The sequence below is a fragment of the Protomyctophum parallelum genome (genome assembly GCF_964188405.1).
Source record: "Protomyctophum parallelum genome assembly, chromosome: 20".
In the NCBI taxonomy this organism is placed as follows: Eukaryota; Metazoa; Chordata; class Actinopteri; order Myctophiformes; family Myctophidae; genus Protomyctophum; species Protomyctophum parallelum.
In genome coordinates, this window is record NC_139718.1 from 19,461,271 (window position 1) to 19,605,449 (window position 144,179).

The 144,179-nt window shown below is 43.6% G+C and overlaps 7 protein-coding genes across 8 annotated transcripts; 2 read left to right on the forward strand and 5 right to left on the reverse strand.

The window, feature by feature from the left end:
* Positions 1–24,023: 24,023 nt before the first annotated feature.
* Positions 24,024–35,600, reverse strand: LOC310877507 (kelch-like protein 21). 2 transcript variants are annotated; one of them, XM_083791384.1, is made up of 13 exons: positions 35,551–35,600; positions 33,267–33,383; positions 32,749–32,943; positions 32,502–32,639; positions 32,202–32,393; positions 31,798–31,938; positions 31,402–31,561; positions 31,116–31,259; positions 29,792–29,923; positions 29,190–29,366; positions 28,003–28,143; positions 26,124–26,304; positions 24,024–26,031 (listed from the first exon to the last, which is right to left on the reverse strand). In XM_083791384.1, exons 2-13 carry the CDS (start codon positions 33,333–33,335, stop codon positions 25,857–25,859), a joined length of 1,845 nt encoding a protein of 614 aa, XP_083647510.1. In that variant the 5' UTR covers positions 33,336–33,383; positions 35,551–35,600; the 3' UTR covers positions 24,024–25,856. The 2 variants fall into 2 exon arrangements, with proteins under 2 accessions (XP_083647510.1, XP_083647511.1); XM_083791385.1 differs by lacking the exon at positions 32,202–32,393.
* Positions 35,601–42,203: 6,603 nt separating this feature from the next.
* Positions 42,204–46,428, forward strand: LOC310878286 (NF-kappa-B inhibitor alpha-like). Its single transcript, XM_083792537.1, has 6 exons — positions 42,204–42,626; positions 43,484–43,589; positions 43,975–44,185; positions 44,624–44,712; positions 45,260–45,520; positions 45,807–46,428. The coding sequence occupies exons 1-6, from the start codon at positions 42,298–42,300 to the stop codon at positions 45,840–45,842; spliced, it is 1,032 nt and encodes a 343-aa protein (XP_083648663.1). The 5' UTR covers positions 42,204–42,297; the 3' UTR covers positions 45,843–46,428.
* A 1,690-nt stretch (positions 46,429–48,118) lies between these two features.
* On the reverse strand, positions 48,119–63,455 carry LOC310877909 (proteasome subunit alpha type-6-like). The gene is made up of 7 exons (XM_083791905.1): positions 63,280–63,455; positions 60,938–61,032; positions 56,643–56,724; positions 52,851–53,006; positions 51,450–51,628; positions 51,204–51,298; positions 48,119–49,348 (listed from the first exon to the last, which is right to left on the reverse strand). The coding sequence occupies exons 1-7, from the start codon at positions 63,353–63,355 to the stop codon at positions 49,291–49,293; spliced, it is 741 nt and encodes a 246-aa protein (XP_083648031.1). The 5' UTR covers positions 63,356–63,455; the 3' UTR covers positions 48,119–49,290.
* A 1,011-nt stretch (positions 63,456–64,466) lies between these two features.
* On the reverse strand, positions 64,467–86,798 carry prorp (protein only RNase P catalytic subunit). The gene is made up of 14 exons (XM_083792736.1): positions 86,672–86,798; positions 85,930–86,125; positions 85,557–85,738; positions 85,038–85,095; positions 83,664–83,802; positions 83,204–83,438; positions 82,185–82,345; positions 81,226–81,384; positions 80,087–80,134; positions 79,706–79,838; positions 71,671–71,778; positions 68,693–68,841; positions 67,005–67,203; positions 64,467–65,651 (listed from the first exon to the last, which is right to left on the reverse strand). The coding sequence occupies exons 2-14, from the start codon at positions 86,060–86,062 to the stop codon at positions 65,520–65,522; spliced, it is 1,836 nt and encodes a 611-aa protein (XP_083648862.1). The 5' UTR covers positions 86,063–86,125; positions 86,672–86,798; the 3' UTR covers positions 64,467–65,519.
* Positions 86,799–86,992: 194 nt separating this feature from the next.
* ppp2r3c (protein phosphatase 2, regulatory subunit B'', gamma) lies at positions 86,993–95,968 on the forward strand. The gene is made up of 13 exons (XM_083791864.1): positions 86,993–87,186; positions 87,536–87,660; positions 87,924–88,028; positions 89,238–89,350; positions 90,130–90,227; positions 90,466–90,536; positions 91,161–91,293; positions 91,989–92,044; positions 92,273–92,348; positions 92,532–92,668; positions 93,371–93,508; positions 94,710–94,769; positions 95,228–95,968. The coding sequence occupies exons 1-13, from the start codon at positions 87,120–87,122 to the stop codon at positions 95,420–95,422; spliced, it is 1,374 nt and encodes a 457-aa protein (XP_083647990.1). The 5' UTR covers positions 86,993–87,119; the 3' UTR covers positions 95,423–95,968.
* Positions 95,969–96,095: 127 nt separating this feature from the next.
* On the reverse strand, positions 96,096–104,542 carry fam177a1 (family with sequence similarity 177 member A1). The gene is made up of 5 exons (XM_083791865.1): positions 104,409–104,542; positions 102,653–102,844; positions 101,745–101,811; positions 101,515–101,612; positions 96,096–99,088 (listed from the first exon to the last, which is right to left on the reverse strand). The coding sequence occupies exons 1-5, from the start codon at positions 104,475–104,477 to the stop codon at positions 98,879–98,881; spliced, it is 636 nt and encodes a 211-aa protein (XP_083647991.1). The 5' UTR covers positions 104,478–104,542; the 3' UTR covers positions 96,096–98,878.
* A 5,029-nt stretch (positions 104,543–109,571) lies between these two features.
* Positions 109,572–114,288, reverse strand: dlk1 (delta like non-canonical Notch ligand 1; the record flags this gene model as incomplete). The annotated part of the gene is made up of 5 exons (XM_083791898.1): positions 114,188–114,288; positions 113,903–113,966; positions 113,360–113,490; positions 111,221–111,362; positions 109,572–110,355 (listed from the first exon to the last, which is right to left on the reverse strand). The coding sequence occupies exons 1-5, from the start codon at positions 114,237–114,239 to the stop codon at positions 109,572–109,574; spliced, it is 1,173 nt and encodes a 390-aa protein (XP_083648024.1). The 5' UTR covers positions 114,240–114,288.
* Between the last annotated feature and the right edge of the window lie 29,891 nt (positions 114,289–144,179).

Here is a 144,179-nt window from a genome sequence, read left to right on the forward strand (position 1 = left end):
GAGCCAAATATCTGTCTGAGAGTGGAGCCTGCCTGGCAAATGACATGGGGGGTCCTTTTTGTGGGCTTGGCCGAAAGTGGGCGTTACCAAAAGGTGGGCGTGGCCATGGCCGCCAGAAGTCTGTCAGATTTTGACAGCTTCAAATTAGTGTTAAACATAATATAACCCAATTGACTCCAGTCCTCTCTGTTTAATATATCTATAATGAAACTATATAAACTATGCATATACCATGAAGTGCTATGACTACTAGCTCTGGTCCATAGCTCTAATGCGTTTCATTTAGAGCTATGTTACTCTAAACTTCCCCGCTCGCATGAATGCAGACCAGCCTCTACTCTTTGGCGTAAATAAAAATAACGTTTTTGCTACACATAAAAACAAAGGCGAGTTGTGTCATTAGAAAGCCTACTTTGGTAATTGGTTCTAGTTCTAGTGAACAGAAATAATAAATAAATAGACTTGGTAACCTAACTGTAGGGAGTGCAAACACATTAAAGAACCTGGGGGTTATCATCTATGAAAAGGCAACACAATGAGCAGAAAATAAAAATGAACCATGTAAATACAACAAATTGAGCAGAGCACTGCAGGGAGTTGAACCCCATTCCGGTAAACCAGAAGTACCACAACCAGTGCCTTGGTTTTTGTTTTGTTTTACGAGGTCCATTCGTTGAAATGTAAATTTTGCATTGCAACGGTAAAGTAATTTAATTCACAATTGACATTGTAGGCAATAATTAATAACGGTATGGCACCAGGCCAAAGCCATGGGGATAGAGTATGTTTTGCACTATGAGTGAGTGTGTGTGTGTGTGTGTGTGTCCGTCAGTTTGTTAACAGCTAATCTCCAGCACCATTAACCCCGGTCGATGCCAAATTTTGCACACACACTCCCTGGATGCCAACGATGAACCTCTGTCCCAAATTTTCCAGAACGGCCTGTATAGCACCACACATTTTTGTATGCCCTCCGAGACTATGGACTATAGCCTTTCGCTTTTCCGCGATTTAACCTTTTTTCAAATCGTGAACAATGATGAAGAATCGCGCACTATAGCATGCCACTTAATGACCTTGGGGTCATCAAGGTCATTGATATTGATCAATAACCTTGAGCAGTATAAATGACCTTCAATAAGACTAGTAAATGACCTTGACCAGTATAAATGACCTTGACAAGTACAAATGACCTTGACCAGTATAAATGACCGTGACCAGTATATGACTGACCAGTATAAATTACCTTCATGAGACTAGTAAATGACCTTGACCAGTATAAATGACCTTCATAAGACTAGTAAATGATCTTCACCAGTATGAATTACCTTGACCAGTATGCGGTCCGTGACCATGGACTATAGCCTTTTGCTTTTCCTTGATTTTCACCTTTTTTTAAAATCCTCAACAATGATGAAGAATCGCACACAATAGCGCGCCGCTCAATGACCTGAGGCCATGGACCAATGAACCATGTAAATATAACACATTGAGCAGGGCACTGCAGGGAGTTGAACCCCGTTCCGGTAAACCAGAAGTCCGACACCAGTGCCTTAGTTTTTGTGTTGTTGTTCATTTACAGGTCCAGGTGTGCATACGCATGTGCGCCTGTGCGTGTGTAGGTGCATTTGTGCATGTGTGTGCACGCTTCAATGACCACTGTTGGACCCCATGGGGATCAAGGACCTCAGGGAGCCACCCATAATTCACAACGGTCACAGCGAACTCTGTTGCATCACAACTGGTGGCCAACAGTCGTAACCAACACCGCCACCGACCCACAGGAGAATACCATCGCACAGTGGTATCAGACCAACCACAATCAGCCAGCCCTCAAACCAAACCCTTCGACCTAGAAGAACTCGAAACTGCAATGGGAAAGTTGAAACCCGGAAAAGCAGCAGGGATTGATGACATACTGGCAGAAATTATACAGCACCTGGAACCTAACGCAAAGACCTGGCTCGTAGGGATGCTGAATACATGCATGGCACAGAAAACCATCCCTTCTGTCTGGAGAACAGCCAAAGTGGTTGCAATCCCTAAACCTGGCAAAGACCCATCATCCCCAAAGAGCTACCGACCCATTTCCCTCCTCTGCATCACCTACAAGAGAGGCTGCTACTCCAACGCCTCATGCCACTCATAGACACCAAGCTGACTAAAGACCAAGCTGGTTTCCGTCCCGGCCGCTCCTGTGCTGGACAGAGCTCAACCTCACCCAACACATTGAGGATGGGTTTGAGGGAAAACAAATAACTGGAGCAGCAACTGGAGGGCGAAGCAAGCACGCAGGCAGCTTGTGCCTGCCTGCGTGCGTGCGTGCCTGCCTGCCTTCCTCATGTGGAAGCTGCGTAGTTGAGTTTGGGTGTGTCTTTCTTTTTCTGTCTTTCTTTCTTAGGACGAAGATCAAGGTAGACCCCGTTGGAAGGCTCAACACAAGCCGATGCCCCTAGAGATCCATCCCAAAGCTTCCCTCAGGGAGCCCAGCAAGCCAGCTAGCCAGCAAGCCCGCCCAGTCAGCCAACGCAGCCAGCCAGCTCCGCCAGTCAGCCAGTGTAGAAAGTCAGGCTGCCAAGCCAGCGCACATCAGCCCTTGCAGTCAACCATTGTAGCCATACCAGCCTTGCTCAGTCAGCTCAGCCAGGCCTCTCTCGAGGCCTGGCTCTCTGTCTGCCTGGCCCGGTCTGCCCCGCCCTGCCTTGCAGCAACAGAACCAGCCTTGCTGGCAAGCCAGCCAGCTCAGAATACGAGCTCAGCAAGCCAGCGCAGCTGGCAAGCACGCAGTTAGTCTAAACCAGTTTCAGACCGGCAGGCCAGGGCAGACAGACAGGAAGACCGAGGCGCCTAGGCAGGCAGACAGGCCAGGAAGGCAACGAAGTGCAGGCAGGGGGACTATCCGGCCTAAGGCTGCGCTGCAAGGGTTGGAGCCTGGCTTGCTCCTGCTGGTCTGGGCTGAGTGGCTGTGGCTGCACAGTAAGGCTGCAGTAACCTAGTCTGGGCTTGTTGCTGCACTGGCTTGCTCAGCTCGCATTCTGAGCTGGCTGGCTTGCCAGAAAGGCTGGTTCTGTTGCTGCAAGGCAGGGCAGGGCAGACCGGGCAAGGCAGACAGAGAGCCAGGCCTCGAGAGAGGCCTGGCTGAGCTGACTGAGCAAGGCTGGTATGGCTGCAATGGCTGACTGCAACGGCTGATATGCTCTGGCTTGGCAGCCTGACTTTCTACACTGGCTGACTGGCGGAGCTGACTGGCTGCGTTGGCTGACTGGGCAGGCTTGCTGGCTAGCTGGCTTGCTGGGCTCCCTGAGGGAAGCTTTGGGATGGATCTCTAGGGGCATCGGCTTGTGTTGAGCCTTCCAACGGCGTCTACCTTTATCTCCGTCCTAAGAAAGAAAGACAGAAAAAGAAAGACACACACAAACCCAACTATGCAGCTTCCACCTGAGGAACCGAGACGCGAAAAAAGAACTGAGCGTCACTTGGGATGGTCACAAACTCTCCAAACATACCCACCCCATGTATCTTGGAGTTACACTTGACAGGACACTCTTCTTCAAAAAACACCTGGAGAACACAAAAGCCACGGTCAACACCCACAATAACATCCTGTGAAAACTAGTGAACTCCAAGTGGGGTGCAGACCCACAAACAATCCGTGCAACTGCCATGGCCCTGTCTTTCTCTACAGCAGAGTATGCCTGCTCAAGCTGGAGCCGATCACGTCACACCAAATTGGTCGACACAGCCCTAAATGACACCTGTCGCATCATCACGGGATGCGTCAAGACAACACCTGTCCCTGTCCCAGCACCTGTTTACATTCGAGGGTCGCCGGTCCTCTCGAACGGAACAGTTTAACGTCATGCCCAGGACGAAAAGATATAGAGAACACCAAAATGACAAATAACAGCAGGAAGGCATGAGCCACAATCCACCGTCTTGGCAAAGACCACACCACCCATAATTCACAACGGTCACAGCAAACTCTGTTGCATCACAACTGGTGTAGGTATTGGATGGAGCCCGCACATCACAGGTATAAAAAAAACGTTCTGTATTGAAATACTGACAACGTTTCGATCTATTTGATCTTCATCAGGTCATGTGTACACAAAACATACACTTTTATACTAAGGGAGTGCCCCCATCAACCAATCAAAACACCACATTTTGGTGCCCCTCCCATCACTGCAGGTGTGACACGTCAACCCTGAGTGAGTAGGTGGGGACCCAGACATATTGATGTAAATATAGTCTGTTCAGAAATGTTAGTGCCTCTCATAGAGCTTGTAGGTGATGCAGGAGGGAAATGGGTCGGTAGCTCTTCGGGGATAATGGGTCTTTGCCAGGTTTAGGGATTGCAACCACTTCGGCCTTTTTCCAAACAGAAGGGATGGTTTTCTGTGCTATGCATGTGTTCAGCATCCCCACAAGCCAGGTCCTTGCGATAGGTCCCAGGTGCTGTATCATTTCTGCCAGTATGCCATCAATCCCTGCTGCTTTTCCGGGTTTCAACTTTCCCATTGCAGTTTCACGTTCTTCTAAGTCGAAGGGTTTGGTTTGAGGGCTGGCTGATTGTGGTTGGTCTGATACCACTGTGCGATGGTATTCTATGTGGGTCGGTGGCGGTGTTGGTTACAACTGTTGGCCACCAGTTGTGACCAAGACCGCCACCAACCCACAGGAGAATACCATCGCACAGTGGTATCAGACCAACCACAATCAGCCAGCCTTCAAACCAAACCCTTCGACCTAGAAGAACGTGAAACTGCAATGGGAAAGTTGAAACCCGGAAAAGCAGCAGGGATTGATGACCTACTAGCAGAAATGATACAGCACCTGGGACCTAACGGAAAGACCTGGCTTGTGGGGATGCTGAACACATGCATAGCACTGAAAACCATCCCTTCTGTCTGGAAAAAGGCCAAAGTGGTTGCAATCCCTAAACCTGGCAAAGACCCATTATCCCCAAAGAGCTACCGACCCATTTCCCTCCTCTGCATCACCTACAAGCCTATCCCGTCACACCAAATTGGTCGACACAGCCCTAAATGACACCTGTGGCATCATCATAGGATGCATCAAGACAACACCTGACCCTGTCCCAACACCTGTTTACATTCGAGGGTCGCCGGTCCTCTCGAACGGAACAGTTTAACGTCATGCCCAGGACGAAAAGATATAGAGAACACCAACATGACAAATAACAGCAGGAAGGCATGGGCCACAATCCACCGTCTTGGCAAAGACCACACCACCCATAATTCACAACGGTCACAGCAAACTCTATTGCATCACAACTGGTGTAGTTATTGGATGGAGCCTGCACACCACCAAAAAATGAAAAACAACATACTATAGTATGCCCTCCGTGACCATGGACTTTAGCCTTTCGCTTTTCTGCAATTTAACCTTTTTTCAAATCCTCAACAATGATGAAGAATCGCGCACTATAGCGTGCCACTTAATGACCTTGACCAATATCAATGACCTTGAGCAGTATAAATTACCTTCAATAAGACTAGTAAATGACCTTGACCAGTATAAATGACCTTGACAAGTACAAATGACCTTGACCAGTATAAATGACCTTCACCAGTAGAAATGACCGTGACCAGTATATGACTGTGACCAGTATAAATTACCTTCATGAGACTAGTAATTGACCTTGACCAGTATAAATGACCTTTAGAAGACTAGTAAATGATCTTCACCAGTATAAATGACCTTTAGAAGACTAGTAAATGATCTTCACCAGTATAAATGACCTTGACCAGTATGCGGTCCGTGACCATGGACTATAGCCTTTTGCTTTTCCTTGATTTTCACCTTTAAAAAATCCTCAACAATGATGAAGAATCGCACACTATAGCGCGCCGCTCAATGACCTGAGACCATGGACCAATGAATGAAATACAACACATTGAGCAGGGCACTGCAGGGAGTTGAACCCCGTTCCGGTAAACCAGAAGTCCGACACCAGTGCCTTAGTTTTTGTGTTGTTGTTCATTTAAAGGTCCAGGTGTGCATACGCATGTGCCCCTGTGTGTGTAGGTGCATGTGTGCATGTGTGTGCACGCTTCAATGACCACTGTTGGACCCAATGGCGATCAAGGACCTCAGGGAGCCACCCATAATTCACAACGGTCACAGCGAACTCTGTTGCATCACAACTGGTGGCCAACAGTCGTAACCAACACCGCCACGACCCACAGGAGAATACCATCGCACAGTGGTATCAGACCAACCACAATTAGCCAGCCCTCAAACCAAACCCTTCGACCTAGAAGAACTCAAAACTGCAATGGGAAAGTTGAAACCCGGAAAAGCAGCAGGGATTGATGACATACTGGCAGAAATTATACAGCACCTGGAACCTAACGCAAAGACCTGGCTCGTGGGGATGCTGAACACATGCATGGCACAGAAAACCATCCCTTCTGTCTGGAGAAAAGCCAAAGTGGTTGTAATCCCCAAACCTGGCAAAGACCCATCATCCTCAAAGAGCTACCGACCCATTTCCCTCCTCTGCATCACCTACAAGAGAGGCTGCTACTCCCAACGCCTCATACCACTCATAGACACCAAGCTGACTAAAGACCAAGCTGGTTTCTGTCCCGTCCTGTGCTGGACAGAGCTCAACCTCACCCAACACATTGAGGATGGGTTTGAGGGAAAACAAATAACTGGAGCAGCAACTGGAGGGCGAAGCAAGCACGCAGGCAGCTTGTGCCTGCCTGCGTGCCTGCCTGCCTTCCTGCCTGCCTTCCTCATGTGGAAGGTGCATAGTTGACTTTGTGTGTGTCTTTCTTTTTCTGTCTGTCTTTCTTAGGATGAAGATCAAGGTAGACGCCGTTGGAAGGCTCAACACAAGCCGATGCCCCTAGAGATCCATCCCAAAGCTTCCCTCAGGGAGCCCAGCAAGCCAGCTAGCCAGCAAGCCCGCCCAGTCAGCCAACGCAGCCAGCCAGCTCCGCCAGTCAGCCAGTGTAGAAAGTCAGGCTGCCAAGCCAGCGCACATCAGCCCTTGCAGTCAACCATTGTAGCCATACCAGCCTTGCTCAGTCAGCTCAGCCAGGCCTCTCTCGAGGCCTGGCTCTCTGTCTGCCTGGCCCGGTCTGCCCCGCCCTGCCTTGCAGCAACAGAACCAGCCTTGCTGGCAAGCCAGCCAGCTCAGAATACGAGCTCAGCAAGCCAGCGCAGCTGGCAAGCACGCAGTTAGTCTAAACCAGTTTCAGACTGGCAGGCCAAGGCAGACAGACAGGAAGACCGAGGCGCCTAGGCAGGCAGACAGGCCAGGAAGGCAACAAAGTGCAGGCAGGGGGACTGTCCGGCCTAAGGCTGCGCTGCAAGGGTTGGAGCCTGGCCAGCTCCTGCTGGTCTAGACTGAGTGGCTGTGGCTGCACAGTAAGGCTGCGGTAACCTAGTCTGGGCTTGCTGCTGCACTGGCTTGCTCAGCTCGCATTCTGAGCTGGCTGGCTTTCCAGAAAGGCTGGTTCTGTTGCTGCAAGGCAGGGCAGGGCAGACCGGGCCAGGCAGACAGAGAGCCAGGCCTCAAGAGAGGCCTGGCTGAGCTGACTGAGCAAGGCTGGTATGGCTGCAATGGCTGACTGCAAGTTCTGATATGCTCTGGCTTGGCAGCCTGACTTTCTACACTGGCTGACTGGCGGAGCTGACTGGCTGCGTTGGCTGACTGGGCAGGCTTGCTGGCTAGCTGGCTTGCTGTGCTCCCTGAGGGAAGCTTTGGGATGGATCTCTAGGGGCATCGGCTAGTGTTGAGCCTTCCTATGGCGTCTACCTTGATCTCCGTCCTAAGAAAGAAAGACAGAAAAAGAAAGACACACAAACCCAACTATGCAGCTTCCACCTGAGGAACCGAGACGCGAGAAAAGAACTGAGCGTCACTTGGGATGGTCACAAACTCTCCAACCATACCCACCCCATGTATCTTGGAGTTACACTGGACAGGACACTCTTCTTCAAAAAAACACCTGGAGAACACAAAAGCCACGGTCAACACCCACAATAACATCCTGTGAAAACTAGTGAACTCCCAAGTGGGGCGCAGACCCACAAACAATCCGTGCAACTGCCATGGCCCTGTCTTTCTCTACAGCAGAGTATGCCTGCTCAAGCTGGAGCCGATCACGTCACACCAAATTGGTCGACACAGCCCTAAATGACACCTGTCGCATCATCACGGGATGGGTCAAGACAACACCTGTCCCGTCCGTGCCTTTATGCGCTAGCCGGCACCTCCCCCCGCACATCAGACGACTGTGTAACGCTCAAGATGAATGGAAAACACAGGAGATAGACAGTGAAGTCTGGAATGAAATGATAGAGAACACCTCACACACACAGTTTCCTTTCGTGGCCGTTTACATTCGAGGGTCGCCGGTCCTCTCGAATGGAACAGTTTAACGTCATGCCCAGGACGAAAAGATATAGAGAACACCATAATGACAAATAACAGCAGGAAGGCATGGGCCACAATCCACCGTCTTGGCAAAGACCACACCACCCATAATTCACAACGGTCACAGCAAACTCTGTTGCATCACAACTGGTGTAGGTATTGGATGGAGCCCGCACACCACAGGTATAAGAAAGACGTGATGCAGAGGAGGGAAATGGGTCGGTAGCTCTTCGGGGATAATGGGTCTTTGCCAGGTTTAGGGATTGCAACTACTCCAGCCTTTTTCCAAACAGAAGGGATGGTTTTCTGTGCTATGCATGTGTTCAGCATCCCCACAAGCCAGGTCCTTGCGATAGGTCCCAGGTGCTGTATCATTTCTGCCAGTATGCCATCAATCCCTGCTGCTTTTCCGGGTTTCAACTTTCCCATTGCAGTTTCACGTTCTTCTAAGTCGAAGGGTTTGGTTTGAGGGCTGGCTGATTGTGGTTGGTCTGATACCACTGTGCGATGGTATTCTATGTGGGTCGGTGGCGGTGTTGGTTACAACTGTTGGCCACCAGTTGTGACCAAGACCGCCACCGACCCACAGGAGAATACCATCGCACAGTGGTATCAGACCAACCACAATCAGCCAGCCCTCAAACCAAACCCTTCGACCTAGAAGAACTTGAAACTGCAATGGGAAAGTTGAAACCCGGAAAAGCAGCAGGGATTGATGACCTACTGGCAGAAATGTTACAGCACCTGGGACCCAACGCAAAGACCTGGCTTGTGGGGATGCTGAACACATGCATAGCACAGAAAACCATCCCTTCTGTCTGGGAAAAGGCCAAAGTGGTTGCAATCCCTAAACCTGGCAAAGACCCATTATCCACAAAGAGCTACCGACCCATTTCCCTCTGCATCACCTACAAGGCTATATGAGAAGCTGCTACTCCAACGCCTTGTTGCCACTCATAGATACCAAGCTGACTAAAGACCAAGCTGGTTTCCGTCCCAGCCGCTCCTGTGCTGGACAGAGCTCAACCTCACCCAACACATTGAGGATGGGTTTGAGGGGAAACAAATAACTGGAGCAGCATTCAGAGATCTCTCTGCTGCCTACGACACTGTCCAACACCGCACAATGGTCAGGAAAAGCCTCCTCAACAACAGGCGCTTCTATGTCCAGTTAAATGACCAGAGGAGTAAATAGAAAGCCCAAAAGAACGGCCTCCAACAAGGTAGCGTGCTCGCCCCCCTCCTTTTCAATATCTACACAAACGACCAGCCACTACCCAATGCCTAATGCCAGCGTTTCATCTACGCCGACAACCTCTGCATTACGACCCAACAAGCAGACTTCCAGAAGATTGAGTCTGTCCTTGAAAGTGCCCTCCAAGAAATGTCAAGCTACTACAATACAACCACCTGAAACCCAACCTATAGAGAACACCTCACACACACATAATTTCCTTTCGTGGCCGTTTACATTCGAGGGTCGCTGGTCCTCTCGAACGGAACAGTTTAACGTCATGCCCAGGACGAAAAGATATAGAGAACACCAACATGTCAAATAACAGCAGGAAGGCATGGGCCACAATCCACCGTCTTGGCAAAAACCACACCACCCATAATTCACAACGGTCACAGCAAACTCTGTTGCATCACAACTGGTGTAGGTATTGGATGGAGCCCGCACACCACAGGTATAAGAAAGACGTTCTTTGTTGAAATACTGACAGCGTTTCGATCCATTTGATCTTCATCAGGTCATGTGTACACAAAACATACACTTTTATACTAAGGGAGTGCCCCCATTAAACAATCAAAATACCACATTTTGGTGCCCCTCCCATCACTGCAGGTGTGACACGTCAACCCTGAGTGAGTAGGTGGGGACCCAGACATATTGATGTAAATATAGTCTGTTCAGAAATTGTAGTGCCTCTCATAGAGCTTGTAGGTGATGCAGAGGAGGGAAATGGGTCGGTAGCTCTTCAGGGATAATGGGTCTTTGCCAGGTTTAGGGATTGCAACTACTCCAGCCTTTTTCCAAACAGAAGGGATGGTTTTCTGTGCTATGCATGTGTTCAGCATCCCCACAAGCCAGGTCCTTGCGATAGGTCCCAGGTGCTGTATCATTTCTGCCAGTATGCCATCAATCCCTGCTGCTTTTCCGGGTTTCAACTTTCCCATTGCAGTTTCACGTTCTTCTAAGTCGAAGGGTTTGGTTTGAGGGCTGGCTGATTGTGGTTGGTCTGATACCACTGTGCGATGGTATTCTATGTGGGTCGGTGGCGGTGTTGGTTACAACTGTTGGCCACCAGTTGTGACCAAGACCGCCACCAACCCACAGGAGAATACCATCGCACAGTGGTATCAGACCAACCACAATCAGCCAGCCTTCAAACCAAACCCTTCGACCTAGAAGAACGTGAAACTGCAATGGGAAAGTTGAAACCCGGAAAAGCAGCAGGGATTGATGACCTACTAGCAGAAATGATACAGCACCTGGGACCTAACGGAAAGACCTGGCTTGTGGGGATGCTGAACACATGCATAGCACAGAAAACCATCCCTTCTGTCTGGAAAAAGGCCAAAGTGGTTGCAATCCCTAAACCTGGCAAAGACCCATTATCCCCAAAGAGCTACCGACCCATTTCCCTCCTCTGCATCACCTACAAGCCTATCCCGTCACACCAAATTGGTCGACACAGCCCTAAATGACACCTGTGGCATCATCATAGGATGCATCAAGACAACACCTGACCCTGTCCCAACACCTGTTTACATTCGAGGGTCGCCGGTCCTCTCGAACGGAACAGTTTAACGTCATGCCCAGGACGAAAAGATATAGAGAACACCAACATGACAAATAACAGCAGGAAGGCATGGGCCACAATCCACCGTCTTGGCAAAGACCACACCACCCATAATTCACAACGGTCACAGCAAACTCTATTGCATCACAACTGGTGTAGTTATTGGATGGAGCCTGCACACCACCAAAAAAAAGAAAAACAACATACTATAGTATGCCCTCCGTGACCATGGACTTTAGCCTTTCGCTTTTCTGCAATTTAACCTTTTTTCAAATCCTCAACAATGATGAAGAATCGCGCACTATAGCGTGCCACTTAATGACCTTGACCAATATCAATGACCTTGAGCAGTATAAATTACCTTCAATAAGACTAGTAAATGACCTTGACCAGTATAAATGACCTTGACAAGTACAAATGACCTTGACCAGTATAAATGACCTTCACCAGTAGAAATGACCGTGACCAGTATATGACTGTGACCAGTATAAATTACCTTCATGAGACTAGTAATTGACCTTGACCAGTATAAATGACCTTTAGAAGACTAGTAAATGATCTTCACCAGTATAAATGACCTTTAGAAGACTAGTAAATGATCTTCACCAGTATAAATGACCTTGACCAGTATGCGGTCCGTGACCATGGACTATAGCCTTTTGCTTTTCCTTGATTTTCACCTTTAAAAAATCCTCAACAATGATGAAGAATCGCACACTATAGCGCGCCGCTCAATGACCTGAGACCATGGACCAATGAATGAAATACAACACATTGAGCAGGGCACTGCAGGGAGTTGAACCCCGTTCCGGTAAACCAGAAGTCCGACACCAGTGCCTTAGTTTTTGTGTTGTTGTTCATTTAAAGGTCCAGGTGTGCATACGCATGTGCCCCTGTGTGTGTAGGTGCATGTGTGCATGTGTGTGCACGCTTCAATGACCACTGTTGGACCCAATGGCGATCAAGGACCTCAGGGAGCCACCCATAATTCACAACGGTCACAGCGAACTCTGTTGCATCACAACTGGTGGCCAACAGTCGTAACCAACACCGCCACGACCCACAGGAGAATACCATCGCACAGTGGTATCAGACCAACCACAATCAGCCAGCCCTCAAACCAAACCCTTCGACCTAGAAGAACTCAAAACTGCAATGGGAAAGTTGAAACCCGGAAAAGCAGCAGGGATTGATGACATACTGGCAGAAATTATACAGCACCTGGAACCTAACGCAAAGACCTGGCTCGTGGGGATGCTGAACACATGCATGGCACAGAAAACCATCCCTTCTGTCTGGAGAAAAGCCAAAGTGGTTGCAATCCCCAAACCTGGCAAAGACCCATCATCCTCAAAGAGCTACCGACCCATTTCCCTCCTCTGCATCACCTACAAGAGAGGCTGCTACTCCCAACGCCTCATACCACTCATAGACACCAAGCTGACTAAAGACCAAGCTGGTTTCCGTCCCGTCCTGTGCTGGACAGAGCTCAACCTCACCCAACACATTGCGGATGGGTTTGAGGGAAAACAAATAACTGGAGCAGCAACTGGAGGGCGAAGCAAGCACGCAGGCAGCTTGTGCCTGCCTGCGTGCCTGCCTGCCTTCCTGCCTGCCTTCCTCATGTGGAAGGTGCATAGTTGACTTTGTGTGTGTCTTTCTTTTTCTGTCTGTCTTTCTTAGGATGAAGATCAAGGTAGACGCCGTTGGAAGGCTCAACACAAGCCGATGCCCCTAGAGATCCATCCCAAAGCTTCCCTCAGGGAGCCCAGCAAGCCAGCTAGCCAGCAAGCCCGCCCAGTCAGCCAACGCAGCCAGCCAGCTCCGCCAGTCAGCCAGTGTAGAAAGTCAGGCTGCCAAGCCAGCGCACATCAGCCCTTGCAGTCAACCATTGTAGCCATACCAGCCTTGCTCAGTCAGCTCAGCCAGGCCTCTCTCGAGGCCTGGCTCTCTGTCTGCCTGGCCCGGTCTGCCCCGCCCTGCCTTGCAGCAACAGAACCAGCCTTGCTGGCAAGCCAGCCAGCTCAGAATACGAGCTCAGCAAGCCAGCGCAGCTGGCAAGCACGCAGTTAGTCTAAACCAGTTTCAGACTGGCAGGCCAAGGCAGACAGACAGGAAGACCGAGGCGCCTAGGCAGGCAGACAGGCCAGGAAGGCAACAAAGTGCAGGCAGGGGGACTGTCCGGCCTAAGGCTGCGCTGCAAGGGTTGGAGCCTGGCCAGCTCCTGCTGGTCTAGACTGAGTGGCTGTGGCTGCACAGTAAGGCTGCGGTAACCTAGTCTGGGCTTGCTGCTGCACTGGCTTGCTCAGCTCGCATTCTGAGCTGGCTGGCTTTCCAGAAAGGCTGGTTCTGTTGCTGCAAGGCAGGGCAGGGCAGACCGGGCCAGGCAGACAGAGAGCCAGGCCTCAAGAGAGGCCTGGCTGAGCTGACTGAGCAAGGCTGGTATGGCTGCAATGGCTGATATGCTCTGGCTTGGCAGCCTGACTTTCTACACTGGCTGACTGGCGGAGCTGACTGGCTGCGTTGGCTGACTGGGCAGGCTTGCTGGCTAGCTGGCTTGCTGTGCTCCCTGAGGGAAGCTTTGGGATGGATCTCTAGGGGCATCGGCTAGTGTTGAGCCTTCCTATGGCGTCTACCTTGATCTCCGTCCTAAGAAAGAAAGACAGAAAAAGAAAGACACACAAACCCAACTATGCAGCTTCCACCTGAGGAACCGAGACGCGAGAAAAGAACTGAGCGTCACTTGGGATGGTCACAAACTCTCCAACCATACCCACCCCATGTATCTTGGAGTTACACTGGACAGGACACTCTTCTTCAAAAAAACACCTGGAGAACACAAAAGCCACGGTCAACACCCACAATAACATCCTGTGAAAACTAGTGAACTCCCAAGTGGGGCGCAGACCCACAAACAATCCGTGCAACTGCCATGGCCCTGTCTTTCTCTACAGCAGAGTATGCCTGCGCAAGCTGGAGCCGATCACGTCACACCAAATTGGTCGACACAGCCCTAAATGACACCAGTCGCATCATCACGGGATGGGTCAAGACAACACCTGTCCCGTCCGTGCCTTTATGCGCTAGCCGGCACCTCCCCCCGCACATCAGACGACTGTGTAACGCTCAAGATGAATGGAAAACACAGGAGATAGACAGTGAAGTCTGGAATGAAATGATAGAGAACACCTCACACACACAGTTTCCTTTCGTGGCCGTTTACATTCGAGGGTCGCCGGTCCTCTCGAACGGAACAGTTTAACGTCATGCCCAGGACGAAAAGATATAGAGAACACCATAATGACAAATAACAGCAGGAAGGCATGGGCCACAATCCACCGTCTTGGCAAAGACCACACCACCCATAATTCACAACGGTCACAGCAAACTCTGTTGCATCACAACTGGTGTAGGTATTGGATGGAGCCCGCACACCACAGGTATAAGAAAGACGTGATGCAGAGGAGGGAAATGGGTCGGTAGCTCTTCGGGGATAATGGGTCTTTGCCAGGTTTAGGGATTGCAACTACTCCAGCCTTTTTCCAAACAGAAGGGATGGTTTTCTGTGCTATGCATGTGTTCAGCATCCCCACAAGCCAGGTCCTTGCGATAGGTCCCAGGTGCTGTATCATTTCTGCCAGTATGCCATCAATCCCTGCTGCTTTTCCGGGTTTCAACTTTCCCATTGCAGTTTCACGTTCTTCTAAGTCGAAGGGTTTGGTTTGAGGGCTGGCTGATTGTGGTTGGTCTGATACCACTGTGCGATGGTATTCTATGTGGGTCGGTGGCTGTGTTGGTTACAACTGTTGGCCACCAGTTGTGACCAAGACCGCCACCGACCCACAGGAGAATACCATCGCACAGTGGTATCAGACCAACCACAATCAGCCAGCCCTCAAACCAAACCCTTCGACCTAGAAGAACTTGAAACTGCAATGGGAAAGTTGAAACCCGGAAAAGCAGCAGGGATTGATGACCTACTGGCAGAAATGTTACAGCACCTGGGACCCAACGCAAAGACCTGGCTTGTGGGGATGCTGAACACATGCATAGCACAGAAAACCATCCCTTCTGTCTGGGAAAAGGCCAAAGTGGTTGCAATCCCTAAACCTGGCAAAGACCCATTATCCACAAAGAGCTACCGACCCATTTCCCTCTGCATCACCTACAAGGCTATATGAGAAGCTGCTACTCCAACGCCTTGTTGCCACTCATAGATACCAAGCTGACTAAAGACCAAGCTGGTTTCCGTCCCAGCCGCTCCTGTGCTGGACAGAGCTCAACCTCACCCAACACATTGAGGATGGGTTTGAGGGGAAACAAATAACTGGAGCAGCATTCAGAGATCTCTCTGCTGCCTACGACACTGTCCAACACCGCACAATGGTCAGGAAAAGCCTCCTCAACAACAGGCGCTTCTATGTCCAGTTAAATGACCAGAGGAGTAAATAGAAAGCCCAAAAGAACGGCCTCCAACAAGGTAGCGTGCTCGCCCCCCTCCTTTTCAATATCTACACAAACGACCAGCCACTACCCAATGCCTAATGCCAGCGTTTCATCTACGCCGACAACCTCTGCATTACGACCCAACAAGCAGACTTCCAGAAGATTGAGTCTGTCCTTGAAAGTGCCCTCCAAGAAATGTCAAGCTACTACAATACAACCACCTGAAACCCAACCTATAGAGAACACCTCACACACACATAATTTCCTTTCGTGGCCGTTTACATTCGAGGGTCGCTGGTCCTCTCGAACGGAACAGTTTAACGTCATGCCCAGGACGAAAAGATATAGAGAACACCAACATGTCAAATAACAGCAGGAAGGCATGGGCCACAATCCACCGTCTTGGCAAAAACCACACCACCCATAATTCACAACGGTCACAGCAAACTCTGTTGCATCACAACTGGTGTAGGTATTGGATGGAGCCCGCACACCACAGGTATAAGAAAGACGTTCTTTGTTGAAATACTGACAGCGTTTCGATCCATTTGATCTTCATCAGGTCATGTGTACACAAAACATACACTTTTATACTAAGGGAGTGCCCCCATTAAACAATCAAAATACCACATTTTGGTGCCCCTCCCATCACTGCAGGTGTGACACGTCAACCCTGAGTGAGTAGGTGGGGACCCAGACATATTGATGTAAATATAGTCTGTTCAGAAATTGTAGTGCCTCTCATAGAGCTTGTAGGTGATGCAGAGGAGGGAAATGGGTCGGTAGCTCTTCGGGGATAATGGGTCTTTGCCAGGTTTAGGGATTGCAACTACTCCAGCCTTTTTCCAAACAGAAGGGATGGTTTTCTGTGCTATGCATGTGTTCAGCATCCCCACAAGCCAGGTCCTTGCGATAGGTCCCAGGTGCTGTATCATTTCTGCCAGTATGCCATCAATCCCTGCTGCTTTTCCGGGTTTCAACTTTCCCATTGCAGTTTCACGTTCTTCTAAGTCGAAGGGTTTGGTTTGAGGGCTGGCTGATTGTGGTTGGTCTGATACCACTGTGCGATGGTATTCTATGTGGGTCGGTGGCGGTGTTGGTTACAACTGTTGGCCACCAGTTGTGACCAAGACCGCCACCGACCCACAGGAGAATACCATCGCACAGTGGTATCAGACCAACCACAATCAGCCAGCCCTCAAACCAAACCCTTCGACCTAGAAGAACTTGAAACTGCAATGGGAAAGTTGAAACCCGGAAAAGCAGCAGGGATTGATGACCTACTGGCAGAAATGTTACAGCACCTGGGACCCAACGCAAAGACCTGGCTTGTGGGGATGCTGAACACATGCATAGCACAGAAAACCATCCCTTCTGTCTGGGAAAAGGCCAAAGTGGTTGCAATCCCTAAACCTGGCAAAGACCCATTATCCACAAAGAGCTACCGACCCATTTCCCTCTGCATCACCTACAAGGCTATATGAGAAGCTGCTACTCCAACGCCTTGTTGCCACTCATAGATACCAAGCTGACTAAAGACCAAGCTGGTTTCCGTCCCAGCCGCTCCTGTGCTGGACAGAGCTCAACCTCACCCAACACATTGAGGATGGGTTTGAGGGGAAACAAATAACTGGAGCAGCATTCAGAGATCTCTCTGCTGCCTACGACACTGTCCAACACCGCACAATGGTCAGGAAAAGCCTCCTCAACAACAGGCGCTTCTATGTCCAGTTAAATGACCAGAGGAGTAAATGGAAAGCCCAAAAGAACGGCCTCCAACAAGGTAGCGTGCTCGCCCCCCTCCTTTTCAATATCTACACAAACGACCAGCCACTACCCAATGCCTAATGCCAGCGTTTCATCTACGCCGACAACCTCTGCATTACGACCCAACAAGCAGACTTCCAGAAGATTGAGTCTGTCCTTGAAAGTGCCCTCCAAGAAATGTCAAGCTACTACAATACAACCACCTGAAACCCAACCTATAGAGAACACCTCACACACACATAATTTCCTTTCGTGGCCGTTTACATTCGAGGGTCGCTGGTCCTCTCGAACGGAACAGTTTAACGTCATGCCCAGGACGAAAAGATATAGAGAACACCAACATGTCAAATAACAGCAGGAAGGCATGGGCCACAATCCACCGTCTTGGCAAAAACCACACCACCCATAATTCACAACGGTCACAGCAAACTCTGTTGCATCACAACTGGTGTAGGTATTGGATGGAGCCCGCACACCACAGGTATAAGAAAGACGTTCTTTGTTGAAATACTGACAGCGTTTCGATCCATTTGATCTTCATCAGGTCATGTGTACACAAAACATACACTTTTATACTAAGGGAGTGCCCCCATTAAACAATCAAAATACCACATTTTGGTGCCCCTCCCATCACTGCAGGTGTGACACGTCAACCCTGAGTGAGTAGGTGGGGACCCAGACATATTGATGTAAATATAGTCTGTTCAGAAATTGTAGTGCCTCTCATAGAGCTTGTAGGTGATGCAGAGGAGGGAAATGGGTCGGTAGCTCTTCGGGGATAATGGGTCTTTGCCAGGTTTAGGGATTGCAACTACTCCAGCCTTTTTCCAAACAGAAGGGATGGTTTTCTGTGCTATGCATGTGTTCAGCATCCCTACAAGCCAGGTCCTTGCGATAGGTCCCAGGTGCTGTATCATTTCTGCCAGTATGCCATCAATCCCTGCTGCTTTTCCGGGTTTCAACTTTCCCATTGCAGTTTCACGTTCTTCTAAGTCGAAGGGTTTGGTTTGAGGGCTGGCTGATTGTGGTTGGTCTGATACCACTGTGAGATGGTATTCTATGTGGGTCGGTGGCGGTGTTGGTTACAACTGTTGGCCACCAGTTGTGACCAAGACCGCCACCGACCCACAGGAGAATACCATCGCACAGTGATATCAGACCAACCACAATCAGCCAGCCCTCAAACCAAACCCTTCGACCTAGAAGAACTTGAAACTGCAATGGGAAAGTTGAAACCCGGAAAAGCAGCAGGGATTGATGACCTACTGGCAGAAATGTTACAGCACCTGGGACCCAACGCAAAGACCTGGCTTGTGGGGATGCTGAACACATGCATAGCACAGAAAACCATCCCTTCTGTCTGGGAAAAGGCCAACGTGGTTGCAATCCCTAAACCTGGCATAGACCCATTATCCACAAAGAGCTACCGACCCATTTCCCTCTGCATCACCTACAAGGCTATATGAGAAGCTGCTACTCCAATGCCTTGTTGCCACTCATAGATACCAAGCTGACTAAAGACCAAGCTGGTTTCCGTCCCAGCCGCTCCTGTGCTGGACAGAGCTCAACCTCACCCAACACATTGAGGATGGGTTTGAGGGGAAACAAATAACTGGAGCAGCATTCAGAGATCTCTCTGCTGCCTACGACACTGTCCAACACCGCACAATGGTCAGGAAAAGCCTCCTCAACAACAGGCGCTTCTATGTTCAGTTAAATGACCAGAGGAGTAAATGGAAAGCCGAAAAGAACGGCCTCCCACAAGGTAGCGCGCTCGCCCCCCTCCTTTTCAATATCTAAACAAACGACCAGCCACTTGAAACCCAACCCATCAAAAACCCAAATATGCAGCTTCCACCTGAGGAACCGAGACGCAAAAAAAGAACTGAGCATCACAAACTCTCAAACCATACCCACCCCTAGCCCTCCAAGCAGAACCCAAATGCTACTGAAGTTTCTGACATTTGTTCGACCCAGTGCATTGGGTCCTGTTCCACGTCGTCCATGCCACCTGATTAAAACATTTACTGGCTCATGTTTACATGTTAAAACGCCTCCCCGCGGCATGTGACGCCATTATTTTCCTTGAGTTATTCTGAATTCGGTAACTTTAAGTAGCTATACATCCCGGTGCGAATATCTCCTGTGGCGCGGAAGCCGTTAAGTATTTTTAATATATGTTTGCCCGATTTGGAAGCTTGGATTCTTCTTGTTTATTGACACCTCATTGTACCGCCTATCTGGCTAGCTAGTGGCGCTATAGCTATGACACAGCAGATCAGAGGCAGGGACGTAGCCTCACAAGCCAACCGCACACCGGGAGGCGGTACAATAAACGGTAAACAAACAAGAAGAAATAAAGCGACCAAATCGGTCAAACAAAGATTAAAAATACTTAACGGCTTCCGCGCCACAGGAGATATTCGCACCGGGATGTATAGCTACTTAAAGTTACCGAATTCAGAATAACTCAAGGAAAATAATGGCGTCACATGCCGCGGGTCCTATTTTAGAGAGAATCTCCACATCCGCATTTAGGAATTTCCATACGAAAATACACTAGCGAGCAGGGACCCAACGTAAAACTAAACAAAATATCAAAAAAGTTTTACGTAGGGTCCCGAAAGGGGCTAACCCACCCCATGTAACTTGGAGTTACACTGGACAGTTTAACGTCATGCCCAGGACGAAAAGTTATAGAGAACACCAACATGACAAACCCTACACTTAAACCCTCTATATTTAATAAAAAACAATTCTGGACAGGAATCCTGTATTGCAGGGGTGCCCAAAAGGTACATCGTGATCTACCAGTAATCACAAAGGCTGTGCAGGTAGACCATATGGCATGCCCCTGTATATAATCTATCACTTGAATTAAGGTGACTTGACACCAGCTCAAATGTTGCACACAAACATCAGTAGCAAAAGTACAACGTTATTGTGACAGTAATAATTGCTATAGTGTGTGTTCAGTAACAGGAATATTCCTGTCTCTCCAGCTCTTTAATAAATAGAAAAGGGTTTAATCAGGAGTTGTAGTAGCCACAGGATAATCAAAGCGGTGGATATTGCTCTTGTCTTCATGTCTTTATGTATGTAAATTGTCTTGTTGTTTGTGTTATGTCAAATGCGTGTATACGTGTTCTGCATATACTTGGCTGCTGTGTTGCAAGATAATGGGAGTTACTGATACTATGGGACTGAATGGGAGTGAAAGGGAGGTACTGTTACTATGGGACTGATACTATGGGAGTGCATGGGAGTGGATGGGAGTGAATGGGAGGTATTGTTACTATGGGACTGATACTATGGGAGTGAATGGGACTGAATGGGAGTGAATGGGACTGAGTGGGAGTGAATGGGAGGTACTGTGACTATGGGACTGTGTTTAACAAAAAACTGGAGAGACCGGGAGACCTCTGTTACTGAACAAACACTATAGCAATGATTTTGTCACAATATAGAGCTATTTAACACTGTTACTGAACACACTATAGCAATGATTACTGTCACACTATAGAGCTATTTAACACTGTTACTGAACACACACTATAGCAATGATTACTGTCACACTATAGAGCTATTTAACACTGTTACTGAACACACACTATAGCAATGATTACTGTCACACTATAGAGCTATTTAACACTGTTACTGAACACACACTATAGCAATGATTACTGTCACACTATAGAGCTATTTAACACTGTTACTGAACACACACTATAGCAATGATTACTGTCACACTATAGAGCTATTTAACACTGTTACTGAACACACACTCTATAGCAATGATTAGGCTACTGTCACAATACAGAGCAATTTAATTTAGGTAACCAAATTGACCCCAATAGTAGATCTTTACACTCTCAATAGTTCAATTGTTGTTAAGCATCTGCTTAATTTCCAAAAAACTACACAATTAGAGAATGTAGAAGATTGCTACTTTTGATCCTTGGATTATATAATGCTGATTGTAGCATAGCGATAGTGGTTAGTGACTGAGCTTTGTTAACATGAGTGCCCGGGATCGTTTCCCACCAATTTCAAAGAATGTTTGTTGCTTCGTGCCAATTTTCACAGAATGTTTGTCCTTTTACCTACCAGACAATACTCTTCTCACCTCTAGTCGATTATTTATTCAGCGTTTGAGCCACGGACCAACATTTGAGGCCATCTAGTCTCTCAGACCCATTTGAGCCACTGACCACCATTGTGAGAGTCTATTAATGTGAAATGGTGGTCCGTGGCTCAAACATGTTATTACTTTTGAAGTTACTTGTTGTGTTTAGATATGTAAATACTACTCTTTAAAGCCGTGTTTCGGTAGTCGAGTGGGTACTGTCGACGGTTAGTAAACATTGAGGCCGGGCATAGTTGTTTATAAACCTTCGACACTAACCATTCGGCTACTGAAACACTGTTTTACAGTTTCGTACAAACATCATTTATAAACATCATAACAAGTAACTTCAAGTGATAGACGTTTGAACACACAAACAACAACAGCGTTAAGTATTAAATAACATTTAATCACTTACTTGCTCCGAAGACGGACCCGCGATGGTGACGTGGCACGTTCCAAACAAACACTGACCAAACCTACCTCCACGCGTCTCTTCCGTATTTGAGGGCGGCGGCACTTCCTTCCGGTGTGAGGCCACGCCCGCGAGATTTAACCGCGAATCTATTGTAGTCCTCTTACGTTACATCCGGGTCCCTTGGTCCCATCCGCTTCTAATGCAAAATAGCTACATATGAACGCGTGAATCTTTTTTTTTTTTTTTTACAATAACGTTATTTGTCAGAAAGGAAGCCATTGAGGGTTAAAATGGGTCTTAATGCTTCCAACTCATATAACTGTCACCAACAACACTTTTAATGATATTACATGAAGCAGACAGCCCTGTGATGAAACCTTTAGCATTACACTGTGGTTAATACGTTTTTATTCACAATGGAATGTTATTGTACTCTTAATATATCATGGTGTAGCACAGCACAGTAGATTCATATTTCAATCGATCTGGGATGTTAAAATTGTGCAAAACTCTGTTCAATGAATGGCCTCTTCTGCTACATTAAACATTACTAAACATTAAACGTTACTTATACCTGTTATTGAGACTCCTATAGAGCATGTTGACATGGATAGCTTGGTAGTAGTATCTCTGTTAGTTAATGCAGTTTGATTGATTAAATTAATAGCCTATTTTATTAGACAAAAATGTAGAACAGTAGTGTCATAGAGTGGAAAATGCCATTTGGTTTAATGTCACAGAATGCAGTGCCACGTAGAGCAGCATGATAAATGGTTAACTTTATAGTGTGTTCAAAAATGGCAGATCTGCAAGTTCAGTGTCTTGAATGAGATGTGCTGTGAGTTTGCATATCTGCTATTGTCCAGCATAGGACCGTTGCACAGTGAAGTATAAACAAGGCTTTAGGATTTATAAGTCGTTTTTAGAATATAATAGAATATTCACTCCAGTGAATAGCATTTATCCATTTAGATAACTTTTTGATGTTATTTAATTACTTATTTTTACACAGAAACATAATGTGTGTCTTTACAATAACTGTAATGTAATAATAATACTAATAATGTAATGTAATAATTATTAATTAAATAACCTTATTTTATTCTGAAGGCAACCGGATGTCTTAAATTAGCTAGCTCTCAGACAGGAAGTTCTAAATTAGCTCAAAAGACGGAGCCGGAGGTTTGTTACTTTGTTTACATAGTAAGTAGTGTAACCACTAACTTTGTCCCCCTGGCAACACGACACTATATAAGCAGTTCCGGCCAGCGAGTCTTTTTTCCTCCTCGGGATTAATTAGTAGTGTACGTTTATGCCCCATAAGCCTTCGTGACCATATGCTTTGATGATTTACAACTATTTTCAGATTACCACACCACACCACACGACACTTTACCTCCCCCCCCCTCTCTCTGTTTAAATTAAAAAGGTCAAAAAGGCTAAGACAAAATACATGGTTATATCAGAGTGGTGATTTAGGCTCAACCATTAGAAATACGTTTGAGGGACATAAACAATACGATACGATTACGATATTAAAAACTGTTTTAAAATGCATGTTGTAAATAAGAACGCTATGCAGTCATTCAGTATGATTGGTCTAGACATAGATGCATTTTCTACAGTAGAATATTAGATATATAGAAATTACTAATCAATTCTCTATAGTGTGAAATGATATATAAAAACATTTCCCCTTTGTTCAATAATTTGATAATTACTGCCACTGCACATGATTAGAATTTTTCCTGCTATTGGGGAATCAGCGACATCAGATGGTCGCAAGGTATACATATCCTACAAGTGGTCTCCTAAGCAGGCAAATCTTAGAACATCCTGGTTACTGGTGATAGATCCCACGAGTGTGTGTTGGGACAGAGAAAGTTTGATAAATAATAAAGTAGATTTTCTCCTGATTAGTCTCTTTGAAATAACAATTTTAGTATGAAAATCTTGCCATATAAGTTCATGGCAGGGTGGTAACTACTGTAGGTGCAATTTCCCATTGTCATGAAACAAATAATAAATAAAAAACATTTATTGATATACAGTGTAATTCTTTATTGATCCCCGGCATAGATAATTCAGGTGTCATCAGCACCACAGTATGTAACAGCTTTACAAGTAATATTCAAATACAAATAATGTTAGAAAGAGATCACATATAAAAAGAAAAAACCTTAGCAATCGGACTGACTGGGATAACGGTGTATAAACAATTTCAAAATAAAAATATAGGCATAGCATAAGGCACAATGTATAACCAGATTATGAACAGATACTATGTTAGCTATAGGTCAAAGAACAAAAGAATAGCAGATGCTCTTGATTAGAGGCTATGAGATACATGCAACTTGTTCCAGTCCAATCCTAATCCTTCTAGCCTCACCCCGAGAAAGACCCACGTGGGTCAAAACTGGCTGCCATCCTTATTTTTGTTATTATTTGTTACATTATGCCCAAGACACATTAAACACTTTAACTACTGTATATCCTCGACTCATTGAGTGTATATTTTAAATTAGTCAAATAACTATGTACAGACTGTAATGTGAGACTGATATACAGCTCCATCTCAATGAATTAGAATATTGTGTAAAAGTTCATTTTCTTCCGTAATATAATTCAAAAAGTGAAACTTTCATATAGGCTATTCTCAATTAATTGTGCATAAAGTGAAGTATTTAAAAACTTTTTTTGTTTTAATCTTGATAATTATAGCGTACAGCTCAACAAATTCGACTATTTTACGAGAAAAAATGATAGTTTAAACGAGAAATGTCGACCATCTGAAAAGGATATTAATGTATGCAGTCAATACTTGGTCTGGTCTACTTTTTAACAAATAAAAAATTGGTCGTGGCATGGAGGTGATCAGCCTGTGGCACTGTTGGTGTTATGGAAGCCCAGGTTTGTTTGATAACAGCCGTAAATTAATTTGTATTGTTGAGTCTCATGTCTCACACCTTCCTCTTGAAACTACAACCTAGAATAGATTCTCTGTGAGCTTCAGGTCAGGCCAGTTGGCTGGTCAGTTAAGCACAGTAATACCATGGCATGGTCAGTATACCAATTACTAGTAGTTTTGGCTCTGTGGGCAGGTGCCAAGTGCTGCCTGAAATGGAAGATCAGCATCAACATAAAGCTTGTCAATGTACGGAGGCACACAGTGCCGTAAAATATCCTAATAGATGGTTGTTTTGAGACTCTGGACTTGACAAAACACAGTGATGATTTTGGCCATGTTATCTGCTGGTGTTGATCCACTGACAGTGAAAACTTAACAATGGTTTCAACACAGCCATCATTTTAGTACATTGTACATTGTGCTTCAGTATGTTGACAAGCTTCACGGAGATGTTAATTTTCCCACAGTGCCAAAACTACTAGTAACTGGTATACAGACCATGGTATTACTGTGCTTAACTGATCAGCAATCTGGCCTGACCTGAACAGTGACAAAGGCTGATCACGCCACATTGATGGAATAAGTTGTTCAAAAGTAGCACAGACCAAGTATTGTCTGATACCAAATTTGTTGAGATAGGATTTTTTGATTTTCATGAGCCATACTAATCAAGATTAAAACAAAAAAAGGTTTTAAATACTTTATGCCCAATGAATTGAGAATATATGAAAAGTTATATGAAAGTTTCACTTTTCGAATTATATTAGGGAAAAAAATGAACTTTTATTTTTACACAATATTCAAATTCATTGAGATGGAGCTGTATGTACATGTAAGTCAGCCTACACAGTAGGTACAGTACACAGATCTGAGCAATATCTGTTGCCAGTGTAACATAGCAGTTGACCTAAGTAGGCAACTTCCATGATAATTTAGTGCAGTGTTCCCAGTATAGCCAGTAGTACTATTGATCATGCATAATCATCCCAAAAAGCATAGTCACTTTCATATTGATCAACTATGGCTTTACAGTCTTTCCTCAGCAAAAAAGACATGCAGCTGAAAAAGGCACGACCATTGGGCATCTGCCCCACAGTTTCCCAGGTGTCCGTCTCTTCACAATAGCGCTCAATGTTCTCGATGAGTCTACATGAAGAGAGACCAATAGCCATGTGTTAAATATATGCTGTGGACAAGAAGCCACCTTTTCCCAGGCATTCATGGAGGCAGTGTCTTACCTGTGGCTCTCATCCCGCCCTCCTAGTACGTAGATCTTTCCATCCACCTCAACTGCGCAATGCCCGACACGTCTCTCTTGCATCGGGGCACACACAGTCCATTGATTGGTCTTGGGGTTGTAACATTCTATCGTGTTTTCAATGTTGCGCACGTTGCTCTCGTTCACAGTATGCCGTCCACCTACAGATAAACAAGAATTAAGAGTATAGTGACTTTTAATGGGCTCAAGTACGATACACTCTTAATTGACGTGCACGTCTGTTGTATCTCTAAGCCACTGGCTAAATACTTTACAAGTTCCTGGACTTGACTGTGGCCGACGACCTGTCCTGGAGGACCAACATCACCTCTGCCGTGGGGAAGGCACAGCAACGCCTTTTCTTTCTAAGGAAACTTAAATGAGCAGGACTTCCACAAGCTCTGTTGATTAACTTCTACCACTGTGCAGTAGAGAGTGTGCTCACCTATGGGCTACTGGTGTGGTTTACCAGCTGCACCAGGGCAGACAAGGAGGCCATCCACAGAGTGGTCAAGGCTGCAGGGAGGATCATTGGGACCAGTCTCCCAGTTATCTCCACAGTCTTCACCTCCCGCTGCCTACGCCGCACAAATAACATCCTACAGGACCAGTTCCACCCAGCACACCATCTTTTCCAACGTCTGCCCTCTGGTAGAAGATATCGATCCATCAGGTCCAGAACCAACAGACTGTCCAACAGCCTTTACCCACAGGCTGTCAGGCTGCCCCCCGCCCCCCCATCGCCGAGCCCCCTCTATAGTATTAAAAAGGGTACTGAAAATGGACTTGGTCTTGCACTATTACATTGCACCAGCACTATTGCACTGGGTTATTGTACAGTATGGTTATTTATTTGATGCCAGTGGTGAAGCTCTAAACTTCGTTGTTTCATGCAAGCAATGACAAATAAAGATCTATCTATCTATGTACTTGATGCTATTAACCTTGTTCAACACGTCACTGCACCCACACATGAACTTGGACATACGCTTGACCTTGTAATTTGTTATGGTTTGCCCATTTCTAATGTTCATGTTTGTGCTCCAGTCAGTTCCGATCATTTTCCTGTTACTTTTTAGCACTGCCCTGTGACAATTTTAATTCATGCGGTCAGTGCAGTGTATTGAAACCTGCTACCGCCACGCTGTTCTCCTCTGCTTTTAATAATGTAGCTCAGGCTGATAATGGCCTCTCTGAGGGTCTAGACACTGAGCAACTCACATCTTCCTTTCTTTCCACCTGTGCCGGCATTCTGAACACTGTTGAGCCATTAAAAGCCATGCGTCCCAAACCTAGGTCTGAGCCTTGGCTAAACGACAGTATGACACCACCCGCGCTGCCAGGAGTGCAGATGGATGAAAGACAGGCTTCATGTGTCACATGACATTCTTAAAGATTGCCCACAGATGTTATCCCCAGTCACATCTTTAAGGAGACCATTGGGCCCAGGGTCCATAACATCATAAATAGCAGTCTTGCTTCAGGTGTTGTACCTCCATATTTAAAAACAGCAGTTGTGACACCACGGATTCCTCTGTTCTTACAAATTACAGACCTATTTCTAAACTTCCATTCATTTCAATGATCATTGAGAAAACGGTGCCATCTCAATTTCAGTCATTCTTGCAGGTACACAGTATTTGATATTTGTGACCAGATTTGACTGAGAGCCTGCCATCGCGCAAATTCCAGCTTTTCACCAGAAGAGAAAAACATTTTTTAATTTTTTCCCAAAATGAGTTAATAGCACAGGCATATTTACTTTAGTACTTTAACTATATAATTTTGGTACTTTTACTCAAGTGAAGCAGAATACTTCTTCTACCATTGACCAAGAACCTTTAAGAGCAGAATGATACCTATTACATAGATCTTTCCGTTGAGAGTAAGGACAGCTGGATTGGTACGCGGGTTATGCATAGGAGCGACTTCCGTCCATACAGATGTTTCAGGGTTGTACTTGGCCACCTTGCTGATTGAACGCAAATCTTTTTGTACACCTAGGGCCCAGGAGAGAGAGAGAGAGAGAGAGAGAGAGAGAGACACACACACACACACACACAGGAATTAAACTCACACAAAAGGACAAATTCCAGTGTAAAATCTTCAGTGTTATTATAACTCTGGTTTTCATTTAAGGATTTACTAAAGATTTAAGGATCATTTAAGGATTTAAGGATCAACTAAAGATTTAAGGATCATTTAAGGATTTTACTGTGTAGAAAACACCTGGTGTACCAGAGTCGTTAGTCATGATGACCATATCATGACATATAATTCATTATAAATAGAATACTGTGACATCATTGGTCAGGCCACATGACTACTACAACGATTTAAAAAATATATATACACGTACACACACAGACACAGACATAAAATATGATCCACTGCTATGCGAGGGGTCCAACTTTACAGAAAAAAAACAAAACTACTCCGCTAATCACCGAAACAAAGCCCGTTTTGTGTTGGTGAAAGTCAATTTTCCAGCCTGGGAAGCGTCTCAGTTCCCCAGCTCCTCTCTAAAATGCACTATTTTTGTCATGAAGTAAAATGCATGCAAGTGGATTGGCGTAGGCACAACCCGGAAATGCCATAGTAGAAGAAGTTACTCTATACGGGACATTACTTTATCAAAAAATGGCACAAAATGCATTTTAGAGTAGCTATGTGGTTTTGTTTATTTTCGGTAAAGTATAACCCCTCGCACGGCAGTGGGATTTCTTGCCTGTGAGCAGCAGAGGCGTTCCCGTTAGGGCGTTAGTGAGAGACTCGCTATAAGCACTGGACCAGGGTTAATTTTAGCCAGAATACACTGTGCCACCAGGAAGGAAGATTTTAACTCTCGCCTTTAACTGGGGTGGGAGAAATCCATTACCACAGTGGTGGGTACTGTCTGCAGTGCGTACAGGTACAGAGATTACTCTTGGCAACAAGTACAAAGTATAATTGCATGCATTCTCGACTTGCATCTTTCCAGAGTAGAAACACACACCTTATGAAACCCAGCAGGCTGAGCCTGCAGTTGCATAAACATGTTCCGTACCAATAAAATAGAGATGTCCTTCTAGTGCAGCCACACTGCGTATTGCGTTAGAAGCGAGAAACGCTTCCAGATCAACAGATTCCATGAGCTGCCAGGTGTCAGCGTCAAAGTCATACCGCTCAATTGAGTGCCACGGATCACCCATGGCATACACGTAGCCATCTAGTGTCACCATGCCTGTAGAGTAGACCATGTGGAGTTGTGTAGAATTTTTTATAAATAAAGTCCTTGTCAAATGCACTATACAGTCTCTCATTGGGTAACCAAGGCAACAACACTTTAGTTCTTTGTAGTTTGAAGCACTAAATCCATAATTAATCAAGGCTGTGATCAGGAGAGAAAGTTGTTACTTTTCTGCTGCTCGATCTCACCACTTCACAAATACACTTATATTTAGTTCTATATTCAACTGTAGAAAGGCTTCCAGAGCATAAAAAATATAACTGTTTTGAATACTAGACATTTACAATGTTAATTTATAGGCCAATATTATACAAAGTACAGTATGTACAACAAGCTCACACACAGTATACTATATAGTATAAAGTTGTGCTTTATCTATTGCCGTATCTTGCACCCTAGATAATACTTAACAATCTTACGGAAGTAGGAGCGTGGTTTATTCATGGGAGCTGAAGTTGGAGCATCCCTCCATGAGTTAAGGTCAACGTCATAGCAAATCAACCTACTATTGACTGAATAATCCAGTCGATCAGCCAAAAACAGAGTACTGCCTACGGTGGGAGAAGAGCAGAATTAAAACATTGATTTATGCCATAATTGTTAGAGCAATAAAGATGTAAACTAGAAAAAGTGCCCCACAGGGCAGGTCAGGTTGTGGCCTCCTGGTGGCGCTATAATAGGTCAATGTGAAAAGGGTGCCATTTCTTCTTACGCCTTGGATGGAAATTGATGATTTGAGGCATTTTGTTAAAAGAAAAATCAAAGATCCACCCGTTGGTGGCACTATAACAGGCCAATGTGAAAAGGGTGGGATATATTCCTCAGCCTAATAGGAAAGTCTGTGAAAGATCTCACGTAAATTGCACGCAGAGTTCATGATTTGAGGCTTTTTGTTCAGAACGGGCCAATCCTGCAAACTTTGAAAGTCAATGTTAGCCAATTATGATGGGGCAGAGGTTCATACTTGGCAAAGTTGGCATCCAGGCGTGTGTGTGCAAAATTTGGCATCGACAGGGTTAATGGTGCCGGAGATTAGCTGGTAACAGACAGTCGAACGGACGGACGCACACACACACCGACAGAGTGCAAAACATACTCTCTCCCCTTGCCTTCGGCCTGGTGCTGACAATAAAATCTTTTGATATTACTTTGATATTACGGATCTGTCCATATTCCATCCTGATTGGATAACATTTGCTTCCACCTGATTGGTCCTGGTTTGAACAAAATGCCTCAAATCATGAACGCAGTGTGCGATTTCCTTTTTGCAGGCTCGTTCCCACTACGCAGAGGAATAAATAAATAATAATAAATAAATGTATTTATGACATTTGCGAAAGATTTTGTGTTGCCAAAATCAATATAACATATTTTACAAGCAAATACAGCAGCACAAGATTTTGGTTTTTTGGTTACCGGTATACACTTTTACATTTATGGCTTGTGACAAAATACTGCATTATTATGCGGAGAACTTTTAACCCAAAGTCCAGAAGGGTATTGTCTATGCAAAAATGCATTGAAATAGTGCCAAGGACACGGGAACGAAACCGAACGAAAAGGGACCTCGCAGCACGGCCTTACTAGAAAGAAATTGCGCCCTTTACACATTGGCCCATTATAGTGCCCAGGAGGGCACACTAACCTACCTGTGCTCAGATGAGCACCTTTTCAATTACTTATGTAATGTGACCATGTATTTACCCTGTTATTTGTTGACTTGAGTTTGTGACATTTACTCACCACGCTTAAACATAGCAGGCTTTGCTGGCAAACGTGTCTCCATTGGCAAACACCCTAGTGTCTTCCATTGATTGGTCAGGGGATCAAAGATCTCAATTTTGTCAAATACCTCGCTCAAATCGTTTCCTCCCATCAGCACTATCACTTCAAAATACGGGCGAGAAGGAACAAGTGAGTCAGAGTAGTTTTATGCAGATAGAACCCTGTGTACTCTGTGTACATTAGAGGAATTTGTCAAAACACTGATGTATTCTTTCCACCAGTTGCAATGTGTGAGGAAGGGTACCTGTGGTCCTGCGTGGGCGTGCTGTGTTACAGAAGGGCTGGTCTTTGGCCTCAGAGATGAACCTCTGGCAGCCCTGGTATTCTTTCACCACATCCAGAGACTCAATCACAGTGTGGCGGTAGGAGGGGCTTATGAGAGGCAGACGGATTTGCTCTAGCACCTTAAAGAACACAGAACGATACAACATTATGTATAAAGCATGCATAGTACCAGCAAGTACCATATGCCACGCATGTATTGGACGCAAAAAACAAAAATCCTTTCAATTGATTGACGTTTCTCATCAGAATGAACAACTGTTTCTGTTCTAGAAACTACCTGCATTTAGAACTATCCAAATGTATTGACAGTACAGGCTCCGACCATCTAACAACATGACAATAAAAAATAAAAAACCTTTTCAAAGTTCTGCTTGCGGGTAGGACATTTGTCTAACCACAGCATGGCAGCTTCAAACACCTCCTCCTCGGGCACATTGAGATGGTCACTGGCAAGAATCACTGTCAGTTCTTCCACAGAGAGAGACAGGAAGTCTTCCTGTTGTTAGAACAAAAGCAATACAGTAGATTAGCTGACAGGTTAAATAAAACCCTGTTCCCTTATTTCATACTGAAAGTAACCTTTTCTCCTCTGATGAAGTCTCGCAGTTAGATGATTTGTTTACTGAAATGGACATGTGACTGTATCTTATTAATATGTTAATCCGTTCATTGAGCTGGTGATAATAAATAACAAAGTTATTGGAGTAAAAGTCTACAACAAACAACTTGGGAAATGTATGATACCTCTGAATCACTGACCTGCTGGTATAAGTCACAGAAGTGTTCCAGAATATAATCCATGCTGTATTCTGCCAATTTTTCACAGCATTGGGCCTCAGCAAAGCAGTTAATCCCTACACAGTTACTTAAATCCATGTAACGATCAATGTAGTCACAGCATGCCTCTCGAATAGCCATGAAATCCAACAGGTTTGATGCTACTAGTAGGGCCTAGTAGTCCAAACACCAAAAAAATAAAAAATCTTTATTAAGCACCAATGTTGCGTAGTAGGACAAACATGTAGACAATTAATACGATTTATAATGATAATAATTTACCTGCACATTTGCAGCGGAGATAGACACCTCTGAAGTATAGGCGTAGTTCACCAACATTCCAAACACCTGAGGTTCCACAGCACTGATGGTCACCCTTTCCTGTGTGGACTCCAGCATGCCAGACGTCGTAAACATTGCCTGTGCAGGTTGAAAAGGTGAATGGAGTGTTCATGGTTAGGCTTTTATTTTCAACGAACAGGCTGGATATAGCGATTCCCTTAACAACAGCAGGTCAATAAAAGATTACCTCAAAGTAAGGGCTGAAAGAGGCCAGCACATAGCGATGGCAGGGGAACTCCTGCCCCCCGCAGCACAGAACCACATCACACAAGGCCCTGTTGAGACGCAGCCTGTTGAGGCCCTCTAACATCTCTTTGGGATGGGTGGGATCCACGTACACCTCAGTGTCCGCTGAGGACAGCGATATACTGGTGTCGTCCTCCTGAAGTGCAACAACAGCATCCAGAGGGAGATTTATAATCAGACAAGTAAAAAAGATATATGAATCTGTGAATAATGTGGCTGATCTGGTAATGTGGCTTGAAAACTCTCCATGAGCTTTTGCCTTGTGAACCCTCTCCTCCTAAAATGCAGGTGGTGTTGATCACACCGAAATGCATCACTACAAATGCAAATGCTTCATGAAACGCCTTGAAAAGCAGAGAGGCAAATAATACAGTGTGTACAGACAGACAGGCATCCAGTTTGTATTCTGCCCTCCTGTGCTTGGTGTATCAACACAGCAGCTTGAACACAACAACTCACATGGTAGTAAGTGTCCAGTTTCATTCTCTTCGCAGCCTGTCGTGGTTCACTCCCGGAGGCAGCAGCCATGATGTTCTCAGCTACGGCTGAAGTGAGGTTTGGTGGAGGGGGTCACGTCTGCAGAGAGAATACACAAATTACACACCAATATTGTTACAGCTGGCTACACGGTACATCTCATCACCTGTTGATTACAGTGATTTAATTCAGTTCAGGCTGAGCATAGTGAAATGAGGTTGTATTGTGGTCAGATGTGTTGTGCCGCACAGCGAAAAACAGCTGATCATCACCTGGGAGATAATAATAATAATAATAAACCTTTATTTATATAGCACCTTTCAAAACGAGGTTACAAAGTGCTTTACAGAAAAATAAGAACAAATGCCTCCTTCAGATGACGTCAAAGGAGATCTACCGACAATGGACCCTGCTGAACCGCCTGCGTACTGGGGTCGGCTGCTTCAAATTGCCAATGAAGAAGACAGTGCAGCATGCGAGTGCAAGAAGCATGAGCAGACTGCCGACCTCATCCTCATCAAAATGTCAACCTGTGTAGAGTAGACCGCCACTTTTGGAGGCCGGCCTCTCTTTGATGTGGGACTGAACGACACCAGTGTTGATTTCGTATACTTAATACTATGACAAACAATGTTCGTCGACTACCTTTTTTCACTGACGAAAACTAAATGTAAACTATATGAAAACTAAGCTATGACGACTAAAACTAAGGCTAAATGTATTGACAATTTTGTCAAATAAAAACTACACTAAAATGTTAGGAAGGCATTGTGGACAAGAGATCCAGTATAAGTAATTTTACACTTGGTTGCATGCTGAAAATAGCCGATCTACAAGGTCACAACGCGTCGCGCTGAGCTTGTAGATCGGCTATTTTCAGCAAGTGTAAACACTTGCTAAATTTTTTTTACAACATTAGGTTGACTTTTTTTGATTACATATGGTGGTCATTTTATCACAGGAAAGATTTGCCTCCAAGATGGAACCTACTGTAGGTAGGTCATTTCATATTTCCGTATGAAAATAGTCACCCACTTTAACTTTAGCTGAGATTACTATTTAATCCAAAGAGGATGAATTCAGTTTTTCCCAGGTGTAAATCGTGTAATGATAGTTTGTCATCAGCGAGCCAGGTGCCTTTTCAACCTGCAGGTCATCCGCCAACAGGAACAAGTTGCAGTCACGGGCTATGTCATGAACTCATGTCGTTTACATATATTAGGAACAGTAAATGGTGTCAAAAGGTCCAGCATGACCATGCCGCAGTATTTGCAAGCATCCACCTCATGTTTGATCAGTGGTCGCTCAAATAGAGGAGGTATGAGTGGGATCTTCTGAAGCCGGATTGGAATTCGTACATTCGTTTTTTATTGGCAAGCAACTTTTCAACCTGTTCATAGACAATTTTTTCCATGACTTTCGAGAAGAATATAAATAGGGCGTTAGTTGCCAGGGTCTAATTTGTTGCCTTTTTTGTGCAGGGGGCTGAGTCTCTGAGACATTTGGAGGGGATGTTGTCCTCCTGGCCATAGCTCTGGTCCATAGCCTTACTGCCCTAGAAGCAGTAAGTCTATGGACCAGAGCTATCCTGGCCAGTGGCCTTGTTGGGTTGTACTTGTAGTAGAGCACTCCATTTGGATCTATCAGTTGTTGCCATTACTAGTTTAAATTTGTATTTTCATACTTTTTGTAGAAAGCTTTGGTGTGCTCTAGACTAAAACGCCCAGTGGATTGGGAGGGAAGTTTGTTGACCAGTTGTGTCTATAAGATGATGTGCTACTGCATACACTACAGTACAATCCCTTGACTCCTTCAAAACCGTTCTCAAAGGGCACCTAGGGACGTAGCACTGGTCCTCTATGGACCAGAGCTACTAGGGACGCTGCTATTCGAAACTGGCCCCCGTAAATTCGGAATCCCCTTTTCCCCATACGTTTCTTTTCCCTTTTTACCCCCTTTATGATGAATTCCTGTTCTGTTCTTTGGCTATATAGAAGTGTCTATAATTTGTACGTCTCTAAATGTTTTGATGAATTGAACAAGGTCGACCCTCTTATAAACAAGTATAATGCTTTATTGGGTCGTCCACTCACAGTTAACAGTCTTTGTATTGAGTTGTGCTGGAAATGTACTGTAATTCTGCAAACTGTTAATAAATATTTCAATCAATCAAAACAAGTGGCCACAACAGACAAACTCCAGTGAAATTCAACAAATGCTCATAAAATAAACAATATTAGTTTTTCAGTCAGAAGTACCAACAAACCTTTTCTTCAGTTTCTCGAGAAGTGTACGTGATTACATCATGGAGGTTTGTTACTTTGTTTACATAGTAAGTAGTGTAACCACTAACTTTGTCCCCCTGGCAACACGACACTATAAGCATGCAGTTCCGGCCAGCGAGTCATTTTTTTCCTCCTCGGGATTAATTAGTAGGCTACAGTGTACTGTGTACGTTTATGCCCCATATCATGTCTTCGTGACCATATGACTTGATGATTTACAACTATTTTCAATTTAGATTACCACACCATTTTTAATTTATTGTTTTAATCATCACTGCAGCTTTGCACACTTTACCTCCTCCTCCCCTCTCTCTCTCTCTCTCTCTCTCTCTCTCTCTCTCTCTCTCTGTGTGTTTAAAAGTACAGGAAAAAATCTCAAAGTACAGGTAAAAATATAGTACAGGTAAAAATCTCTCTCTCACTTTTTGAAAAGCGTGGATATCTCGCCCCACAGTGTGGATATCTCGCCCCAAAGCACGGATATCTCGCCGATGTTTATTTCATGTTTATGCAATCTGCACACCGCACAGACAGTCTATCTTAAACGTGTACATTAAGAAGCATGTTTAAATTAAAGGTATATTCAGTGATTTCACTCAAAAAACCTTAGGTTTCATTTTTGGCTGTGGGACCCAGCCTTTCGTCCAATCAGGATAGAGAGTCAAAAACGAAACCTAAGGTTTTTTGACCCCCAGGTGTTAACTGGGGACAGGGAGGAACTCCTTATATGGCCAGCACACTTTATAGTAGGGAGGATTATCACAACAAAACAAAAAAAAGAAGTGATTTTTGAATTAAGTGAAATCACTGAATATAAAAAGGCTAAGACAAAATACATTTAGAAGTTTCTCAGCTTTGCAATTAGTTACCATATGATACTTGTTGTGAGGTCATATTCATAAAGCTGTATTGTGCGGCAGTAGGTAATTTATTCCTTCATTTGTCAGGCCAATAATCTGTCCTGGGAAATGGATTTTGTAGATCCCAGGTTCGGTGAAATGGTGTGGAAGTGATTTATTTGCACAGCATGGAACTGTGACTCCTCAACAGTGTAACAATAAAACTACAAAAAAAGCCAAAACACATTAATTATAATAATAGATATTACAATCAATTTCTGGCAGCATATACTCTCTCTCCTCCAGGCTCCAGACAGTAACAGCCTTCCATTCTATCAGTTTAGTGTATTTTTAGCACATTTAAAATTAGTACACTAAGAATGGGATATAATAATAAGATAATAATAACATCTCAAATGTATATAAACATACTAGGGCTAGGCTATAGTCAGAGCTGGCTCGAATCAGAGTGAGTCTACATTTAAAAATCACACCTGTGTGAAGTGAGTGGTGCAACTCTGTGTGAAAGGTTGAGAAATTACAGAGTTACCGTTTGGGGGTCCCTCTACTGTACCCTATACTGTACCCTCTACTGTACTGTACTGTACTGGCACACCCAAAATCATATACAGTTAATATGTGCGTGTGTTTGTTTGTTTGTTTGTTTGTTTGTGTGTGTGCGTGTGTGTGTGTGTGTGTGTGTGTGTGTGTGTGTGTGTGTGTGTGTGTGTGTGTGTGTGTGTGTGTGTGTGTGTGTGTGTGTGTGTGTGTGTGTGTGTGTGTGTGTGTGTGTGTGTGTGTGTGTGTGTTAGGTTGCGCACAAATGGTGAATCGTGCTCAGACCCAGCCAGCAACCCACCCACCCAGCCAGCCAGTCAGCCACCCAGCCACACACATAGCTCCGTAAGGGAGTGGTTGCACAACTCAAAAATCACACCCGTGTGAAGTCATACATCTTCATGATGTATGATGATTTTGTCAATGGGAATTTTTGTGTTAGGACAAAATAGCCGATTTGCTCGTCTACATATAATATGATGTAAATTCTCCATTCATTGTCAATGGCATTTAATTTTGTGTTAGGAGAAGAATCTACACTATAGCTGAATATAGAAAGATGTTACTGTCATAATGGTGAGGATTTAGAGACAGTGGTAGGTGATGGGCTAGTCGGTGATCAGAGATATGTCTTTCTGTTCTATTCTGTTCACAGCTCTCCTCATGTGTCATGTTCTTCACCTGTGATATTCACTTGAATTCCTTACATCACATTTTTACGATGACCTACAGTCATACGTTCAGAATGTAATTTGATGAGTCATTGTTCCCTTTAACCCCACCCAGAAACCACTGGACTTTACAGTGAGTGCTGGGCTCACTGACTCAGCAATTTGCGAGTGATTCACTCTGTACTGTACATGACTGACAGCTCAAATCCGTGGAAAGAAAAGGGATTCCCAATCACACGTAGCCTGGCTAACAACACTCACATGACATTGCATGGGATGTCAATAGTACCTCATTTATTACCCCTCCACCCCACCTGAACCCAGGACAATGGACTGACTGATACTGTAGGTCTGAGTTTCCCCTGAAACTACTTTTTGCAAAAGTTCAGTGGTGGACAAAGTAGGCTACTGAACCTAAGTACTTGAGTAAAAGTATGATAGGCCTACTCCTGGAGCCCTGGTCAAATATTACTCAACTACAACTCAAAGTTACTCTGTCAAATTTGTAGTTGAGTTAAAGTGTATTGGAGTACCTTATTTGGTTAGTGCATGTCTGTCTCCACTTACCGTATCAATAATGGCAAAAAGCCTCCAAAATATATTTTAGAGAAAGAAAACCCATCATATTTACTTGAGTATTTGTATTAATATTATACATGCAGCAATGTATTACTCTGCTTGTAATATGGGCATAATAATAACTAACAAGACATGTCATTGTTCCAAACAGCTTTGTGCCTTTGTCAGGTACAACAAGCTCTCAGCGCAACTTTATCGAGCAAGATTCATTTGATGGTCTTGGTCATCATGACCATCGCAGCGTCAAACTTATGTTGGATCTAAGAATGTACACTGCACGATGACTCAAGCTGTTGTCAGGCTGGTAATATTCAATGGATTACTGACAGTGACATGGTATAAATGTCTATCAGAAACATAGAGAGTGTATAGTGTTGGAACCACATCAACGGGAATAAACAGAGGAAAAATAGTGTTTACATTCAAGCTATTCTTGTATCTAATCTTCGTGAAGTGATTGTGACACACGTGATGATTCCAGCCTTACTGTCTTCCGAGTCTTCCAGTCGAAAAATACACAAACCATTTAGATGCAGTGGGTAATTCTGGGGACTCCTGGTGACTAAGACTGATGCAGACAGTCAGGAAAAGAACATCAACTTCTTTGAACATGAGAACTACACATTTCTGGCCTTTCCCAAGGCTGACTTAGCAGGAAGAGGAAATGCCATTTGACTCTGAGTTTGAGTTCCCTCATTATGGCAACCGTGACAAATTACATTTTATATGCAGTCAAATCCCAGCTCATTCTGTGCAAATGCAGAGCCTTTCTACTAACTTTCCTGTCTCTGTTCTGCCCTATAGTCCACAAATACTCCTCACTGGATCGCCCTCTGAACGAGTACATTCCTTGTTTTCAGTTGATTATTGGCCTAGGAATTGAAATTTGCATCAATGGTGGGCACTAAGGAAGAGCGGGCACCTTGATTTGTAAAATTGCCTATTTGGTCCAAAATGTTAAAACATTAAATATTTGGAAAGTGGTCTTAAGTAATGTAAAGTATGATTAGAACATGATTGAACATTTATAACATGATTGAACATTATTCAATTATGGTCTCATAATTCTACAATTGCGACAAATGGTTACCTATGATATCCAATCATTGTGGGCATAAACAAGAACTTGAGGGGTAAATTTAGGTCTGATAATGGTGTACCGTGCATGTTCACATCATGTGTATAGGCAAAAGGTGCACAGCACACCGGTCCTTGTGAGGTGCCAGCCAACGGGAAAGATACTGAATGAAAATAATGTATAGCCGCACACTCGTAGCTGCCAATGCCACACGTTTATTGTGACACAGAGTAGAAACCAATGCACCATGCACCATTATGCACAGTATAGTATGCATAATACTTATATTGTATATCTGATATTATGCCTTCTTATTCTGTTTCCCAGCTTGGTCCTTTCTTTCCTCTTCTTTACCTTACGACCTTCTTGAAACTACAAAATGTTGGGAGCTTTAAGCTTTTACAACTGTGTTCACTGTCACTATTCCCTAACAATGCAGTGACAAAGTCGTTTTTTTGTTTTGTTGCAACAGATGTAGTAGTAGATAATTTATTACAAAGTAATTTGTGACATTCAACTACCTAACCTGAATCTCCACAGCAAAGATGCAACAAGATGTACAAATTATTCAATGCATTGTCAATATCTCTTAGTACTTCTCCTCTCCTCCCCTGGATCTGTGTGTTTTCCTGAACCATAAACTTAATAGACTACACAACATTGCCCCCAAAAAATGACAGAGAAATTGCACTCAGACGTAACACTGGGCTTCCCTGTATAACTGGTCCCACCAAACAATAGAAAGTAAAACACGCTTGGAGTTTCCCCCGGGCCTCCATAACATTGCATTCAAGTTTGTTTTTAAAAGGCATAGGTCACAATTAAATTTAAGACGCCTATTCAGTACATTGTGTACTTGCAGTTCTCTGAAATGCAGCCTTGCCAACGGTTTTGTTATCCAAGAGTTGTGAGCTTTGAATTGAAATGCTTCGAGTGGCTCAGTGCACATTGATCATTATGAAAGCCAATTCTGTGAGTCATAGTACTGAAAATGTGTCAACAATGTTGTAAGACAGTACAAGCAAGGTATGTAGAAGGTGCTTTTTTATATAACTTAGTCACCTTGACTTGAACCAGCTCAGTGGCCTTGTGGTTAGAGTGTCCTCCCTGAAACTGGGAGGTCAGGGTTCGATCCCCGGTCAGGTCATACCAAAGACTATAAAAATGGGACCCAATGCCTCCCTGCTTGACACTCAGCATCAATGGGTTGGATTGGGGGGTCAGATCTACTAATCAAATGATTCCCGAGTGAGGTATGGCTGCAGCTCACCGCTCCTTGGCTTCCGTTCCAAGATCCTTCCCCATCCATCCTTCCTCTTCGATGTCTCCCTTTTGACTTATACCTGTCCATTCAAATTTCAAGCTCTAGACGGGCCTGCCCCAAAGTTATTAACGCAGCCGCACCCGGCAACCGGCGAAAACTAGAGTTCTCAACAGGCCCACCTGTACATTCAAACTCTAGACGGGCCTGCCCCAAAGTTATTAGTGCAGCCGTGCCCGGCAGTAGCCGGCGAAAACTAGACTTCTCAACAGGCCCGAAAATTAAGGCCCGGCCCTACCTGGGCCCTCATCAAACCGTGTACACTCAAGAGAATGTCCCCGCTTCCACCCTTAGATCTCCATATACTGTATGGAGCTCACCTGGGGGTCCCCATGACCCCACCTTGAGAACCAGTGAACTAGATAGCCTATTGCAGGGGTGTCCAAAGTGCGGCTTCACACCTGAATTTATTATGAACGGCTTGCCCAACAGTATGAGACACATTTTCATTGAAGTTTTTTATTTACCTGGGCATTTCCGAGAGTATAATATGTCAGGATTCCTTGTTCCTTGTCTCATTCTGAAGGGGTCAAAGAAAAGCTATTGTATTTCATTTTTTACCATCTAGTTATATGTGGTAATGTAGTGTAATATTTTCTAATATGGCCCCCTTTGAAAAAGGTTTGGACACCCTTGCCCTAATGGCATTCGCCTTGTTGGGTAGGGGGGCGGGGGGCATTCTGACTGTCATGGAAACTGGCAGTATTCTGGGACTGGGTCTTTATCAAGTTGATTACTTGCATTATGATCAATAACGAAAATGAAAGATTGACTCTGCTTCGTTGGAACAAATATTAACTTTGTTCTGTGGATCTCAGGGAAACCCCAGCGCTATCTCTGTTGTGCATGCTTGGTTGTTATCAGTTTATTGCATTTGAGGAACAACACACATTTGCTGAGCAACTGTGATGATGATGATGATGATATAGCCAATTTGATTCAAAGGGCAATGATGTCTCTAGCTGCAAATTTTGGAGGAAGATCTTGCATAGATATTAGATAAGGCTCTCCAGTGTGAGTCTCTGTCCACACATTGGCATGTTTTCCTTTATCCACCAATGTAGCTTATTGCAAAATAATTGTGGCTTGACACATGGCAATGCCTTGGCCCTAGGCATTTTGTTATAATGTAGCGGGTACATTTATTAAAGTGAATTATATATATATATAATATTATATATATATATACAGTATATATATATATATGTACCCGCTGCAAAGTGACTTTCCACAGCCAGTCAGCCACGGCAGTGAATGCATGCATGTAGCCTTCTCAGTGTGTATTTATAAAGTGTCTGAATAGAAATCCCCTGTTGGAGCCAGCAATCTGTGTACATGCACGGGGACGGTGTGTTATTATAAGTGACAGTTTGGCTGGAATTCCCCCACCTAGATTTCAGTTTTTTTTCTCTCTCTCTCCTAGGCTCCGCCTCCTTACGCCCCGCCCTCACCCCCAGAGCCATTCTATAATCTCAATGGGGGCTCGGCCCGCCCCGCCCCTCCCTCCCCGTAGCTCCGCCCCTCCCTCCCCGCATAGCTCCGCCCCGAATCCATCCACACGGACGGAGGACCTTTTTACAATTTACACTCTGCCTCTCTGTGCCTCACACACAACTCCACGTCGAACACAAACGTTTTAAAACGTACACACGAGCCCCCCCCCACACACACACATCACAATAATGGACCTCCATCGGACCAGTTTACTTAACCAAATGGATTACGGCGGAGGAGATCACGGGGATGATGATGATGATGGCGCCGCGGCGGCGGCTAAGGAAGGGACGATGAAGCCGGGCCTGCAGGCGACGACCGAGGAGCGGCTAGACAGCGGCCTGGACTCGCTGAAGGAGGAGGAGTACCAGGCGGTGGCGGCCGAGCTGACGAGGCTCCGTGTGGGCTCGGTGGACTGCTGTGCCCCGCCGCCGCAGCACCGACAGCACGCCGCCGCGGAGCAGCAACCGCACGACCACGACTCCTGGAAGACGCACATCACCGAGGACGGAGACACGTAAGCGTTGGATTAATGACATTAAAGTATTTTAGTTGGGGGAGGAACTTGAGGCCTAAAACAAATGGAACCATTTGGTTACATTTGTTTAGGCCGCAATGAGTTTCTTTTTTTAGGCCCCGTGTTATGGTTTTAGTAGTTTATGCAATTAAATGTGTTTTTATTGTATTTTTGTTGTACATTCTTGGGGGGTTGTATGCAAGTCGTAGTTGTGGTCTGGCGCGGAGGTATTTTTTTTGGACGTAAACAAAAGGCTATTATCAGGATCTATGGCCGCGGGTCAAAAACTCAGCTGCCTGGGAAAGTCCCAGGCGCGCCCCCGGCGACCGACGCGCGTTCCCGCAAGTCGAGAGAGAGAGAGAGAGAGAGAGAGAGAGAGAGAGAATATACACTAGTAGTTAAAACACTACAACACCACACCACTTTATATGGACTCCCATTAAGTTGTGTCTGTTATCCTAAAGCTACTTAATTTCCTTTGCTTCCTAACATTCTCCTCAGTGCTGCAAATTCCTGCATATCAGTATGATCAAGGATTACATCAGTACTAGGCTTCAGTACTTTATTGTTGTGAAACTAAAGGCCATAAATAGATACCCATACCCTGCACAGTGTGAAATCATGTTTATCAATGTCCGGGGAGTTTAGACCTTGACGGTTCCCTTTGTTGAATTAGCAATTTTGCCACATTTTGTTGCAAGTCTGAACTGGCAGTGGGGAAATACTCGCTTGGCAAGTGGAGTGTTGGGCCTAACACTTAATATCTGCCGGGGTTTGGCGGGTGCTAATCCGAAGGCCTGGTCCTGTGTGTGCGTGTATAGCCTCTCTAATGTTTTTCTTTTCTCCTGTGTCTGCAGACTGCTTCACCTGGCCATCATCCATGAAGCCAAGGACTGCATCAGAAACATGATAGACCTGTCTAGAAACACACACTTCCTCAACACACAGAACGACCAGAGACAGGTAGCTGACAGCTTGTGTGTGTGTGTGTGTGTGTGTGTGTGCGTGCGCCTGTAACAAAGAGAGATAGAGTATCAGAAACTAAAAAGAAACCCTTAAGATATTCACCACCAAATGCCTCCCCTACCATCTGTATAAGCTCCATTCCCACATATTTCTCTACCTTTTTTTCTTTTAAATTCTAAGCACCTCGGTTTGATATGCATTAGGCCAGGGAACCACAGAGATACTTTTCGTCTTTGGGATCCCAATCTACTCTGTAAAAATTTACCCGGGGGGAACCCCTTCAAGGACCCTCACAATGAAAAGATGAAGACCCACTGATATAGTATATGTGAGACAAATAGTCTTAACTTAAACGTCTCCGTTTCCCTGTTCTTCCCTCTAGACTCCTCTCCATCTGGCGGTGATAACGGAGCAGCCCGAGGTTTGTGAGCGCCTCCTGGTGTCTGGCTGTGACGCGGCGCTGGTGGACGATGGCGGCGATTCACCGCTGCACATCGCGTGCCGCCGCGGCAACCTGCACTGCTTCAGCGTCCTCACGCAGAACTGTTCGTCGGAGCAGCTCAAAGGCGTCATGGCCGCCTGCAACTACCAAGGTGAGATGGCAGAACTGTTTTGCTCGCCATAAATGTTAAATTGAGACCTTTGAGAACTTGAGACCTAGTTGTTTTTTCGTTCTAAATGCTATAGGCAAGAATGGGAAATACTGAACAATACAGAACAAATATATGGTTGGAAGGATCTCGTGCCATGCGATGACTTAATCTGTCCTTTTAGATACATTTTATAAATGACAAGATAGAATATTCAGTGTGGACATATTATTTAGTGTGCCAGTAATCTACTAGCCTTATGGTGATTATTTTATCCAGCCGATTATTTTATCCAGCCTACCACTTTCTAAGAAAGTGGTAGTGTGCTTTAGCTAGCATATTGTATACAACTTGTTAATATTCCAGTTTAAACACGCACTGGTATTTTGACACAGATCTGCCAGTTGTTGACCTGTTCCTCTGGTGTTTTGTTTTCTGCAGGTCAGAACTGCCTCCACCTGGCCTCAATTAACGGGTTCCTCCACCTAGCGGAGAGCCTAGTCGCACTGGGAGCTGACATAAACGCACAGGTACGCAAGTAACGCACCACACACACACACACAGCGGCCATGCATTGTCACATTGGGTAGCGTTCAACAATCACTAGTGTTGTAAAGTAACTAAGTGCATTTACTGTACTGTACAAGTACTGTACTTGAATACAATTTTGAGGGTTTTTAAAAACTTTACTGGAGTATTTCCCATTTACAGTACTTTTACTTCCGCTACATTTATTTGAAAGCTTTAGTTACTAGGTAATTCGTAGATTCATTTTTATTACAAAACATTAACCACGTCAGGCCTACATACATTTCGGCCATTTAAAATAGCTGATCTACAGTACAAGCTCACAATGCGTCACGATGCAACGCATTTTGATACCAATACTTTTGTACTTTTACTCAAAGTACATTTTGAACTCCGGAGTTTTACTTAACGGCGTATTTCTGTATTGCAGTATTGATACTTTTACCACCACCGACAATCACACTGACGTCCGAGGCGTTTCCTTGCCCCCCCTTAAAAAAAAAGAAAAGAAAACTAAAACCAGTGCCATCTTCCCCTCTCGTCCTCTAGGAGCAGTGTAACGGGCGCACGGCGCTACATCTCGCCGTGGACCAGCAGAACGCCTCTCTGGTCCGCCTGCTGCTGAGGGCCGGCGCCGACCCCAACCACCTGACGTACGGGGGACACTCCCCCTTTCACCTCACCTACGGCCGCGGCGACGACGGCATCAGGAAAGAACTGTACCCGCTGACCAACCCCGAGCTCCGGGAGCTGCCCGACAGCGAATCGGAGGACAGCGAGGAGGAGGATGAGGGCCAGTCGGACGAAGAGGTGTGTTTTTGGTTGAATCAAATGACCACCAAAAATAAACCCATACATACGTATACGTCTTTACAGTTGTTTCATAGCATTTTGTGTTTGGCTTAAAAAAAAAAAAACATTACGGGCACTTTGGTAAAGTGGGGCAGATTCGGTAGTGGAATCCTTTTTTTACAAACCCATTTAGTAATTTTTAGAAAGCATTCATGCCTTTGAATTCAGCTCACATATCTGCAGATACAGCGTTATTATATCCGCTGTAGTTCCTCATGTGAACGCCCTCTCCCCGTATCTCCAGGTGGGCTACGATGACATCCAGTGGAACGGACACTAGGGACTGACGGGAAATGACAGACGGGAAGCTGACGTGGCACCACAGTGACATGGCATCCTGTCCAGGTCCTCCTGCATCGACGCCACAGGAGCTCAGTCATGTGGATGACACGGCATCATAGGTGTGTCCCCTGATGGAAAGGGACAGTCGGACAGACAAGGTCTGGGTGATGGACAGCTACACGGGTCAATGAAACTGGCCCGAGAGAGCGACTTGAACAGCTCAGTGATACCAACGAGACGGCTCCGGACTTGCGCAGGAGGCACGAATACATGCTTGGAACTTTTGGAAGTAAAAAACGTGACCAATTATAAACCGGGATGGGGAGGGTCTCATATTGCTGTATAGTGGTTCGCTTGTATCCAAGGGACGGCATGAAAAAAAGATCATTTTCTCAACAAAACATCCATGCGCATAGGTGGGTGTACCGACAACATGACAGTTGTATGATATTGTAAATGGCTGTACAAAAGATGTATTTTTTATGGAAGCTGTGAATGTGTACAGTTGAGCGGCTTGTAAATGTCCACACAGCAAAACAATCCAACACACTCCAGTTAAATTAAAACACTTCTATTTAACACGTCTACTTCTCCTGTGTGCTTTCTCTGCCAAGGTGTGCTCTTTTCACACATATGCTGTAGCCACACAGTCTGTTTTTCCTTTTCCGCAAGGAGGAAAAGGCTGTTTTGATATAATACTATACTTGGGCCTGAGCGTAGATAAGTGCCAGAAAGGATTAAGTCACTTTGTTGCCTGCATGAATGCATCCTGTAAAAAGGTGAGAGCTTCGCCCCCGACTAGAGGCCTTTATTCTCATGTAATGCATGTCATGCAGCCTTCAGAATGACAACACATTGCTACTGTTTGAAGAACTCCTGATCTGTCCGAGAGAGAGCAGTTATTTATGCAGTGTGATTCTTGTGCATAGAAACTGTAAAATCCTTTACTGTCAATTTAACTGACAGTGTGCACAATAAATGTAACCAGATCGACTCCTACGAGTGCTTTTGGTTACACTCAGACGTACAAATGGATTGTAATGGCTCAAGAGCAGTTAATAGTTTGAACGAGTCCCACACTTACTCAGTAGGAAGGAAAAAAAGAATGGAATTTTGTGTGCATGTGTTTGATGACAATCATTCAAGCAGCTAAATAAGGAAGTGTTCTGGAAGGCGGGGCTACGGAGCGACAGGAAATTCCCAGAACAGAACACTCAGCTGTTCCCGACATTCCTGCTTCTCATCCGCCAGCTAGGGGAATCTCCACACAATGGTTTGACCCCGTGGTTCCTCGGAAAACAGCATGCGGAAATCTGCTTCCAATTCCATGAAATTCAAGAATCAATACAATAGTATTCATTTCTTATAAAGTGGCATATATATCATACATGTATATGGTTACCATACAAGACTAAATGATTGGTTTGATTATTATTATTTTACAATGTGTGCAGTTAACTTTCATGTGCTGATGCATTGACTGCAACTGGTCTCCTTTTCAACCCATTTCTCATTGCTTTCTAAACAGGTACATTAATTTCCCCCCATTTGATAGCCACGACCCGGGGCAGATTCGATTTGCTGTTGCGACCTACATACTGTACTAGAACTACCAAGAAACATTACTATATTATGCTGGAGTGATGAAAACTTAACTGTACCGCGAATGATAGATATGGAAAAAAGGGGTTTTTAACCTCACCTGACCTAGATTCATATATATTACGCCACAAAGGGTAAACATTTATATTTTGTTTCTCTACAAACCAAGCCTGGTGCCAACCGACTTCCACCACTTATCCTTGCTGCAACTCACTTGCTATTGAGAATGTTCACTCTAAGCCTTTTCCTCAAAAGGTTGTATTATATCAACATTAAAGGCTACCTAACACCAAAGGCTTAAAGGTATATTCAGTGATTTCACTTAATTCAAATATCACTTATTTTTTTGTTTTGTTGTGATAATCCTCCCTACTATAGAGTGTGCTGGCCATATAAGGAGTTCCTCCCTGTCCCCAGTTAACCCCTGGGGGTCAAAAAACCTTAGGTTTCGTTTTTGACTCTCTATCCTGATTGGACGAAAGGCTGGGTCCCACAGCCAAAAACGAAACCTAAGGTTTTTTGAGTGAAATCACTGAATATACCTTTAAGGTATTTTAATTCAGATTTAAAAAATGTCATTTCATTTAAAAGTAAATCAAACCAAATAGCCAATTTTGACCAAGTGATGCAGTCCCCAGACACTCAAAGAAAAAGACGACATGGACATTTTGGGCTTTGTCAAAAACATTATTTTAATAGAACTGCAGTTATATACAGCGGGACACAGTGGACCAGTACGTGGGCTAAATAACCGAGTCAGTGGATGTGAACAGGCTCAAAAGTACAGGGGGAGGTGATGATGAATGGTAGTGGGAAATTACACTGAATTGCCCTGGGTTATCATAAACATTGCACTGTAGCAGCTACAGTGTATCACAAACAGCATCTTGGTCCAGAGGTTTGTAACTCTCCAGCCTCCTCCCCCCCGGAGGAAGAGGTTCCTCCACAAATCCTTAGCAGAACACAAAACAAACGGGAGTGAACATTGGTGACGCAGAACTCGAGACGAAGTGAGTGAGTAGCCTTGATATTTTTAGCAGTTAAGGCGGCCCTGAGGTAAACCAGTTGGGAGGCACTGTTTGAAATCTGTCAGCTCACAATGACCTTAGATTCTGCTGGAACGTGTATAAAATGCACCAACAAGTTACTGTCCCACTCCCCCCTTCTTTGAATCTACCGACATGTCTTTGTCCATTCCTCGACTATTATTTCAATACTTTTCGCCTAATGCAAGTTCAGCTCAATTGTTTATCATCCTTTTTTATTCGCTGTCAAATCAATCAATGCTGCCCAATGTTCAATGTCCAACCAATGAACACTTGGCAGCATTGCTGGTAGTTTACATTTCTAGCATCCAGGCAGTGTCATTGACCTGGCAGCAGGATGTCAGAGTGATGGATCATGGTCGTATACTCTGTGAGATCTTGTAGCAAATGAAGAGTACTGCGAGTGTGAACTGTGATCAGAATGAAAAAAGCAAAAGGTGTCAATATGAATAGAATCACATATAATAGTCAGGGGGAAAGGTTCAGAGCCCCATACCCGGGTGGTGTGCTAAGAGCGCAAAAAGCGCAAAAAGATGATACATTTTGGGGGTAGTGATTTATTCCATTTAAAGTCATAAGTGAGGCCCATAATATCAAATGGTGACCCGAGTCATGGGAGTAGTTGGATGGCGATTTGGGGGTGGCATTTTCAACCTATTTGGAACTATAAAAAAAAGAAGCTTTACATGACTCATGCTTAATATTCCTCCTAGATGTGCCCTTTGTATCTGGGTTGATCCGTCATCCATATATCCGCTTGGTCATGGTGACGGCAGAAAAATGGCCGACCATGTGTCCTCAATCCCTCTCAGAAAGAGCCATGAGGTGAACGTCGATCTCGGTCTCTGACAGAACTCTGCAGTGCACAGAAACAATGATCCATTCATTTATACACACATTCCATTTATACACATGAAAATGCACAATTAACAAAGTTAAACCCCCTTTTCTTTCCAATGCATTTAAACAAAATCATTGATCAAGTAAGTGAATAGATCTAGTGCTCTACCGACTGAGATACCCAGATGTACATTTTAGCAATATCAAATAAAATAAATATTGCCCTCAATAATATAATTCTGCCAAGAACCTGCTCAGCACTGCATGCAATGGGCTTCATGCTACATTTTGTTTAGAATGTAATCAGTCCATTTTACATTATTGTTCTATCTATATTAACAAGAGAGAAGTTGTCACCTGGCAAAAGATGTGCGCTTTGCGAACTAGCCAATGAAAAGATGTGCGCATGAAAACTGTTCGCAACCCCCCCACCCACCTCCCTCTTTGGCTGCTGTAATATGATCTCCCCTATGGATCTCCCTCTCCGGCGTCTCCGCACTCCGCAGAGAAACGGATAGTCGCCTCACCATTTCGCTTATTCCTTCTAAATCTCTGCATTTAAAATATAGGTCGCTCAGCGAATGTCTTAGTTACATTAACATTGTGCTTATAAACTACTTGGTTTGTTCCTAACTACTACGATTTGACAGATCGCGTTTGTTATTTCGCTACTGCCAGTACTTCTGATTGCACGCACACACACACACACACACACACACACACACACACACAACTACCCCGTGTCCCACACACACACACACACACACACTACCCCGTATCCCCCACACACACACAACACTGCCGCGCGGATTTAAGCTGTCAAGCCATACAGCATTGTCATATTTAAAAGGCGCTTTATAGCTTCTCTCAGCTCAAAGCGTGTATGAATAAGGAGATAAATGAACAGCTGACGTAGGTGTGAGAAGACGTCAGCTGTGTGTGTGTGTGTGCGCGCGCGTGTGAGAGGGACGATAAACAGTCAGCAACACGTTATATTTCTACTTCTACTAAAGAAAGAGGCAGCGATGGAGCCATAAGGCCATATCCATAAATTCGGGGACATAAATTGCGCAAAATACTGTTAAACATGACGGCATCAGCCTGCTGCATCCTCCTAGCTGTTGTGTGCTAAGCTAAATCACATCATACAGAACCACAACAGTCAACACGGCTCTGACCAGGGTTGCCACATTGACTGAGAGGGAAACAAGAAACCAAGTCTATGAAAATGTTAACAGGCCAGATCAAGTCAGAAACTGTCAAACATCATTGTCCAATGTTGTTTTAGAGCAGTGGTTCTCAAACATTTTCATGTCATGGACCACTAATATTCTATATATATATATATTTATATATATATATTATATATAATATATATATGTACTATATATATTTACTATATATACACACCGGTATATATACAGTGTACACAAACCGTATATCTAGGTGTGCCCCCAGATTTTTAGGCTATGAAAAGTGTGCCCTGGGACAAAAAAGGTTGAGTTAAGCGGTGCCCAAAAGGTAGATCACGATCTCGGCCAGCGCCAAAAATGCTCCCCGACAGCATAATCGGAGCAAATACCGGGCAGTGTGTATGAGCCATAACGTGTTGACTACACTACACTACACTAATAAGGACACATAATAATAACTAATAACCCATCCGTTACTACATGTGGAGTCAACTCCCGCAATTTCCTTCTTCCCATGGTGCGCGTAACTAAGTAAGTAACTCTGGGATGAGCGGCCGCTAAGCGGCCGCGGAATTCTAGTATCCTATATGGGTGTTTCACACAAAAGTACTTCACTTAATGCATGCCGTGGAAAAGTCCATTGTGTTGACAGACAAAAAAAAAGAAAAAAACACTCACTTGAATGTGGGTTCTTTTGTAGTGATGAGTCCAACCTCCAGATCGGAGGGCTTGAAGTCGATGGACACAACCGAAGACAGACAGGAGATGGCCGTCTGTAGGCGGGGGTAGAAGACAAGACCAATGAACGACATGCTACGCATCGCACAAGACTATTATAACATGCATTTATTAGTTCAAGTGAACACAAGTGTGCATATAATACTGTATATGAACCCATTGCATATGGGTGTGTCTTTCTCTTACCTCTATGGTCTGTTGGTAGGTCCAGTCCAGTTTCTTCTTGACCTTCTTCTCCAGGAAGCTGGTGGCTTCAGTTTGTTTGACTCCGGCTGCCGTGGCCTTGAAGCCACAGTAGTAGCCGGCCGGATCACACTTATACAGCTGAGGACCCATCTCCTCATCCATGCCTATCAGAATCATACCTACGGGGGGAGGAACAGGGTATGATACAGCTGAGGACCCATCTCCTCATCCATGCCTATCAGAATCATACCTACGGGGGGGGAGGAACAGGGTATGATCACACTTATACAGCTGAGGACCCATCTCCTCATCCATGCCTATCAGAATCATACCTACGGGGGGAGGAACAGGGTATGATAGTGGGAGGAAACACTTATACAGCTGAGGACCCATCTCCTCATCCATGCCTATCAGAATCATACCTACGGGGGGGGAGAAACACTTATACAGCTGAGGACCCATCTCCTCATCCATGCCTATCAGAATCATACCTACGGGGGGGGAGAAACACTTATACAGCTGAGGACCCATCTCCTCATCCATGCCTATCAGAATCATACCTACGGGGGGGGGGGGGAACAGGGTTATACAGGGTTAACTTATACAGCTGAGGACCCATCTCCTCATCCATGCCTATCAGAATCATACCTACGGGGGGGGAGGAACAGGGTATGATAGTGGGAGGAAACAAGTGTGAAACCTTAAAGAAGAGCTAGGCGATATATGGAGTTTCCCCATGTAATGGACATGACAATTTCAACGATGACATTATATTTTCATATCAGTCAAGGGTGTAAAGGAAACGACTCAGCATGAATAGTGACTCAGAATGGGCATTTGTGAGGTGACCATGCAGGACACTAAACATGATCCTTCTGTGACTATGCATAATAGTAAAAGCAAAGAATCAAGGTTTATTTGTCACTATTCATACAGGCACAAGCAGCAAACCTTTAGTGTGGCAAGAATCTGCAGAATTGCTCTACTGTAGCAACACCACAATAACAATGATATGAAAAGGAAATTAGTCTCTATGTTACCTTACAGTATTTTCTGTGGTCAAACGAACACGTTTTGTGGAAAGGCAAAACGTTTGGGGCAGCGGTGGCCGAACGGTTTGCGGAGCGGTCTCGATATCGGAAGGTCGCTAGTTCGTATCCCCGGACCGGCACGTTAAAATTACCACCGTAGAAGTGCCCTTGGACAAGGCATTCAACCCCTACCATGAAATGTTCTATGAGCAGGGCCTGGCTGTAAACAAGTTCTTGAGCTTAGTCCAGTTACCCTGGGTAAACATAGTACCTTTCCTTTCCTTTTATCTGCATTACGCTGCTCAAACATCCTTCAACAACAGTGGCTCTGAGGACACACACACACACACACACACACACACACACTTACAGCATCCTAGTGGTCTCATTTCAGCGTTCTGTGTGTAGACTTGGGAGATGTCAGCCATCCGTTTGCACAGCATGTCCACGGGAATGTCATAACCATACTTGTACTTCCAGTTGGCCGCCTCGTACCGTGCTCTCTGGACCTGAGACCTGCTGTCAGCTGGACGAGAGAGAGAGAGAGGGGAAATGGACACTTAAACACCTTACGTACCGCCAGTCTGCACCGCGCAGACTCGCCGTCAGACAGAACGAGGAAGGAAAGCGCAAAGCCGGAAGAGGGAATGAGAGAAAGAGACGGCAGCTTTGTACACAAACACATGTGAATAGAATTCCATTATACCATCACCACAAGTAACAACTGAGCTGTTGTACAAGGGCTATTTGCAAGAGTCCTGGACTACCCCTGGAGGACCTCTTTAATGTAGCACCATGTGACATGACAATATGAGCCAATGCATTGATGTGGCTCCATGAATTGCCAACTGTAGCGTTCTAGGGTCTTGCACACTAATTAACCACTTAAACCATATAATACACCACGTTGACCGGGGTCAACCAGGGCACTATACAGCAGTGGTTCCCAAACATTTTCATGTCAAGGACCCCCAAATTGACCCTAATTAGCCCACGGACCGCCATTTGAAAAGATTTGCCAGGGACCCCCATAAGAGAATGTTTTTATGGCTGTAGCAGTGATTCTCAACCTGTTGAATTCCAAGGACCTCCGGTTTGACATGCATTAGTCTACGGTTTCATTAATGGCATTTCTATCTCTGGGACCCCAAATTTATATTGTAAAATCAATGTAATTTAACTCTTGAGAGTGTACAAATGGAACCAAATGGACCCGTTGTGGGTCTGTAACTCTGAGAGTGTACAAATGGATCCTAAGGGTCCAAACTAACTCCCCCAAGGTCCCCTGGGGGTGCCCGGACCCCACTTTGGGAACCACTGCTATAGAGCGTCGCAGTCCCGCCCCCTCGAGAGACCCGGAAAAGAAATCGCCATTCATTTTCCTCATAGGCATTTCTTAAAGAATTTATTTAAAGACGGTTACGCCGCGGACAAAGCCAACTCGGATCGTGACAAATCATGACAATGAACACAATATTTTGGGCCGATCAAATCATTAGAAAGAAGAAAATAAAGGCAGGAGACAACACCATTGGTTTTGTTTTTCTTCTTATAAATTATTTGATCGGCCCAAAACATTGTGTTCATTGTCATGATTTGTCATGATCCGAATTGGCTTTGTCCGCTGCGTAACAGTCTTTAAATAAATACTTTAAGAAATGCCTATGGGAAAAATGCATTGGGATTTATTTCCTGGGCCACTCGTTGTTCTGAAAGGGGGAGGGACTGCGACGCTCTATAGAGGGCCCTTTTATTTTGTCCCTCTACACTAAACCCTGCTGCTGAAAATAGTCGTTCTAGTTGCCATTTTCTGTGAATGTTTGCACGAAGATAGAGCAACCCTGCAGGCTTCAAGTTGAGTCTTTTTCTTTCAGGTTTTATATTTTTGAGGCTTTTTTCCTTTAATGATAGATAGATATATAGTAGTTTTGACAGGAAAGCCTAGGTGTCCGGACCGCTAGGCCAGCCCGGTCTAGGCTTTAAGTTGTTAAGCCATATTTTATAAGTTGTACAACAGTGTCATGCTGTGAAAGTAGTCGATCCACAAGCTCAGAACATGCAGAATCAACTTGTAGATCTTCCATCTTCTACATAATTTGACATTTTGTAGGATATATTTGATAATGATTACTTGTGTCCATCATTGAGAATCTGGCAAGGAAATGGGAAAAAAATGTCTTTGAAGTGGCTGGAAAACTCTGAGTCATGGCGCAGTGTTTCACTTTGCTCCGTCCATTCCACGGTGACCGTCACTTCCCAGTCATAACACGGGTAGCATGTTTCATGATGCTTTGAAATCAGATAGCCGACACAGCCTATCTGACTGTATCAAGTACTGGAACGCGATACGTGTGTGCTGCTGAAAGGAGTCTATGTGCTAGACTAATATTACTGACTCAATTTTATCTTGGACTGCGAAAGGAAAGCCAGACATTTATAAATAGGACGGAATTCCAGCTCCTAATTTGAGGCCATGATAAACAAACCACCCGGTGAGGTAATGCAGATGGACAGCAGGGGTTTCACGGCTACTGACTTCCACCAGTTTTTAATAATATTTGTCAACTAGTGAGTCGTCTTTTACCTATAATAAGAGGAGTAACAATGACCTTAAAAGGGAAAAATGTACAATGGTGACAGTAATCCAATACTTATAGTAGTAGTATAGTAGAGTAGTTGACGAGATGGTGAGATGGAGATGGACAGGCTTACCCATAATTATGTGGTTGCCACTTATAATTTCGTTGTACATGTTACGACAATAAAGATCTATCTAGCACATTTCATTACAGATGTTTTGACTGTTTTTAATGCAAAGCCAACTAGGGTTGCAACTATTCATTGAATAAACTTGGAGCATGTTTGTTAAATATATTTGTTTTTGAATTGTCACCCAAAATAATAATACCTTATATAATGTCATACTTGGTTGTACACGTTATAGCGCAAACATAAATAGTGAAAATAGCCGATCTACAATCTTACAATTGTAAGCTTGTGAATCTCACAATTGTGACTTAAAATTCGGGAAAGCATCTGTGTCACTTTAGATTGCTTTGGCTATTCAAAAATAGCAGATATACAAGCTCACAGCGCGTCACTTCGTGCCACACTGCGAGCTTGTACATCTGCTATTTTTGAACATTCTTGAACAATCCTGAAAGAACTACTGGTTCAGAGGGCATTTGTAGAATCGGCTTCAGGTCTATAAACAAAGCATAGACAACAGCATAGAGTAATAAAAGGATAGCGACTGAACCGGAGCGATAGCCCCACCCCAGCCGCTATTCATTTCAGTGGAAGATGCTCACCGCTCAGTGGCGTTTTGAAGCACACGGATGAACGCTCTACTTCCGCATTTGACACCAAATTTTGGTGGTCAAATGCAGAAGTGCAACAGAGCGCTCAATGTTAAAGCCCAGCTTCATGGGGTTTCCCGGTCATGAATCCACGGGTCTGCCTGCAGTTCACGCTCCAACCACTAGGGTCGAGTGCTTCAACGCTGGAGAGCCTCCCTCTTTTACATTTTTATCCCACGATTTTGTAACCCAGTTTTCTTTTCACCCAGTGCCAATTATCTAATGTAATCCTGGGCGCTACACTTCCTCTGCCAACCTGGGGGGGCAGCGGACTGACCTCATGCCTCCTTCTATGCATGAGGAGTCCAAGCTGCTTCTTTTCACCTGACAGAGGGGAATTTCCCCGGCCGGACGTAGCGCGTGGAAGGGACACGTTATTCCGACCAGTTCCTTTCCCCTCCATCAGGCGCCCCGGCTGGCCAGGGGGAGGTAGTTTTAGAGACCAGGATTACGGCATGTTTTTGTGAGGGTATCTACCCTAGGGGACACGGGGAGAACATGCAAACTCCACACAGAAAGGCCCTATCGCCAACCCCCGCCTCGGGTATGGGCACTGATGACGTGGAGGAGGGAACACGCCGCCAGTGCCCACATTGTCCCCAGCGGGAATCGAACCCAGGACCTTCTAGGTGTGAGGTGACCAACTGTGCCACCGTGCCGCGTGGAGAGCCTCCCTTGGGACTTGGTCAACAGTGTTCCACCCCATAAACCCAACCCCTCTATTTCCCCTCACGCTTTCCCCCCCGACCTCATGACCTCACGTGCAGCGTTAGCCTCAGCTGAAGTACGGCGTCAGAACTCACCAGTCATCCCAGACATGACACAGCCGATGTTCTCCGTGATTCTGAACAGGTGTGTGACCGTGGCGGCATCCAGCAGCTTGTCCTGACGGAAGACATGAAGACGGTACAGTAAACATCGCTGTGTTGTTTTTTGGCAGCAAATTTTGATTTTTAGTTTTAGTCATAGTCTCTTGAATAGATTTCATTTAGTTTAAGTCACATTTTAGTCACTTGGAATGTCTTAGTGTTAGTCTAGTTTCAGTCGATTAAATAACATAACATTTTAGTCGACTAAATCTACAGTTGATTTAGTCGAACAAAATGTATTTTGGCGGATGGCGGGCCTTGATGCCGTCGTAATGACCGTTTTCTTCCACTTGCTGGAAATAGCTGATCTACAAGCTCACAGCGCGTCACGCGTTGTAAGCTTGTAGATCGGCTATTTTCAGCATGCAACTAATTGAAAAAGGAGAACAAGAAGGCAGCTCAGACGATTTAGGCCCTTGGTTTATTATCTTCTTCTTCGTGTCTGGCCATCTTCTATATCACGTCTTTCCAGTGGTTGGCGCAGGCGAGTGCAGCGGCATTTGGCCCGGCCAGGTCATCTCCAGTACATTGTGGAGCAGAGATACACATCATGTCAATAAAAAGTGACAACATTTCGATGTGTAAGTTACATCTTCGTCAGGTCAAGATGTAACTTACACATCGAAACGTTGTCACTTTTTATTTGCACCCAGTTATAATAAACCAAGGGCCTAAATCGTCTGAGCTGCTCCAGTGCCTTCTTGTTCGCATGTTATCTGTCCTGCTTCTGAGATGCACCAGACTGGCCTGCTATAGGCTAGAGGCGCGGTTGGAACTCCCTTCTACATTAATTGTAAAATTACTTAGTGGATCTCTTGTCCACTAGTCCCTTCCTAACATTTTAGTCTAGTTTTTATTTGTTGACAAAATTGTCAATATATTTAGTCTTAATTTTAGTCATCATAGATTAGTTTTTATTTAGTTTCCATTTAGTTTGTCAGTGGAAAAATGTAGTTTTTCGTTTTAGTCAACGAAAACAACACTGCTGACAGGTCACAAACACACGCGCCTCACCAGTGCGAAGGGGCCACGACTAGGGCCTTCACGGATTACGACATCTTACTTGACATCAACACGTCCATATCGCCCCAATTTTAGCTGCAGAATTCATTTTAAAGGTGATTGTATTCGTGTATAAATCTCTACAGTCTGGCCCCCCTCATATCCATCTGAACTTTTGCACGAGATTATACTCCAGCCAGAGCATTGAGGAATAGAGGTGCATGCATAAAGTCAAGTGAGTGGCAAATTGAGTTCAACTTTGTTTAACGCAATCAGATAGGACTTTTCTTTTGGATGTATGGGCTGTCAAGGCCAGCAAGTAGTTTTTTGCCACTTGGTAGGCGTTCCTGCATAACTTCCATAGCAAAGGGCAGGCTACAGAGTCTATAGCACGCTCTTCACCATAAGTAGTGCCCAGTCTATTGAGGCTTTCTTCAGTCTTATTTCTTATCAATGGCCTTTGATCACACCAGAGGTTTTATTGAACTCATTTAATTTCAAATTGTGTCAACACAATGCTTTTGTTGACGCTTTGATTTTACAGCAGCTGTGCATAGCACTTGGGTCAATCTCGATTGTTTTAAATGTGCTCTATAAATGTCATGAAGCTTGATTTGATTGTCACTCAAATAATTGTGATTAACAAATTAATTGTGTTTCCGTCATTGAACATCGGATCATTCAGTTTGGCTTTATATCATATACTGTATGATTATTTAATTACATCATACTTATAATTGCGATTGAATAATCTCAATTAATCGCGATTAAGTAATAATTGTAAAAGGCCTACTAAGAGGTCATCAACACACACCTCTCCAGTGTCAAGGACCCATGACCGATGCAAAAGTTTCAGGGAATACAGACAATATTGAGGAGAGTGAATGAAATCAAATCATTGGCCGTACAGCAGATAAACAAATCACGTGAAATTCAACACATTTTTCCCACTCATAAACGTGAATTCAATTTAGCTTTTGAGAATGACGACTTTTTTGTGATATGGTACATTAGTAAAACCGCTATGCATCGTAGGCTTGGGCGATATTGATTTTTGGATATCGGTATTGATACCGTGAATAATATCGCGATTATCGGTATTATCGATTATCAGCCTTTTTAATTTGGCTGGAACCCGAAATGCTGCCAAACAGCAGTATTTCCAGATGTTTTTTTATGAACCAACTTGCTAGGACTCGTTACTCTCACCGGCGCCATGTTTTGTTTACTTTCCTGGGCGGAGGCGGTCCGACAACGCTGTTGTCGCCTCGTTGCCGTAATTCAGCGTCAGTGCCAGTCAATGCATGGACACTAAGTTATTAGGCAAATTATAGTCGTTTAAAATGAAATACTTGTAAATTCATCACACAGACACACACATACAGTTATGTAGATGTTTATTTAAAAGAAAATCCATATTTACATGACGATAAAATTATGATATTGGGTATTATTTTCGATATTATTCGATATTCGATTTCGATATTATTTATATAGTCCACGATATTACCGATATTGATTTTAAATATCGCGATAAACGATAATATCGATATATTGCCCAAGCCTAATGCATCGTCATCAAATTACTTTCCAACTGAGAAGCCAGTGGCCGATCATTTGCAACAACAAGGCAAGCATAGCTTTGCAATACAAAATGGCTACATCCAGAGACATCAACAATATTTCATAATCATCTTTCTAACAATTTGCTCTTTATTGTCTCAACAGTGATCACATCACACAATGACTGTCTACATTTTTAAGTTGCCTCTTTCTTTTTGGTTTGTTTTCAATGAAATGTTGGAAGAAAAAATAAAACACTCTGTAGATTCAACTTGCTTTCAAAACGTTATCATGGGGCTATAATTACAATAGAGGCAAACCCATGGTCAGGTTCAATTGCAGTAAGTGCATTGCAACCAGTGTTGCAATGCATGTTTGACTACCCTTTTTCACTGACAAACTGATTAATAAAATTAAATATATTGACAATTGTCAACAAATAAAAACTAGACTATGTTAGGGTGGGACTTTTTTTTTTTGCTAGGTTGCATTCTGAGCTTCTCAGCTTGTAGATCGGCTATTTTCAGCATGCAACCAAAGTATAAAATCTACTGTTGATTTAGTTGACTAAAATCTAAAACATTTCAGGTGAATAAAATGTGACTAAAACTAAATTTAATTTTATTCAAGACTATGACTAAACTAAAATCTAAATTTGGACCAAACCCTGGATACAGCTGACCTCTTATTAGTGATCTATGTTAAATGCTTTTCAGGCAGCAGGACTGGAAAACTGGAAGTCGAGTCATTCTTTCATAAATTAATCAGATATTAATGTTTCAATGTGAATGCGTTTATTTTTCCAATGCCAACTATGAACTAACTAAAAGGACCTTTCTGCTCAACTTGATCTTTCTGTCAGAATAATTTAAGCGATGCTCTAAGATGCAATCATTTGACTAAATCAAATAGCAAATGCCAAATCAATATGTTTGAGAATCCCGTCTTGATGAATTTCCTGTGAGACAATGGAGATGCAACACATTTCTCTGTTGAGGTTGTCAGAAAAGCAGAATGAGGAAATGTGCTGGCTGTTTAACAGCTGAGTGATTGGTTTTACATGCAAGTCATGCATGTTATTTCAACAATGATGAAGCAGTCAGGTGTGAACAGACATCATCAGGCCAAACAAAGTTAGATTAGAATTTTGATAATGATTGATTACTACAGGCAAAAAACATTAGATTAGAATTAAATTAATTGCTCAAATAACTACTACTACTATTACTAACTAATGATTATATTAATTACTATTATTAACAACAATTTAACTAGCCTAACTGAACCCCAAACACCAGTGGTGACAGACGTCTCACCTGTGTTAATAAAATGTTTGGATTAACCCATTCTGACCTGAGATCAGATTCAAAAAATGTCTTCTACATCCTGACAGTTTTCTGAAAAAGCTATGTTTCTATGTCAGTCGTTCTTTGATTTTTCAAAAATAGCAGAACTACAAGCTCGTAGCGCGCCACTCGGTGGCGTGCTATGAGCTTGTAGATCTGCTATTTTTCAATAGCTAAAGCATAACGTAATGCTAACACCAAAAGGGGTTCCCGCCCAAAATGGGTTTTAACATTCATTAATTAAGTGTATGGATATGTATGTGTGTGTGTGTGTGTGTGTGTGTGTGTGTGTGTGTGTGTGTGTGTGTGTACACTGACCGGGACTTTCTTCTGTGTGACGACCACAGCGCAGTCCTTCCCTCTGATAGCTACAGAGGTCATCCCTCCCTGGTTGATGGCTTTGAAAGCATACTCTGGACACACAAACAAAACAAAAGCATTGGAAGGCAATCCATCCCCTATTATTGCTCCATTATAGTCCCCCACTTCTGGTACATGATGATCATGACACGCCGCATTTCCTCAATGTAATAGAAGTAGGGTCTACGGGTGCAACAGTTAATCAAAGTCCAAACTCTGTCTAACCTGTGCCGTGCATGCTTAGTTATGCTATGTATGATACTATCTTTATCTGCTGGAGGTAGCAAAGACTGTAAAAACTGTAAAATGTTGAGGTTCTTCTACTTCCCTCTGGGAGTAACAAGGATGGAAACGAACTCGTACATTATGGACAGGGCATGTCAGGTGTTTTGGGGATAAAGCCAGAGAGGCCAGGCTGAGATGGTTTGGACATCAAAACGATGATGCTTGCACGCTGATTTGTTGTTCTACTGCTAGATCAGATCTGAACAATTTCGTTGTTAGCGTCTAACCTACCGACCCACTTCTACACCCTTGTTTTTAATTGATCTTTTATTTTTTGTTATTCATGTCCTCACTGTATTGCATTACTGCTCTTGTTTTTTAATGTTTATGCCTTGCTTTTGTTTTTGTTTTTTTCTCCATTGCTCTGTAAAGCACTTTGAGCTGCATTTCATGTCATGAAAGGTGCTATACAAATAAAGTTTTATTATTATTATTAACATTAAACTGCTATGAAAATACTGAAGAACAATATACAGTCATCGTTATGTACTAATACAGTAGTTCTCAACTAGTGGTCCGGGGACCACCTGTGGACGGTCTTTGAGGGGGTTCCAAGTGGTCCCCAGCTAAATGATGGACAGTTGTAAATCAAATGGACCCTTATCTTTAACCGGGAGTGTAACATGAAATCAGATGGACTATACTGTATACACTCTCCAGAGTAAAATAAATAATTGTTAAACTTTCCTGTTTTTGGCTATATAGAAGTGTATATTTGTAAATGTTATGATGAATTGAAAACGGTGGACCCAGCTCGTGTAAGTGTAATGCTTTATGGTGTCGTCCACTCGCAGTTAACAGTTTTGTATTGAGTTGTGCTTGAGTTGAAATGTACTGTAATTCTGCAAACTGCTAATAAATACTTCAATCAAAAAATCTGCATTACATATGGTGATTTTACAAGAAGTCTACACAATTAGAGAATGTAGTATAATTGTTATTTTGACTTCTCTCTCCTATGGTACCACACACACCATCAATAGTGCAGCATGGAAATGTGGACATTTAGTTTTGAGTAGCCCTGGTCCAGTGCGTTTAATAGTGCGTCTCTCTGGACCAGGGCTAAGTTCTGGGTAGCCCCTTTCGGGACCCTACGTAAAACTTTTTTGATATTTTGTTTAGTTTTACGTTGGGTCCCTGCTCGCTAGTGTATTTTCGTATGGAAATTCCTAAATGCGGATGTGGAGATTCTCTCTAAAATAGGACCCGCGGCATGTGACGCCATTATTTTCCTTGAGTTATTCTGAATTCGGTAACTTTAAGTAGCTATACATCCCGGTGCGAATATCTCCTGTGGCGCGGAAGCCGTTAAGTATTTTTAATCTTTGTTTGACCGATTTGGTCGCTTTATTTCTTCTTGTTTGTTTACCGTTTATTGTACCGCCTCCCGGTGTGCGGTTGGCTTGTGAGGCTACGTCCCTGCCTCTGATCTGCTGTGTCATAGCTATAGCGCCACTAGCTAGCCAGATAGGCGGTACAATGAGGTGTCAATAAACAAGAAGAATCCAAGCTTCCAAATCGGGCAAACATATATTAAAAATACTTAACGGCTTCCGCGCCACAGGAGATATTCGCACCGGGATGTATAGCTACTTAAAGTTACCGAATTCAGAATAACTCAAGGAAAATAATGGCGTCACATGCCGCGGGGAGGCGTTTTAACATGTAAACATGAGCCAGTAAATGTTTTAATCAGGTGGCATGGACGACGTGGAACAGGACCCAATGCACTGGGTCGAACAAATGTCAGAAACTTCAGTAGCATTTGGGTTCTGCTTGGAGGGCTAAGTTCTGGGTAGCTGCGAGGCTAAATCTCATCAAATGGTGGTCCGTGGAGCTCAAATGCAGAACAAATAATAATGGCCCCTCGATATGAAAAGGGAACTTGAAAACCAACCACTGTAAAAATTCGTTGTTTCTCAGATTCGTTTAGCATCTGCTGCTAGCAGCAGATGCTAACGGCTAGCCCGTGGAGATGACAGAGCAGGTTCACTTGACGTATTTATATTACTGACCGACTTGGTAGAGCCTTCCCTCCGGGGAGAAGATGGTGATGTGGCGGTCGAAGCCTGCACTGGAACCCCGCGACATGACGCTGGAAAGACCGCGGCTAGCTGAACCGATGTGGAAATAAGATGAAAATGTTTAAAGTCTGCTGCCTAACAACACAAGACAACCATGGAGAAGCGAATGACCCTGGAAGTGATGATGAGATGGAGAGGTTTCACTTCCGCTGGTGTTGTGCCAAGATATGATACGTCAGAATGTGTGCCCCTACGCTACAATATTGTATTATAATGCCTTTATGAGTTGAGTTATTATGGCATATTTTGTGTCCTTGTCAGAATGTGTTCCTCTGATCCCCTCTCTCTGTCACTGCATATCATATAAGCAAATGAAGTTAAAACCGTATCACTACTTTATGTTTATGATAAAATATTTTGTTAGGGTTTTATCTAAACTGTAAAACAATGTTTTAGTTTAACCACTCTGTAGGCCTACTGCATTATGGAGAGAGACCAGGTAGTTTAAAAAAAGTAGTAACTAAAAATGAACACGATTTAGACTCTCGTAGAGTTTTTTTTTCGCATAATAGAGTTGTGGTGAAAACCAGAATAAGCCTTTAAGCTTCAGACCTTCCAAATCAAACGATGACCCACCTAATTCCATTTTTCCATCATATTGTGCTAGTAAGTCTGATATTGATGAATTGAATAATTATTATAGGACAATGGAAACAAGTTCCCACTGTCCCCAGGACTTTTTTTTGTTATCCTTTTAGTCAAAATGTCTGACTGTAGGCCTACCTCATGCTGTTTACATTTCTATCTAATAAAGTATTATATCAATGGATCAGAGAGAATGTTCAGTGCTGGTATTGGAGGAGGAACACTGATAGGGATACAACATTGGCACCTGACTGAACAACTGTTCAATCAAAGGGCCATACAATCACACAACGGGTTAGGTTAATTAAACTTAAACTCAATTTAGAAAATATATATAATATACAGTATATGATACTAGATAAATAATATCACAAATAAAATAAACACTAATGCCACTAATGACCACACAACAACAACAACAACAACATATACAAATAACTAAACACTAACAATACACATTTGAAAGAATAGTTCCATTGTGTTTTATTAGACAACTTTATTTGCAGTTTGACAAACACTATATTCCACTGTAACAAGCATTGCTCTTATAAACCACTTTGATGATTCCCTTCCACAAGTTTACTCAAAACTCATTCACAAGCTTCTTTCTAGCAATCAATGTCAGTAAATGTCACATAGAGAGCTGCAACACGATATGGGCTTCACTATTGGTTCTGTACAGTTGTTACAAAAAGGTGACGTGCATGCTCCAATTTCTTCATCGTTTCCTTTTCATTCCTCTTCTAAGCAGCCACCAGCTGACGACTCCAGGGACGTGCAGAGAGTGTTAGAGAGGCAGGGGCTGAAATCTCATAAGAGGGCACTTTTGGACAAAAATAGCGAAAATAGCAGATCTACAAGCTCACAACGCATCGCACTGCGACGCATTGAGAGGGGGGCACAACCCAGCACTCCTTATCTACTGGAGATAAGGTGTAACGACAAGGATTTTGAACGCAAAATGCTGCGTTCAAGTTCAGGAGACTTCGGAGAAAAAGCAATTCTCCCGAATGCTGCCTTCCGGTATATATGGCATGGAAAGGAGTGGCATTTGCATTTCTTTCAACATGTAGTAAATGCTGCATTCGTGGTATGGAAAAGGCAGTTGTTCTACAGACGGGTAAAAGGGCAGGGGCTGAAGCCCCCTTTGATGTCTGTGTGTGCACGTCCCTGACGACGACATACATATAATGTATGTAATGACTGAAATGTTCTGTCACTAAAAGCAGTGTCCCTTTCTTTTCTCATAATTAAATAATGCTGTGTGAGTATAAGGGGTAGGAAGCAGTTCCCCTCAGAAACAAAACAAAAACATGAGGCTTAATTAAATATCAGTATGTCAATGCTGCTCAGTGATGGCTGCAGACCAAGGATCAGATGCTGATCTGGCCCTGGAACGCCTCAGGATCCCCCAGGAGGAACTTACTAATGTTGCTCTGGAGAGGGAAGTCCGGAGCTCTCTGGTGGAGCTGTTGCCCCCACGACGGATGGATGGACAAATACAATATATTGACAAATACAATAATAACCATATGGCATGAAGTGAGCCCAGCTGCAGTTCCCGCCACATGAGGGCTTTTGTTAGTTCAGTGAGTCTTGGTGAGACACAGCCATCTCTGTGGCACCTCATGGCTGGTCCTCTCCTCAACTGAGTCGTCATAGGGAATATGCCAAGTGTTGTCCCAAGTCTGGATTATGGTGTCATAACCAAGGATACGCTGAACACACACACACACACACACACACACACACACACACACACACACACACACACACACACACACACACACACACACACACACACACACACACACACACACACACACACACACACACACACACACACACACACACACACACACACACACACACACACACACACACACACACACAATTATACTTGTGAGGACGTTGTGAGATTGCAGATCAACAATTTTCAGTACAAGACACTGGTGTGCAACTCAGTATATCAGGCATAATTCCAACCCCTACCTACACAGGCCGTCTAAAAGCCGAAATCTAATCCTAACCTTTTCCAAATTATAAACCTCTAAAAACCTTTCTAAATCACTCAACAACCATTTCAAGAGGGAATAAGCAGAAATTGTGGACAAAAGTGTGATAATATAGTTATCTCTTTACTCCTATAGTCTATAATACTGGAATTGGACGTTCCTTATCACTAGCCTATACCTATTCAGTCATTACCATTATGCCCCCACAGCCATTTCAATGACAGTCAACTATCTCCATTTCCCCTTCTTCAGTCTCCTACCTTCCCCTCTCCTCTCCTCCGTGTTCATTTTGACAGCTGATTTAAATCTAATTTAGTTAGTTAGTCATATTTTAGTCATCTGAAAAGTTGTAGTTTTTTACTTTAGACTTTAGTCGACTAAGTGTAAAGTACAAATGTATTTTGGCAGGCCGTGATGGCTTCGTCATGGCGTCGTGATGGTGTCATAATGGCTGATTTTACACTTGGTTGACGAAACAATATGGCAATATATTTTATTTAGTCAGTGATTATAGCTTTAGTCTTTATTTAATTTCCGTCCGTGAAAAAGGTAATCGGCGAACATTTTTTAGTTGACGAAATTAACACCTTTTTATGCCCCGGAAGTTTTCAAAATAAAGGCAATAGAGTGCCCAGCAGATGAGGCACATTTTATTCTGAAAAGCCCCGCCGTCCAATTCCCCCCCAAAACCGGGAGGTATAATGTTTCATTACTACCTTGCGCTAATAAGTCTGATCTCTCTTTAGAAGCGTTAATATTCAAAACCATGGAGAGCGCCGTAGATTCAGAGATAATAGCAAGTTTTGTCGGCCCGTAAACAAGGAAGTGAATGGCTGCGCGCATGCTGAAAACATGTCTGGGAGCGCTGAGCAAGGTGTTGCCTAGCAACGGCCACTGCAAAAACAAAAAAAAGGATTTTAGTGATCCTGTTTTATACCATTAAAAATCAAAAATCAAAAACCATTATGAAGACGTCTGGTGACATTTTGGGCAAAATAAGTGTTAACACTGATTTGAATGCTCCATTTCCCCCTCTTCAGTCTCCTCTGCTCTCACCTGGAAGTGGACTCTTCTGTTAGGTGTGATTACCCCATGCACAACCAGCTGGTGTCCTCTCTGCCATTTGAAAAAGAGGCGCCTGGAGCCTCCGTCTGGCAGGCACGCCTTGTGGTCCCTCATTAGGTCGCGGCTCACGAAACGACAATGGTTCCCAGAATGCAATGCTGCGTACAGGAGGAAGGGGTCGTCCTCTGAACTGAAAACAATACAAAGACGGAGAGATGAGATGGGCAGGCCGAAGGGGAGACGAGTTGATGAAAAATGTAGATTGAGGTTAAGTACAAACAAGACTTCCAGAAAGAAAGTGGTAGAAGACAGATCTACCGACTGGGGGTTTACATACACGCCGCTTGCTTGTGCTTGAGATAGGTAATCAAAAAACACTATAAATATCATTGTGGAATTATCTTATCATTGCATTTTATTAAATGAACCCATTCATTGAGTGTTAACGTTAGTGTTATATAATGCATATAATGCAGTGTCCTGTCCTCTCTGCTGTTTGTGCATTCCACATGCTCTTTTCTGTGTTGTGCATTTGGCTACAAATGCCCCTGACAATGACATCAGGAAGAGTAGCGTGTGTCTAGACTGTTTCCAACTTTAATGTAATGTGCGTAGAATACTGTAGCGATGAAAATGACTATCCTGTGTGATTCACATGCAGTGATTCCAGTCCTCCTGTTACGTAAGCATGTCATCTGTTCTAAACACTTAGCACATGGGACTTAAGCATTTGTCTTCATGACTCAGTGTAACTTCACGTAAAGGCTTGTAACCGACTCATCATTAAATGTTCTTTGTTCTCTTTGAGTCAGCATCTCGTCAGCTCTACTGAGTGATAACATGTACTGTTTTTTAATTATTTCGCGGGAAGCTATGTTTTTTTTTTTGGGGAGCTAGCCCCTCCTATAAACAGCTACTGTATCGTGTAGATAGTCTTAACACAAACATTAAATGCCATTGACAATGAATGGAGAATTTACGTCATATGTTCTGAGAAAATCGGCTGAAGACCCTTGGCCAATAAGGGACCACCATTCTTAGTGACATAACTAAGGTATGTTTCAAGGCTGGTATAAGGTCAATAATTGATTAGAGCGCCCCTCACTTCACACGCGTGTGATTTTTTGTATCAATCCTGCGTCATGGGCTCCTTGACATGACAACAACTGATAAAGGACAGTTTTATTTTTGTTTTTCCACTTTACTGATGATGCAATGCACACATTGTCTATGAAACTACTGAACATAATAAATGTGTGTCGTTGCCAGGCTGCAGATGTACTGTTGATGTGTGGCTGTCTCAGGTCTCATCCCCATGTCTAAAAACTCTGCCTATAAGGACTCAAAATGTATTTATATGTTTCTGTTAAATGACAAAGCAGTTTGCCTTTTCTTACATGAACATATTTTGTGTGGTCCGTGGACCCCCGGAAGTCCCTTGAGGGGATTCCAGGGGGTCCCCAGTCAAATTAGTGGATATAGCATCAACACGAAGTTACGAACGTAACCACTTTAACCTAAAATTTAATCTTGAAAAAAAAAAAACCTTGTATGGGGTACCGTTACACAATCTTTTCAGATTGTCTGTGGACAAATACATATTAATTTGGGGCTCCTTGACAAGAAAAAGGTTAAGAACTACTGGCCTTTTCTATATTCTCAGTCTCAGAGGGACTTACATGTTGTCCGTGAAGAAGCAGTGTGCCTTCTTCTGGATGAGCCTCATGCTCTGTTGGTCCCAGGACCGGGAGGGCTGCAGCATGTGTTTCCTGCCGAGGACCAACACAACCTGACCCTGACTCTCCAACTCCGACACCACTGCTAACAACTGACGCACGCACGCACACGCACACGCACACGCACATACACACACACACACACACACACACACACACACACAGATAGATAGATAAAAATAAAGAACGGTCAGAAAGAATAATGAAAATCACAAGCTCACGCGTTGTGAGCTTGTAGATCTGCTATTTTCTGTATTATTATATTATTATATAAAGAGAAATATTTGATACTGGCAGACCAAAATGAAGGATATTTTTCTGTGTTTTAGTTTGTATTGGTATTTTGTAAATACAAAATACAGTTTCAGTTAGTTCTTTCTTGTAGTTCTTGTATATCAGTTAACTCAAATGTGTTGTGTGTTGTATTTATTTTTGAGTGGTGCAACCACTCCTACAACCAGCAATGTCCGTGTACCTGTTTGTATAGTATAAGTGAGCATGAGTATGTGACTTATCTATACCAGTAGGGGGCGCCAGAAACAGAGAGAGGGGTAGTGCTGTGTCTCTAATGAGAGAGAGAGAGAGAGAGACAGAGAGAGAGAGGGGGGGGGGGGGGGGTGGGGGGGAATTGCACCACTCAGTTCACACGTGTGTGATTTTTAGTCTACAATACCCCCAACAGACAGACGCGCACACGCAATAAAGATGCAGCCACCTCAGGCATAATGTGCTGTGGCTGTCCTACAACAAATGCACTCGACTAGTGTCACATGTAAGATACAGTAAAACAAATCCTTACGGATGAAGTCAAATGAGATAAGGCTCGAGTCACATTGAACTGTCAAAGGCATTGATCTATTGGTCTATTACTTTTGTCAAATCTAGTGGATCAATCAAGATCCGAGATCACAATGCTTCTCCTGTAGTATAATAAGCGTTTTATAAAAGTGTTGTTGCTATAACATTTATTTTTTATCCGTTGCCAAAGTACATTCAATTACGAAAATACAATTTCTGACCCATTTAGACCTGAGGCCGATTTTGAAAACGCCTTCTAAATCCTAACCTAACAAAACAATTTGTTTTGATAGTTTATCATAGTTTCATAGTTTCATCCAAACATTAGTCATTAGTAAATAGTTTCCTCCAAATATTCAAAGAAGTGGCTGCTGATCTCTTTTAAATAGCAGTGTTTACACAGCCTTTAAGCTTTTGGAAGCCCTCTTATCATGTCTCTCAGTCTCTGGGTATCTATCTCTCTCCTTATCAGGACAGGCTGTACATAGGAAGTCCTGTTTCTGTGGCGGGGACTTCCCTCGCTGTGGGGACAGACAGTGGTCAAGTCTGTCAGCGTTACACTCAGCCTGGGGAAATTCATCTGTCTGCAAGTCAGCCAGTGTTTGTCAACCAGCGGGTTGGGTACCGTTTCCTATGGGCTTTGCTGGTGTGTGAATGGACATGTTTTGTTATGCTGTGTGTGTGTGCGTGTGTGTGTGTGCGCGCGCGCGTGACAGTGTGCGTGCATGCGTGTGTGTGTGTGTGTGTGTGTGTGTGTGTGTGCGGGCATGCGTGTGTGACAAACAAACCACTATCCTATCCTAATTAAAAAATAGCAACAACAAAAAATGGCAATCTACAAATTCACAAATGCCAGATTCTGACAGGTTGTACTATAGATTATCTATCTTTGAAATTCTTTGTAGATTTGAAATGAGTTTTGATAGACTTCACCTACAGTGACAAATACCCAAAATAGACACACATGGGTGAAAGTGGTTAATGGCACAATCTTATTAGTTTTAGGAGTTTTAGGAGTACTACAGGTACTTAATCCTAATTTATACATTGTTGAACATCTGTTCAATCTGTTGAACATCTGTTAAATTACAACATCTCAGATTTATATGGAAAGTATTCAACGTCGCTCGCTATGTTTAGTTGAAAATGGAATAAGTGATTTCCGAGCAACACGGTTGTATGATGACATATAAATGCACCATACAGTAAGGAGCATGTTTGTGCAGCTCAAAGGCTGCAGAAAGAATACTATACAGTATACACTATACAGTGTTGATTTTGACAGCAAATATTTAGATTTTAGTTTTAGTCATAGTCTCTTGAATAGTTGTCATTCAGTTTTAGTCACACCTGGAATGTTTTAGTGTTTAGTCTAGTTTTAGTCGACTAAATCCACAGTTGAGGGATTTCACGTTTGCTGAAAACAGTTCACAACACACCGACGGTCCGTGCTTGTGGTTAGGGTTTGAGTGTAAAATGACCAATACTAGATCTCTCATTTCTGGTCATAGTATTAGTCAACGAAATCAACACCGATACTATAGTGGAGTAGATTTGGTGCTGACTTGAAGGTCCGTGGTAATCTTGAGGTTGCAGTATGAAACCTCGGTGTGAAGCGCCGATGTGTGGGTTTACCCGATGGCCGCTCTCTACCTCTGTCTCTCCATCTCACACAATGACTAAATGGCTTTTGTTTTCAAACAGTAAAAAGTGTAGGCAGACAGACGGAGACGTTGGTTTAAACGAAAAGGGCCAGTGACCACTAAAACAGGCAACCCCACCCCCACAATTGTTAGTCATAGTACAACACTCAGAAAAGCCCCTCAGTTCCGCAGACATATACCTGTCCCGTTGCATTTTTTTCATTATTCTTTTCTGTTGCACTTTGTATTAATTTTTTCTGTTAGTTTTTTTTTTTTTTTTTTTGCATCCTTTTAATTGTGCTTGTTTCACCGTTAGAAATCTTCTTGTAAGTGGTTGATTTCCTATGTTGCATCCATTTTACCGGTAATTGTGTTCCAGGGGAAGTACAGTACATAACACAGCGCCCTATAGACGGTTTTAGTTATTTTCCAGGCTTTTCTCCTCCTGAGATACGGCTGGGAACTTATATGAATTCTCACCCTCTCTGCTTTCTTGCCATCGCGTGTGGTATTGGCCACGTTCAGTCCATCCACGACCACGTCAAACGCCGGCTTCTGCTTCACAAATTCCTTGAACGCGTTTAACTCCTGGAGAGAGAGACAGACAGGGGGGGAAACGAATGTGAAAACTCTTAAGATTGACATTTAAATGACCACTGCATTTACATTTTGGACATCTAGTTGATGCTCTTTACCAGAGAAACATAATGAGACAAAATGGAGGACCCTGATGTAAACGAGTCTTTTCTGGTTTCATCCTCGGAGCAGTTTTTGTATCGACTTGTGCTTTCGTTTGAAATGTACCCATTCTACATACTGTGAATGAATATTATTCCAATCAATCATTCAGACCCTTGCACAAGCTGCAAATCCTGCATGACCATAATTAGAAGCAACAAACATGAATAAAGACAATTACTATTAATTGTAATAAGTAATTACACATTACTATCCTTCCTAAATGTTGTACTATTCCAGCTCTGTCAAATTGACGGTGTTATTGTGAAAACCAATAAAAACTGTCAAGTCTTACGCCTTATTCATACTTAGTTTCATGGAGGTGTTGTGTACTGAAAAGCCCACATATCTTTCAGTGTACGACACCCATGTGCAATTATATATATATATATATATATATATATATATATATATATAATTTTCTCCCTGACTGATCAAACACACGCTTCCAGTAACACAAAGACACCTATACTTCTTTCTTTCTCAGTATGGAAATGCCAGCAGACAGTGTGACAGCAGATGGCATCGTAATGACTGATTTTACACTTGCTGAAAACAGCTGATCTACAAGCTCACAACGGGTCGCAGCGTGGTGCGTTGTGAGCTTGTAGATCTGCTATTTTCAGCATGCAACCAAGTGTAAAATGACTTATACTGGATCTCTTGTCCACTAGTCTCTCCTTTCCTAATATTTCTGTCTAGTTTTTATTTGTTGACAAAATTGCCAATATATTTAGTCTTAGTTTTAGTCATCATAGTTTAGTTTTCATCAGTGGAAAAAGGTAGTAGGAAAGCTGCACGGCAACTCGAGGACAAACAGAGCTGCAGCTAAATTCAGTTTGGGAACGCTGATATCTAGAAGTGAAAGTTACTACCAGCGATATGGAAACACAGGCTGCGAATTCCCCTGCACTGGCGCTTCTCTCTGACCGCACGCACGCACAAAACAACCCTCTAATGTGACACCATACACTGGTGTGTTGTAGCATGTGTGTGTGTATGTGTGTGCACGCACACTCGCGCACGTGTGAGACTTGGCCCTGAGAGGAAAAGATGAAAAATGAGACGCTGGAAAACTTTCGCTTTGCGCTGCTGGACTCTGTTCAGCACTTCTGATAACCTCGTTTGGCAGACATTCTATCCAGGACGCAATTCCATGGGAGGATATTTTGTAGCCTCGAGTACAAGGGATAAAATTGCATGAGGTCATGTTTTTATTAGACCGTTTCCATCTATAGCTCTGTTGTGCACTGACTGCCGCGGCCTGCCACGTCCCGCAAGCACAGGCTACATACTGTAGTAGATAATAATTGACCAAATGTGGTCATGCATGAAGTACCACGTTATTGGCAATTTGTGTGTGTGAGAGAGAGAGAGAGAGAGAGAGAGAGAGTCCTAAAATGTTGATGCCCTCACAAGTAACGTGTGTGTGTGCCTGTGTGTGTGTGTGTGTGTGTGTGTGTGTGTGTCTATGGTTTGGGGGGTTATTAGCAACTGATGGAGTCGCAGAGAGCTGAAATGACATTGACGGATGATGGGTGATGGAGAGAGGACAGTGTGAAGAGGGGGGGGGGGGGGGGGGGCGAGCAAAAGTGAGGGACAAGACATTGAGAGCGTCAAAAAGAGATAGATACAAAAAAACAGACGGAAAAATAGAAAGACAGAGAGGGACAGAGAGACACACACACACGGGGGGAGAGAGAGAGAGAGAGAGAGAGAGAGAGAGAGTCTCCAGTATAACTATCCAGGGACTTTCCAGAGGCAGACATGTGAAACTGGCTCATTGTGCTGCTAGGGATTATATGACTGCACGCACGCACGCACAAACGCACGCACGCGTCGCACAGTACTCTATCATGGAGTTACAGTACATTGGAGTACAGTATATTAGTCCTAATATAACTCTATGACCAATGCATATACGGCACAAGAACACAGTCTCCCAGATGCTTGTACAGATAGACACACTGGGATATAGTGAAAGAATTTGCAGTTATAAAATGCCTACTTATTGCATTGGCCACAACCACACACTTGGCATCCTCGTCAACCTGACTTTTAGAAACAGAACATTCACGGTAAAAAAATGAAAATAAAGTGTCAAATCCATTTATCCATTTGCAACTCTATATAAATTTAACCAAATTACCCGCTTATTAGCCCTCCCAACACACGTATAAATGCACTTTTTGGCCAGAAAGGGATTTTGTTTTCACCGGAAAATAAAATAATTTTAGTTACTCCACATATTTTTCCTTCGGGTGAAAGAAAATCCCTTTCTGGTCATAAAGTGCATCTTATACGTGTGCCGTGTGGTGGGGGACTCAGAGTGCGTCCACTAAGGAAAGTAGGCTTTCTAATTACACAACCCGTCTTTGTATTGGCGAGTAGGTAAAACATTATTTTGATTTTAGCTACAGAGGAAAGGCTGGTCTGCATTTATGCGAGCCCCGGAAGTCGACATGAACATTTAGAGCTAAGTAATAGCTTTAAATGCAATGGCATTAGAGCTAGATGTCGCCTATATTAATAATAACGGCATGTCCAAAAATAAAGTGTTAACACTGAGGATATTATTGTGTGCAGTCCGCCGGCAGGAAAAAGGCCATTATTCACTGTCCTTCTGAATTATGCATATCACATGCAGAACTGCATAAATAGCCCGCAGTGGTTCCCAATCTGCCCGTTCCACGACAGCGTGTGGACAGCGGTGGGAAAAAGTACTCAAATGTTTTACTTATGTAAAAGTATCAATACAGCATTGTAGAAATACTCCGTTACAAGTGAAAGTCCAGAATTATAAATAAGTAAAAGCACAAAAAGTATTGATATAAAAATGTACTGAAAGTACAAAAAAGTAAAAGTACTCATTATGCAGAATGTCCGGTTTCGAGTTTTCAAATGTACACAAATCTTTTGAAATAGCTGATCTACAAGCTTGAGCCTAATTCAGGTCAAGCCAGGGGTCTGTGAAATGAAAATGGTTGAGAATCACTGCTAGAGTAATCTTCTCTTATGGGGGTCCCTGGCATATCATTTCTAATGGGGGGCCGCGGGCTAATGAGTGTCAATTTGGGGGTCCTTGACATGAAAAAGTTTTAGAACACCTTGGCCTAGACCGTTGCAGTTGTGTGCCATGTCGTCACTGTCGGATACAAAACGCTTTCAGGAATTTCAGCAGTGGTGGAAAAACTATTACTATAGTATAAACTATAAACTATTACTTGGTTTAAAAAAAAGTATCAATACTGCAATTTAGAAATACTCAATCTTTTCAAGTACAAATAAAAGTCCGGAATTCAACATTTACTTGATTAAAAGTACAAAAGTATATTGGCATCAACATGTACTTAAAGTACCAAAAGCAAATGGTAAATGGCGCATTTATAATAGTACCTATATCCAAGGTGCTTTACATAGATTGTGCATTCACACACCGATGGCGGAGGAAAGCATGCAAGGCACCAACATGCACATCGGGAGCAATTAGGACACTTCGACACTTAACTCTGGGGGAGCCCCGGGATCAAACTGGTTCCCATCCAGCTGCTCTACCGGCCACTACCCCTGGGCCACTGCTGCCACTAGTAGAAAGTACTCATTTTGGAGAATCTTTTGAATATAGCAGATGTACAAACTATGAACTTGTAGATAGGCTATTTTGAAATGGCTTAAATGTATATAGGGCTGAAGTGATTACTGTACGTTTTGTAATAATCAAAATCTACAAAGTAAATAAAGTTTTCAAATAATTGTAGTGGAGTAGAAGAAGAATATTTGCCTCTGAGATGTAGTGGAGTATTACTGGAAATTGGAAATACGCCAATAAAGTAGAAATATTTAAAAGGGATATTACACAAAAAAAACTGTTGGTCATTTTCTCGTCTACTCAGGTGAAGGCGTGAGCACCCCAGACAGTTTAAGTTACTTGATTCGATATTCATTTTAGCGCCCCTCCTATACAAACCCATTATAACATTATACTCCAGTTTAACCATGATATATTTATCATGGTTTTCTAGTGATTGATGTTGTCCTTCTAATATGTGATTTTTCATTTACTGTTTTTTTTTTGGTAATAATTATTTTGGAAAAGAACCGGAGAGCCGGAGGAGACTAAAACTAAAACAATTATTACAAATAAATACAAAATTAAATGAAAAATCACACCCGTGTGAAGTGAGTGGTGCAACTCCGTGTGGGGGTCCCCGGAACTTCCAGGCGCACAGGAACGAGCCCAGGGTGCCGGCCCGGTTCCGGCGAGCCGTCCCGCGTCCGAAACAGTTGAGAAATGACAGAGTTACCGTGTGGGGGTCCCCAGGGGGTCCCTCTACTGTACTGTACTGTCACACCCAAAATCATCATATATATTATATACAGTTATATGTGTGTGTGTATTAGTGACACTTGGTGATGAAAACCAACCAAACATTATTTCCATGCTCGGACACAGCCAGGGACACAGGGACACAGGCAGAGACACAGGGACACAGCCAGGGACACAGGCAGAGACACAGGGACACAGCCAGGGACACAGGGACACAGGCAGAGACACAGGGACACAGGCAGAGACACAGAGACACAGCCAGGGACACAGGCAGAGACACAGGAACACAGCCAGGGACACAGGGACACAGGCAGAGACACAGGGACACAGCCAGGGACACAGGCAGAGACACATACAGCTCCGTATAGGAGTGGTTGCACCACTCAAAAACAGGACAATATCAGTCAACAGAAAAAAGGATGGGTGTTTTCGGTGAAGCTATCATGCTTAAAATGGAGATTGACGTTATAATGGGTTTGTGTAGTTAGGGGGCGGGGCAGCCAAAATGAATAACAAATATCTAAATATTGAATCAAGCAACTTAAACACTGTCTGGGGTGTTCAAATAAGCCTAAGTAGACGAAAGAAATGCCTAAAGCTTTTTTTTAAGTGAAATATCCCTTTAATACTTGAGTAAATGTAACCACTTTCACGTTATTGTCTCCACCAGCCGAAGGCATGGGGAGAGTATGTTTTGCACTCCGTCCGTCCGTCCGTGTGTCCGTGTGTCCGTGTGTCCGTCCGTGACCAGCTAATCTCAGCCACCGTTAACCCGGTCGATGCCAAATTTTGCACACACACTCCCTGGATGCCAACCATGAACCTCTGCCCCGTACTTTCCAGAACGGCCTGTTATAGCGCCACCAGGAGGCCGCTTTGTGCAAAACAGGTTTTTGCACAGCACACCTACAGATTTTGTCCAAACATCACGCAATTTGGTACACAGTCTCTCTAGAGCCATTCAACCAAACCGGTCTTTCATATTTCTCACACTCCATCCTGATTGGTTAAGATTGGCTTCCAAAGTTCACAGGAGTGCTCAGTTTCAAACAAAATGCTGCAAATCATGAACACATCGCGTGATTTCCGTGAAATTGTGCACCCACATTCCCACTAGGCCGAGGACAAAATGCCACATGAACAATTTCAACTCAGCCTCAAGGTGGCGCTATAACTGGCCGAAAAGTGTTTTTACCTCTAACTGCACGGATCTGTGGATAACCTGGTGGAGACCTGTGCCCAGAAGGGCACTTTTTCTAGTTTCTACTACTTTTGAGTAACGCTGTAGTATGACGAAATAGGGCATTAATTGACAAAGAATATACAAAAAGTTTAAATAACAGCAACAGCAACAATATTTATTCTGGTAACCCTATATTTGTCATTATAATGAGGTTTTCTTTTCTGATTCTGTGGCGGAATGAACTCTCGAGAAACTCGAAAACGGATATCAAATTAATTCAGGATGCCAGACTGAATTGAGCCCATTGTTTGTTATGCATTTTCGGGTCATGTGCAGTGGAATCCTGTGTTAATTTAACTGTGCGTGTAAAAATGGAACCAAATGGCCCTCTTACACTGTCTTGAGTTAAATTAATTAGTCTATTTCCGATATTATTTAACCGTCTGTCTGTCTGCCCCGTCGAAGACTGAATGTCATTTGTGCTTACCATGCATAGCACATGTGCGGTGCGCACTGCCAATAACAGCACAACATGCGCACACGCACGCACGCACACGCACGCACGCACACGCACACACACACGCACACGCACACACAGTGCTTGCTTGTGATCTTAAATGCCCCTCTGAATCCACCACTCGTCCCCCACATCTGTCCCGAGGTGTCTGCCAGTCCTGTGTGTGTGTGTGTGTGTGTGTGTGTGTGTGTGTGTGTGTGTGTGTGTGTGTGTTCAGCAGGGGGTAGTTGTGGTCCAGACAGACACACATTGAGCTCCACGTGCTGGAAATTCCCCTCAGTCTCAACAGTTCAAACAACAAACTCCCACAATTACTGTGAGAGAGAGAGAGAGAGAGAGCACACAGAGAATGTGATAGAGCAGTGGTTCTCCCATCTCAAATACATGTTGTGCGAGGGGACCTCCAGAAGCAAAGATTTGAGTTAAAAAAGAGTTGCGCACACACACACACACACTGGTACCCCTCTAAGGACCCCACTTTGAGAACCACTGTGATAGAGGGTGTGCACTGTGCAGGGGGTGACGCGACTGATTAAAAGGGTGATTTCCACTTTGTTGCGTGAAAATAGCCGATCTATAAGCTCACAGCACGTCGCGCCACAATGCATTGCGAGATTGTAGATCTGCTATTTCCGGTGTGTGACACACGGCATAAGGGGGAGGCGTCATTAGGCGTCCTGTGGCACTGAGTGAGTTGAGGGATGAACAACCTACCAAAGTATACACTCATATCCTGCTTGGAGATTCCATTGTTCTATATAGGACAGGTGCTGAAACTAATTTAAAGTCTCTATTCTGCAATCTGCATATTCAGAGCCATGTTGACTTTTACATACAACTGCTGGAAATAATACGCAACGCAAAAAACGCCCACAAAGCAAACATTTAACTAATAAGTGAGAGGGGGGGGGGGGTTTGTAGAAATAACTAATGATGGAATTGCAGTTAACTCAATTAGAAAGGGGTGCATTGTGGAGCACATATATAATAATAATAATAATAATAATAATAATAATAAAGTATGTCGGCCAGGTGGCCGACAAACTTTATTACTTAAGTTGCTATTAAATCATTTAAATGCCTTGATGTCATATTCGACCATAGGCTTAAGATTGCCTATAATTTTGTTATTAAACACCTCTGGCATCTCACATTTAGTTTGAAAATGCATTTTGGTCATGTGTGTTATGCCTGACTTGGTACTGTAGCACTTAGTTTAGACTAGTAATTGGTCAGACCAGTCATTAGTCCGACATCGACAACAATTATTTTTACCTTAATCTAAACATAACCGCAAGCACAGGAGCAGCGCAGTTTGAGCCCTATAGGGGTCCCCCAGGGGTCCTTGAGGGGGGGGGGGGCTCCAGGGGGAATCACAATCCTTTTAACCACTTCCATATCCAAATGTTATATGTTGGTCCTTCAAAAATAGCAGATGTACAAGCTCACAGGAGGTCGCTTGTACATTGTCTATTCTTCTTTTAACATATCCAAAAATGTTTGGAAACCTTTGAATAATTTACATAGATCTTCTCTTCTGGGCGTCCCTGGCACAAAACCTTTTCAGATGGGGCTCTTTGGCCAAATAAATATCAATTTGGAGGCCATTGAAATGAAACATTCTGAGTGCTGTACTGCTTTACGAGTACACATGACACCATCTAGTGGAGATTTGGGGTTAGAGTGGGGCTGAAGGACATGCCTACTTACTCGTGCGGGTGCGTGCGTGCGTGTGTGCGTGCGTGTATACCTCTGGTGTAGTCTTCTTGAAGACATCTCTTCCTTGGATGATGCTAGTCATTACTACGTCTTTCAGTTGGTGGTACTCCTCAGTGGTGAGGTGAATGGACTCCAACAAAGACCCACAACATCTGCACACACCCCTAAATACACACATCACACACACAAAAGTATATACAGACACAAAAGTGTACACAGAGTCACAGATACACGCATACCCATACTTCAAATATATTTTGAATAGTGTATATGTGATAATAATGTCTTAGTCAACCAAAGCATATTCTCAGCACATCTTTTTGGGCAGATCTTTGTAAAAATGTGAAATATATTTCCTTGGGATAATAATAAATGCACACAAAGTGCTGTGAATTATTCAATATGTTTTTACTTGGGGTTGACGGTGGTCCAAACTGCTTTCCATTTCTGTCCTGGAAGACTGGAGAGGAAATGAGAGACAGCAGAAGAAGAACAAAAAAGCAGTTATTTCATTTTTTTGATTTACGATTTACGTTCGGACATTGAAGTCGCGCAACGTCCAACCAGACGGTCACATATTTGGGAAGGCCAACGGTTTCACTGTAACAACCAGTGGTGTCATGGTGTTTTTTTGCTGGTTTTACTGGTAACACAGCGTACCAGTAAACCAGTGGTCTAGTAAACCTAGACCACTGGGTACTTTGTGCGTCTTGGAAAGTCTGGTAACGCGAGGTTGATTAGGTTCTCTTGAATCTAGGGGGACGCGTTCTATTGTAATTTTTTTATGCCCAATGAATTTGCATTTAAGTTCATAAAATTAACATAAGTAGAACTAAATGCATTTTAAATTAAATACCAATTATACTTTTCAGGATTCCAATTAAAAAGAAAATAGCAAAAAAATTATAATCAGGATTTCATTTCAAATATAGTAAAAATATCAGATCTAAAAGTAGTAAATATTTATTTCGGTCCATTTGAAAAAGCAAGAAATAAAAAAAAAAATACATACATTAGATACATTAGAGTCCACTTATACAAGTGGGACCGAAAAGGTGTAGGCTGAAGCCGAGGCTTATTTTGCCTACCCTTTTAAGCTTCAAAGAGCTTAATTCATCAGATAAATTGAAAAGAACAAAGAAATCTAGGCAACCCTAGGTTTTAACAAACTAAGACATTTCTAAGCAAAAAACTATTTTTACATACTCTAGTTTAAGGAGTAATGAAGGTTCAAAAATTAACTTTCCAGGCACAAAAATATATAATTTGATTCTGGTTCCCCATTGACCAACACCAAGCGGGGGAGACCATACTGTGTGGCTTTTTAACCACAGAATATGGGTCCATTTCTACACCCCGGTGCTTCATCATACTATACTCTGTGACTAGTAGGTCACAGAATAAGGTTCTGGCTCATACACAGATTTACATACACATACTGTAGATACTCATCTCATCTACAAGCTCAAAACGTGTCGCAGTGAGGACGCATTTTGAGCTTGTAGATCTGATATTTTTTGATACGACAGTATTACTCAGCAGTCACCGTACCTTTCGAACCAGGTTTTGATGGCGTCGACTAGCCTCTGCTGCGGATACACCTGGTTGTTTCTCATGTTGTGCAGAATGGCCAGAAGCCTTTCCTGCTGCTCAGACTGGGAGACGCTTCCAGGCCGCCCCATGCCATCCTGTTCCGCCTCGCTCCTAGTGCTGGCACCATTACACATTTAAGTTGACGATTAATTGCCGGACAAATTAAATTTATTTACGATTACGATTTAATTGTGTGTGTTTTCTTTTTGGAATTGGAACGTTACAATTTGTATTTCTGTTTAGGCTTCGTGATCACAAATTGCACCTGGCAGATACAATAAATAACTTGCTGTGTTTCCTAGAACTGGAGGTCTGAAAAGAATCATTAACATGGTGATGTGATTCACCATGATCTTTTTCAGACCTCCAGTTCAAGTAACACAGAATGGGGAGACTTTTTTATTATTTCCACACAACAGCTCTAAGGTATATTAATGACAGTAAAATGTTGAAAATGAGTTGAATGCCCCATGAGAACAATTCTGCAAATGCCTTCTAAATCATGACAGTTTTCTGAAAAACCTATGTTTCTATGTCAGTGGTTCTCAAACTATTTCATGTCAAGGACCCCCAGAAGCAAAGATTTGAGTTAAAAACGTTCGCTCTGAAAGAATATAAATTCAAAGATTTGCGGCACATTTTCACGATTTTTGAAGCTTGTAGATCTGCTATTTTTCAACAGCTAAACTGCTAAAGCATAACATAATGCTTAAAAACACCAAAAGGGGTTCCCGCCCAGAATGGCTTAAATAATATACATGTACAAAGAAATCACTGACACATGTCATAATCTAATCTGCATAAGAAACGTAACATGGAAACGATTGATGAATGATTATGCAAAACCAATTGCGATTATCTCAAACAAATGCGATTAGGGTGATTAATGTAATATAAAAACTGTGGCAGGCGCCTACCTGCTCGGTCCTCCCCTGAACAGCACTTCCCAGGTGATCTGGTCCGGGCTGAGGCCCTTGTCGGTTAGCTCGTCATAGAGCGCCCACGCTGTGGCCCAATCGCCATGCATGACGGCTCCGCCGATGACTTTGCCATAGTTTCGAGACGACGGCAGGGTGACCTGCGGGAGCGTTGATATATTCATATTACACACTTTTAGACCTTGTGTATACTTCATGTTCTGTGGTCCCCGGCTAGGGAAGTGGTTCGGCACTGCGAGCTAGAATCTGTTTTTAATAAGAGAATAATAATAATAATAATAATATTATTGCAGTGATATCATTCAATATATCGGACCGACTGACAGTCCCACATAGAGCGTCGCAGTCCCGCCCCCTTTCATGACGACGCCAGGCCCAGGAAACGATTCCTAATGCATTTTTCCCATAGACATTTCAAAAGGTTTTTCTTTAAAGACCTTTTAAGCGTCGTACAAAGCCAACTCAAGTTGAGACAAATCATGACAACAAACACAATATTTTGGAACAAACAAATAATTACAAAGAAAAAAAAAAAAAAAAAAAGTGTTGTAACCTGCCGTAATTCCACTGGTTTTCCACCTAAATAGAAGCCACGCCCACAGCATCTGTTGTACGATATTATTAAGGAGAGGAGCTGATTTTAGTACGTCACTAAAGCGGTGTATTTCGATTGGGCCTTTTGACTCAAAAACTTTCCGCTTTCAGGATGAAAACAAAATTACACAGGCAAGACATATTTGAATATTTTAACACTTACAATGCTGTCAGAGTTTGTCAGAATAAAGGCCCTAGAGTGCCAAGCAGATGGTCAGATTTTACTCTGAAAAGCCCCGCCTTCCATTTCCCCCCAAAACCTGTCTAGCAACGGGAGCTGTCAAAAAACGGATTGCAGCAATCCTGTTTTATATCATTAAAAAGGACGAGGCGCACCCCGCGGTTTTAATTGAGAGGACGTGTATACTGTATACACGTCTTCTTTAGCATCATATGGTAACAACCTTGTTGATATGGTGCAGGATGTCGAGGGCCTCCCTCCACCTCGGAGTCCTGCTGAAGGACTGGATGAAGAGGCTGCAGGCGCCCGTCTCCAGCAGCGGGAAGCGCGCGCGCATGATCTCATACACGTCCGTCACCTCACCGTCATGGCCGCCCCTCACGCACGCCATCAGGTAATGCAGCAACAGCTCGTAGGACAGGGTCCCGGTCTCTGTGGCAACAAACGACAGCAGGGACCTAAAACAGAGGGGGGGGGGGGGGGGGGGGGGCATTAAGGTGGCGAAAGACTAAACAGGGAATGCCATAAATGCTCATAAGTTAAATGTCCTCGAATAGAAACTATATTTACTGTATAACTTTTTCAAATTGATTAGAAGATATGAGCACTTTTTGACAAAACAATGGTAATCGGTGGTCACACACACACACACACACACACACACTCTTCTCTCCTCCACTCACTTGGCGATATCCAGCTCTGCTCCGGATCTGTGCAGCGATGTCATCATGTGGATGTCAAAGCGCTTTGGAGAGTACGATGCCTCTTTCATCTGCCTCCACTCAGCCACAGACAGAGGGCGTGCAGGAAGCTCGTCCTTCCCTGGTAAACAAGACAAGTTGCAGAATTTTCTTAGCTTTGCTATAGAGCGTTGCAGTCCCGCCCCCGATGAGCAGCCCGGAATAGACGTTTCAGAAAGTATTTATTGAAAGACTTATTTAAGCCTTGGACAAAGCCAACTTGGATGACAATAAACACAGTTTAATTAGAAAGAAGAAGAAAAATCAGACCCGTCTGAAGTGAGTGGTGGTGGTGGTGGCTCAGGGGTAGAGTGCCTGGATGGTAACCGTAAGGTTGCCAGTTCGAACCCGGGCTCCCCCAGAGTTACGGTCGAAGTGTCCTTGAGCAAGACACTGAACCCCTAATTGCTCCCGATGTGCTAGTTGGTGCCTTGCATGGTTTCCGCTGCCATCGGTGTATGAATGTGTGTGTGAATGGGTGAATGTAATGCACAATCTCTGTAAAGCGCCTTGGATAAAGGCGCTATATAAATGCACCATTTACCATTTATTTACCATTTATACTGTACTTGTGCTGTACTTACTTTACTGGCCCTCCTCCCTGGCCTGTGTGTGTCTGTGTGTTCACCTAGTGGTGAACAAACGCTACATATTTTCGTGCTCGGACACAGGGACACACTGTACTGTACTGTACTGTACTGTACTGTACTGTACTGTACTGTACTGTACTGTACTGTACTGTACTGTACTGTACTGTACTGTACTGTACTGTACTGTACTGTACAAGCCCTCCTCCCTGGCCTGTGTGTGTACTGTATCTATGTCTGTGTGTTAGGCTGTACAACAGTGACACTTGGTGGTGAACAAACGCTACATATTTCCGTGCTCGGACACAGGGAACGTACTGTACTGTACTGTACTGTACTGTACTGTACTGTACAAGCCCTCCTCCCTGGCCTGTGTGTGTATCTGTGTCTGTGTGTTAGGCTGTGCAACAGTGACACCTGTTGGTGAACAAACACAGGAACACACACAAATAGCTGTCTATAGGAGTGGTTGCACCACTCAAAAAGGGCAGGGTAAAGGGTGTTTTTCTTCTTTCTAATTCTTTGTTAAAGTACATTTTGATGCCAATACTTTTGTACTTTTACTCGAGTACATTTTGAATTCCGGACGTTTACTTGTAACGGAGTAGTTCTACACTGGAGCATTGATACAATTGAGTACTTTTTTCACCGCTGCTGTTAAGACAGCAACCATGTGTGTCTAGTCTGCGGTGGTTTACAAGGGAAAATAGAGCAGAGATGCTTCTCCTACTTGCTTGTCTCCGTCTCCCAGCGGCCTCCTGGTCCTCCCTCTGCGCCTCCTCCTCCTCCTAGGGTTGTCACAATTATTACAAAATAGCAATTATTTTGTCATAATCATCATAATCGTTTCCATGTTGAAAGAAAGAAAAGTGTGAATTTAGGGGCGCTCTTATCATCATACATAATCTCATTATGGCCAAATCACAATTTGCATACTTTTCCGTCTTCACTTTTCTGCCCTCCACCTTTATCTTCAATAATTATGTACTTTGCTCAGCTAGGTGAGCCATTTCTGCTATTTTTTTGCTTTAACATTTAAAATTGATAAAAATGCCAGTGATTTCATGGCATAATTATGGTTATTCCTCATATCTGCCCTGTGCACTTTCCCAATACGAAGCAAACAGAAATCTAATTTCGATTCATAATGTTCCAATTTCCAATGCCAAAGAAACTTGTTGATCACATTCACAATCATGTGTGTGACAATTCAACCGTCAACTTAGAGGTGTAACCGTGAAAGCCCTACCTGCTCATCACTCAGGGATGCCAGGGCTTCTTTTCTCTGCTGCATCTCTGCTGTCCTCTTGGCCGTGCCGGCAGCAAACACAGAGTTGGGGAGGAAGTCTGCAGTGTGCTGCAGTCTGCCGGGGCCGCCTGGTCCATGGGTCTTTGTCTGCTTCCTGTTCCCGTCTCTCCGAGCAGGTACGGCTGTGACGAAATTTGAATTACTGGCATTTTGATAAAATTGTACAATAATACAAATAGCTGATCTACAAGCTTACAACGCGTCACAAAGTGATTACTATTTCAGCTTTTTTTTAATGTATGGAACAACATGTTCAACATGGACACGATTACGATATTATGAAACAATTCTCAAATAGTTGTGACAGCCCTACCAGCAGGGCCAGCGGCTCCTCCGTTGCTGCACAGAGCCCGTGTTATAGACGGGGACACTGCCTTTAAGCTGTAGAAACCCGAGTGGAGGAGAGGGTCCGCGAGCTGCAGGCATCGCTTTGCACAGTACATCATGGATGGCGGTGCACGCGTAGAAGGAGCAGGAGGACTAGGTATCTAGCACTAGAATGGAGTTCTCTGAATCCCAGAAACACAGAGAGGCAGGGAGACAGACAGACAGCCAGAGAGAGAGAGAGAGTGACAGAGAGAAAGAGGAAATATATGAACATCAACAGACCATCACCATACCTTGTTCATACCTTTGTAATAACCAAGAGCACCAACTTAATAACTTAATTGTTTGCTGCATGTTAACCATGTCAAATGTCTGATACAGCCGGCAAATACATTATAAGAGGCAAAAGACCTGACCATGCTATGGAGCCTTGGTAATTATTGGTGTGATTTGCTTACTTTCTAAATAACACTAAAAGAGGATTGGTTTTTTCTTCTACTTCATACTACTATTTGTTACTGATTTATAAAAAAAAATAAACACCAACGATACAGTATGTGTACACAAATGAAGAGTAAAGTCCATAATAGATCCTTCAAAATAAAGGAGCTAAATAATCTGCTGGCATGCTAACATGCTATTCTAAAACAATCTGAGCCAGAATGCTAAACTATTCTCCTGCTATTGACAGAAGGAGTTGCATTTATCATCCCTTAAATACGACTCACGTATGACTTCATAGGCAATTTGATCACTTCCATAGAGTTATAAATAAGATCACTTCATTCAGCTTAATTTCCAACCAAACTTCACTAGAGGCATGACTTCAGTGCAGTCGCACACTATGACGTCATATACACTCGCCAGTGTACTTTGTTTGTGTTCCGGTTGTAGAATCTACGATCCCACTGCCCGGCGGCACGGTCACGCTGTGATTGGCCAGTTGTATACCAAACAGGGCGTTCTCCCCGTGTCATTGGACCATGTTGTCTCCACGTTGATCGAATATCCAATCACGTCTTGATCACCCTCCTCCGGACTGTGGGAATGTAATAATGTATACTCTGTTAGTGATTTGTGAATGAATGTTTGTTTTATGTTTTGACTTGAGGCTTACATTTTGTTTTCGATGAAGATGTCTCATTTGTGACAAACTGACGCTAGTCCGGAGCGAGGATGGAACAAGACGAGCCGTCCAACTGGTCAGATGTTTTAAAAAGGAGATTGGCCAACTCCAAAAAGGGTGAGAACAACTAGATTGACTGACTGTCTTCTGAGTTTAGACGGAAATACAGAAAATAGCAGATCTATCGCAGCGCAACGCCTTGTGAGCTTTGTTTTGATTCTAATGTATTCATTGTTCCACTTTTTGCTTTGGCAACCATGTAAACGTATGTTTTCCCATGACAATAAAGCCATTTGAATTGAATTGTCACCTTATAGTTGTAGGTCTCGGTTTCGTTGCGGAACAATCGATTTGAGACCTGATAGATTATAATGATTTGGAACTGTGTGTGTGTGTGTGTGTGTGTGTGTGTGTGTGTGTGTGTGTGTGTGTGTGTGTGTGTGTGTGTGTGTGTGTGTGTGTCCAGACGAGAGGAGCGAAGAGGAGAAGAAAGCAGAAGAGACGGACTTGTTCACCAAGTTCTACTCTGAATGGAGAGGAGGGAGCAACAGAGACAGCTCTTATAAGAACATCCCACGCTTTTACTACAGGGTATCATGTTATAACATATTTTTTTATGTTACTTTATGATGGAGGACACTGATGTAAACAAGTGCTTTTTTATGGTTTTATCCTTAGCAGTTTTTGTATTGACCTGCAAACTGCTAATACAAATTAAAATCAATTGTCTAAAAAAGATGGAGGCGATGCTAAGTTGTTGTTACTATTATGAAGTTGTTCTAACTACCAGGAAGGAAGAGGTCTTCTATTGTGTTCTCGTTTTGATGATAACAATGGGGGATTTGCTTGTGTAGTTGCCGGCAGAGGATGAGATTGTGCTGCAGAAGCTGAGAGAGGAGTCGAGAGCTGTGTTTTTGCAGAGGAAGAGTAGAGAGCTGTTGGACAATGAGGAGCTGCAGGTATAACACACACACACACACACACACACACACACACACACACACACACACACACACACACACACAGTCTGAGATATCACACAATAAGTGACTATATATAACATTCAATCTGCGTTGTTGTGGAATAATGAAGATCTGGTCAGTCACTTCTTTTGTTACACACGACACCCAAGCCTCAGCACGTCTATAACAGAATTATCAGCATGTTTTTATAAACCGTTTACAGTTTGGTATGACAACATTAACACTAATTGAAAACATGTGTAAAGCATCACTACTTCATGTACAGTAGGTACATTTAGCATGTTTAGAACAAATCACGTTTATATCACAGTAAACGTATCAAGACTTGTTGAAAATATTGTGTGCTGAGGAACACATTTTACCATGGGTATATCTCATTTAGACTGGCACTGCTGAACACCAGTTATAAGATAGCTCGAACTGGTGCTGGTTGTCTCGTTGGAGCCCGCTGCAGTGGTGTTCGATCCGAACTTAAAACGGGATGCCGAAGCTTCTAGTGCAATTCTGCTAGTAGATTACAAGGCCGAATCTTCTTTGTGTAGTACCTGGAGTATCTCCCGTGTCCAGAACAGGATCCTTCTTTTATAGGGTTAATTAGATGCGTGTCACGTTGATGTCACCCGTGTATATCCATATTTGGGGTTTCTGCATTATGTCAGCGCTGGATATCGCTGTTGTCTCCATATGTGGGACTATATGTTATCCCCATATATGGAGCTCTAAGTGAAAGCCTTCATAACACCAGTGTTACTCAATGACTAACAAATAAGAAATGCTCTTACTGAAGGAGCAAGTGTAATCCACCAAACTCTGTTACATATACACTATAAATATAATCCTAGTAGTACCGTATTAAGCTGGACGCATATTCCACTTGTAGGTGATAATAACCTACTCAACTTTAAAATTAGGTGGTGTAGGTCCGTAAATAACAGATATATGTTGGGGTGAGCGGTGAGTCTCTTATCACCGCGGCTAAAGTGACGTTACGTCATGTTGTAGTTTTCCCAACCACAGCGGTGAGTAGTGTATCACCTAAAAATAGAGTATGCGTGGGGTGGGCCTTTACCGTCTTTGCCTGGTTTATCTACCTCTGTCACCTCCTGTTTTTCTGCCAGTGTTTGGCTGGCTGTGTATCCAACTCGTTCAGTTATTTTCTCTTTGTGCTTGTCCGTCTGTGTCTAGAACCTGTGGTTCCTGTTGGATAAGCATCAGGTGCCTCCACTCACTGGAGAGGAGGCCATGATCAGCTATGAGGCCTTCCTGAAAGTAAGGGAGAAGGCCGGGCCCAAATGCAAGTGAGTATCCAGAGAGAAGGGGCGGAGTGTTCCGTTATGCATCTAAATAAACCATGCCAAGCTCAAGATTATATTAACATTGGTAATTAGTTAATCAACAAGCAATGATCCTCGCACCATCAAAACAGTAAATCACGAGAAATAATATGTCACTAACTATGACGGATCACAGTGAGAGTTGGAGGTAATTATTTTACTAATTATTTTTTGCAGAGATTATGACTTAATTTTCTCCTCCTCATCTCTCTGTTGATGGCTTTCTCAGTCCGTCCATCGCCCTTCCATTGACGACTTTGTTCTCAAGAAACATTATCTCAAATTCGACTGGATGTGTACCAGCGGATGGCCCCTCCTGATTTGGGTAGACTGGAACCCACCTATGCTTTCTAATTTCTATGGCATAGAGAAACTAGACTTTTTTTCTCTCCATGGAAATAAAAACGTCTGGGTTTCCGAGGCTAGATTTGGGTGACCTAGTGGCCTTTCCTGTAGCACCACCCTTAGGCCAAACCTTCCACATTCACACAGTTTATCTTGGAATGGATACATTTTAGTGAAACTTGCTGAGTGCATTCATGCAAATTCATGCTAACTAAGACTAGTAGGAACCCTATATATTTGAGTGACCTATCCTCTAGTGCCACCTTCAGGCCAAAATGTAAACTTTTGCCCACAGGATGTCTTATAACTCAGGGCAGGTGATTTTGGTGACCCCATGGCCTATCCTCAGCTTTTTACATGCCCCATATGTCCTCTCTACTCGCTCCTCTCTTTTCCAGACAATTCTTCACAGCCAAAGTCTACTCGAAGCTGTTCCACAGTGATCCCTACGGCCGGATCTCCATCATGCAGTTCTTCAACTACGTCATGAGGAAAGGTACCGGTCGCTCTTTTGTCCAAATGTCATCGTTGCGAGTGGATTTGACTCTCATTCATACGTTTCAAACAAACTCATTTAAAGAGAGCCTGTTTTTCAATATGCTTACACAGCAGAAACATCAGTAAGTGTGTGTGTGTGTGTGTGTGTGTGTGTGTGTGTGTGTGTGTGTGTGTGTGTGTGTGTGTGTGTGTGTGTGTGTGTGCGTGTGTGTGCACATACACCTCTTTCTTTCTAGTGTGGTTGCATCAAACCAGGATAGGTCTGAGTCTGTACGATGTGGCAGGACAGGGTTACCTCAGAGAATCGGTAAGCTTTCCTTCCCACAGTCGTAGAGGGATAAATGGGTAGATGGTATAACGGTTGCAACAATAACAATTAAGGAACCAATTATAGCAAAAATGAGGGAGGTGGTGGGTCAGTTCAGAATAAGAATAACTAAAGAAATCAGTAAATAAGTTTAACTGTAATTTATTAAATCAAAATAAAGTTTAATGGCAAAATGTTCACTTAATGAAATCAAAATGAAATAAAACTGCCTCAAAAGGGATGCTCAAGTGTCCTGGCACTGTCCAAAACTAAACTTAAATGTCCAAAAAAATTAATCCAAATGGAACCCAATCAATGCTGTGTAGTGGTAAGTCTCCTCTTACCACCCTTTACACTGTTCCGCAAAGTCCGTCCTCAGTCGAAATCCAAACTCCAAAAACTAAAAGAAGTTCTCGAAATCCAATGGTAGAATCCAATATTCAGGAAAGTACTCCAGAAAGGAAATATGGCAAGACTTACCATAGCAACACATGTATCTCACTGGCTGCTTGTGGCATATAGTCCAGCAGATAAATAGGAACATTTCGTAGAGCAGCGGATGGGCACAGATGTTACAATTTAATGTGATGTTCATATCTCCTCTCTCTCTCTCTGTTTGTCTAGGATTTAGAGAACTACATTCTAGAGCTGATACCCACTCTGCCACAGCTGGACGGTCTGGAGAAGTCCTTCTACTCCTTTTACGTGTGCACCGCCGTCCGCAAGTTCTTCTTCTTCCTGGACCCCCTCCGCACAGGTGAGGCACAACTCCTCGCAGTTACAGCACGCTCCAACACACTGACTGACTGCAGGGTCCGCTATCTGATGAAAGATAAAAGAAGAAGATCCAAGAACGAGATAATCTTGTGAATAGCTGCCCACTGTGCCATCCACGAGATTACGAGAGTTGATTAAAAATGATTTAAAAATAAAATTTTTCCATAGGCCTCTCATTGTAGAAACAGCCTACATGATACACATACACTTGCACTGGGTTATTAGTTATTTAAACTTAACATAAGATGCCATGTTTATAGCCTATTAATACATTTATCCGAGCCGTGCTGATCATCAACGCTGCTCTCAGTGCCTCGTTGATTCCATTCCATATGCATACAGGACTAATCATTTCCGGGGTGGGCGGAAGTGACCCGTCTTCTATGCTTATCTTGGCACTAGAGCCACGCTCTGGCTTGGAGGCCTGGGAGGGAATGTTTTAAATTGACGATTAATTGTCACGCAAAGAATTGTTTAGCAATTTAATTGTGTTTTTGTCATTGAACAATGGAACATATCTGAATAAAAATTTGATTTCTGTTTGCCTTTTAGGCTTCGAAAAAAATAATAATTAATGCCGCTATTTTTGGAAAATGTTTGAAAATGTTTTCAACATGGAGACGATTATTGTATTGTGATTATATCAATTGTGACAAATCTTCCTCTTCCTTTTAGGGAAGATCAAGATTCAGGACATCTTGGCGTGCAGTTTTCTGGATGACCTGTTGGAGGTAGGCTATTGTGTCATGCACTCTAGGCCCTGCTCCACTCTGCCCTAATCACCCAGGCTGCCGGATAGCCTACTGTGCAGAGGCAGAGGGGGCAGGGCCATCACAATTGGTAATCGTATAATTGCCTTGCCAAACGCATCGGTACCTGGTCCCTAAGTGAATACAGAGCCACATTTCATTCCTTAACTAAATTCCTCACAACCTCTTCCTATCTCTTTCGCTCCCTAGCTGAGAGACGAGGAGCTTTCCAAAGAGAGTCAAGAGTCCAACTGGTTCTCGGCACCTTCAGCTCTCCGAGTCTATGGTAAAGCAAAACTACATCTATTCTAAATGTGCCTTTCTGTGCTTTCCAACCTCTTGTACGTATGTTCAAACATGTATAATGCGTATGCCCATTGCAAACTATGTAAAGGTATTGGTATAACCCGGAAATACTCAACCTTAATGAAAATATGTGTGTTTGTGACTGTCTCCGTCTCCACTCCAGGTCAGTATCTGAACCTGGATAAAGACCACAACGGCATGCTGAGTAAAGAGGAGCTGTCTCGCTACGGGACTGGAACTCTCACCTCGGTCTTCCTGGACAGAGTGTTCCAGGAATGCCTCACCTATGACGGAGAAATGGTATGAATAATGTCTCTGTGGCCCTGTCCAGACTAGGGATGTGACGGTAATCATTATTGTCGTTTACCGTGGTTAAACATAAAACCTAGTCCGGACCCTAGGCTTCTAGAAAGACGGCAATAAACTAGCAGCACACCCATCAGTAACTAAACTAACCCAGCACGGTGTCCATGCAGTTCTATGCAGGCGCTAGCATTATTAAGTGATTGGATGTGCACGCTTTATTGTACTTTTCTTTTAAAGATGGAGTGCCACAATCTTTGTATTTTTCCAGTGTTTCATGTGTCTATGAGGTGACAGTACTTCATTAGACACCCTGACGTCCTTTTTATGTGCAATGGTGTATTAACTTTGTATTTAGGGTTTCTTCCTGGAAGCTGAACCCTTGATAGTCAAACGGGCCAATGAATTAAACAGTAATATAGTGACATCACACTATCAGCCCCTCCCCCTTTATCATACAACTACAGCTGTGGGTGCGGCTTAAGTTCAGGTGGATCACCACCCCTCACCAGGCAAACCAGGCATACTTAATGAACTGGTGGGCGTGGCCACATAAAAACGTCATTTTAACAAATACTGTACACTTTTTTTTTATTATACCTCCTTATATGACAAGACCTGATGATCATGTTTTAGGGTGGAAAGAAATCATGGCACTCCATCTTTAATATTCTTGCTTCCCATGTCTTTCTCCTCCAGGACTACAAGACATATCTAGACTTTGTCTTGGCGTTGGAGAACAGGAAGGAGCCTGCAGCTTTACAGTACATCTTCAAACTGCTGGACATGGAAAACCAAGGATACCTCAACGTCTTCGCTCTGAACTACTTCTTCAGGGTCTGCAGTATATACACACACACACACACACAGGACAGAACATGAGTGTGTGCGTGCGCACAGGCTATAACGGTTGCAACAATAACAATTAAGGAACCAATTATAGCAAAAATGAGGGAGGTGGTGGGTCAGTTCAGAATAAGAAGAACTAAAGAAATCATTAAATAAGCTTAACTGTGATTTATTAAATCAAAAGAAAAATAACATTTTCAATCACAAAATGTTCACTTAATCAAATCAAAATAAAATAAAACTGTCTCAAAAGATATGGGTGTGAAGTCCAAGTGTCCTAGCACTGTCCAAAACTAAACTCACGTGTCCAAAAATAAAGAAAATCCAAACCAGTCTGTAGAGTGTGGCCAGTCTCCTCTGGCCACCCTTAAACTCCTTCGTAAAGTCTGGTCCAATATCCAATATCCAGGGAAATAATCCAGAAGGTCACTAAATCTAATGGTAGAATCCACTATTCAGGAAAGTACTCCAGAAAGGAATTATGGCAAGATTTGGGAAATATTCCTCTTGCTTCTCCAGTAGCCTGGCTGTCTCTTTGTTCAACTCCACTCTGGACTGACAGAGTCAATCTCTCCAGGTGGCCCAAACATTGTGATTGCCCATCACTCCATCAGCCAGGTGAGCTGTGGGCGGGGCTTCCCAATCACTGCCTGTTGCCATAGCAACACATGTATCTCACTGGCTTCTTGTGGCATATAGTCCAGCGGATAACTAGGAAAAACTCATAGAGTAGCAGATTGGTGGAAAATAATAAAGTACATGAAACATTGCAAACAAAAAATACAACAATGTGACTGGGCACAGAGGTTACAAGGCAACACTCACACGATCATACTGGAATATACAGTACAAGTGCACAGTGTTTATACAAGCCCAGTGTGAACCGACTACCCCTCGTGTCCGCGTGTGGATTCAGCTGCGGAGCTCTGAATCCTTCTTGAGATTAATACTCCACAAACACATGAAGTTGAACAAAGTACATCATGTGCAAAACCACACAAGACACACAATACGTGCATTCATGTACAGTAATTCTACTACACTAAAACTATAGCCAAAGGACGGACACAAATATCTTCAGTTTGAAACTCTTTTTATAACATCATATGTCTTCAAATTTGCTTTGTTATGGCAAAAATAAGTTGTATACCTAGTAATTAATCACTGTTTCATGCTGTCAATGTTTCAGGCCATCCAAGAACAGATGAAGATCCACGGTCAGGAGCCTGTCTCGTTTCAGGATGTCAAGGTACTACACGCACAGACAAAGTAAATCTTCTTTCTTGAAAAACAACGAAACGATGAAGATTGCACGTCTCACCCACTGATTTACAGCCGTATGATTCTGTTCTGGCGCAGTGGTAAAGTTGTCTGCTCACCACCGCAGAGCTTGTGGTTTCAAATCCACCGCGGTGAATCCGGCTTTGACTGGCGTCTACACGAACACAATTGGCCCGTGGTTGGGGGAGGGAAGCCAGGCGGCGAGGGTGGTTATAGTCACTGCACGCAATCCTATGGGCTGGTCAGCAGGGAGTGAGACGAAGGCTCTACGCCAGTGGTTCCCAAACTTTTTCATGTCAAGGTCCCCCAAATTGGCACTAATTAGCCTGTGGACCCCCATTTGAAAAGATATGCCAGGGACCCCCATAAGAAAATATTTTTACTGATCTGGCGGTGATTCTGTGAAAATTTCTGTCCGTCTCTCAGGATGAGATCTTTGACATGGTGAAGCCCAAGGACCCCTTCAAGATCACCCTCCAGGACCTGGTGAACAGCTGCCAGGGCGACACGGTCTCCAGCATCCTCATCGACCTCAACGGCTTCTGGACCTATGAGAACAGAGAGGTGCTGGTCACCAGCGACAGTGACAGCAACGTGACCGGAGACATGGACGACACCTGAACATTGGGTTGAGTGTGTGTTTGTGGGGGAGGAGGGGGGGATCACTACCGTATTTTCGATAGTCTTTCCTGTGTTTGCCATTTAACCCATTCTGTACGGGAACCCGTTTTGGTGTTGGCATTATGTTATGCTTTATAAAATAATCGAAGAACGACTGACATTTTTAGAATCTGATCTCAGGTCAGAATGGGTTAATCAGACCAGTGTGTGTCCAGTGGAAACCTCGTATGAATCTGATCTCAGGTCAGAATGGGTTAAAAGATGTTTGTGCACTGTTAATATTATTGCTGTACAGTAAACATTTTATTTTTTTCTTGAGAGGTGTGCCATTATCCAATATGACTACTAGTGCTGCACGATTCTTACTCAAATGTGAATCTCGATTTTTCCTCCACAAGAATTGAGGTCACGATTCTCACCCCATTCTCATTTGTTCCATAAAAATATGTATTGTCTTTAGTTGCTGAACATTCCACTACATTCAAAATGTGGCACCTGGAGCCAACTACTGTGGCTTTAAACAGACATCAAAGCTAAACCTCTCTTAAAGTCTCTCTCTTGTAGCAAAAACATGAGAGTAACTAAAATGAATTGGACAGCCTACTAGTGCTGAACATAGGTGCCTGAATCTAAATCTCGATCTTTTATCAATCAACATTCAATAGGCATAAAATAGAACAAAACTTGAATGTTTATTTAGGTGAGATTAAATGAAGTATAAATAAATGTAATCTCCATGAAAAAACAAGTTATACTTCACATACAAAAATGTTTCTAACCGCATTTTGTGACCAATTCAATGGACACCCTCTAATTAGTGCCCTTTGTTCCAGTGAAGGATTTTTTTAATACAGCTTAAATTTCATTCTGGAGTCTCTAGACAATTGTTTGCTTGCAAAACCAATGCCGTTTCCTCACTTTCCTGTTTCAGAAAGAATGACAATCCCTCTCTGTAACTATTTTATTGGCTAGAGGTCAGTGACTTCTCTGCTTACTCCAATCTCTCCCTGGATACGAGCGTCTTGCCAAATGTCTAACTTGTAAATTGCTAATTAAACTGCAAATTACAGCAGGAATGTTCCAACTAGCCATCCCAGAAGAGTAGAGAACTTACTTCCATGAGCCACAAGACCATTAATGAGGTCAGACACTGATGTTGGGCGATTTCCATTCAATGTCACAAAGGGCACTAATTAGATGGTGTCCACTGACCTTTGGTCATACTGTAAGTGTACAGAAGATGGTTGAAAGTGAACAGTGAGCCTGTTACGTATTGTTACAGATGGAGCCAGTTAATTCATTGACTATTGAGACGTTTAAACCAAGCTGAAACAAATCATGGAACTGATTAATTGAGGTGTTAACACTACCTGAAAAAAAATAAAACAAGTATAACATCAAGTGACTGAGTTGGAATGGACCAGGTACAGAAATGTACAGGCCTTCTAAGCGAACATTCACAAAAACCTGGTGAAAATGGCTGCTCTACATGCTCCTGTGGCACATTGTGGCACAATGTTTGCTTGCAGATCTGCTATTTAACATATTCATGGCACAGTAGGCCTATATAGAGCTGAAGTGGTTAAACAATATCAGGCCACAATCTTTATGCACATACAGACAAGTCAGGAAAGCAGTAGTATGTGGATATTTATCATAGCTAATAATAAAAAATGTTTTTATTTTTTAAACTACAATCTCAGATGGATTGTTTCTACAAGGACACTTTAAGAGTGGGCACTGAGTTGTCAAGTTGTAAAGGCAATGACACTGTATAGTACCTGGTGGTTACGTGATCGACAGCTGTCTATTGTACGCCCAACATAAATAACGTGCAATTTGCTCCTGATCTTTTGACATTGTACCGACCTTTTTCTTTTTTTTTTGGTTGATCAATATAGTTTAATCACTTTGTGTTGATAAAGAATATTTTCAATAAAATAAGTAATTTAAAAGAAAAATAATTAACACCAGCTGTCAACCTCAATTAACACCAGCTGTGTCCTGTGATATAAAGGACAGCACTGGGCACAAGACTAGCATAACAAAAAAAAGGAAAATATTCAAATCTAATAGTCTACAGGCACTAGTAATATTACAGCTAATACAACCAGTGGTGTGCTCATTCACTGGAACACTGGAGAGCCAAGTAGGGTTATAGTCAAGAGTCAATCTTCATTGATTTAAAGCGGCAATATGTATCTTTTTTGAATGAATAAAATTTAAATATAATTGGGCTGGTTATATTTTTTCTACCTGTTCATCTAGATTGTGTCAAAGATCATGTCTCACCTCAGGCAAGCAGGGAGGCTCTATAAGCTCAATGGTAAAAAAAAGGCAGCAGCACTTGCGCAGGAAACCGGGTTCAAATCTGGGGTAGAACAGGAAAGTTGCATAATTTCATTAACCAGGAGTGCAAAATGGCTGCAGATGGGTGTCATCACAACCGAGCTGACAAACCAACTTTGAAAGGAAATAATATGTCAAACGGTTGTGATCACTTCTTGTGAAGTTGTGAACACGCAAAAGTCATAGAAGCTAAAGTTTAGCCCATGGCTTTGCTCTCCAGTGGCAACAACTTGGCTGTTCTCAGGATCTGTCGCCAGCGAGTGTCATAGCACACACCTCCCTATTCACACACACAGGAGTGGAAACTGGACATATACACGCATTACTGACAATAGGGAACCGATAGGTTTCCAATGTGAGGGGAGGACCTAGTGGTCTTTAAAGGCTGACGTTATGTTGCATTCTTAGTGCAATAAGTTCCCCCCCTCAGTTCAGGTTCTCCCCATGTCCTGTATGGAACTTACGACAATGAAGCGAGGGCTTGACGGTGTCAGACAGGACGTACAGGCTCAGGTATTGGGGTTGAATTGCTAAGCCGTGATACTTTATCCCAGACTGTTGTTAATAAAAGACCATTGTCTACTCTAGAGAGATGCATGGGATTTCTCAATGCATTCCACCGCCATTATACGTATTGGTATGCATTACTGTCCTGTCAGGTGAGTTAGGCGTCAACTCATTTTCAATTCATTCAATGTGGGGACCACATATCGTCCAGTACTGTATATACTGTAAACTCGGAATTTCAAATGAATTGACCCACAATCCTAGAAGAGTCCTCAGCTTGCGGTTGTTGCGTTTTAACCAGCTTCACTGTGTCCCTATTAATGCATATACCGTTAACACTATTCATATAAAACCATTCACAGAGAGCGCGAGAGAGAGAGGCGATCCAGCAACTGAGAAAAGCCCTTTTTCTTTTTACCTGTGCCTCCCTCCTGCTGCATACATTGTAGTTCTATTAGGAAACAAAACAGTATAAAAATAGCAAAGTATCAGTAACGCATATTTAAAAAAAAGAAAGAAAGATACATAAACTGGACAGATGCATTGACAAAGTGAATGTGTTAGAAGTCTCTTTAACGGAAGCGCGTTCAGTCATAGTGTTCAGGACGAGAGAGGAGCGGGGACCCTGTTGGTGTCTTGGGTGTTGAGCGGGGGCTCGGGGTCCAGTTCAAAGCTCACGTTGACGAAGGAGGCTCCGGTGCGCTCCGGCTGCTCCGTGGCGGGATCCAGGTTCTCCTCCCGTCTCTGTTTGCCCTGGAACTGGAGCTCCGCCTCCTCGGCCAGCCGGTTCTCCTCTTCCTCCTCTTCCTCCTGCGGAGAGGAGGATGGTCAGGGAAGTATTGTACAGAGATGGGCTGTTCTAGGCCGTGAGTGCAAGTCTGTAGTGTTCACACATGCAAAGTTAAATGAAACAGACTGTCCAGACCAATGCTGTCCGAGTTAACCCATTTATTCGCGATTTACTCACAGTTATGTTAAAGGAGCATTCAGTGATTTGTGTGATTTGGAAAACCCCCGCTCCGCCCCGGTAACAATATGTGCACATGCACGCACTACAGTGGGGGGACACGCAACAGGCCAACAGCACACACACCAAGGCCCGCCCCCCTTCGATAATGATTGGCAGAAGGCCCCTCTCTATCCTGATTGGATGAAGGCTGGGCCACCTAGCCAAAAACGAAACCTACGTTTTTTTTACCCCCAGGGGTTAACTGGGGACAGGGAGGAACTCCTTATATGGTCAGCACACACTATAGTAGGGAGGATTATCACAACAAAACAAGAAAATAAGTGATATTTGAATTAAGTGAAATCACTGAATATACCTTTAATCGCGATTAATTATTTGAATGTTTATTTATTTTAGCCATTTGGACAGTGGTTCTCAACACGTGGGTCCCCAAATTATTTTGAGGGGTCCCCATATGATTATTTAAATGTGCACAATTTATTTTGTAGTAAACAAACCAACATACAACATACACAAGTGTATACAGGGTATCTGCACATTTATATAAGTGACAATTATACCCATCTGCTGCAGCCATGCTGTACCATTATGGTTTCTTTGGGGTTTTTAATTGATTTACAATAAAAAATTAACATACTTTTGCATAAAGCCAGCATAAAAGATCTGAAAAATATCCCTCTAGGGTACATTGTGAACAGATAAAAAACGATGACTTATTTGCGATTAACTAGATAAATCATGCGATTAATCGCAATTAAAAATATTTAATCGTTGGACAGCACAGCACCACTAGTCCAGACACTTTTCAACTTGCAGGAGAACTCCAGCGATGTTCAGATATATGTGAGACAATTTTCTTTAAATTCTATATATTTTTATATTCTTTTGAATATAATTACATATTAATGCGAGCTAGCCAGGGTGAAGAGGGCTGACCGCAGACATCAGCCACCGGCTAAATTATTGTGTAATAATGGAGTCTAATGTTTAAATCAATGTCATAAGCTGGTGCTGGTGCTGAAATGACAGCAAACAATATAATTAAGTAGTTACCTACTGTATAAAAACAATAATGGTGTTTAATATTGAATAATGCCTTCATAATATTATAATGACGTTAACAGTTTCCGTGCCGGGAATGGATTACTCCAGGTTAATGTCGCTGCCGTATCGGACATACCCGCCTTTTGTTTTATGTGTTTAATCCGCCGTAATGTAATGAATCAAAAGAAAATCCGTCTTCGTCGCGGAGTATGAGACTGGATGCCTTCGCTGTGATGACGAAACCGGAAATCGTCACATGCTGTGGGCTGCTAGGGCTTCTGGGAAATTGAGGCCAATGGAAATGCATTGGGTGCAACGCCTCATTGAAACCAATCTTGTGTGCGTCTTCCGGGTGCACCAAGATGGTGGATGCTACACACAGATCATAACAAACCACGGGAGCTTTTTTTGATGGATTTTCGCGGATTAAAAGCCCAAATAATTCAGCGTATGCTCTAAAGGTAATACAACAATCTCGGCAGTGAAGGGGGGTTTATTAAAATGCGGGTTAATCGTAAAAAACAGTCAAACTGTTAACAAAGTCACAGTGGTCAACATTTTGGGTGTACATACAAATGTATTGTAAATCCTAAACAGGAGAGAAAGACATCCGCACACCTAGAGTAGGGGCTTAGGTACAGGTGCATAGACAAATGCACATCAATAATAAAATAGAAAAATATGCCCTTTGTAATAGATGTATTTTTCGATTTTATAAATCCTAAACAGGCAAATGATGTCGAACAAAGCATCATTTACACTTTGTTTACATTTACACTTTATTTTTGGCACGGTTGACGGTTGTACGGCAAAGTATAAATCAGGCTTACCTTCTTTCGGACACAAACACAACTGGTGTTAACCCTTTTTGGGCGGGAACCCTTTTTGGTTATGCTTTAGCCATTTAGTAGCAGATCTACAAGCTCGGTGCCGCACTACGAGCTTGTAGATCTGATATTTTTGAAATATTGTGAAAATGTGTTGCAAATCTTTGAATATATATTCTTTCAGAGCGAACGTTTTAAACTAAAATCTTTGCTTCTGGGGGGGTCCCTGGAACAACATATTTTCTGATGGGGGTCGGCAGCCGATTACATTCATATCATTTTTTGGGGTCGACGTCATGTCTAAATGGGTTAATACAGCACACCTAAGACAGATTTCCAATGAATCTTCAACATATGGCCCCCTAGGGTGTATCTATGCAAGTCTCCTACAGTACCTCTTTCTTTAAGCGGTAGTACTCATCGATAGCGTACTGGTATTTAGGAGTGGTGATGCCGAACAGAGAAGCCATTCTCTCTCCCAGGTAATCACAAACTGCACAGAAGGAAGGAAGGAACACACACACACACACACACACACACACACAGTATCATGTTGTGGGGGGATAACAGAGGCTTCTCACAGATATGACCATGACTGACAGTTATCACAGTGACAGTAGTCTACCTGAGATGGTGGAGGTGGCCGCTCTCCACACGTGGAAGAAGAAATATGGACCCCAGGTCAGCTTGGACTGAAACCATCAGATGAAAAAGCACATCAGAGAGCACTGAGCTACTGTGAGAATAAAATAAATACTCTACTGATGAAGACTACTACTAGCATCTTGTAAATGGACTGAAAGGCCTGTTCAAGACCTTAATGCATGCTTACCAAATGACCGTGGAAATGTATGGCAAACAAGGGTGACATACATATGTTTTTCCTATGCTAGAGGGTATATAACAGACAGGTAGACATTCCTCCATTCATGGGGGAAAGCTGGATTATCTGTTGGAAATTAAGGGATGATGTGCCTAAAAACAAAGATTTCATGACGGTGTTATTACTAGTCAAAGCACCTGGCATTAAGTTCTGTATCCTATTATTCTTTTTACATTTTTGAAAAAAGTTTTTATTTTAAATACATTTTCTTAACACAAATCTTCTCTTCTGAGGGGTCCCTGGCACAAAACGTTTTCAGATGTGGGTCCGTGGCCAAATACATAATTATATAACATATATATAATATGAATATAATATGAATTTGGGGGTTCATATGGCACAAAAGGTTTGAGATTTACTGGTTTAAACTACCCACATTCATTAATTTACACACTCGGTCATTTTGTAGCTTTTGCCACCAGTGGCGTGAACACTCCCCCTGTCAGGTGAAAAGAAGTGTGTAGAGGATTGCCCAGGATTGCATTAGCTAATTGACACTGGGTGATAAAATCGTGGGATTTTCTTTTTTTAAGAAAGAAATTATGGTATTTTATCATGAACTTTAGCGGAGACCAATTATATGAAGATTAGTTGAGAAGTGGTCCTTTTAAGGCTATAGTCGGAGAGAGAATGCCAAACCATCCACCTACCGTGTCTACGGGCAGGATGTCCTTCCTGAGCGGCTGCTCCTCTTCCTCCTCCTCGTCAGTGCTGTACTCCTCCATGGTCTCGCCGCTGGCGAAGTAGATGGTCCTCCGGGGCACCCTCACCCTCTCTCTCTCCCCGGCGCCGCCCTGCTCGCCCAGCTCCACACTCTCAAAGTCCTTCACCCTGCTGGGGCTCTGGCGGGAACAGAAGAATACCACAGCAAATCTCAACAAACTCTACACGGCGAGAAATTCTGCGTCACGCAAAGCAGAACTCAAGCTTCAATACGGAACTTATTTGACTGAATGAAGCGTTATTTTAACCAATCTGAACGTGTAGATGGTGGAGGTGAACGGAACGGAACACTGTCCCCCCCCCCCTCCCAGTGAGCTGTGGCGTTCCACAAGGAAGCATACTAGGGGCTTTACTGTTCCTAAGATATGTAAACGACATGACATCAGCTTGTGACTCAGCACTGCTGGTCTCGGACAGGAACAAACTGCAGGTTGAAAAGACGCTCAGCTCTGAACTCGGTAGAATCTGCACCTGGCTCGCTGATAACAAACTATCCTTACGGGGGCGGCGGTGGCTCAGGGGTAGAGTGCCTGGATGGTAACCGTAAGGTGGCCAGTTCGAACCCGGGCTCCCCCAGAGTTACTGTCGAAGTGTCCTTGAGCAAGACACTGAACCCCTAATTGCTCCCGAATCCCGATGTGCTAGTTGGTGCCTTGCATGGTTTCCGCTGCCATCGGTGTATGAATGTGTGTGTGAATGGGTGAATGTAATGCACAATCTCTGTAAAGCGCCTTGGATAAAGGCGCTATATAAATGCACCATTTACCATTTAGGTTCCATCCTGGAGGCTAATCTTTCCGGTGATAAAATCGCCACCAACGTAATCAAAAAAGTCAATCAAAGATGCCTTTACACTTACAGGATCTCCTCACTGTTCAACAAAAACTCCAGCTCCAGACCTCCCAAAACAAACTGGTCAGGCTCCTACTTGGCCTCACCCCCCGAACCCACCTCACCCCTGCCCACTTTGACAGGCTGGAATGGCTTAGGGTCGACGACAGAGTACAGCATCTTGCAATGGGTCTGGTCCACAAGATTCGATACACCACCAAGATACCCATGTACCCGTCTAAATACTTCCTTAATGTAAACTAATTCCACACCCACAACACCAGAGGGAGTGCAACAAACCATGTACAACCCAGGCACAAAGGGACTAAATTATTGCCCCCGTAAAATCTGAATCTTTGTAGATTACATTGTATCATTGATGCATTTTATAGATTTTTACATAATAGATACATAAATGTCAGACTCTGTAAAATACATCTATGATAGTCTTAGATGATCCAAGGCAAGTGCTATTTGCTACCACCTTGACCTTTCTTCTCACAACTACTAAAGAAGTCTAGAACAAGTAAATCTAGAACTTCTTCCAATGATGTTAACTTGTCTCCTATAGTCAGTGTCACTTGTCAAAAAGAACAGATCTACAAGCTAAAAAGCGGTTAGGTTAACGAAATGTTGTTGTAGCTTAGCCCAAATATCACATGTATTCTACACAACTTTCTCGCCTACAACACGAACACAAACAAGCTGCTTGTTGTGTGATGTGGTGGACGACAGTTTATGTTAGCTAACTGAGCTAAGGAAGTGACTCTGATTATAATTACAATACTGGTTGTTATGACAACTAAAATAATAAAACGTAACGATCTTAACAACATGTAGGATCAAACCAACCTTTTCAGTTTCCATGGCTTGTCCCAGTGAAACGTTGACATTAGTGAGATACAGAGATAAATCTGCCATCTCTTTTCTTTGTCACTGCTATGTAAAGTCAACCATGCAACAACATTAGCATATCCGGGTTGGTTGGTATACTGTCAAATAAAAGCACAAACTGGTGATTCGAGGTTAGTGATGTTGTAGGAAACTGAAACCACAAGGTGGAGACAGAGACCACTCTCTTGAACAAGAGGGTCAGTACAGTACCGTGTAGGATACTGTACTCAGTGTACTGTACTGTACTGTACTGTACTGTAGAAGTTCTAAGTTGGGCCGGAACCAGCCCGTGGATCTCAATCCAGCCCATGATATCCTCATATACCATTTTGTTAGGGGCAGCGCTGTGTAGCACTCCAAAAATAAAATAAAATAAAATAAAATAAAATAAAATAAAATAAAATAAAATAAAATAAAATAAAATAAAATAAAATAAAATAAAATAAAATAAAATAAAATAAAATAAAATAAAATAAAATAAAATAAAATCTCTGTTGGGTGACTATAGGCGCCCCCTCCCCATTGAACAGATACACTCTTTGCACCCCTGTTCCACAACAAACGGCGCCATTTGAGGTATTCTTCATGAGACTGTGTTTTGTCCACAACAATGATTCATGATTTCATCTGTTGCACTGATACCTGCGATAGTGGTACCTGCTTTAAGTGGGGGATGTTGGTCGGGCCTGGCACTGGGTCGGGCAACTGGCACATACTGTAGTATCCTGCGTTGCCTAGGTGAGCCCAGCGTGATCTAGAGGTGCAAAGCAAAGCAAAGATACTATGTTTACCCAGGGTAACTGGACTAAGCTCAAGAACTTGTTTACAGCCAGGCCCTGCTCATAGAACATTTCATGGTAGGGGTTCAATGCCTTGCTCAAGGGCACTTCAGCGGTGGTAATTTGAACGTGCCGGTCCGGGGATACGAACTAGCGACCTTCCGATATCAAGACCGCTCCGCAAACCGTTCGGCCACCGGAGCCTGGTGCCAAAATGGCTGTAAGCGGCCCTGTGATTCAAGTAATGGTAAAGATTCAACCTTAGAGTTGTGTAACAATGTTTTGATAGAAGAATAGGTAATATGTCTGTAAAGTTGCTCAATAAAGCTTTCACTGCTGAAGGTATAGTGGGATAAAATCTTGGTCCCTCTTTATTTTTTGGTCTTTCTAAGGTGAGGAGCACTCTCACACTCTCTTTTAGCTCTTGTTGAGGGGATTAGTCCTATACATTCAAACATTGATTAAAAGAACTGCAATTCCAGGGGACGAAAAACCCACAATGACAATGACAACAATGACTTGTTCAATCACACGTAAGGATGTGCTTGTGCTTGCTTGCTTGCAATATTGAATGAAATCCAGAAATGACTTTGATATCCATGTGCATAATGTAAAGGAGAGACAAGATCCACATCTACTAGGGATTCACAACTTTCTTTAATTGCAATGAACAACAATGTCATTTTAAGACCGGGCTGAAGTTGAGACATCTATAGAGAAAGAATACAGATAACATCACATTTGGCAAACAGCAGTAGCCTACATTAGGCCCATACTCACAGTCCATGTACAGTATACTTACAGTATACACAGATAATGTCCCTCTATGATTGGAACATGCACAGCAAAATCCAGAGCGTTAAGCCTTAGTTATACTACTTTCAGCACGGTGCCCCAAATGTACAAGTTCACAACACAAACTGTAAGCTTGTAGATCTGCTATTTTTAAAGGAAATATTCCCCGCTGGAATATTTATTTTTGGTTAAAGAGCTGAGGAGATGGGGAGACCCAGTTACTGTGGCCTGGGCCGTGGCTCAGCGGTCAGTATGCCGCGGGTTCTACTCCACTGGCTCAGCGGTCCAGGCACCTTGGCTGGTAATCCAGTCTGGCAGTGTGCCGCGGGTTCTACTGCCGATCCCAACGGTCTTTGCTGCATACCGTATGTCACCCCCCATCTCTCTCCCCATTTCCTGTCAGCCTACTGTCTATCCCTCCATAAAAAATATATAAAATAAAGGCGAGCCACAAAAAAACACTTCAAAGCAATGACTGTTATTGGAATAAAGAGCTATTTAAACACTTTCCCTTACACCCTCTTTTAATACAAATTTACATTTTACTTGTGTGGTCGGTCTACACTGCTCTACAGGGTTACAATTTATCTTGATATGTTCCCCCCCACCCTGGACCCAATGAGTACGGAGGATGCCATTGCTCACGTCCTTCATAGCCCTCTCCCACCTGGAGGGGAGGAACACCTATGTGAGAATGCTCTTTGTGGATTTCAGCTCTGCATTCAACACCATAGTACCATACGCTATATCAGTAAGCTTCAGGACTGCATCCTGGACTTTCTAACGGGCAGAGTGCGCGACTGCACCTCCTCCCCATTGACTCCCAGTACAGGTGCACCACAGGGCTGTGTGCTCCGTCCACTCCTGTACTCCCTCTATACCCACGACTGTGTGGCCTCACATGCTTCAAACACCATGGTGAAGTTTGCTGACGACATGGTGGTGGTGGCTGATCACCAGAGACGATGATATAGTGTATAGAGAGGAAGTGACCTTAGAGCAGTGGTGGGAAGAGAATAATCTCCTGATGAACTACACGAAAAACTAAAATGGGAGGCACACACAACTGTGGTGGTTGCAAAAGCACAACAGCACGTATATGGACTCGGACGACTCAAGAAGTTCGGCCTGAGTCCACAAATCACCAGGAAGCCTGCTGACGAGCAGCTTCACCAGCTGGTATGGGAGCTACACAGACAGGGACCATAGGCTCTCAGAAGGGTGGTGCGCACAGCTGAGCACATCACTGCAGGATGTCGGCTGCCCAGCTTGGAGGAGCTGTACATCCAGTCTCTCAGGATCATCAAGTACCCCACACACCCCCATAACAGTACCCCACAGACCCCCATAACAGTCTGTTCACATGCACTGTTGCCCTCAGGGAAGAGGTACCAGAGCATCAATCATAAAAAACAGCTTTCTCCCCCAGTCTGTAAAACTGCTAAACAAGCCTAAATTAACAATGAACTTTTCTGTGCAGGTATTACGGTCATGTATGCTGTCTGAGTTATTTTACAACTTTTTAAAACCTTTTAGATAAGTTTAGTATTATTATTTATTTACTGTTTTTATTTATGTGTATTGTGGAGCACCCCCAACCTAAGTTTTTCACAATGCATGTACTTCTGTGTGACAATAAACATCTTGAATCTTGAACTCACAGTAAGCATTATATATTTTCTTACATATAAATAATAATAATGAAGTATGACACCTGAGTGACAAGTGTTATTGGACCAAAGGTAGCAGATTACTATGAAAACCAGTCGTTCGGTCAGTCATGCCTGCATATATGGTTGCCAGTCCATTACGCCTTGTGACGTCACACCTACATCCCATCTTTTATTTTTATATTGTACAAAGCCATTGACGAACGATTATTGTTGCGTCATCAATATCTGTGAAAATTATAGGGATTATTTTAAGACCAATCCGATATCTTTATGGCCGATATGGCCGATTTCGATACGCTACTGATTATATCGTGCATCACTCATTTTCATATTATGTAAACATTAGTCTCGTCCCCAGGCTTTTCTCTTCTCTTAGGATAAACCTGTGTCTACTGTATAGGGCCGCTGAACTTCTGTTGTATGCACTTCCCCCGGAAACTGTCATTTTAGACAGTCACAACACAGGTTTCAAGGTTTCACAGCTGGGTGTGTGTTTTGTCCGACAGTCCGACAGGCATTAGTCCGACAGAAAGCCACGGGTTAGTTTTAACCTGCCACGGGTTAGTTTTAACCTGCCACGCATGCCAGGAGCCACAGGTGAGTTTAGTTTATGTGAACGTGTTGTTTATTTGTGTAGCCTATAGGTTTGTATTTATAGACAGTATTTGTTTTATTGTTAAGAAGTTGAGAACGAGTGTGAGAGGAGATGGGAGGAGAGCTGCAGGTCTGACAACAACACTGCAACTAGATCACACGGCCAGCGAGGCACCTATACTGCTGAAACTTGGCCATGGCCCTCAGCCATTCGCAGACCCAGACAGTTAGGAATAAGGTTAGCTTTAGGCATTGTTTTACTGAGGTTAACGATAGGAATAAGGTTAAGGTTAAGCATAGTTGCAAAAACGCTTTGAAGGAGTTCAAAAAGGCAGAACTGTCAATTACAATGCCGGGTCTTTCTCAAACTAACGACACTCGCATATTGAGGTGCTTCTAACAGTGCAAAAGTGGTTTCGCTTAAAATATACCCATATAGGGGGTGCCACAAATGTATAAAGCATACCTCCAAAAGCGTCACTTTTGCCAGTAGGGGACACCACAAACTGGACATAGCCCTGGCTAGGCAACCCAGCCTGATGGAGATCTGCGCTACAATACGTTTTATATCAAATAGCCAAAAGAGTTCAACTGCAACAGGTTTTAGCATACCTTCCTCATGGTCATGGCAGGTGCACAGTAGTTTAATATACATCCATGGCTCAACATGGACATCAAACAGGAATAGTAATCAAATTCATAATTAGGAAACAAATATAAAATACATTGATACATTCATATTCTTCTTCTAATAGCAACCATCAATCAAAGTTGCTATGAATAAGTTATTAATGGATAACTTATTGGTGCTTTTTTTGTCACCTGTGCCACTAAATTGTGTTAAGATATGTTTCATAAATAATGCATTGTTACGATTGTCCATGTGGTCCTGTAGGCTATGAATTCAAACCTGCATGATAGTGTGCAAATGGTCTTCAGTGATATGTCTCCTGTACAAAAGTAGTGCCAGTTAATTCTGTCACAGACCTTCCACAGAGGGTGAGAAAAATAATGAAACAGAAAGAAAAAAATCACACCTGTGTGAAGTGAGGGGCACTCTCATCATCGTACATCATCATACATCATCTCATTCCGGCCAATCACAATTTGCGTCCTCACCTTCGTCATCAATGTTTGTGTTATGCAATGTTAGTGTTTACACAAACTCAAAATTGTTCATCCATTGTCAATGGCATATAATGTTTGTTAGGACAAAATAGAGATACAGAGAAAGACTAAAAAGATAAAGATAAAGAGAGAAAGAGAGATACAAAATCATTTTAAATGGATGTGTAGTGCCTCCCAAAGCTTGTGAGTCTAATCTTCTCTGGGAGGATGATGTTCACTGAATGTTCGGGGTCCTCCTGGCCATTACCACCCGCCCCTTTCAGCAGGTGTTCCTTCTGCTGCCGGACGAGGTGGCTGTACTTGGCACTAGCCAGCCACATCTCACAACGGCCGAAGAACACGATTCCTGTGGTGCCCAAGATGACCAGGCAGGTGAGCAGGGCCAATACGCTGAAGCAGAGCAGCTGACCATGGCTGACCAGGCCACCAGATGAATGCACTGTCTCCTTCAATGTGATCTTGAGGAGGTCTCTCTCTGGAGGTCTGAGAAGCTTGTGGAAGGCATGGGCAGGAAGGGAGTAGTGCTGGGGAGGCTGTGACAGCCCCCTGTGGTCAGGAAGAGGTCTGGCTGGCTTGGCTTTGGCCTTGGGCCGGTGATGCTGGGAGCAAGTGGGACCTGCAAATCCTTTTTGGCAAACACAGTGGAATGTTCCATCTGGTCGGCCCACACATGTCCCTCCGTTGACACAGGGCCGACTAACACAGGGGGGGGAGAGGGTGGTCTCGTTACAGGTGAACCCAAAGGAGCCACCGGGGCAGGTGCATGTAAATGCTAGGCCATGGTCAGTGCAATTGCCTCCATTGCAGGGGTTGGGCTGACAGCTGTCAACGTTGATCTCACAGAAGTCCCCGGCAAACCCGGAGGAACACAGGCAGGAGGGGTGGGCTGCTAAGCCGCCATCGTCGGTGCATGTGCCACCATTCTGGCAAGGAGAGCTGAAGGACAGAGCAGGATAATGGGCTTATAGGGAATTAATTACATTAAGGTCTACCCACAATTAAACAGAATGTTCTGCTACATTCTGATTGCTGTATTCATTTCAATGAACAATGGTTATCGATGTTTATGCTAATAAGAAAAGTCAGAGGCAGTGACAAGCAATAGGGGCTTATGTTGATGTGTAATTCATGCTCCCACATATTGGGCCTATCAATATGCAGGGCTTTACAGCCCTGCATTGATGAAAAGCCGAGATGGAGATGAAACGGAAAACGATCAATATCTTATTGGAGTAGCCTTTGTAATTACACAAGTCCCTCCTTTCTGCTCATCAAATAAATAATATCTCTGGCAAGCGGTTGAGACATCCCCGCCTCATACTGCTGCCGATTAATGAAACCACACAGAAAGCTAATAATAGAGATGAATTCCCAGGCATTCAAGGGAAGCTATAGTTATCTCATTTAGAAAATTCAAAATAAAACTCAAATGATTATTTATTGAGCAAGGAGGAGGCGAGCCAACTCAGTGACAGTGGACTATATTGGATTTTGGGTGGGCCTCTCGGAGTCAATAACAGGGGTAGTCTAACGATGATCAAAGCATGGTGGATATTGGTGTCTGGATACGTCAGGAAGCACGCACATCTATTATGATATTGGTGTCTGGACAGCTCTGCCAGCCAGCTCAGTTACGGTTTGATGGACAGGAGGTGCATTTCTCTCTCTGTGGGGGAAAACGCCCCTCATGCCCATGTAGTAGATCCTGTATGATCTACCACTGTAAAGTTGTATAATTAGGAGGATTTCCAGGGCTTAATTAGGGGGTAAATATTTAATGGGGCTATGGCAAGGTGTTTACCCATTTGTTAGGCAAGGGCCTTTCTTCATGTGGCAGTTTTCCCCCATGTAGCCTGCAGGACAGACGCACAGGAATCCCCCTTCTCCTGTCTCAACACAGGTGGCATTACTGGAACAAGGCTGGGATGAACACAGATGAGTATCTGTAAAATAAGAGCATGTGCAGTTATAGCTTTCTCTCTCTCTCTCTCTCTCTCTCTCTCCCCCACTCTCCCTCTCTCTCCCCCTCCCCCCCCCCCCCCCCTCTCTCTCTCTCTCTCTCTCTCTCTCTCTCTCTCTCTCTCCTTTACACGTGCACTCTCTTTTCTGACTCACCTTATCACCAAGATTTATCACCAACAAACAAGGCATGTGGTCCCTGGTCCATAATAAACAGAGGCATACATAGTGGTAGGTATGTGGATTCATTGAGAAGTAGGTCAAACAGAGCCAGAAGCCATGTGACAAGTGTGCATGGCTTTTAATCTTCCACACATTTTCTCAAAGACCCTTTATTCTTCTTTGTTTGTAGACCTGGAGTGAGCAATTTATATTCATACTTACAGGGCCAAATCATGTTTATTTTTAGTTCACGCTCCATCGGTGGGCTCACACAATACGTTGTAGAATATGCATGCAGATTGATGCGACCGTGCGTGAATACACCGCAGCCAACCGTTAAAAAAAAATCAAAAAATCAAAAACAAAAGTTATATGCAAATTAAAATATTCTAAAATAATCATCATCATCATTTTTCGACCGCGGTCGAGATCGTGGATTTCACAATATTACGCCAGACTTCCCGGTCCTTCATTGCCATCCCCAGTTCCTGATGCCTACATGTGTCCCTAGCGATGACATCAGGGAACGACAGTTTTCTACCTCTGGTCTGCTTTGAGGCAGGACTCCAGAGAAGAAGGGAAGATATAACCTCATTGTCAGCTCTGTAGCAGTGGCCGGAAAACTGTGTTCTTCTGGATCGGACTAGTGAAGAAACACGGGGAAGGTTGCCGTATATTAGATTAGTCGATGGGTGGCTCTTCCAAGACAGATTTTGCGCTCTCATTAGAAGGCGGGTGTAAGTGCCATCTAACCGTTTCTCTAGTTTAAACTAGAGTAACTAAAATAATAGTCCCTTATATGTAATGTAATTGAATGAGATTTCATAGTCAGGGATGACCTGTTTAAACCATAACCATCTATGCTATGTACATTAAGTCCTTCAAACATAGCAGGCAAATCCTACAAAGCTTTGGGAACATTTTAAAGTGTAATGTAACCTATATATCTTTGTGAGCAAAAGTACAGCGACTTGACTTGACAGGGAGCCTACTCTGAGCCCAATACACACACCTGTGCTTTCTCAAGGCAACAGTGTATGCACAGCCAAAATAGTAAGTAGCCTTGCCGAGCCACGAGGCCCATAGGGCAGGAGCCTATCTCCTGTTTCTGTAGCGTGAGGCAGCTTGATGTACAAGTACAATCCCTGGACATGACACTAGTATGTCGCAGGGACTTACCCCGAATCCAACCCTTGATGCTGAGTGTCAAGCAGGGAGGTGTCTCAGGGCGGACACTCTAACCACAAGGCCACTGAGCTGCCAAAATAGCCAATCTATATGATTTGCATCTATTTGGGGAAATGGGTGCACAGTTGCACACAAAGAATCTAAATAAAAAACTACTTTTTCTAGATCAGGGCCCACTTTATAATCTCTAAAGCTTTACACGGATGCATGCATTAGAGAGCATTTTAATGATCAATCAATCGCTTCTGTTACAAGTGATCAATGGAACTAACACCTTTAAATTCATATTAATGATTAATTCATTATTATTATTATTATTAATTCATATTAAGATTTTAAAGAAAAACACCTATACGTTATTCATTTTTACATCTTTTTTATATTAATGTTAATTATCAATATAATCTTTTGCTTTCCCAATCAGGTTGGAAAAGCTGAAAAGCTGAAAAGATTAATTGAACAAGGTGGACCCTCTTGTAAACAAGTGTAATGCTTAATTGGGTCGTCCACTCACAGTTAACAGTCTTTGCATTGAGTTTGTGCTTGAAATGTACTGGATTTCTGCAAACTGTTAATACATATTTCAATCAATCAATCAATCAAATCGCTGGTCTAGTGAGCTGACACTGACCTTGGTCGCACAGACTGCCAATCCAGCCATCCTCACAGATGCACTGCCATGCCTTCTCACATGTGCCATGCAGACATCCAGGGAAGGACATGCATTGGTTGCATGTTTCCCCCTCCCACCCTGGTCTGCACCTGATCAATAGAACACCAAATCTGACTCCATTACCATACTTCAAAAGGAGAATTATTGCATGTTTGTGAATAATGCTCTTCAAATGGTTATGCAATTGTGCAATTATGCGAAATGCCAAATATAAAGCAATTCCTCTAAATATGATAGCTGGTTACATGTATTTATAGAAATACTAATAACTGTATATGAAACATTAGTGTCCTTTATAAGTGTTGCTTTATAAGCACATACAAAAGTTGAACATAATATCCAACACCCTATTCAAAGGAAAATTGATTTGTCATAGAAGCCAGAATCCAGATTATGGACTATAGGCAAACAGAGAAGGAGACAGGTTGTGATTAGCACTTGGTTGGATGATTTGCAGCTGGTATAAGGGTTACAAATGGCGTTTTAGTTATATTACTGTACCTGCACTCGCCTTCCTTTTCACAGAACCCATTTTCTGTGTTGCATCCTGCAATGCATTCCAATCCTTTGAGAGAAATAAAAGATAAAGTAATAGCATGCCACGATTACATAAAAAAAGCAAACACCTCATTAAAATGTAAAATATATTATATAAATGTGAATAAGCGTATAGCCTACTATACATCATTGTGCAGTGAATATATGGGTCTATATTTTTAAATAAACAACATCTCATCTCAGAGATGAATAGATCTCTATATCAAATAAATAATCTATTCCGATTACCTTTGGCGACGTGAGTCACGACCAGAAGTATGCCCACTGATATGAAGTGCATGGTATTTTCCAGAACGAAATAATCCCCGTCTGTGGCCGTGTCTTATCCTGTAAAAATTGACACTGGTTAAGTCATGGTGCATTTTCCTCTTTCCATAGCCGTTCCCTTTCAACCCAAATGGATTACAGACAGTGCTGAAAAGAAAAGTTGACGCAGGTATTACAAGCGCATCGCACCTGTCCTGAACCATTCCCAGGAATTTCCCATGCGCTGGAACGCGAGCGCGAACCCTAGTGTGCGCTCAATATCGCCCACTACGCACAGAAAGACAGGGGGAAACGGATAGCCTATATAAGCCACGATGCGAAACGTATGGAACGATAATTAACTAAATAACACACTCTCCTTCATCAATGCACCGTACCTATGTCGCGTTAGCAGCGCTCCGCTTCCCATTGATATTGGTCATCGTTGCCTTTTGACCCAATACGCGGACGGCTACATGCAGGGTTTTGGTGCCAGCGCACTACATCGTAGTGTCCCATCGGAAATGACGCTCCTCCCCCAGTAATGGCCTAATGGGAAGAGTATTCCTAATTTATATTCCGAAAATAGACAATCTACAAGCTCATGGACCATCCGAATCGCGATGCGAGAACGAAATGCTGTGAGCCTGTATATCTATTATTTTCGCATGACTGTCGTTAGTGTCGTATGACGAAGTATAAACCTCCATGGTTGAGTGAGCTGTCCTGCACGAAAGGTGCATCCTCCTCATTATTTGGTGGTAGCCTACATTTCTTTGATGCATTTTGAGGGTATGACAAAAGGTTTCCAATAACAGGACCATAGACACTTTATTTCATTTCCAGGAACACCATTTCAGTTATCCATGTAATGTGGAGTGAATATAAAGGAGGAACACACATTTACATCCATTTACATCCTATGAAGATTTAGAAAGAAGTATTGTACATGCCATATATAATAATAATGCTAATACATTCATAGCTCTTCTATTCTTGTTGCATTCACTCCTGCCCCAATTCTCTTTTATCCTTCCTGAGGGAACCAATGGTATTTTTTCTTCCCAGCAAGCACAGAGCTTTAACTCAAAGACCTAATTATGAGGATTATATATTTTCTTCTGCCAGACCTTATCAGACCTACAGCAGATATTGAAGTTGGAGGTCAAGCACCAGGGGAAATCTCCAGTTCCATCTCTCTCTCTCATCCACCCATTAAAAGACTGCTCTGTCAGTTGAATATATATGGTACAATTTGCAATAGATGGGAAGGTTCAAGCCATAAAGAAAGTATAACTGATAATCTTTCCTCTATTACACAGTGAGCAAAATGGTATTACAGATCTTTGTATCTCAGGGAGAGCATCCTGAACATGATTTGATTGTAAAAACAAAAAAACGAATCAATCAATAAAAAATAAAGGTCATACAAATCCCTGATTTCCTCTCTCAACAACAGAGCAAACACATTCAAAAGGGGAGATGGAAAGGGACAGATACATATAGATATGTTCCCAGGTAGCCTTATAATTAACAATTTACAATTAAGGCATTTAGCAGACACTTAAGATTTACAGTAAGCAAGAACAAGAACACATAGAAATAGTCATTAAGAATCATAAGAACGCTAAGAACCTAACATTCGTCTAACAGTAGAATATCTGTACGAAACTGAGTATACACTATAGACTAGAGTGCTATGTCTACATAAAATGCTATTTAAGTTTAGCCTTTGCCTCTAAGGTCGTCGTGGCTAGTACAAGTGCTATGGGCTAATTAAGATTTGATGAAACGTCAGATTTTTAAATCCCCCCTGTCCCCTGGCAACTCGTCCTGACCTAATAGGAAATCAGATCTCTTATCTTGCCCTCCAGGTTTAGATTGGACATCATCTGGCCATTCATTGACGTCATTATCTGTGGGATCTGGCTTTTGTAGCCCGGTGACAAAAACACTGGAGCGCCCTGCTTGATGATCTCAGTCAGTGTCAAGAAAATCTCAATAATGTAAAGGCCGTATATCATAGTGCTTATGCAATTATTTTATCTTCTTACATGCCTCTCTTTTATCCTTCGTCTTTATTTTATATTTACTTTAATCTATTTCATGTTATTTTCCTGAAAGCATGCGATTGCCATGAAAATTTGCACAAACTTTGATATCATTTCAAAGAATGGCATCTGTAAAAATATGGTTTATTGAGTGTGTGTGTGTGTGTCTGTGGGTTGTCTGACAGTTGTCTGACAGTTGAAGGTCCCTTGTCACCGCACCTCTCCATCCTTCAGTGGAGGGGTTATACTTCAGAGGAGAATGAAAGAAACTGTGTGTGTGTGTGTGTGTGTGTGTGCGTGTGCGTGCGTGCGTGTGTGTGTGCGACGATGACCTGATGTGGTTATCCTGCCAGTACACCCCTTCCCTCATTTAAAATAATTACACATATAAGATTGGCATCTAATAGAACCACCCTTGTCACATTAGCCTATTATAGCACCACCAGGAGGACGATTTCTGCCTGTGCAACAACTCTACAGATTCCATTCACCTCTATAATGAATTCTGAACATTGCTGGCCCTGACCTGGCGGAGACCTGTGCTCTGAGGAGAACTTTTTCTATAGTTTCAAACTCATGTCAGAGTCCATTGGGCATTTAAATAACTAGAGCTACGCATGTCACAGTCAGCATGACAGATATAATTGTATACAAAATAATTCTGTGTCTCATAGGAGGCCTGTGGGCAGTTCAGAAACCTGTCCACCAGTGACATCATCAATGGGGAATCCAAGCTAATAGAAACTGCAGGCTCTCTATTCATTTCCGGGTACTGCATCGTTTAACTCTAACCCTAACCCTCTCTCAAATGTTTTCAAAACATTTTTGAGAGCAATTTTTTGCTGTAAATGACATTGTGTGTGTGATTACATGGCTGTCATGTTGGAAACAGCAGTAAATCAAGCGGGGCGCAGCAGGTGCTCCGAGGCTTTGATTAGGCATTGGTCTGTTATAGAATGAGATGTTATAGCTTCACCTCCCAATGTATGAATGAATGGACCATTGTAAAGCGCTATAAAAATGCAATTCATTATAGAGCGGGAGCGGTCATTATCCAGAAATAACACCAATCAGAATCAAGCATTCAACCAAGCCATGTAATAATTTGAAGTAATTGAATCTTGAACAATGGATATAAAATGTTATATAAAATGTTATCATTTGACAGGTTGGTCTCTTCCTAAAGCACCTGGTGGCTGTGACCCAAACATGCATGTGAAGGAATATGTGAATGTGAATGTCATTTCACACTATTCAGACCGACAGATGCACACACGCAAACACACACACACACACACACACACACACACACACACACACACACACACACACACACACACACACACACACACACACACACACACACACACACACACACACACACACACACACACACACACACACACACTTGCTTGGGGCTTGGGGCCTTCTGTATATGCCAATTAAAGTTGCAGATGTTTTTCATTTCAGTACAGTTGCATCAAGAGTTGGTCAATGCTGGGCATCATTCTGTTGCATTATACAAATCTCATTGTGATGACTCTAATACGCTGAATAAGAGGGACATGTGAAATCTCCTATCCCAAGGGGACATGTGAGGAAGTGTTCAGACAGAAGCAAATTATCGAGTCAATTTGGTCCCTTGACACCGTGAAGGTTTCATAATGCCTCTCTGATTGCAAGGCTGTATTGTTATGCAAGCCTTTATTGAGTCAAGGACCGACAGGAAGTGAGTGAATGATGGGGGGTGTTCTATTTTGCGTCCGCTTAGTCTGATATGGTCAGACCCAGCGGCTTAGTTATCAATTCCAGCGACAAAGGGTCGTCCAATATACAGCATTTTCTGGGTTTTGCTGTTAAGTTAAGCTCCTGATGGCTGGGCTCAGTGGGCTATAATAGAAGTCCGTAGTTGTTCTAGGGTGGGGTGGGGGGGACCAGTGTCCTCAATGCTACCTCGAAATTAAACAAGTTTCTTGTTCAAACCTTCTCATTCCCATGCAGACAGTAGGGCTATATCTCTTGAGACACTGTTGCCCTGAGCTTCAACAGCTGGCTGACTTGTACTTGTCAGATGAGATATTGCCGGATATATTGAATCCTCTCAGCTGAGGTCCATAGTTCATGTGAAGAATGCTCCATCCTCCGGAGGGAAGAAATTGCTCATTGTCTGTGAGAAAACAAAGGCCTTTGGCCCCAAACTGCAGACAGCTCACAACGACCCATACACCTGGATATCATTCTCTTTATCCCCCGCATGCAGAGGAGGATAAAATACTTCCCGTTTTTACAGAACCACTCACGGCTCCTCAGCAAAGTGGGATGTCTGCCAAAAACTGAATATACTGTACACAGTCAAAGTGTTAATTGTGACACATTCTCAATGTTTCTTAAATCTCTGGATGTTGCTAGACACATCCCATGTGTGCACAGTAGTCTAACTCCAAGAACCATGGTTCCTTTTGTACACTCTCAGAGATAAATTAGCATAGAGGATTTTATCGTGTGGCTGAGCGAGTGGCAGCATACTGTGCACTTCGCTGGCAATATCCATTGGACAGAATGATCTGTAGCCCCAGGGCATATTTTCTTGGCAGGCATTCAGTCGATTAAATCACAGGTTGTTATAAAGCCGCTTAATCATATATAAATGTGTACGTTTCCCAGGGGATCCATATGGTTGCAAGGCAAAACATACTGAAACAGACCTCATTCAATTGTTTAATGTATAGCTATGGAGCTGAATTAGTAAAAAAAAGAAAAAGAAAAGAAAACAAAACAAAACAACAACAGCAATTATTGTCTAGGGCAGTGAGTCAAATAATTATAATTGAATAGGGTGGCCGACTTCATTTGCAGTGTCTGGTTTGTAATGGTTTGTTGGCAGCTAATTCTGTCTCTGCAGTGTGCAGTCTGAAGTAGACCATGCACAGTGAGGTTCAGTAAAACACTTGGGCTAAAAGGATAATATTGTGCATGTCACCCGCTGTAGCTCTATTTACAGGAGAGAAATGTATTTCTCATATCAATGGGATTAAATCTACCTCCACTAGTCCACTTGTAGACAGACAGACAGACAGAGTAGTGTGTGTGTGTGTGTGTGTGTGTGTGTGTGTGTGTGTGTGTGTGTGTGTGTGTGTGTGTGTGTGCGTGCATGCGTGTGTGCGTGCGTGCGTGCATGCATGCGTGCGTGTAAACAACATCTAAATAACATTTTCCACAAATCGAAATAACATTTGTTATTAAGTAACCAACATAGTATAACCACATCTATCCGTGCAGTATTGCATTGGCAGTGACTCAGGAGGTACAGTATAGTGACAGCTTGGGAATCGATCTCTGGCTCCCCCTGGATTAGTGTTGAAGTGTCCTTGAGCAAGACAGAACCACTAACTGATAATGAGCAGGTTGGTGCCTTGCATAATTTAGTCCCGACTGTCAGTGTTTGAATGGGTGAATATAATGCACATGGGTAAAATCACTAAATGCACCATTTACCATTTATCAAAAAGGCGACAAGAAGGCATAAGGAAAGAGGTTTACAAGCGACTGAAGAGAAGAGTTTTCAGACTGCAGTGAAAAATATAGTTAGGTGCTGCTGTCCTGACTGCAAAGAAACAGAGTCGTAATGGGTGTGGGGTTGAATATGGTAAATTGTACCTTCTGTTGTATCTTTTCCTTGAAGTAAGCCTGTTCCTCTTAATCTCAGAGGCACAGTATATCTCTCTGACATTGAAATGCAGCCCCATGCCCCAATTAAGACAGCATGGCTTTCCAATATTCAAACACTGCTGAAAAGGTTAAGTGAACAAGTGAGAGTGCTCCATTGATTGGTTGTCCGTCAGCTGACACATTTCATCAAGATTAACCTATCACACTGACATGCTGAGTATCTGATGAAAAGGGGTTGAGGTGGAGTATCATGCTCCTCTTTTTGGATGCTAAATTTGAGGAGAAAATGAGGCGACTTGGCAACATCAACATTATATTTATGTTTTGTTCTGGCAGCAGCTTCTATGGAGTGAAATCAGAACCTTTGTGCATTTTAACCACTTAAGGGTCAGCTCTGTACTCTGTTTTTGAGGGGCGCTAGCCCCTCCTATGTCCAGCTTTGAGTGTTTGTGTAACAAAACATTGTGTAAACACAAACATTGAAGACAAAAGTGTGTAAACACAACATTGTGTAAACACAAACATTGAAGACAAAAGTGAGGACGCAAATTGTGATTTGACGGCGTGATTTCATGGGAGATGTGCCATTAGTTGAGAAAGAGATGATGTATGATACGTATGATGATAAGAGCGCCCCTCAATTCACACAGGTGTGATTTTTTTGCCTGGGTTTCAGCCTGATTTGCTGCGTTCCGCCGCGGGTCTGAAATGTCACTTGCGAAGTGAAATTTTTTAGTGATTTTTTACATCTACACCAAATCTCTTCCCCGAAAATAGCCAATTATACAAGCATGTTGAATGCTACTATACGGTTCAAATTGTTGTTAAATGGAGGCTTGCGATAAATATCATACATAAAAATCATACTAATACTAATCATAACTGTAGATCATTAGCAATCAGTGTCTGTGGCTGCAGGCAGAACCCTGATGTGTGCAACATCAGGAATGAGATAGAATTAATGAATAATAACTGGTTGATGACATATTGGGATTAAACATCCTTAGCTGTGTGCCAGTGTCTGTAAATTCTTATTTGATTTCATTAAAGGAGGTTATAGGGCCATTCATCATCATTATGGCAGCCAGAGAAATTCAGTGCGAAGAAAGCACTAATCAAAGGTCTGGAAGAGCTGATGGGAAGGAAGAGAGATTGTTTGGGAGAGGGAGAGAGAAAGAGGGAGGATCAAGACAGAGGGAGAAAGTGCAGTCTCTCCTGTAGATAGAAGGTCAGAGATCTCCGCCTAGTGAAACATCTGGTGACATAAATGTAAATTAAATGTATTGTTTGGCTAGAGAACAACAGAGAAAACGTCCACACTCCACAGACAAAATTACGCCCACGCTTTGAAAACTAAATAAATAATGTACCGAGCTCAAGTCTTTGCATTGGTACTGCAATGCCGTTATATATCCCATTAAGACCTGTGGCTGGCCTGTTCTGACATCACAATGGTGTTCTGACATCACAATGATTGTTCTGACATCACAATGATGTTCTGACATCTGCATAGACTCCATATATGGGAATACCTGACGAAGAACTCCATAGGCTACTGCATAATATGATACCCAGTTTTAGCGACTACAGTACATTGAATGTAAATGTCGACCTGCAGATGTATAGGCAGATAAAGTTCTCCAATTGTCACGCTACTTCACTTATATTGCCTATAGTTGACTAAGTTGCACGCCAGTGTCACACACACTAACCGAAGATATAATCATTCCACAAGCTCACAATGTGTTGCGAGCTTGTACTGTAGATGTGCTACTTTGGGTGCACAACACCGACCATAAAGCAACAGAGAGACGGTTGTATAGTCAAAAGCAGGGGAGGAGACAGATTCTGTAGACTCTAGAAGGTCAACATCCGTCTGCTGTAATGACCTCACCTTATACCTGGAATTCCTGTCATGTTACCATAGGAACAAGAAGGTGACACTATATATGTTAATAGTAATATGCTTCTTCACCTACGTAAGAAAACTCAGCTCAGGTTGAAGATGACATTTGTCTTCCATGGTACACTGTGGTTTGGTCTCTTTTGCTGAAGATAGCAGATCGTCAAGTCGATCAGCTATTCTCAGCCAAAGCTTTCCCCCACAATAACAGGAAACAAAAAAGGTACTAGTATAGAGCCCTGAGGGGCTCCGCTTAACCATATGGTACACTACAGATATGGTACTACTACAGAGTTGCATGTGAGTTAGACCTTTTCTGAGCTGTGGATCTAAACTGCTGGATTAAATTGGGTGTTTGAGTTCAACAAATTTATATTGGCTTTTCATGGTTTCCGCAGTGCACCTGTTTGAAATACTGTCTAACTTGACGTGTTTACTAAATCATTGATTTGCTCTGATGGAAATGTACAGTCAGCACTCATCGTCAATGTTTTCTCTTTTGTTCATCTCTCTCTCCAGCTATCAGCTTTATTTATTTATTTTATTTTATTTTTTACACACTTTGTGAACATGTTGTTACTTTTTGGCAAAAAGTTTTTGCCCTTGGCACAGATCAGACCCACTCCTTGACCTAAGACAAATTTAAACTTACATTTGCAGGGACTCCCTGGCACGGCACAAAACATTTTCAGATGCGTGCCCGCTACCATACATCAATTTGGGTGGAAAGTTTGAGAACTAATGATTTTAAAGGGCATTTGTAGAGTCAGCCTCAGGTCTTACGTGTAATTTTATTGTCCAACAGAGTACTATACTATCTCATCATATTCTATGTCTGCCACCACTGAGTTGTCACTTGTGGGTAGAACCACATGTTGTAGAAAACTAATGTCTTGTGCACTTGGAGATGCTCTGCAGGTCTATCAGTGTCATGTCTGCTTCTCGTATCTCATTGAATGTGACATAATGGAGATGTGGCTGTCTAGCTGTCTAGCTAGACAGATGTGGCTGTCTAGTTGGGACAATCCTCCTGTCACTCCCACCCCCATGAGCCTGTATGCATTCTGGTGTTATCGACTATTTCACAAATCCCAAACACACATTCTGACACACAGTCTGAGTGTGTGTGTGTGTGTGTGTGTGTAATACATACATGCAGCGTCATATGCTTTTGCAACTGTACAGTATGGTGGAGGGTCATGCCAAATAGCACTGAAAGCAGTCTTACTCCAATAGGTCAAAGGGGGGCGCTATGGCAATTTTTTGAAAATGAAACCTTTGAACAGGCATAACTCATGCCTTCTTTGTCCAAAAGTCATGGCACTTGTTTCCACTTGTTTCTTGACTCATGGGGAACATATGTGTCACTTTTATCAGTAAGCTCCGCCCTCAGATCTTCTGCCAGTTTGAGCAGTTTAAAAAACGCTTATACCTGATTTTCTGCCTGGTTTTTTTTAGTAGTTTGCATGGAATGTTCATTGTCTCTGTGTAGCTCAGTCAGTAGAGCTCTTGCCTTCGGACCACAAGGTTGTGTGTTCAAATCTGGATACTGACAGCTCGTCAGTCGTATTTGTGCAAATTATTCTTATTGCGTATAGAGCACCGAAGTCTGACGTCACTTTCAGTAGAGGGCGTCAGTCCCCAGGTTCATGTATTTGTTTAGTTGCATTGAAATCACCATAGGAGGAGTTTTAGATTGATTCATATAAGAACTGTGTTTGAAAAATAAACATGTCATCCCGGCCGCTTCACTCACATGGATATGAAGAATCAACTGACTGAGAGAAAACGCTAATGTTACTGCTGCTGAATTAGTTAGATTTTCGCTAGAAGCAGACTGTATCATATATGAGTGACTGACTGTTGCAAACGATACAGAGACACCTCCCTGACAATAACGCCGAGACAGCTTGTTTATTTTTGGACCACAACGCTTATAGTAGACGATATTAAGATCACCCCATGTTATTCTCCATAGAGAAACTACTTCCGTGAACCAGGGGAATCGTCGGGATGAGCGAGTTACGTCAGGACTTCGGTGCTCTATTGTCTTCTTTATTGGTCCCGCCTTATCGCTGCTTGCAGCTATATTTTCTTTCTGTTTTTTAGTTATTTGTGTTGTGATTTTAATACAGCTGCTACCTTGGCCAGGTCTCTTGTTAAAGAGATTTAAAATAAAGCTTAAAAAGAGACCTCAGTGAATGATGACATATGGCTTATGGCTGTACTGATCGTCCTCTCACATTGAACTTAAACATTTCCCCATGGAAACGCATTTTAATGAGTCTGCCTGCAAGATAATCTTGCTTGGAATTATAATAACGTAATGCGATACTATAGTTAAGACGTGACGGATGGAGAGATGAGCAATTATTAGCGCTGTTAATTAGCATGTTTTTTTTAGCTGATGCATGCTCATTATGGAGTTTGAGGCCAGAGAGAGGTCAAATGAAAAATATGAGCAAAGATATTGAGAAAGTAATGTTCTCCTGTTGTCACATAATTGGATATCACCTTTCAGCACCTAGCGAAGAAATCCACAGCAGTAAGCCCTGTGCTCAGAGTACTATATACAGTATATGCTGACATTATGACTTTTCCCCCTCTCTTTCACTGATAGTCACACCTTCTATGAAATACAATCTTTCACTTAAGTCCACCTGTCAAAGCTGAGAAGAGCCGGAACCAAACGTAACTTCACTGTCTGCTAAATAACACAACACAGATGGTATTCCATCAAGAATTGTTGGTATTGTCTGCTCTGGTGGGTTTTGTTTGCTAACTGTATGTGCACAATCTCACCCAAGAAACATCTAGACAGATGTTTGTTGGGTGAGATTGTGCACATACAGAGCACACTATATGCATTTCCCACGCATGCCTGAATGACTACCAGCAGCCAGTAGGTCCCTGTCTGCCTGCCTGCCTGCCTGCTTGCCTGCCTCTCTCTGTTCCTAATATATGTTAACGACATGACATCAGCTTGTGACTGCAACTTGTTCCTGTTCGCAGATGACTCAGCACTGCTGGTCTCGGACAGAAACAAACTGCAGGTTGAAAAGACCCTCAGCTCTGAACTCGGTAGAATCTGCACCTGGCTCGCTGATAACAAACTATCCTTACACCTGGGAAAAACTGAATCCATCCTCTTCGGATCAAATAGTAATCTCAGCAAGGCAGATGGCTTCTTGGTTAGAGTGGGTGACAATATTATCACACGAAAAGATGAAATTACCTACCTAGGTTCCATCCTGGAAGCCAATCTTTCCGGTGATAAAATGGCCACCAACGTAATCAAAAAAGTCAATCAAAGAACAAGATTCCTTTACAGGATCTCCTCACTGGTCAACAAAAACACCTTGAAAACCTTAACAGGAGCCCTTGTACAAGGTTTCTTTGACTATGCATCCACCTCTTGGTACCACAGCACCTCAAAGGCCCTTAAAACAAGGCTCCAGACCTCCCAAAACAAACTGGTCAGGCTCCTACTTGGCCTCACCCCCCGAACCCACCTCACCCCTGCCCACTTTGACAGGCTGGGATGGCTTAGGGTCGACGACAGAGTACAGCATCTTGCAATGGGTCTGGTCCACAAGATTCGATACACCACCAAGATACCCATGTCTGTCTAGATACTTCCTTAATGTAAACGAAGTCCACACCCACAACACCAGAGGGAGTGCAACAAACCATGTACAACCCAGATTCAGCACAAACAAGGGACTATAAGTTATTTTCGCTCCTATGCCACCTAAATGTGGAACGCCCTAACAACAGTCATTAAGACATGTGAATCCCTTGACTCCTTCAAAACCGCTCTCAAAGGGCACCTACGGATGGCTGCAATTCGAAACTGGCCTCTGTAAAATCTGAATCCCCCCCACCGCCCCCCCCCCCCTTTTCCCCTCACTGTATATGTATCTTTTCCCTTTTTGCTTCCTATATGATGAATTCCTGTTCTGTTCTTTAACTACATAGAAGTGTCTATTTGTATATCTCTAAATGTTTTGATGAATTGAACAATGTGGACCCTGTTGTAAACAAGTGTAATGCTTAATTGGGTCGTCCACTCACAGTTAACAGTCTCTGTATTGAGTTTGTGCTTGAAATGTACTGTAATTCTACAAACTGTTAATAAATATTTCAATCAATCAATCAAAACTCTATAGGCAGTGAAACAAGTATTCTAATGAGAGTGCATGTGTGCCAAAAAAAGAAAGAAAAAAGAAAGAAATCCAATTCCTGCAGTTGTTTCCCTTTCTCCTGGATGCCAAAGAACAGCCATGCATGCCATTAACCTCAAAACACTAAGCCTTCACTGAAGTTTAATTAAAGTCCTTTTCTCTTAAGGGAAAAACAAAACAAAAAACACCTCAACTGGGAGACCTGGGGGAGCACAGGTCTCCCCCAGGTCAGGTATAGGTTATTGTGGTCCAGCAATGTTAAGAATTTGCCAATCAGGATGGAATATGAAAAATCAGACGGATCCAGCATCCAGGTAATCGTGCATCCCTAATAATTATGTCTGCCTCCAGCTGGTGGTGCTATAAAAGGCAGATTTGTAAAAATGCAGGGCTAAGGTTTTTCCTTGGCCTCTAGGGAGTGCGCATACAAGGCTTACACAGATCGCTGAGATCGGTGCAGTGATAGATAAAAATATGAATCAGCCTTAGCCTGTTATAGCGCCACCATGAGACTGATTTGAAAATGTTTAAGTGGCATTTCTTCCTCGGCAGATAAATATTTGGGGCAGAGTTTCAGCTCTGGCATCCAGGGAGTGTGTGGGTTCAGTTCCTCTGCCATCAAGCCAACGAACGGTGCAAGAGAATAGCTCATCACAGACGGAAGGACACATGGACACACACACATGGACGTCGGACGGACGGACGGACAGGGTGCAAAACATAGTCTCTGCCATGCCTTTTGTCCTGGCGGAGACAATAAAATAAACTTAATCGTAACATATACTGCATAGATTGGTGAGGAAGAAAGAAAGCGAGCTAGGGAGTAGGGACTACAGTCAGTGCTTTGGGCAACAGCTCTAACAGCAACAAAGAAAGAAATCGAGAGAGCCAAAAAGCAAACGTCCCAGCTGCAAGTACAGAACATTATGCCCTTGCTCGTCTCTCTTTTTGCCAATTTCTCTCTCTGTGCCTCTCACTCAGTCTCTCCATCCCTCATCTCTTCTTTTCTCTTACCCGCCAATAATTTCTATCTCACTCCAGCAGAAGAGAGCGAAGAGAGTGAGAATGAATGAATGGGGAATGAATGGATGGAACAGATCAGGGATGAATGGGAAGATGAAGTCACAGTGAGAGTCGGGAAGGAATACAGTGGAAGTGGCTATGTGTTGTGCAGCTTGTTTAGAGTAGCCTACTTCAACTCTTAACGAGCTTACACTTAAGACGGAGGGTGGAGGTTGGAGGTGAGATTTATTGCAGATGAATTGATTACAGTATGGAGCTGGGATTGAGTGAATGGACAGAGAAGTGACTGACAGTATGATAACAGAATGATAACAGAATGATGACGGTACGAGGAGGAGACAGTGGAGGAGCTTTGGCGTGGGCCCCCTGGGGACGGACCAGAGCCTCGGTTCGGATCCTGCCTGGCGGAGGCAGGGGGGGCTCTTGAGCCTGCCCCCCTGGGGCCGACCTGGTGGAGCCTGCTGCTGGGCGGTCGTCGGGGAGGTGGCGGGTACCTGAACGGAAGCACAGATGAGCGAGGGGAAGTGAGGACCGTTTATAAAGGGGTGCGGACAAGGTAACGCAGATCTGATTGGAGCAGACGGATGATGGAGCATTACAGCTCTAAGTTGAACTAACGTTAACAACTAAAACTTCAACTCTTAACGAGCTTACACTTAAGACGGAGGGTGGAGGTTGGAGGTGAGATTTATTGCAGATGAATTGATTACAGTATGGAGCTGGGATTGAGTGAATGGACAGAGAAGTGACTGACAGTATGATAACAGAATGATAACAGAATGATGACGGTACGAGGAGGAGACAGTGGAGGAGCTTTGGCGTGGGCCCCCTGGGGACGGACCAGAGCCTCGGTTCGGATCCTGCCTGGCGGAGGCAGGGGGGGCTCTTGAGCCTGCCCCCCAAAAGGAATTAAATAGTGCGCGCCTGGAGGAATGGTGCAAACGTCTGGAGGAAGGAGTAAATTAAGGTTTACCTGGAAGGGACTATACAAACGATGTTGGAGAGATTCCCTCGACGAGCCGGGGCCTTTAGCGAGAAGGGATCCGTGGGAGAGTCAGGAAGGCCCCGCGCCATTGGAGCCTCACGACGGCTGGTGCCGCCGACATGGGAGCCTTTGCGGAAGGGGCTTGTGGGAGAATGGTTAGTAGGTATGGTTGGTAGGCGAACAGCCCGATGGTTAGCGAGCCTCTGGATGGTTGGCCGGAAATCGTTTGCCGGCGGAGTCTGTTTGGGATGAGAGTAAGGTTGGTTAGCATGGCATGAATGAAATGTGAATGGAATGATTGTTTAGCAGGCGTCCTCTCGACAGAGGGCAGTGAGTGAGAATTTGATTAGCAGGCGTCCTCTCGACAGAGGGCAGTGAGTGAGAATTTGATTCGCCTGGCGGGACAGGGAGACTCCCGACGGAGGAGGCCTGCGTGGCCGGAGGACGGGTCGACCGTCGTTTTGGAGGAAGTGAGTGGGCGTCCTGGAGAGGGAGAACATGTTTAGAAGTGGGCAGAGGAGGAGGTACCCGCCACCCGACACATCCACCAGTCAATGTAGGTACCGCGCTGGAAGACACCATGGACTTCTGGGCATCGAGCACGGAGGCGGAGGAAGGTCTGACGTAGGAGGAGAAGGCGGAGGACGACCAGTGGCCCGAGGCTTGCAGGATCAGGACGGAGACGCCGCTGGCAGCAGCGGTGGTGGCGGCTCCGATTCTCAGGGAGTGGCTGGAGTATAGCGGTCAGGAGGGAGACCACATCTTAGGAGCAGCGAGCGGAGATGGGAGGCGAACTCTCTACGACGACCTCAGACGAGCCCTCCAACGACGACTCCGGTCATCTCGGTCCTTCGTACATCTGGCCAGCTCCTTTGTGCTTCCGCACCGGTATCTTTCTTTAGTGCGTCTGCCTAGGAAGGTGTGGGACGTCCTCTCGATCGACGCCCAGCGTTGGTTCCCGCGGTGCGGCCTTGGCCGGGAGTTCTCGATGGCGGTGGCAGTGACCAGCTAGTCTCCTCACTGCTATCTTCTCTGTTATACTTGGTAATGGCCCGTACGGATGCTCGTTGGTGATGTGCTCATCCTGGTTGATGTCAAGTACCACGGAGACATCCTGGTGCAGCACCCGTCCAGGGATTTCCGTGGGGCGGAAGTGTCCGGCATTCACGGCCGAGGAGGAGGACGGTCTCCGCAGTAGCAGGGAAGAAACTGGTCTTAACGTGGAGGGGGAGGAGCACGGAGGAGAGGTACCTGACCACGGTGCCGGACTAGTAGACGCCATGGATCTCTGGGCATCGAGCGAAAACTGGGCGTCGTGATGTTTGACGAACGCGGCAGACCCGAGGGGAAAGGTTTGACGAACATAGGTTCTTGGGCTATGGCTGACGCAGTGGACGTGGAACCGAAATTATTAATAGTGATATGGCCGACTGCGGGAAACTATTCCGCTTGGAATTCCCCCCCAAAACTGAAGTGGGAGCGTAGCACGGTGGCCTGAGCTCTCCGAGCAACGGAGGCTGTGAATAGGTTATGGCTTAATCCATTTAGGCCTAAGGCGGATTCTAAAAACGCCTCTGAATCCTGACCTAAGGTTTCTGAAAAACTTCAAATATTTATAAAGCAGCATCGAAATTTTACATTTGAATACTGTACGTACTGTATGGGTTCCCGGCCTGAGGGGGTAAGATACCGATAGGGGTTCCCGCCCGGAAATGGGTTGAGGTGAGTGGTTTGAGACGTTGAGTGGGTGGTTACCTATGAGTTTAGACATTACGGCGCAGTTGAGACGTTGCGGTGCGTGGCTGTCGAGCTTAGCTGGTGCAGTGCATGGCTGCCAGAGAGTTTAGCTGTTGCAGTGCGTGGCTGCCGACTGAGTTTAGCTGTTGCAGTGCATGGCTGCCGACTGAGTTTAGCTGTCGCGGTGCGTGGCTGCCGGCTGGGTTTGGCTGCTGCAGTGCGTGGCTGCTGATGGGATTAGGCTGCGTTGGATGGCTGACGAGTTCAGCTCGGTGGGGGTCCGTGTTGAGGCCTAGCCGGGAACCTGGCCTTCCAGGCATGCGTGAACAGTGCTCGTTTCCCTGATGATCGCCGAGCAGGTAGCTGGACAGGAGGGGCACAAGCATGGAGTTAGTATGGTCGGACCGACGTGGCAGTTGGAGTGAGAGTAGAATATTAAGACTTAATTGACGGGAGAAACAATGCAGTTGACGGGTGAGTAACAGAGAAAATCTTAATTAGGTACGGCTCGGTGAGCACGGTCTCGCCATCGAGAAGGTCGACATAGGCGGAATCCTGAGAGAAGACAGACTATGCGCCCACTGCGCGTGAATGAAGTGGAAAGCGAGCTACGCTTTCTAACCATGTGTTGAACCGAGACATCAGAGACACGTACTTCCCACGGATTACAACTGGAGATTGAGAACGTGACCCGTGGCGAAAAACTCCCATATCTGCTGGGCGAGGTACGACAATGTGCAAACGCGGCAGCAGATTTGAGATTTGCTGTGAAAGGAGAGGAATACCAGATGGAACACGGCCGCCCTGAAGACAAGCCATTTGTGTGTTTGCACTATACCTGCGTCGAGTTAGCGTGACTGACGCGTGCTCAAGTTAACTAGGTGGTGAAAGGTCAAGTGAACGAGCGGTGCCGGCATGAACATTAAATGCCGTGAATGATAGGAACAGAGTGGCGTAAAGAGGGACAATATGGCAAGCATTTTCCCTTCATTGACAATGTAATAATGGAGCGTTCTTGAGGGTCTAACGTCGATCAGGGGGTTAGACATGGAATGAAAACCCGGGAATAAACCACGCAAAATGTGACTTTATTGAGCTGATAGTGGGAGCTCCGACCTGTAAAGCTCACGGCTTGTAGATCAGCTATTTGAACGTGTTCACACTGACACACGCCTCTCTTTTCTCTCTTCTTCTCCTCTTTTTACTTTGTTTCTTTTCCTCCTCCTTCTCTTTTTTCTCTTTCTCCCTTTCTCTCTTCTCTCTTTTTCTTTTTCCTACGATTACGCTCAACATCTCATCACGATCCGCATGATTGAAGAAAGAATCTGGAGCACTAGTAGATTGCCAGGGCATGAATGAATGGGGCACCGAGTTGCCATGTTGGAGGAGACAAGCGCCAGGTCCGCAAAAACAAGTCACGAAAACTAACTTGAATCATTATGAAAACGATCCGACAGCGTCAGATAATTTACCAACATGTAACACTGAGGGTGCTTCGAATGAACCGTGGGTTTAAACAACGGCGTCCACCTGGTAAGTGATTAAATAAAACAAGCCTGAGACGCTTATAATGAGCGGACGTGGCAACCTGACGGCACCGGACATGCTCAGAGTAGTCTAGGAGTCTAAGATACGATAGTGGTGACGCTAGTGTAGCGCCGGCCGCAGCTAGAAGAAAATGCAGGCTTTAGACTCTCTTTATAAGGATAGATGACGAGGAGTTTATCATTGGAACGCCACCGGTCGCTCCGTTTATTATTATTCCATCCAACAGCTCATCACAGCCAACACTGGCGCATCACAACACTGCGTCATCAAAGCACGCCAGCCTTCAGGCAAAAGCAAACGATCCTCGAGCCTACACTAGTGTTGACTCTCGTGGCAACAATGGAATGCGGAAGTGTCAAGGAAATTGGGGTGGTTAAACATAGAAAACACATCAGGGCAGCTATGTTTAAAACAACAGCTGTTACTATTTGCCTGAAGGCAGTTATTCTGCTTTGTTGTGACACAGCTGTTGTTTACTGTCTATTATAGAACCTTTATTATCTTAGACCTGCGTTTGACTTCTCCACCTGTTAAATCAGTGTTGCCTTAAGACGTTTCCCTTGGTTAGGGGTAGGGGAGGTGGAGACTAAGGTCAGTATATGAAGGCTCTCGCTCTAATGTATGTTGTGACACACGGCTGGTTTTTCCATACATGTCATCCTGTACTACTGGTATACATTGACTGTAAGTGTGTGTTTCCTTGCGGTACCTCAATTATATCACTCAAGCTTTAAAACATTTCCTGCCTCAATTGATTTGTCTCTTCTCTTTACATGATTGAGTTCCCAATACAGATTTGCATGGACATTTTGGAGGTCCTACCGAGATGATTCCGGATTGCTGACTTGCTGACTGTGGAAGGAGTTTGGCTACGTGGAGAAGGGTGCCCCTTGGCCAGGCGGTTTTTAGGAAATCGAGGTGAGCATTGTGCGCCCTTTGTGGGGAAAACCTGGCAGCCTTCTCTGTTTAGCCAAAATTTCTGTGGTACATTGTCTTGTAGAAGTGCAGTCTGTTTCGGGAATTTGTGGGAGACAATTTGTTGGGTTCGTTAGTGTTTTGAAGGTTTGGTGATACTTTGTTTGTGTTGTATTGTGTTGTTGTAGGCCGTCCACAAAACGAAGGGGAGAATACATGTGTATTGCTCCTTAAAAGTGACAGAGGGGTATTCATTGCCTGCTGCTGGTCAAAATAGGTTGGGTGACTGTTTAAATGGTATTCCCAGACCTTGGGTGGATGGTCTGACAAAAGGGAGATGAGAATCTTGCCTTCGTAGCTACTACAAGAAAAGGGGAGTTGATCTCTGCCTTATGGATCCTTTGCTAAAAAAGCATAAAAACAAAGCGCTAATTTTTTTTTTAGAGAGAAACGTACGTGAGTGAATGGTTTGTCTGTGACAACGGATTAAGTCCTGAGTGTTGACATTGTGTGGTCTGCCTGTGTGTGTGTGTGTATGTATGAAGGCAGGCAGTGTGAGAGAAAAAAAAATAGAACAGAGAAGAAAGGAAAAGTGAGTGTGAGAGAGTGGTGTAATTGCATTTTTACCTAGACATTATATCGGGTGTGATGAAATTATAAAATATCCTATTATAGATATTGGTTCTGTGTCATATGTGGAGTCAAAGTAATATTGACGAAAAAGTGTGCCTCTAATAGTTAGATCTATTAACTACATTATAAATTTATTTTATATGTAGGGACAAAGTATTCTTTATGAAAAAGTGACTACGGAAATACTTCATATGGTCAGTTTGAGTGTCTGGATTAGGTTATTTTATTTTTCTTTCTCCTTTTATTTGTTTGTTGTGTGAGAATGGGTTCTGCTAACTCAAGAAAAGGGGCCCCGACTACTGGCCCTGCTAAGATTATGTGTGAGAAGTTTGGGGTTAAATCGGTTGAATTTCTGCCAAAGTGGCACAAGGAGTTAGGATTTCCTCAAAATGGGAGTTTCAGTAACGCATTACTCCGTTCCCTGAGAAAGAACATGGCACAGAAATATGAAGCAAAAATTGAAAAAGGGAAAATATCTGCTTCTGCTGAATTGAATGCCAAATGGGCCAAGCAGTTGACCATTCTTAAACAGTGGGAGAATGAGGCTATTTCAAGAAAGCGTGTTGAAGTAATGACTACGAATGTGAAAGCTTTTGTTGCTTTGAGCGCTGATGAGGCACTCATCAGCATTCAAAATGTGTGGCCTAAGGCCCTTGTCGATGGAATAACGGGGACAGATCACTATACAACCCCATTCTGTGATTATGTGACGGATTTCGATCCAACATTTCCACAGAATGGGTCGTTCGATAAAGCTCATAATTTGTTGTTGAGAGAACTAATTACTCCACCCCACACATCGGGACCATCCAATTGGGATTATGCATATATGCGAGAGTGTGTCGGAGTCTGGGATATTATTGGTCGAAAGGTTAATCATACGAATGGAATTATTAAATCTCGTCCAAAAGTTACTATGGTTTCTGTCCATACTGTGGATGACCTGTTAGATTGTCCCCCGGCCCCACAGCAGGTTGTGCTTGTTCCCGTGCCAGCAATCCCACTTGCACCGGCACTCCCTGCTGTGCCCCTTGGTGACATCCCTGTGGGGGGGTCATTGAGACAAGCACCGGCTGGGAGTATACAATCTCCTCAGCTGCTGCCCCAAGCCTCAGGGGGGGGTCAGCCGGGGTCACCTCCTCAGTATGGAGAGATATGGTCTGAGCTTGTTGGAAGCCAGGAGGATAAATATACATCTCCAATTAGCACTCCACGTGGGGGTGCTCCGATTTATTCAAGAGGATTCTATTCCCCTAGCGGGTCTTCCAGTGTGACTAGATCTGGCCTCCCATACCAGCCCACTATGGAGAGCAGTTTCTCTGCACCCATGATTGAGTGTCCGAATGGTGCTGGAGGCATCCAGAGGGTTTATAGGCCATGGAAGGTGACTGAATTACAGGCAATAATTGGCTCATTGCCAGACCCAAAAAACAATGGGAAAACATTTGCAAATGCTTTAAGGAAAATGGTGTTGCAATGCAGCCCTACAGCAGGAGAGCTAGAACATGTTTGCATTACTAAAATGGGGTTGCTGTGGGCTGAGGTTAAGCCAGCCAATTGGGTGTCAACTGTAGAATGGTCAGTCGACGCAGTATCTGCATATCAGGTACAGCTAGCCGATCTGATAACTGCGTTTGAGACTAAGTTCAAACCGGTTATAAACATGACAATGGTTAACTCATGTGCACAGAAAGCAGGGGAAGCATTTGATTGTTATTTTGCTAGGAAGTTGCCTATTTTCAATTCACACAGTGGCAATGAACAACCCACTGACACCACAGCTGATTCTCCGTGGGAGAGACAGTTTGTGCAGACCCTGGTGGATGGATTGCTGCCTGAAGTAAAGACAATTTTTGTGAGACATTGTGTTGGCTGGCAGAGCGCCAGATTGGATGAGGTGAAAAAGTACTGTGTCCATGCTGATGCAGTAATCCAAGAGGAGAAGAGCCTGCAGGTAAAAAAATCTAAAGCCACTTCTGAGAGGCTTCAAATGGCACAGTTGGACTATTATGCTCCAGAATCCAGAGGCAGGTCAGCCAATAGGGCTCGATCTGCTAGTCGTGGCCGCGGCAGAGGGAGAGGAAGAGGCAGAGGTGGTTATAGGTACAATGATGGCTTATGTTGGACTTGCCATAAACCAGGCCACCAGGCAAAGGACTGTACTGTTGAAGTCTACGAGGAAGAATATGAGCAAACAAGAACGCGTCCTCCAGCTTCGCATGTGTCTGTGACGCAGCCGCAGCAAGATTGACTAGGCTCCCCAACTGACAATGACATATTACAGGGGCCGAGTGAGCATGTGCAAGTTGGCACAAGCGGTCCTGACAAAGGTGATATTTTTTATCTTTCACCTCGCTATTTGAAATACAAGTCTACTGATCTGCCATTATTCAAGATAACTGTCCATGGGGTTGTGTATGACATGTTGGCAGACACAGGAGCCACGGATTCATCACTAAGGACAATGTCTGATGGGTTCCGATTGTCAGAAAGGGAAAAGACTTGTGTGGGGGTAACTGGCACGCCGCTCACATGTAAAATGACTCAGCCTTGTCCCGTGACATGTGAAGATTTTGGGATTTCAGATTTGCAGCATTCATTTGTCATAGTCCCGGAGTGTCCTGTGAATTTAGCAGGCAGAGACCTGCTATGTGCACTGGGTTTAACCATTGTCTGTACTGAAAAGGGATTGGTTTTGAAGAAATCGGATTTGATTGATAATTTATCGACCAGTATGTTATCACATTCTCCGACAACGCCAGTTTATTCATACTGTTGGAAAGTTGATGTATCTCCAGTTACTCAGAAATTACATGATTTTGTAAAAAGTCACGGTACTGCGAACCTTGTGAAAAATGATCTCCGCACTTACGAGTGTGTAGCTCATGAGTCACAGGATGTCATGAGTGAGCAGTTTGAGAATGTATGGAATGAACAGCATGAAAATGAGCAATTATGTGGTAAAAGTGTCTTGGTCACAGGGGAGTTTATTGTTTTATTGGTGGAGTTGACTGAAAAGCAGAACGAAATGTATGGCCGGGCAGGTGTCCCTCACATTGTGTTGGCAAAATCACCTACGTTCTCCCAGCAGGAGATTGACATGTTGTTACAGGAGCCAGAGGGTGTGGGGGAGGCAGGCCACCATCCATTCCATTGCTTGTTGACTGTCCATAAAGTGGTAAGATTAGAATCAGACCCATTTGCTTCCAGTATCACACACACGTTTGTGTGCAAAGATAAGGAAATGCATCCCGCTCTAAAAGGGGTTCCAAAGGAATTGTGGGCCACTCATAAATATGATGTGGGTCTAATAAAAGATGCCACCCCATTAGTGGTTATTCCTAAGTCTGATTACAGGCCCAATAAGAAACAATATCCGCTTCGACCTGATGCTGAAATCGGAATGACACCCATTATTGAGCAACTCCTAACGGATCAAATTATAGTTCCAGCCCCAACTTCTCCAGTAAATAGTCCCCTCTTACCGGTGAAAAAGGCCGATGGCCGTACATGGAGGCCTGTACATGATTTGCGTGCAATAAATGAAGCTGTGTTTGCCCGAGCATCTGTAGTACCAAATCCAGTAACTATTTTGAATGTTATTCCCAGTGATTCGTGCTGGTTTAGTGTAGTGGATTTGAGTAACGCATTTTTTAGCGTGCCTGTTGAACCAGCATCTCAATTTTGGTTCACATTTACTTTTAAAGGGAAAAAGTATAAATGGACTCGTCTTCCACAGGGTTTCACAGAGAGCCCGTCAGTGTTCACTGCGGCATTGCAGGAAAGTTTAGCAGGGTTTGTATTCCCTGGCAGCAGTATATTAATTTCCTTTGTGGATGATATCCTAATTTGCTCTCCATCTGAGGAGGTCTGCATTTTAGATACGAATGCCTTGTTGAAATATCTTGCATCGCAAGGGCATAAGGCATCATTGGATAAAGCCCAGCTCGTGCAAGAAGAAGTGCGATATTTGGGTCATACAATTTCAAAAAATAGCCGGGCTATAAGTAATGATAGAATACAAGCAGTATTGTCAATACCTAAACCTGTGACTAAAAGGCAGCTCCTTGGGTTTTTGGGATGTACTGGATTTTGTAGACAATGGATATGTGAGTATGCAAGGTTAGCTCAGCCATTGTCTGACATAGTGCATGGGACTGGACTGGCTGCAAATGACTGTTTGACTTGGACCCCTGAGGGTATGGAATCCTTTAGAAAATTAAAGGAGGCTCTAGCCTCAGCCCCTGCATTGGGTATTCCTGATTTGACGAAAGAATTCACTTTAGCAGTTGATGTGAAAGATGGATTCTATAGTGCTGTATTGTTACAGCGACATGGTGACAGATTGAAACCAGTTGCATATTATTCAAAGCAGCTGTCAGCCGTGGTGAGAGGTCTACCTTTGTGTGCCAGGGCGGTGGCTGCAACAGCGGTGGCTGTGCAGGCTTCTTCATCTGTGGTGGCGTATAGACAACTGACTGTCTTGGTACCACATGCAGTAGCTGCTATTCTGTTGCAAGCTAAAACTGCTCATCTAACTCCAGCTTCCACTTTGCATTACTATAACATTTTGAGTTTACCAAATGTTATTCTGAAAAGGTGTAATGTATTGAACCCTGCTACTTTTCTTCCTACGGAGGAGGACGGGGAGCCACATGACTGTATGGCAGTAATATCTGAGGCAGTGACCCCCAGACCTGACTTGTCTACCACGCCTCTCCTGAACCCAGAGCTGATTTATTATGTGGATGGCTCAGCTAAGAGGGTGAATGGAATGGGAGCGGTCGGTTACGCTGTAGTCAGTGATTATGATTTGGTTGAATCTGCAAGGCTACCGTCACACCTGTCCGCCCAAGCAGCAGAGCTGTTCGCGCTCACAAGAGCTTGTGTCTTAGCAAAAGGGAAATCAGTAAATATCTATACAGACTCCCGGTATGCTTTTGGTGTGGTTCATGATTATGGGACTTTGTGGAGAAATAGAGGATTTCTCACTTCCCAGGGGGCGAAAATTCAACACCATCTCCTTGTTAACAACCTCTTAGAAGCTGTTCTGCTTCCATCTCAGGTGTCTGTCTGTAGGTGTCCAGCTCATGGTAGGGTTGTGGATGCAGTATCAGAGGGAAATTGGTTTGCAGACTCTATGGCAAAACAGGCAGCGGAGTCTAAGACAGGCGCACTGCAGATGTTTCTTGATTCCGCTGGGAAAGCGGCAGTGTCACAGCCGGATGTGGTTTTTGACCCACGGATGTCTTTGACGGAGATTCAATCTTTGGCTCTGTCCGGTGAGAAATCAGCTTGGAGGAAACATGGTGGGTGTGGCCCAGATGGAATCTGGAGGGGGCCGCATCAAAGACCTTACTTGCCTAAACGGCTGTTCTCCTACATGGCGAAAATGGCACATGGACTGGATCATGTCTCAAAACAAGGTATGATTAATCTTTTAGCTCAGACCTGGGACAGCATCGGATTCACCACCACTGCGGAGAACTACTGCAGAAAGTGCCTAGTGTGCGCTCAACATAACGTGGGTAAGTCACAAAAAACAATACAATCTGCTTTTCCAACACCTAGCTGCCCATTTGAACATGTCATGATGGATTATATTGAGCTAACTCCTGCTAGAGGATATAAGTACTGCCTTGTGGTAGTTGATCTTTTTTCCAAGTGGATTGAGGCATTTCCATGCAGACATGCAGACGCAAAGACCACAGCTAAACATCTATTACAAGATGTTATCTCACGTCATGGGATTCCTTTAAAGTTGTCTTCGGATAACGGAAGCCACTTTGTTAACAAAACAATATCATATATGGCAGAGAAAACTGGTATTGATTTAAGGCAGCATTGTGCATGGCATCCGCAGAGTGCAGGTGCTGTAGAGAGGGCTAACGCCGTTCTTAAAAATAAACTTGAGAAAATGATGGAAGAGACAGAATTGGACTGGGTATCTTGTCTCCCCTTGGCATTGATGTATATGAGAGGTAGACAGCACTCCACCATAAAGCTTTCACCGCATGAAGTGTTGACAGGTAGAGTTATGTCTATAGGGCAGAATCTGTATACTGGTGGGCCTACAGATATTGTGGCTGTTGACGAGGCTATAGTAGCCTATTGTAAGCAATTGAATCTCATTGTGAATTCTCTTTCTATGCAGGTGAAAGCGGCGCTTCCGACGCCCTTAGCGAAAGGTGAGAGAACGCATCCGTTCTGGCCTGGCGATTGGATATTCGTGAAAGACTTCAGGAGGCGGCATTGGAATTCTCCAAGGTGGAGAGGGCCATTTGAAGTGCTGTTGACTACACCCACAGCAGTAAAAGTGAAGGAGAGAGTGACGTGGATTCACGCTTCGCATTGCAAGAAGGCTCCAACACCGCAAGATGATGTGGTCGCGGGGAGCGGTGCAGTCAGCGCTGCTGCTGATACCAGTGCTAGTGATGATGTGGATGCTGCAGCTCCATGAAAGTGAGGATGGCTCTGTCACGCCGAGGCAGCAGCGTGACATTCATCACCCCAACTTGGCAATGTCGATGACACTGAGTTTCGCAGTCGAGATGAATTATAGCGATTGCTGGATCTGTCAACATTTGCCTACAAGTGTGGCTGCGCCTTTGTGGATGTCCATTCCGCTTACACGAGAGGAATTGTTGTTTTATAATTGGGAAAATGTAGATGTTAACACTGTTTTATGGAAATTTAACCCTACAGAGAAGTTGCCCAAAGGAGGAAAGATGCCCAATACACCTAATCTATTTGCCCACACATATCAACGTGTAAAGAATAATGTCATTTTCCGGTCTTCATCTACATGTAAGACTATGCCCATTTTGCAGGCCGAAGATGTAAAATACTGCTTCACTACAATACAGCCCAGCAGCGGTAATAGTGTGCTTATAGGTAAGAGTTCTTGTGACAGTGATACTACAATGATAATAGATCTCAGCAATCCTTCCAACTTACCAGAAAAGATTTATGCTGTATGTGGGGCAAAAGCTTACACACGTCTTCCGGCTAATAGTCAAGGATTGTGTTATTTGGCTCATGTTATTCCAATGATTAGGAGAGTAAATATAACAGAAATCCAATCTTTATATTCCCAACACATGAGAAAAGCTATTACTCGTAAGAAGAGGTCACTTTCCTGGTGGCAAAGGGTCCTGGGGGTAGTGATTCCTAGCTATGGAGTGTACAATACGCAAGCGGAGCTTACAGCTCTATCAACTGTCTTAGAGAAGCACATGAATGCATCCGATGACGCCGTATCAGCTTTGGCGACTGAAGTAAATGAAATAAAAACTATAACCTTGCAGAATCGCATGGTTTTGGACGTAATTTTAGCCAGCAAAGGAGGAACTTGTCGAGTTATTGGAACGGAATGTTGCAGTTATGTGTCAGACCCGTCAAAAGCTATTGCTAGACTGCACAATGATACTTTGGCAGGTGTGCAAGAATTACACAAAATCCATGGTGGTGTGGTTTGGGGATTTTTCGAAGGATGGTTCGGTGGTGTGGGGAATACGTGGACGCGTATACTAGTTTTAATTGTCATGACGGTGTTTGTATTCCTGCTTGTGATTTGTGTTATCTCTGCGTGTATTAAAGCAGTAATGTCAAGGATTGTGGGTCCCGCTTCTGTAGTAATGCTCCAGTTGGAAGTCCCAGTGGTGCGAGGGTGGGTTCCTCCCTTCTGGGAAGATGATATTGTTTAATTCTATGTGTGTTTTTTTTCCTTGGGGTTTCGTGGGATGTTTGTGCCTGAATACCTGTGTATTCTGATGTGTTTTATTGTATATACTATGTTATTGATTTTATGGTTTTATCATGTCGTACGCCATGTGGTGGTCGTTTTCTCTTATGAGATAGGCCGGTGTAGGAATTTTCCCAGAATGTTACGAGATAATGTTATGATAAGGGGTTTTTCGCCTACCCGTACGATATGAGTGAGTGTTTTAAAGTTTAAAAAGGGGGGTATTGTCAAGGAAATTGGGGTGGTTAAACATAGAAAACACCTCAGGGCAGCTATGTTTAAAACAACAGCTGTTACTATTTGCCTGAAGGCAGTTATTCTGCTTTGTTGTGACACAGCTGTTGTTTACTGTCTATTATAGAACCTTTATTATCTTAGACCTGCGTTTGACTTCTCCACCTGTTAAATCAGTGTTGCCTTAAGACGTTTCCCTTGGTTAGGGGTAGGGGAGGTGGAGACTAAGGTCAGTATATGAAGGCTCTCGCTCTAATGTATGTTGTGACACACGGCTGGTTTTTCCATACATGTCATCCTGTACTACTGGTATACATTGACTGTAAGTGTGTGTTTCCTTGCGGTACCTCAATTATATCACTCAAGCTTTAAAACATTTCCTGCCTCAATTGATTTGTCTCTTCTCTTTACATGATTGAGTTCCCAATACAGATTTGCATGGACAGAAGTGCTCGTTCTATCTCGGGGGAAAGTTCCGCCAAGGAACAAAAAGTTTGGAACTAGACAAAGCGTGTCGCCACTCTACACTGTGGACGAACTAAAACGCCGTGTATGGTTTTAGACCTGCAGCCTGATCTATGCTACGTTCACAGGATGACCAGTAGCTTACTGCCGTGAAAGCAACGTTTAATGCATGATCGCCCAGACGCCACCTGAAGCAGTGCGAGACTGGTGGCATGAGGCATTAGCGCAGTATACACTATACAGCATAAGCAGCCTTGTAACGGCAACGCACGACATACAAAGCACTGAGCAGCAGCAAGCAAGCAGGGTAAAAAGTGGCTAGTGCGGAGGCAGCATCGGAACGGAATCGAAATTAGGCTGTTAGCAGTTACGTTTGTTTTGAAGGTTGAACCATTCAGGTGGATAAATAGCAGTGACGAGCAATTAGAATGATACTGTATCTGATGGAGGCATGCAGGGCCTGGGACGCTGGCGAAACACCCGACGGTGTGTCCTGGGATGAAAGCTGCGGCCGTGGAGGAGTTTGTTGACTCTTGAACTTGGATGGAAATGACGAATGAAGAAGGTGAGCTGTGAGCTCTCGAACGTGTCTGTGTGCTACCTGAACGGAAGCACAGATGAGCGAGGGGAAGTGAGGACCGTTTATAAAGGGGTGCGGACAAGGTAACGCAGATCTGATTGGAGCAGACGGATGATGGAGCATTACAGCTCTAAGTTGAACTAACGTTAACAACTAAAACTTAAACATAGACACGCAACACACATTATGTATTGCATATTATATAAACATATACTACACACACATGCAGGCACATGACATTTTATATTTATAATTGTAGGTACACGCACGCACGCATGCACGCACGCACATGCGTTTCTTTAAAAAAAAAAGGTGTCCAAAGGCGCCCATGGCACTATAGGACATAAGGGGGAGGCGTCATTAGGCGTCCTGTGGCACTAAGAATGGTTAAAGAATCTTTAACCTTGAAATTGTGTGTACGATGACTATAATGACCATTATGACTCACCCGTGACAAAATGACAACTGACAACTCGAACACACAGAGGCAGCCATGCAGAGAGGGAACGTTATAGTTAGGGACCATATGGTCGTTCCGTGAAATGGGAGAGTCAAAATGAGAACTGGATTTGCTGGTGTGAAACACAAAGTGAGACAAGGTATGTGTTATAATCTGATCGCCCATGGCTGTGTACTTATAATTATAATACTTATAAATACACAATGTACTTGATATGTATTGTGTACTGCCTGAACTGTAGCATACTTTATAGTTAGCTACGGGAGACATCTCAGACAGCAAGGTCAGCTTGCTGCAGTTAGCGGTTGTTATGTCTCAAGTGTTGTTGTCACGTAATTGGGATCCAGCTCTATATATTTCCTGTGTGTGTGAAATAAACTTTGTGAACCTTTAGCGTGATACTGTCTCGTGTCGCGTTATTGTTCTCCCGGGCCCACCGCCACTGTCGCCGTACCAAAGGTATACTTCAACCAGATTGTCACACACCACCCAGCCGGCACACACTACCTGTCTGTCAAACCAGACGAGGGTCCAGTACTTAGAGTAACAACAGTATGGATTATTCATAGGCTTATCAATCCAATTCATGTGTTTCTGAGTTCAGCCACTTTGGTCCCTTGGTTCAGTGTTTGTCCAAGAGCAACACCACTTCAAATTAAAGCGGCAAAGCATACAATATCTTACTTGTTGTTCATGTTCATGTTTAATTTATTTTTGTGAGTTATGACTTGACGTTAGGCCCTCCACAAAAATGAGTTGCGTTTATTCGATCGCATATCATTTACAGCATAATCAGCCAAATGGTGCAGATTATGCAGGGGTCAATTTGTTTAAAAAAGCGTGCATAGTCGCGCAAACTTCCTGCATATTTAGCACCTTCCCGCATATTTCACCACATAAAATCGCATAAAATCCTGCAATCCTACTTTTCGCATTTTTCACATATTGCACAACTTTCTGTATATTTTCAAACTTTTCACATATTTCGCATTTCTCATTCTTCACAACCCACAATTTCACTGCATAAAATCACATTTCATCGCAAAATCAAGAATTCTAGCCTGCATAATCAAGGATTTGAAGCAGCATAATCAAGGATGTATAATGATCAAATGTAATCAATGTAATGTTCATTCTATGACCAAAATAAACTGAACTGAACTGAACTGATGTTTGCCCGCGTTTTTCTGGAGGGTCTAAAATATAGTAGTCTCGCGTTACCAGACTGTTGCCTCTCGCAATTTCCAAATGCTTTCATCATACAGTCTGTATGATAATACTAATAATATAGCAACAGAAGCAGTGTGTGTGTGAGTGTGTGTGTGTCAGTGTGTGTGTGTGTGTGTGTGTGTGTGTGTGTGTGTGTGTGTGTGTGTGTGTGTTTGCGTGCATGCGTGTGTTATTCTCGCCTCTATAATCACGTTCTCCTCACAGTGGGGTGTACATAGTCTATGGGCTATGGCTTTACATCCCACTGAGCAGTAAGCAGCCTGTAAATGCACAGACAGTCCCGGCAGCATATTGCAGAATAAACAGACACTGTCTGAAAAAATGTTTAGGCTTTTAAGTAAGCCTTGCTGAGCCATGAGGCCCATAGGGAAGGAGCCTATCTCCTGTTTCTGTAGTGTGAGGCAGCATGATGTACAAGTACATGTACAAGGGACTTACCCCAATCCAACCCTTGATGCAGAGTTACAAGCACTGAGGGAGGCACTGAGTCTTTGGTAGGAGCAGGCCAGGGATCAAACCCCCAACCTACATTAATCATTCATCATCATACCATAGTCTCTAGTCTACGGTATGATGAATGATTAATGTATTCTGTAAGGATTTGCATGCAATC

What these genes read in the sequence shown, in the direction of transcription:
- LOC310877507 (XM_083791384.1), bottom strand. Translation starts at nt 33,335, where the DNA reads ATGGCTGCTGCCTCCGGGAGTGAACCACGACAGGCTGCGAAGAGAATG. An exon ending in TCTGTGACTTATACCAGCAG is followed by an intron (nt 31,939 to 32,201) that starts GTCAGTGATTCA and finishes TTCTAACAACAG; the next exon opens with GAAGACTTCCTGTCTCTCTC. An exon ending in TAAACCACGCTCCTACTTCC is followed by an intron (nt 29,367 to 29,791) that starts GTAAGATTGTTA and finishes TCTACTCTACAG; the next exon opens with GCATGGTGACACTAGATGGC.
- LOC310878286 (XM_083792537.1), top strand. Translation starts at nt 42,298, where the DNA reads ATGGACCTCCATCGGACCAGTTTACTTAACCAAATGGATTACGGCGGA. An exon ending in CACAGAACGACCAGAGACAG is followed by an intron (nt 43,590 to 43,974) that starts GTAGCTGACAGC and finishes TCTTCCCTCTAG; the next exon opens with ACTCCTCTCCATCTGGCGGT. An exon ending in AGGGCCAGTCGGACGAAGAG is followed by an intron (nt 45,521 to 45,806) that starts GTGTGTTTTTGG and finishes CCGTATCTCCAG; the next exon opens with GTGGGCTACGATGACATCCA.
- LOC310877909 (XM_083791905.1), bottom strand. Translation starts at nt 63,355, where the DNA reads ATGTCGCGGGGTTCCAGTGCAGGCTTCGACCGCCACATCACCATCTTC. An exon ending in TCACACAGAAGAAAGTCCCG is followed by an intron (nt 56,725 to 60,937) that starts GTCAGTGTACAC and finishes GTCTTCCGTCAG; the next exon opens with GACAAGCTGCTGGATGCCGC. An exon ending in AATGAGACCACTAGGATGCT is followed by an intron (nt 51,629 to 52,850) that starts GTAAGTGTGTGT and finishes CTCCCCCCGTAG; the next exon opens with GTATGATTCTGATAGGCATG.
- prorp (XM_083792736.1), bottom strand. Translation starts at nt 86,062, where the DNA reads ATGATGTACTGTGCAAAGCGATGCCTGCAGCTCGCGGACCCTCTCCTC. An exon ending in GCAGAGCTGGATATCGCCAA is followed by an intron (nt 83,439 to 83,663) that starts GTGAGTGGAGGA and finishes CCTCTGTTTTAG; the next exon opens with GTCCCTGCTGTCGTTTGTTG. An exon ending in TTCAGGGGAGGACCGAGCAG is followed by an intron (nt 81,385 to 82,184) that starts GTAGGCGCCTGC and finishes TAATGGTGCCAG; the next exon opens with CACTAGGAGCGAGGCGGAAC.
- ppp2r3c (XM_083791864.1), top strand. Translation starts at nt 87,120, where the DNA reads ATGGAACAAGACGAGCCGTCCAACTGGTCAGATGTTTTAAAAAGGAGA. An exon ending in AGGGTTACCTCAGAGAATCG is followed by an intron (nt 90,537 to 91,160) that starts GTAAGCTTTCCT and finishes CTGTTTGTCTAG; the next exon opens with GATTTAGAGAACTACATTCT. An exon ending in TTCAGCTCTCCGAGTCTATG is followed by an intron (nt 92,349 to 92,531) that starts GTAAAGCAAAAC and finishes TCTCCACTCCAG; the next exon opens with GTCAGTATCTGAACCTGGAT.
- fam177a1 (XM_083791865.1), bottom strand. Translation starts at nt 104,477, where the DNA reads ATGGCAGATTTATCTCTGTATCTCACTAATGTCAACGTTTCACTGGGA. An exon ending in AAGCCATGGAAACTGAAAAG is followed by an intron (nt 102,845 to 104,408) that starts GTTGGTTTGATC and finishes TGTTCCCGCCAG; the next exon opens with AGCCCCAGCAGGGTGAAGGA. An exon ending in ACATCCTGCCCGTAGACACG is followed by an intron (nt 101,812 to 102,652) that starts GTAGGTGGATGG and finishes TGATGGTTTCAG; the next exon opens with TCCAAGCTGACCTGGGGTCC.